Source organism: Mustela lutreola, chromosome 6, assembly GCF_030435805.1.
Source record: "Mustela lutreola isolate mMusLut2 chromosome 6, mMusLut2.pri, whole genome shotgun sequence".
NCBI lineage: Eukaryota > Metazoa > Chordata > Mammalia > Carnivora > Mustelidae > Mustela > Mustela lutreola.
In genome coordinates, this window is record NC_081295.1 from 67,260,407 (window position 1) to 67,404,585 (window position 144,179).

The window sequence follows — 144,179 nt, forward strand, 5'->3', positions numbered from 1 at the left end:
TGCCATGGATCATTTGTGTCGTACACAGAGAAGTCACTAATGAACATTTTCTGGACAAGTCACATTGAAAGCACAATTTACTGGCCTTAGTTAAGGAATTATATTGAACATCATCTCAAAGGTTGAGGGTTGAAATAAAACAGAGAATAATCACTAAAAATACACATGCATACAAAATTACATCTTATATAAAGGCTATAAAATGCTTTATCATCTATAGTCTCCACTTCATTTCTCAGTCATTCAGCAAGCAATCCATTTCACAGACATTAATAACCTTTGCAGAATACTCTGTTGACCTGCTCCATTCACTCCCACTGTCTGTGTACATGTGTGCATTTTGTGTGTGCAAGTGTGTATCCATATGTTTGCAGGTCCTCTATCAATGAGATGTACACAATGACAGAGTCTTGCTACAACACTGAAAATACCCTGACTGAGGAGACAGGAGATCACTAAAATAAGAGTGGTCAGGCCCTTAAAAGGGATCTCAAAGGAATATATTTTCTTTAAAACAGATGACTTTTGGTGGTTCCAAATCCTTTGTATGATTTAAACAAAGGAATAGAAAGAAATGCCTAAGTGTGAAGTCTGGGAGAGCTGTAAAAGTCACTGTTTCTATTGAGTGAATCATCACTAATATTCAAATGAGCAATTGCTAACAAATTGATTTGTCCCCTTGGACTACATGTTGTCACACTGGCACAAGAAAGATTTCTTTATGCCTTTGTGTCAATAGAGGCTAGATCATAAATAGATTTGGTGCAATTTTATTGTATAGTACCAATGAGAGAAAAAAACAAAGAGAGGGAGGACTGTTTGTGGCTGCCTGAGTGGGAGAACAGGCACAGTTAAAAAGCAAGTAAGAGAGAGTGAGAGAGAGAGAGGGGCAGCACGAGTTTTTAATCAACTACTTCTCTTGAACTAAGAAACTAAATTTTATCATTCTATCTAAAGACATTTCAGGCAATAGAGATAAATAAAAGTCCATTATTTGGTGATCTAACTAAAACTACATGTCCTGGAAAAAAACATCAAATGCCTTAAAGGTGAATTAAATACTATTACTAGATGTGATTTGCCAAGAAAACGCAGACCTTTTTTATTGGTCTCTTCCTGGTAAGTATAAGGACTAGCACATACTTGACATTTAATAAGTAGTATCAAGTCAGGTAACACTAAATTTTTTTTTTTTTTAACTTTCCCAACTGGAAGAATACAGTTGATAAATACTGACTCTCTCAGGAAGCTGTATATTTATAAATTACCCATTTTTTTAGCATAGTGGGAATGGCAACAAATTATAAGTATGAAACATTTTATCCTTATTTGATCTCTCCCTTCAGAAGGAAGGACAACACCTTGTTACTTGCATCTTTTCTACAAAAGGCCATGAACCCACTCTGCTGTTGATTCTTTCTGTTTGTACATAATCCTCTCAAAGAAAAGATGCAGTGAACTGACATTTTAGATTTGGCTTTTCTTTTGTAACTTTTCCTTTGGTCTAATTCATGAATTAAATGAACTCTAATTTGATTAAACCAAAAGATTCTGATTTTTTTGTTGTTGTTGCTGTTTATTTCTCCAAAAAGGTTTTCATATATACAAAAACAATACAGAATTCCCAGTGGGCTTTCCTAATTCCTAATTACATACCTCACTACCATTTAGGCTGGAGTTTTAAACATATGATCAAGTCATCCAGGACAGAGAGGAATGTAAAACATTTCTCATGATATGGTCTATTTGTGTCCCTTTCTCCTTAGAGACATTTCTCACTAGACAGATATTTTAATGTTTATTATCTTTTGTGTTTTCCAGATTGCTATAGGAAAAAAAAATCATTCCATTCACCAACTAAATGTATCACACAAAACACTTTAATCTATGGAAAGATAAGCTTTCTAAAAAAGTATTACAACAGTATATGCTTCTTGTTTTAGAGAATTAAAAATTTAGCATTATTTATTGTTTTGCAAGATCTTTTCACATAAAATTTGGTACTGATAATTGCTTCATGAGGTAAATAGGGTGCATTTTATAGGAGTATTTTACAGATGAGAATATTGAGGCTCACTGAACTGAAGAGACTTGCTCAAGGTCACATGGAGGTTACCATACCTTCCATATCCACCAGGCACTCTCTCTACCTTCTGTATAGATGAGTCATCAGTTTTACCCAGCTATTTTATTTTATCTTTTGTGTTATGGTTCAAATAATATTATTGGGAGAAGAAAAGTGAATATACTACACAAAAGCAAATGGAGTTTCAAGGGATTCTTTTGAACATTAGAGTTTTCCATAAAAAGATGTGTCATCCCAGGGTCAGAATGTCACTGAGGCTTAAAGAAGAAATGGTGGGTCCTTTGTTCTTACTAGAGCTTGGCACATTGGTTAGGATGGGAATTCACTTAGTTGTTCCAGAATCTCAAAGGTATTTAGTGATTCCCACAAATGGTCACTGATGTTAGCTTTTCATAGTTTTTTATCTGATTTATTCGAAAACCATTCATTGACTGCTAAGCATGGTCCAGGCACGCCACAGGGGGTTGGGGCTACAAAAATGAATAAACATGTTTAATGAGAAAAACAGGCAAGTAAATAAATTCATTTAATTAATAAAGCAAGTTTAACGCTCAAACACGATGTTTGAACAGTCCTTACTTTCCTTTTTGCCATAAGCAGTAGTCTATGCTCCTTCGTCAGCACTAATAAGCCTGGTAAAGGAGATGGTAAGTACATGGTGGTCACTGTAGGTCTACCTGCAGGTGATTTTATAAAAAAAAGAGGTTAAGAGTGAGATGAAAGATGCCTTCCTTCCCTGAGTAGCCAGCACAGTGTTGATTTAACAGACTTAATACATGTCTCTATTTATTGCAGTGACCAAAATATGGTCCAAGTAATAGACTCCCGGCCCTATAGGAGAGAGCCCCTGCCCTCTGCCTCTCCTCCCTCATCTGGCCATCTTCTACTCTTTCTTTAATTCTTTGCACTCACATTCTCCCTTTGAAAAAAGACTTCCTGGGCCTCCCCTACCCACTCTTGCCACCCTCCAAACCAAAGTGGGGGAACGTCGGTATAGTTATGGCTCTAGATATCGTTCTTCTTCTTTTTTTTATTATGTTCAATTAGCCAACATAGAGTACGTCATTAGTTTTCAACGTAGTGTTCAAGGATTCATTCTTACCACAGTGTGTATTTCTCCACTAGGCTATAACTTCCTTAGAGACAGAAACTATTGATATTTGTATTCACGGGATCTTGCATAAGATTATCATAGACTCAGAGACAGTGGCAACATCTCCAAGGGATGGCGTATAGTGGGGAGAAAAGAGGGGACTTAACTTTACTTTAACTTCTTCCCCCATAGTTTCTATTAGCCATCGCCTCTTTACCCCCAAGTAAACATACAGGGTACTTAAAACCAGTATGCATGCTAGGCCAGTGTAGAATCAAGGCAAGGCCCCCAGCATCCCTCTCCCACGGGATGCTTAAAGAGCACCTTCTATCTATCCCTCAAACTCAGTAAGTATCTGCTCAAATGCCTTCATATCTGCTCAAATGCCTTCAGGAGAGAGGAAAGATGCAAAACAGGAAATCATTTGGATGACCATGCTTTTTTAAAATCAGGTTTATTGAATTATAACTTACACACAACAAAACATTCTTCCTCTTTCATATATAAAGTTTTGATGACTTTTGATAAATGCATAGTCATGAGACCACTATCATAATCATGGTAGGGACCATTTCTATAATCCTCAGAAATTCTCTTTGAACTACCAGAATTTTAAGCGAACTCTTTAGAAGAACCACAAAACTGATCAGTGTTGTAGATTAAGTAACATATCCTTGCATCTTGGGCAACTTAATGTATCTCTCCAAAATGAATGGTTTATTTTCCCTCCGTCATAATGCCATCATTTGGTTGCATGGTGTTTTTCTTCCGGAAATCTCAAAGCATTGAGCAAATAAGATTGCACTGTCCTTTCCCAAAGAAACCTGGTCCGGCTATAGAGATTTATACTCCAATGAAATCAATGCATCTCTTCCCAATTGACTTGTATGTTTCTCTTCTAGGTATTGCTTTTAACGAGCTGGCCCCTTGTTTTATCAAGTAGGCATGTGCCTTCCCCTTATTTTTCGATTACACTCCCTCATGACTATGAAAAGACTCTTCATCCTGGAGATACTTGGTACCTTTGGATTTGATCTGATGGATACATGGAATAACACAGCAAACAAGTGAATGACTAAATAAGTGAATGAGAATAGGAAAGACGGAATGAATGAACAGTTGCCTCCATGTCATGGATAGGCACTGTCTGAGAGGCACGGTGAGGTCAGGGGACTGGCCTAGAGCCTCACACACATACATGCGAACAGGCCAGATCAGAAGCCAAGTTTCTTTTCCTTGCTCTCTCCATTTACCCATCAACTCTCATTTTTAAAAAGTCTCCATAAAATATCAACATTAAAGAGTAAAGATGGGAAAATAGGGCACACACAAATTAAGTGGTGTTTTTAAGAATGAATTTTATGTGCAAAGAATGACATGGGTAAGGATTTCGGGGGTAGATTTCCACTTGCTAGGTAAAGGCTTTTTGGTCATTTACCAGGGCTTCCTTTCCATCAGATGGTTTCAGTAATACTTTTTAGTCATGTTCTTTGTGTGTTTTACCAATAAGACACTTCCTATATGTCCATTGTGTTCTTTTTAAAGAGCTTTCTTTAGGGAAAAAGGCAGTTGCTTTCACCGTTGGCCACTCTGTGATGACAAGTGGGGAGAGGACACCCGAAGACGTTCTATACGGTTAGTATGAGAGCCTCCATTGTTCTACCTACGCTTGCACCTTATTTCATTTTTCTCCACATTTGGACAGATCGGGAATGAATTTGATTAAATTTCCACCGAGAGACTTATTATATTCAGGAATACGTATCCAAAGAACGTCAATGAGCATAAAACCAAAAAGGATCTGCATTTCACAGGAAAATCTGATTTAAACGGCCCTACCAACAAAAAGAAAAGAAAAAAAAAAAAAAAAAAACCACGCTATTAAAGTAGCTCTCCCGAGGGCTTGTCAACTGCTTTTCAGTGCGTCCAGAGCAGGCGTCTTCTCTCCCGGGGCTGCTCAGATATTCATGAATCGCTGCGTCTTCAGCAGCGCTTTCTCTCTCCCTCTGCCTCCCTGGCGCGGCTGTCCCTCCCTCCCTCCCTCGGCTTCTGCTCTTTCTTACTCCTTCTCTCAGCTGCTTAACTACAAGCTCCCACTGGAACTTGCACGATCAAAAACAGCTCTCCTTCCGAGCAGCCTCCAGCCGCGCGCAGCACCTGGAGCCGAGCGGCGGGCCCCGCGCGCCCGCCGCAGAGCCGCCAGGTAGCCGGGGGCGCGCAGGGGGTGCCCCTCTCCGACTAGCCAGCCGCAGAGCAGAGCATCTCCCCGGGATCCGCCGCAGCCCGGGGGGCCGGCCGCGCCGATGCCCGAGCCTCGGAGCAGCGATGGGAAGAGCAGAGCCACTGCCCTTGGCAACTGAGAGCGGGAAGAGGTTGCTGCGGTAGCGACGCTGCAGGATGTGTGAGTGAGGACCCGAGCCCCGCCAGGTCCTCCATCCCGCTCCGTCTTCACTGCCTGTGTCCGGGAGCGCGGCCGGGGACCCGCTCGCTGCACTCACCAGGCGGTGCCACCCTGGATCTATAACTGTGAACTCCCTACTGTGGAAAATGGTAAACAAAGACATGAATGGATTCCCAGTCAAGAAATGCTCAGCCTTCCAATTTTTTAAGAAGCGGGTAAGGACGGGTTTTGTTTGTTTCTTTTGTTTTCTGCTCTTCTCTGAAATGCTTTTGATTGCTGGCCAGGGATAAGCCAAAGGTTGTCTTGCAGATTCCCGAAGGAAAGGCGAGCTTCTGGATGCCTTGGTCCAGCTGGGAAATATACCTGTCTTGATGCAAATTTGTGGGTGGGGGCGCCTCTGAACTGTGGGGGTGGGCTGGGCTGCCTGCCTTAGAGGGGGTTTGAGCCCGGAATAGGAATTTCTCAAAGCCACAAGATGACAGTCAGTGTTTAAGAGAATTGGCCTGGGGTACAGTTATGACTAGTAATTTAGTCAGGGACTAATTCAGTAGCTCTCCTCTCTCACCTTCGAAGGGTTCAACTTTTTCCACCCCTTTCACTGACTCTGTCTCAAGTGCTGTATTGCCATCTTCATTAGAAGCCGCAGCTTCTGGCTTCCCAAAGCCATGCAGCCAATAACTTGTCTAGTCTCTATCAGCGCTAAAAATAGCAAAGGACTAGAATGGCCTTTTGCAGAAATGATGGAATCCAGCATTTTAAATTCTCTATTTCACGTTGCCTCAATGTTGCTTGGTATGACTGCCTTTCTTTTCGAGAGAACAGTGGACAGTCTGAATCCAAGTGACAAGATGGGGTTATGCTGCTGTATATATTTATCCCTTCAATTCCTTGTTCTTCCATTCATAGTTGTTAACATCGCTTTGATTATAAATGAGGGGGGAAAAAGAGAGAAAGGGGTATTTTTGTGTGTTTCACAATAAACTGAATGCATTGTAATTGTCATGCTGGTGGTCTGCATAAACCTGCAGATTTATACACAAGTGGGAGGTAAGAAATGTATGATTGTTAAGAAACTGATGACTGGCACTCTTAGGGAGAGTTTTGTAAGCAACAGAACCTTCTTTCAGCCCCCAGATGCCCTGTCCTATTTAATCCCCTAGGGCAATTCCATCAAAATGGCTCTCTCCATTCATTCTTCCCGCCCTTCATTCAGGTCCTTTCTGAGCTGTGCCTGACACACAGCCCTTCCCTTAACCCACCAGCAGAACACAATGAATTACACACTGGGCCAGACCACCTCCCTGCACCAAATGGGCAAGCTGGAAAGGCAGTTCTGGAAGCAGTAAGTTAGGCCCAGCTAGAGGGCTGGCACAGGCTCCCTTTGACTATCTCATGGTTAAAGCACAACCTTCCCTCAAGTCATGGGCCAAAACATATGCATTAACAACAAGGCAAAACCACCCTGTCCTTCCTGCTGCCCCTGAAGATCCCTCACTAGTGGAGACTGCAGGCTGAATCAAAGCAAGTCAGTGCAACTTCTCAGAGCTCTGCAGTGTTTCTTGGTTTTCCCTGCAGCCAAAGTGTTTCTTTCCAAGGAATGGGCCCATCTTGAAAAGTCATCACCAACAGCAAACAAATGTTTTGCTAATAACCAAAAAACATGTCATAGCCCATAATTCAGAGCTTAAACTCTTTACTCTCTTTGAATTAATGAATTTATTTAGTGGTATTGGTGGGAGGGGAAGAAGGGTGATATTTTACAACTCCTCAGTTAGGTATTTTTTTTTTTTATCAACCAAGTAGCTTCAAGTAAAATTTTTTCTTTTTTTTTTTTTTTTTTGTCACTTACTTTCTTGGCTATCAAAATGTACTGATCGATATATAATTTACTATCTGGTTTCTTTCTGCTTAAAAGCATAATTGACCAATCGTCTTCAGTTGGTACCTCCGTTGACCTTGAATTTTGCAAAGAGCTAGCCAGGGTTTTATCTATTTGGCAGAGAGAAAGAGGTCTATAACAGGATTTTCTGGCTGGCAGCTTCAACCGCTTTCTAACCTGGGTTTATCAGTTGCTGGAGATAGAATCAGAAATCTCCCTCCTGGTCTCCTTACTCCTCAAGGACAGCAAAATCAGCAGAATGAGACTTTGTAAGAAGTCATGGACAGCTTTGAAGATAAATTCCTTGATTCTTGTCCACTGGTATACAGTAGTTCCAAAAGTCGATTTCATTTTGTACCATGACTTTTGCTTTGGGCTTTGCTTTTTTGTTTGTTTGGTTTTGGGGGTTTTCTAGTTTTTAATTATACAACCAACATGTAAACAGATGTGTAAAGCATTAAGACAGTGCCAGGTAAATCCCACCTCTTCCCCAGTCTTCCCCAGATGGAACTGTTGTGGCCATGTTGGTGTTCATAAAATCCAGCCTTCTTCTATGCATTTACATACACATTCATATACAAGAATGTTTTTGTTTTCAGCTAAGAATAATCTATTTTCCCTATATTCTACTGTTGGAGTTCCACACATTTCTGCATTTTTATTTTTAACCTAGATGGACAGTCTTACAAAGTGAACCTTTATCCAGTGCCCACGTAAAACCATGAATAGATCTTAGGGAAAAAAAAAAAACAAACCCATAGGTATTTTAGGGCTCATGAGAAAGACTGAGGTTTGGACACAAACTGTGACTGCAGAAGCCTTAAAGAGTGCTTCTGATGCCTCTGAGACATTCCAAAGGGAGCACAGAGAAGCTCACTAGAGGGGAATATTGATGACCTGTTCCATCCTTCATTTAGGAGAGTAATAATAGCCATCATTTATCTAGTGCTTTCTACGTTCTAGAGGTTGAGGGCCAAATACTTTATGTGAATGATCTCATTTAATCCTCACAGAAACCCAATGCAGGGAGATTAACCAACCAGCCCAAGGTCATGTAGCTAAGAAATAGCAGAGCTAAAATTTAAACTTTGTTTAACCCAAAGCCCGTGTTCTTAGTCCAGACTTTCGATTTCAAATCATCCTCCCACATTTTTTTTTTAATTTTCCACCACAAAATCTTTTTTTCTTTTTTTCCAAGTGAAATCTTTGTGTCTCTATCCAATGTACCAAACTTCTGAAGGCAGCCGACCCTCAGCAGACAAGCTTCTTGAAGCTCCTTTCCAGCCCACAGTCTGGAGACAGGCAGTCTTGGTGCAATTTCCCCAAATCCTTTGGACTTATGCTTTCCACTCTCATGTCTCAAAAGCTCAACTAAATCAGCTTAATTTCATTTAGCTGAGAATTGCTAAGCTAAACTCCGTAAGAGTTCTACTTCCAATCTCCCCATGTTAATGATAAGTTAGCTTTAGGATATCTTTGGATTATGTTTTAGTCTGAGTCTGTAAAGATTCACTTAAAGTGAATGAAAAGATGTCCTTATCAGTTTTATTCTCCCAATCCGACAGCTTTAAAAGTTATCAGTTGTGCTAAAGATAATCCATTTTCATGGATTTTAAGATATGTTCATAGTTCAGATTCTTGCATTATGACTCAGAAAACACAAACAAATGGCATTGTCTTCAACTTGATAATCCTAGGTCTGTAAAAAAAGACTTTGGTAGCCATGATTAAACTGTCTTCTGTAAAATTTCAGAGGCTATCTGGCTACATAGAATTTTGGATTTGGAGTGAAACTTAGAAACGCTCTCAGTGACCTCTCTGTTTTAGTGATGAGTAAACAGTATCAGGAAGGAGAAGACACCTGCTCAGATTAGAATATGGCTAAGCGCTGCTCACATGGGCAGGGTTTTCACTTCCAGCTCTTAGTGTGCTATCCTCCTCATCGTGTCCTGTAACTAGTTCAGGGCTTCATGCCTTGTCCATTCATTTTTTAATCAAAATCCAGCTCTCATCTTCATAGAATTAACTGCCGAGTGACCACTAGCTTTGACAAGACACTTTTGTCTGGACCCAGTGTTTCATGATTTTGTGCATTTGAACAATTTCCTTATGTTGTATTATTCTTTAATAATAACAAATTTTATAATCACCGTCACTTATACAACACTAACTTCGCTGGGCACTGTTCTCAGAGTCTTAAGTATGGTTATGTATGTAAGTTCTCACAAAAATCCCAAGATAGATGCTATCGGCACCCCGATTTCACAGGTGAAGAAACTGAGGAGTATGGAGGTGGAGAGAGCAGTCCTAGGGTACACTGCTAGTTAGCAGCAGAAACAGGGTTTGGATCCAAGTGCTTGGCTCCACAGCCCGTAGTCTTAACCACTGTCCACCCTGCCTGTTGGCGTTAACCAGTCCAGCATGATCAGAGGAAAAGTGAAGAGGTACTACAGCCCTAGCTTCCTCCTTTCTCTAAACATGTCAGGGAACAAAGCGAAGGTTCTCAGCCCGATTATGTTGTTTATCCTGGCAGAGCTGAGGGGTGAAATTTAGCTCCTCTGCAGTGGTTATTTTCCACCACTGTTCCATTAACAGCATTCCTTTACATGCATTTCCTTTTACTGCCCTATTATGTCTGCTTAAAGCATTGAATTGGAATGATAACAAAGATTTTCTACCTATGTGAAATACTCCATGTCTTCCCGGAGGGTTAACATTTATTGAGCTTTTACTAAGCGTCAGGCGCTGTTCAAAGTATTTTACTAGTGTGATCCTCAGAATCTTTGATTATGCCTATCTTACAGCCAAGGACACAGAGCTTCAGAGAGGTTAAGTAACTGGTTCAAGGTCATAGTGTTATTAAGAGAGGTAACAGAGTTCAAACTCAGGAGTCAGCTCTAGTTCCACCAATCTTTCCATTGACATCTCTGGAGTGCACCACCATGATGCTAACACTGCTTCAGGGTTGGCTCTCCCCATTGGAAACTACTGTGAGGATGATCCAAAGAGGATTTTGTGGGGAGCTTTTGGCCATAGCTATGGAGAGTTAACATTTTCCAAGCGACTCCCAAGGGTAGGAGGAATGCTTTCCAACAAATCCGAAGTCTCCAAGATATATTTGATCATACTTCCTGGCACCATAGTGCTTCCTACTGTGCTTTCTTCCGAGGTAGCTAAAACCCGAGTTGTTTGAGTCCTTGTGTGGGCTCCCACAGCATAGCTCGTGGTCCTGCTCACCCTGCGTGGTAACATCAGGACTGTTTACTCACCCGTAGCTCCCACAGGGCAGGAAGGTCTTAAAGGACAGAGAATCCATGACCTTGTTCATCAGATCCCTTACTTGTCAAACCAAATTTGTTGGATGAAAGTATATACAAAATGAATGAATGAATCCTTTTGTTAACTTGTCCCTAAGTCATTGTCTTGTCCTCTTCCTCCCTGTTTTTCTTTCTTGAGAGAGATTAATGACTTAGAAGTCTAATGCATTTTAATTTCCTCTCCGTTTAGATATGGATTATAAATAAATGAAGACTTTGAAAAATACCTTAAATCTGGTTCAAGGACAAGTTGTCACTATGCTTGATAGCTGGCAGGTCCTTTGGGAGACTTGACCTCATCTTGTTTGCTGCTGCAGTGTCCACTCCACAGCCTCTTTTCTGTAATACTTTCCCTGTTAGGTCAATCAAGACAGATGCAGTAAGATTGACTACTTTGCTTTATTGTACATGAATATAAATCTGACTTCAGTATTATGTAGTGCTTGCATTATGTATTCTCCACCTGGAATTTTTTTTAAAAAGAATCTTTCCAGCTATCATTTTTCCATGTGGTTTTAGGAGCCACCAAGTGTGAAGAAGTTGACCTCAAGATGCTTTTTCCACTTTGACCACTAAGTTGTTGAGGGGTTGGCCTGGAGTAGGGGCAAGTTCAGCCGGTCAGGTGTGGCTGGGCCGGGGAGCTGGGTCTCCAGTATGGCGGCATGCAGGAGAGGCACCATTCTCATGGACTCCATGTTTTGGCACCCTAGCAGCTCTCGAGAAAGCCCGATACTATTTAGGCTCTCACTCTGCTACAGTGCTTGGGAAATATTTTGAGTGGAAAGTGTAGCGGAGTTCCTTGAAGGTTTCGTTTTTTGAAGAATTAGTGCTAATGTGCTGATGCCATATCTAACACCAGAATAAGAAATCTTCCAAGCTCCCCCATATTTGATGATCTGCAAATGCTTCTTGAGACAAAGCAAAACTAAAATGGGGGTGGACAGCCACTGAAACGCATGTCCCACCCCCCACCTCCCCCACCCCCTGCTGAAGAGGTCTGATTATAAAAACATAAAGGAAAGAACTGTAGGAGAATTGGATTCGTAGAAAAATTTAATTAGTAATTTAGGTCAAGCTAAAGATAGTTCACTAGAAGAAATACTGTGGAGGCAGATTTTAAAGTGTCATTTTTTTTTTTAAACACACACCAGTTTTCAGTTTCAGCCGTAAGTATAAGAAGTTAATATTTTTAACATTGGCAGATAAGGAGAAGACTCCTGACTTACCGGGAAGACAGCGTCACCTGCCCTCTGACTGACTAGCACCTCAGATCCTAACTTGTCAGCTTGTCTGAGTGTGGACTCATTGACTTCTCACCAACACCACAATAAGGACCTTTATTCTTTCCATGGGGTTTCAGAAAGTTCGGTTCACAGGACAGTTTTCCCAAAGAGCTTTAACCGAAGGAATATGCACAATCTCCCTGGAGATCCATGGCTTCCTGTTGGGCAGAACACCTTGGCCCTTCTTCTCAAGGCCTCTTCCTGGCCCAGCAACGAGAAGGCAGTCAGTCACAGTGATGTACCCTGGTCCATGGTCTAAGGGTCAGCTCACCAGCAAGTGGCCAGATTTCCCTGGCAGACTACAGACTCGGGCTGCAAATTTTATACCATTCTGTGTGGGAGGCAGAGGAGAGTAAGGTGGGAGGAAAATGATAAGGAAAAGCAGACCCGGCAAGTTAGGTGCTGCTCAGGCTTCCTGGTGCAGCTACTCCAACACTTGGAGACAGGATTCCTGTTAGTTTGTTTACTCTCACACCGATCGCTTTGCAGCCTTCTAAAACGATTTCCTAAGTATTTACAACAAAGGAAAATGACAATCAAGGCTGTAACTAGGACGGTAGGAGAATGTCCCCCTTGGTAAAGCAAGATGCCAAAATATTACTCTAATTGCTTTCCAGAGCCTGCTGTGATATTTTTTCTGGGAAGAGTCTACTTAGCTATTTTTATAGCATTGGGGTCACCTTGATCTATTTTCCCTTCCTAGGTCAGGGCATTCACCCAAAATGCCGTTTGCTTGGGAAATGATGGACCCTGTGGCTCTTCCCCTCCTTGTCTCCTCTCTCCCCATCCCTTCTCCTCTTCCCCCTCCTCCTCCCCTTCCTCTCCTCCTCCTCCTCTGTCTCCTCCTCTTCCCCCTCCCCCTTCCACCTCCTCCCCTTCTTCCTCCTCTTCCTCTCCGCCTTCTTCTTTCTCCCCACCCTCTCTCTCATCTCTAAAAGGTAAGTTCACATCAAAGTAAAGGAGACAAAAGCCTGAACTGAAATATTCCTGGATTCACATGCCATAGAAAACCCAGAACTCTCATCCCTCTAATCCAAGGGTAACAGGAATATCTTTCCATTTCTGAGTCTGCTACAGAGAGTTCAGCCAGGATGAAAGACCACCACAGATCAAGATTTTAGTTTCTGGAAATAGCAAAGTGAAATGGGTCCCTAAATAGTTCAAAGATTTTAAGGTTCAAGTCCATGTGGGACCAACATTAAAATATACTGAGGAAAAAAAAATTTAAGTTAATAGTTTGAGAATTAAAAATAAATAAGAATCTTTATTTTGAGTGCTTATTAGTCACAACTATAATCTTTTCCATAGAATGATCTTTCTGAAAAGTAATCGAATTTCTTTTGAATCCTGAATCTTTTCGGACCAGCATTAATTTGGGTTATATCACAGAAAAAAATTTTTGAGACAGAAAACTATGAATATGTAGCTTTTAGGGTGGTTAAAAAGATTGGGGTAAAGCTAAGAGGCACAACAGTGGAGATTTGGTCTAGCAATAAATACATTAAAAATGAACTCTCTAGTTTCATAGGGTTTCTCTGAAACCTGGAATATAAACTCCCTGAGGGCAGAGATCATGGCTATCTTGTTCACAGCTCTGAGTTTCTGGTACACAGTAGACACTCAACAAGATACACTTAATGAATCAATAAAGAGAACTTAATCAAATGGTTTGGGGAGGAGGTGTCCTGGTAATTGTAATATAATTACCTAGTTAAATAGAGAAGGTATTGATAAAGAGAGGAAGTAAGAATTAAAGAAAATCTTGGCATGATTTCCACTATTTCTAAATAGTGCTGTTTGCATGTCAACAAATAAAAGTGTGAAAGAATTAGAAGCTTATGCCTTAATGAATGAATGTACTTTAAAGCCGGTAATGCAATGACGTATTTGTTTATTTAGGTTTGGCAGAAGCTAGATTTGAGCAATAACCTCCAAACTGGGTTCTATTCTGATGATTAGTTTGCCATTTTTATAATACTAGGTGTAAATAATTTTAAAAATTAGTAATAAGTTGGGCGGCTTGATCTAGGAATACTCATATCTTTTACGTCAATTGTACCATGATGAATAAGAACAGGTGAGTGGAGATATTAACAATTTCCTGAAGAATATATTGAATGCAATGATAAAGCTTAAGGAGTTAAGAGATGTCAAATTAAGGAGTTCAGAGTTAAGGAGTTAAGAGATGGCAATTCGTTCATGGAGGGAAATCACAGAATCTGTAATCCATCTTTAAGTGAGAAATAAAAAATATCTAAAAACAGTCTTTGATTTTCACAGGGAAATAAGAGTTGTACCTGTCTGTTCAGGCTTCCATAATAAAATGACAGACTGGGTAGCTTAAGCCACAGAAATTGATTGTCTCAGAGTTCTGGAGGCTGAAAGTCTATCAAGGTATCAGTGGGGTTGGTTCCTTCTGAGGCTGAGAGAGAAGGATTTCCTTCCAGGCCTCTCTCCTTGGCTTGTTGATGATCATCTTCTCCCTGCGTCTTTTTCTTTTTCTCGTAAGATTTATTTATTTTAGAGTGAGAAAGAGCAGAAGCGAGTGGGGGGGGAGGGGCAGGGAGAGAGGGACAAGGAGGGAGAAAGAGAGAGAAGGAGAGAGAATCTCAAGCAGACTCCCCATTGAGCGTGGAGCCCAACACAGGGTTCCACTCCATCCCAAGACCCCCAAGATCACGACCTGAGCCCAAACCAGGAGTTGGATGCTTAATGGACTATGCCACCCAGGCACACCTTCTCCCTGCATCCTTACATCCTCCTCCTTCTATATGTATCAGTCCAAATTTCCCCTTTTTATAAGGATAACTATAAGGACATTTATACAGACATCAGTCACACCTCATTAGTGCCCACCCCCTTTTAACTTGATTACGTCTCTAAAGATCCTATCTCCAAATACATTCTGAGTTTCTGGGTTAAGACTTTAAGATACAAATGGGGGGGGGGGTTAATTCAGCCTATAGTTTTTTCTTTACCATCGAAGCCTCATTTATATCTGCAATGGAATATCCCCAATAGAATGGGCTCTAAAGTAGAAATTTTTACTTTATTAAAAATATGGGTAAATTCTGGGAAACAAATATTGCAGAAAATCTATAACACTGAAGAATATCAGGTGAGGCAGAGGTTTGGCAGGCAAAATTATCTTAATTGTTTTAAGGACGGTAATGTAGTAGAAGTGAGAAGTAAGGGATAACTCGAAAAATATTGCTGCTAAGTTTTTATGTAATAGAGCTGGAAGAGCTGGATGGCTGATGGAATATCTAATATAACATTTAAGAGCTTACAACTAAGTAATACCCATGTGTAAATGAATTTAATCAAAGAATATCAATATAACTATTTTCTCTTTAACCACTCGAGCTCAAAGATTATTACGTAAGAACTAGGACCTAGCAGTTACTGTATACAGGGCCTTAGTTATCAGCTTTGGCAAAGCAGTCATATCCAATTTATTTGTCCATCAGTCAATTTTTCCATGAAAGGGCCCATACCTTCTCACATTGCCAGTAATAAGATGGTAGTGAAGCCATTGCTAATAACTAGTCTTCTAGCATGAAATGAGTTCTTTAAATCAGGCATTTGAGAGTAACTCTTCAGACTTAATCTCGATCACATAGAATTCCAGGATGTGTAATGTTTGTTTCATCCCATATCTTGACAATTAGCTCTTACATTATACATTTTATTCTTTTCCAAAAATCAGAGCAATGAACATTTCTAGCAATGTCTTCCTTCCTAAAGTCATTATCTTCCGATAGCAGGTTCAGAATTAGTGTTGAAACTCACACTTGTGGGGGAGGGTGAAGGTTTTTCATCATTAAGAACAGTATAATTTACACTTGTGTGTATCAGGCATTAGGATAGAAATGCAAATATAAGAAAGTATATTTTCCTTCACTGTTCATATACTACCCTAACCCCAGGAACTTTGGTCACATCTTCCTGTCATATACTCTTTGTAGCTTCTTGTACTTTTTTTTTAAATGGCACCTGTCAATGTATAATCACATATTGATATAGCTATTTAATAAATATCTTTATCATTAATTAATATCCTCCTAGACTCTGGTTCTTTGAGGGAGGGGCTTGTGCTCTCTCTTGCTTGCAATGATGTCCTCAGAGCTTGGCTCCTGGAATGTTATCAATGAGTCTTTACTAAAACAAAAAGATAAGAAATTATGAAATGCTGATCTAAGAGGGAGAGAAGAGTTAACGCTTAAAACACACAAGTCCTTTCCATTTTATTGCTTTTTTAAACTTTTATTTTGTTTCAAACAGAGGCAGATGCTAAGACTTCAAGTCTGAGACACATTTATATTCCAAATGGCATTGCTTTTTAAGTCATTGTCTCTTCTGTCATTTACTGTTCCTGTGAGGAGAGCCACATAATAAACTGCTCTTATAATTTAGCTGTAGGTTAAAGATTTTTCTTTTCTGAAAGAACACATTTAGCATGATATAATCCCACAGGTTTTCCTCAGTTGCCAGGAAACTCAAACCTAAATTTAAAGGTAAATTTCAGTGAACAAATTAGACCAATCTGTAGAAACAACTTACGAGTTGCTAAATTTGGTTTTAATCTTGTATTTTTATTTTAACTCTCTTGTTTTGTGTGTCTCGTTGTAAACTGCCTCAGATGTTTTCAAAAGTAAGATGGCATATTATACTAATGTATTGCTATGGTGATAAAACAGCAAACACAGAAGAAATCTAGTTCTAAATTATGAAGTGCTTCTCTATTAGTTTTTCTTCTTGAAAATACATGCCTCAGACCACATGAAATTGATCACTGGATCAGAGCTAACTTTTAAACTGTAGGTTTATTATCTCAGATGTAAAATGTAAACCTCATGGACTCAAAGTAAAACTCTAGGTATGTTTTCTGCTTGTCCCCTTAAAATATATTATAATACTCCAGATCGTGTCAAACTGCACTGAATTTGTTATCTATTGTTGTGTTACAAGATATCCAAACTTAATGATCGAAACAACAAATTTGTTTTTCTCAGGATTCCATAATTTAGGAGTTCGGGTTGACTTATTAGGATAGTACTGCTCCATGTCATTGGCTGGGTCATTCCTTGGCTGTGTTCAACAGGGGGCTGGACTGGGCCAGAAAGTCACAGAAAACTTCACTCTCATACCTAAAGCCTTATTGCTCCTCTCTTTTGGCATCTTTCTTTCTCCAAGTAGCTTGGGCTCCTTCCATCATGGTCATAAGTTAGTTGGACATAGATGTCTGCTGGCTTCCGAGACAAGGGCTTTATGAGAGTGGCAGAAGTTGCCCATCTTGTAAGGCTCTGATTTGGAGTTTATAGTGCTGTTTTCACTATAAAAAGAGTCACAGGGCCGGTTTACATTTAAGGGAAGGAATAAATTCCACCTCTCAATGAGAAGAGTGCAAAGTGAAATTATTGGATGTTTCTATTTGTTCCACTAAAACTACATAATTTTCCAAACTGTACCCAGCTGTACTGAGTTAATCTATAACCTCTTATAATCAAGACATTTCCAGTTGCACTCAAAAAGTAGAAACACTCAAACCCTCATAGGAGAAAGATATTAAGGACTCCTAATACAGGATCAGACAAACCCAGGTGGACCCTACATTACTTACAAGCTTTGTAACATTGGGCATGCTATTTAATGTTTTACCTCTATTGGCTTATCTATAAAATGGGCTTAATAACAACACAGAACTCAGAGCCGTTGAGAGGATTAAATTACAGAATGCATGTAAAGCATTTAATCCTCATGTCTGAGACATATTTAGAGGCCCAAAATGTAAGATATTATCAAGATGACCTTAAAATTCTGGCTTGTCTTTTTAAACTACCAATTCTACACTTTTTGTTATGGTATAAGTTGTGATTTTCCTCATGAGTCCATTTAGAGACATGCTGCTATTAAATCTCTTTGCTTTTGGATTTTATTGTTTAAAGGTCATTTCTCAAAAGACTTCTTCCTGGTCAGCAGGTTTACGCTTTTACTGAGTTATTTAGTGGTTTCCAGAGGCTTAGGAACTAGTGAACATAATTAATTTCTCTTCTGTAGATACTCGTCCCTAGAGCAACCCCAGAGGGCTGGCTTCATCACCCAAATAGTACTTCATTTGTACAGGATCCCATTAAATCAAATGGTACCAAATTACTCTGCTTTTTTGGCTCCATGTGCACAAGGTACTGACAGAGAAACAGATACCCAAACCCTTATGACCAACACATGATCACTTATTGATGAGATTCTATCTGAATGTAATGCCAAGTCTTGTTTTCTAATCTACCCTGTTCTACCAAGTGAAGACTTGGAATTCATTTGCATATTCAAAAGCATGACCATGTAACTCATGAGCACTCGGAAATACTCCTTAAAATCCTTTAATTGCTCCACTTTCATGAAACTATTTCTTATTAAAGTCTCAAAAGCTCGTATTGCAAGACAGTCCATCCCTCTGTTTTCTTTAACCCTAAGATCAAGCTCTTTCATTCGTATTTCCTTTGTCCTGCGGATACTTAGCCCTCCTTATCTTAACTTTCCCTGTCTCCACAGGCTTTCCTGGGGATCCTTCCCACCATGAAGCTTCTGTGGTGGCTTCTGTGCCTCAACACTGTCCAGGTTCTCTTCTTACCTCTAGGCTATTGCCTTGTTTCCTTCCAGCCTTCTCCTGCTCTGCCTTACTTCTAATGTGGGAGTGGCTCCGTCTCCAGCCTTGCCTCACTGGCCTCTCTCCCCCTTACTATCTTTGTCTTTCTTTACCCTCTCATTCTGATTCTCCATCTTTCTCACTTTCCCATGTATTCTCTCCTTTAGCTCCTCTTCCTCAGCAATACACCAGTTCATTCATTCCCAGGCTTTAAATGCAATCTGTATCTTTCTTAGATTTATCACCTCACTAAATGTCAGATCTCTATTCCCAATTGTCTACTTGATGTTCCTGTAGAAATGTCTCATGGACACCTTAAACTAATCCTATCCAAAACTGAACTCTTGATTTTCCTTCCCGTGTAATTTGATTCTTTTCTCTATTTTCCCCATCTCAAGTAAATGAAACTACTGTCCACTAATTTGCTGGAGCCAGAAACCTACCAATTATTATTCTTCCTTCAATTCTTCCAACATTAATGTAATTCATCGACACATCCTACTGAGTTGACTTCTAAAATAGATTTTTGTTTTTGCTTTTTTTTTTTTTAAATTCCCCTCATTTTATCTTTACAGACTTGGTGCAAGGCACGCCCGTTTTTTTTGGACTCTTTAATAAAACTTCTTTACTCTTTTCTTCACATCTACTCTTCCCTGCCTTTCTCCTCCTTAACTTTCCCATGAAGAAATCACAGCACTTTTAGACAGATTAACAGCTTTCCCATAGTAGTAAGTTTTCCTGAGGAAACAAGGCAGTAAAAGAAGAAAGAACCTCCCCAGAGTCGTATAGAGAAGTGGCAAACTTGACCTTAGAAACCAAGATCCTTCTTTGTGGCAATATAATTTTTTACTCTCTGATATCTACTGCTTTGTTTTGTTTTGTTTTGTTTTTCTACTCTTCTTGATTTATATTCTTTTTTTAATTGAAGCATTTTATTTTGTGAAAAATTAAGATATTTGGGGCTCTTTTGAAAAAGCAGATGCTAAAATGCTTTCGTTTAAATTACATTATTCATGTATGTCATACATGAATATGACAATATGTCAATAATGTCATGTGACATTATTCATGTCACAGAGTTTGGAAAAATTACCAGAGGCCCCAAAACCCTGTCAGAAGGAAATGTCCTAATTCTTTCTTTGGAACTAGAACAAATAGACATATTCAAACAGTGAGTAGTTCCAGATTGGGAATCTTTTTTCCAGATTGGGAATTTTTTTTTTTTAAGTGGTTTACTAAACCAGAGCATAATAATAATGTTAGGGACCATACTTTTTATAAATTTTACTTTATGTCAACTGACCACTTTGGAAAGTTTTGAAAGTTCTTCCTATTCTGGATATATCCAGCATATTTTACCTTATCCCCTATGCTCCTTGGCATAGCTCTCTGATGCTAGTAGCTCAGGAATGAACTGGGTGGGCCTCAATTTCATCCTTCTTACTCTTCTTCCATCTGAGAGTTCCTCCTTCACTCACTCCTCATCCTAAGCACACACTTTGCTAAATTCTACTTATTTTTCTGTAGCTAGCTGTAGTTCCATGTGATCCATGGAGTTTACCCCGCTGCTATAAATTGCCCAGATTTCTCTCTTCAAATGCCTCTTCAACTCTCTGTAAATACTGATTTAGCATACTAATTACCTTTTATTGATTGGTTCTAATATGCTCTCACAAGTAGCATTTTCATAGCACTTAATTTGGAACACATTCAATGATGTTTTTTTCTCCCTTGTGTCTCCCAGCTCAGGAGTGCAGGTATCCTTAGCCTTGATTCAGCAACAAGGATGCTGAGCATCAGAAAGATTAAGTAAATTTCCGCGGTCACGCAGATAAGAAGGCCCATTGTCTGTTGACAACATTTGAGATTCTCCTTCAGCACATCATGTCACTTTTCTGGCAATCGTTGTGGGTTTTTCCTGGACATTCTATGCTCACTGTCTGTTAGGCTAGGAACTTCAGAAACTTGGAAGGAACTGTTTGCTGTCATGCTGGCATCCTCAGATTCTTTGGTCTAGGAGTAGAAGGGAATCCACTTTCGTGCATTCTACCTTCTAAATAACTTTTGGCTCCCACTTCCATATACTTATTGACAGTCTGCACTGCCATTTGCCTAGTTCAAGTCACCTTCATTCTTCCCTGGAGAACTGCTACCACTGCGTAACTGCCCTTTTGCTGACAATCTTGCCCCCACAGAACCCTCCAAACTTCAGTCTAGAAGAGCTTTCTAAAGCACAAGTTGGAGCATGATATGCCTATGCTGACTACATTTCAGTGACTCCTGATAGCTCTTAAAGGAAGGTCTTAATTCCATTTACATAAGGTACACTGAGTAGTCAAATTCATAGAGATGGACAGTAGAATGGCGGCTTCCTGGAGCTGGGGCCAGGTGGGAAGGGAATGAGGAGTTAATGGATTTAATGAATAAGAGTTTCTGTTTGGAAAGATGCAAAGGTTCTGGATAAGGATGGTAGTGATCTGTCCAACAATGTGAATATACTGAATTGCACACTTAATGATTACAATGGTAAATGTGATTTATTATGTATATTATAGTGTACATTATGTACATACAACATCATGTGTGTTTTCTCACAATAAAAAAATAAAATATACTTTATTAGATGGGAATGGCTAAGGAAAATAAAGATAAGATGAGGGATTAGGAGGGCTGAGAGGTAGGAGGTGATGATAGGCTTTACTGTTACAGGGTTCCTTGCTTGTTTTTGCTCAGGACTTGAGTTACCATGTACAACCACAAGTCTGGAAGAAGATTCAGAAAGACCTAAACCTTCCTTCTGATTACCAGTAGATACAAAAGTAAAGCTTTTGAAATGTGGGTTGCTAAATTCCCAAGAACTGGATGCCTTTTATTCTCGCCATGAGGTCAGTAAGGGAACTCCTCAAGAGGAATATTGGCATCTCAAACTGTTAGTCAGAACTACCATTTATCTTTCCTCATCCACGTTTCGGTTGGACATAAGCGCTTCTCAGCCTTGCATCATCAAAGAATTATGAGACCATTTCAGGAGGTAAAGATGACTAGATTTTGAAAATCAGATAATTACATCTGATTTATGTTTCCAGTGTCTCGATAAATCACCTTAATATCCAGGCTTCCTTGGGTTGGTTTTATATTATTGACTTAACTCACACAAAACAAACAAACACACACACACACACACACACACACACACACACACAAAGAAACCCCCCCCAAAAAAAACAGTCCATGTGGATTCCAAGTCTAATTGCAACCTTGTAGTAAGCGATCTGACTTTTGGGGTTTTTTTTTTATATTAAAATGTAAGTTTTTATTAAAGTAAATGTTACCAAATCTTGAGGTTTAAAGGTTTTATATCAAAGTTTGATCTCCACATTATAAAAACGACTGGCCTAAAGTCAAACTTCTATCCAATCAAGGATCTTTTGACTTTGCGATGTCAACCATGCAGCCTAGCTCATTTTTTTTTTCTTTAATGGTAGTTAGACCAGTATACTTTCTAATATCTTTGTTTACCTCTAATCTAAAGGGTCTGCCATTTAGGGATAATATGACCAGCAAAGTCTTATGAAATGAAGTCTAATACTTCTTTATAAGATTATCTTAGTTAGTTGCAACTATTTAAAATTTTAAAAATTTATGAATCTTTCCCAGTGAAATAGAAGGACTTTTACGACTTACTAGAAACTGGCAAATTACAAACCATTTTACATTGTCTAGATCTGAAGTATAAATTTTCAGAGCTTAATTCTTATAAAATTAAAAATATTCTCTCCTTCTGAAACATTCAGACCGAAAACATGAAGGTCAGCTGAAAACACAGCCTAGAAAAACATAAGTTATCTAATTTGGAAGACAACATATGAGTCACAGAATATTTTGGCCATGGAACTGTCATTTAATTTCCTTCTTTAGGTCTTTTTGCATTCTGTCAAATGGGAAGCCTTTGGCATTTTGATCATTGTGAAGATGTATTGGTAATACTTCTAAAGGTGTTAGAAAATGGAAGTATTTAAGTGACTTGCTAAATCAGAACCCTTGACTGAATGAATATTTGACCAGCTTCATGTATAAGGCCAGTTTTGTCCTGTGTCAAAAACTTTTTAAAACCATTCCTTTCATAACTTCAATGAATTTTGGATCTTTTTCATCCCCCCCGCCCCACTTTTCTGTAACTACTAATTAAATGTTTGTAAAATGATCTCTTCTCTTAAAACACGCAATCTCTACCTGCCCTTCCTTTTGTAACAAAATCCATTTTTGCAGAGTGATGAACCCTAAGATTTAATTAGAGGAAAGTTATTTAACTTATCTGAGTCTCACTTGCCCCATCTGTAAAATGACAAAAGTTCTTTTCACCTCTAAGAAGGTACTATTTCTGCAAAACAGTTTGCTCTCTTGGTGCGACGTGTAACTAATGCATATAGCTACCACTCTCCTACAGTAGAGGACCTGATGGGTTCTCATCGAGACTCCTTCAGAAGGTTTCTAACAGGGCTTGTCACTGTCTGTCTCGCCTCACTCCCAAACATCCCATGTGGTGGCCAAGCTGCAGATAAACATTTAATATGAAAGTGACAGGTGTGGATCTGGCTTGCTCACAGGATTAATTACAAACCTATAAGCTCATGCCCAAGGTCTTCGGCAATAGAACAGCCTGTGGAACCTTTCCTCTTCCTTCCCATCTTCTTCTTCCCTGTGTGTTCTCCACAGTTATTTATTTGTTCATTCAGGTGTACTTAATGAGTAGTATCTGCCGAGCACCATGCTATATGCTAGAAGTAATGACGAGCCCAAACAGAGAAGCTCCAGGCAAGGCACTGCTTATGTAAAGACTGGGTTGGGAAGAAGTGGGGAGTTTGTGAGACATAGCATATCGATTGTGAGGCTGGAGCAGAGACCTGAATGTAAGGGATAACTTTGGAGAGTTAAAAAAAGAAAAAAAAAAAAAAAAAAGCAATAATACACACACACACACACACACACACACACACACACACAACCATCGATAGGACCTCATGGAACTCTATGGAAAATTCCTTGTTTCCCTAAGCCAAATAGTGCTTATACTACAGTCATTTCTATTTCTATGCCTTCTAGACCCATAGAGTCCGACATAGTAGCCACCAGTTACGTGTGGCAATGGAGCTCGTAAAATGTAACTATTCTGAACTGAGATATGCTGTAAGTGTAAAGTACATACCAGACTTTAAAGATCTATTACAAAAAGAAAAGAAAAGAATATGATATACCTCATTGATAATTTTATATTGATGACATTTTGAAAGAATAGTATTCTAGACATATTGGGTTAAATAAATTATATGTGTAAGTAATTCTCTCTTTCTTTTTACTTGATTTGATGAGGTTAGTGGAGCATTTAAAATTACATATGTGGTTCACATTTTATTTCTGTCAAATAACACTTTTTCAGACTGTACACTTCCTGCATAGTGAATGTTTATTCAATTATACATCTGTTTATCCCTCTAAGTAAGGAGCACACTCCCTTGCCCATAGTGAAGACTTAGTAAATATTGTTTAAATTCTTTGCCATTTTCTAAAGGATTTTTTAAAAAGTTGTTCACAATTTTAGTACACTACCCACTTTCCATCTGAAATGTATAGCCGAAACTCCATAGGGAAATTAATGGGTGAGGGACGGGAGCACGGGTTCCCATGGACCCTAAGAAGGCTAACGTACTGGACATATGGTGTGACCGTGCCCAACACAGTGGGCTAGGACTGCTGACTCAGAAGGTTTCTCTATTTCCAAAACAAGAACTATTATTGCAGTGTATGGAAGGAGCATTAGGACAGAGGATCCTTGTGGTTTCTCACTGTATCTGTGGAAAAAATCTGAGGTTAAGGTTTAAATTAAACTGACATTATAAAGAGCCTTTGTAGTTACTATGTGTGTTTTTACATCTGTTGCTATAACTAAACTGACACTGATTATTCTGAGTGGTGGTTTATGAGTGATGGAATAAAATGTGGTTTCCTGCTTATGAACATTCTCTAGTGTTAACTTGGTCTTCCTTAATGATGAGACAGAGACCAAGGAAAATTACTAAAAGTCTAGAAAACATAACACAGAGAAAAAAGTTGCTCTGATAACAAGTAATTCTGGTATTAGAAAAGGCATTTAGGATTTCTCAACACCACATCTGTAATTTTATGGATTATTTTTGTTTTGCCTGCCTTTTGGTTTAGAGCAATTCTTCTTATGGGTCATGGAGGCTCCCCCAAGGCAATTCTGCATACACATTTGCCCTTTTGGTAAGGGGCCTTTGAGGATGAGCAAATGTAATTCTTCATAAAATGGTTGGAAACACCTCTTTGCCAATTAGGAAAACTGATTTCATGGAAATTATGGTTTACACCTGGAAAAGATGTTTAGTTTTAGACTTCTTTTCTGCAGACTTCTTTTCTGTCATGCTGCCATAGGAGCCTTCAGCTTCAACCAAACTCATCTTACCTTGTCCCTTGAAATGCCTGCTGTGTATCCATGTTCATCTCAGCCTTCCCCCTGCTGCTGACCCAGGATTCTCTGTGAATATCTTACAATGAAATGTCCCTCAAAAAGTTGTCAGATCACTAATGAAGATTAAGTATGAGAAGAATTCTCATACTATCCCCTCTCATAGGTGCCTAAATTTAGTTTAATGGTTTGTGGCCAATATGACAGTCACTCTATTGGCTTCTTTTTTTTTTTCAGAAGGAGCAGAGGATGTGGTAATACCTAGAATTAATAAACTCCTCTCTAATATATCATGTATTATACTTGTTTATATGAATGTTGTTTCTGTTTATTCCTAGGCTCAAAATACTTTTGTTAGAAGTAACTTTTTAAATTACATCAAGTGCGGTTATGGATTCTAGGATTAAAACTGTGCTTGTATATTTGTTGCTGAGGTCCAGCACATTCTGTGGAGAGGCAGTAAGGAGGTCAAAGAGCAGAATTCTAAAAGGAGTCAGACCAGAATTCTGCATATTACTTGCTGTTTGGCTTTATGCAAAGCTAGCAACTTTTTTTAAGGTTCAATATTTTTCATCTGCAAAATGGTAATGATGTTAACCTTGTGAAGTGTTTATGTGTAAGGGGTGATAAATGCACATGCTTACGACACAATAGGCCTTCAACAACAGAAAGCTGCTTCTACGGTATTTGGACAAGTCTGTTGGAGTCAGTGGTAGAAATTTGACTTTATTTTTGCTGAAAGGAGTCCTTACTTTATTGAGTGCTCATTTGTGAAACATTTGTGAATCTAGAATAGAGGAGAAACATGAAACTCAGATTCTGTAACCTTGGATAATACATCATTCATAAATGATCACATTTTGTATAGTCATTGATAATATGTGGCACCAAAAATCCAATGAAAGCAAAACAAAACAACCTCTCCACCAATCGTTTGGATTTTAGTGTATTTGATAACCAATATGACCGCCTCGTGCCCCATCAGTGTAGCCTTTAATTATAATGTACATGTGTATAAATATAGTGTTTTTACAAACATTGTCTTTATTAATGCTCGCAAAAACTGTTCTGTCCTGAAAGAAGGCACCTGATAGTGGGGACGATGATGATGATTGGGGAAAAGACCATCATATGATCAGCCAGTGGAGGAGAGGAGAGATTGCACACAAAAGAAAGCACAAGAGGTCTTGGCTCTAATTCTCAATCTGGATGGATGGAGGGAAGTAAAAAACTAAGATGAATTAGGTGCATATTAACTGTCACGCATTTTCTTTGGTCCTTGCCATAGCTCAGTCAATTAAAGGATATTCCCATTTGGTAAAGGAAAAAGTTAAGGCCCAGGGAGTTAGTACCATGACTAGGGTCACAAGGAGCATTCCAGCCAGAATCCAAATCCCAGCCTGCCAAATGCCAACCATCATTTTACTATGACCAGGGTGTACCTGTTTTAACTTGGGCAAGCAGCTTAACGTAACCAGCATTCATTTTCCCCAGCTGTCAGGATGGTCTAAATGATCCCTTAAGCTCTGTTAACCTTCGACCTTCTAGTCTGGGTCAGAGGTTGTCTCTTGCCAGCCAGTGTTCAGCTTGTGTGATCTGAAAACACTCCAAGAAAACGCTTGTCCTGATTCATCTTAGACCATTTTATCCATTAGAGTCAATCCTGGATCAGGTGAAGTCGGTGGCATCCTCCTTGTAAGAACATTACTGATAAAACGGGTGATCTGCTTTGGAAGGCAAATGCTTTCACAGCTCCTTTCTCTCAGCCGATCCAAACTCACTGCTTCTGATATTTGTTTCCCAGCATATTTTGTCTATCACTTTTTAAAACTACAGGACTTTAGTAAAGTTAATTGTCTCCCATTTCGAATGTACATTTGTCTTGGGCCTCCACAAGCACCTAACAAATAATAGCCTTCAAAAATGTTCAAACGTATGAAGGTATGGGTTTGCATTGATAGCAGAGCACAATGTCCCAGATGAAACTCATGCTGGAAATCTCCATCCATCTCCACAGCTAGAGTGCCCAGTAAGGGTCTCTTTACACTAAGTGAAATGCCTATGTGCTTTTGGGTTTGGATTGAAGGAAGAAGAAGGCACTATACAAGGACAGGAGAGTAGATGGGGGTACCGGCCCTTGAGATGGCAGAGGGTAAAGTTTAGAGAGATTGCATACCATTTGCCTCCCTGCCTACATCAAGGGATGGGTTTGCAGAGTGGTGGAGAAGGGGATGTCAGGACAAGACACTGAAGGGCAGTATTCCCCAGTGGTTTTACACCTCAGCAATAATCACACCGCTTGGACGCCTCATGATGCCTGAATGGGACCGAGAGCTGGACAGACGGGTGTTTTCCTTCACCTTAACCATTGGTCCCTTCATTGCTCCCCCAGCCAGCATTGACAGGTAGTAGCCAATGCATCACCAGCAAAGGATGCCAGACAGTCACCAGCAAAGGTAGCTGTGCAGAGCCAGGAAAACACAAGCAGGCTGGAGGCCCAGATGAGGTTAAAGACCGCACACACACAACTGGATTTATTTCTGGGGACACTCTGAGGGGAAACTGCAACTGAGTTGTCATTTGGCCACTACCTTTAACCTGACCTTGATTACACCAAAAGGCTTCTTGAGGGCTGGGGCACATTAAATTAGCGAATCAGATTACTAAATAGTCACTTTAGAAAATGCAAACAATCTGGCCCCATGGGAAGGACATAAAATGTGTTTTCCTTATGAGGATATCAGGACTACAAAACCCCTCCTTGCAGGAAGAGGGGAAGGAAAGGAAGGAAGAGGGGAAGAGGGGAAGGACACTGGGGGGAAAAGCAAGAACTGTGCAAGGTCTGGGGCAGTGGTTCTCTAAATGGGGTCCCTGGAATAATATCAGCTTCACCTCGGTACTTGATAGAAAAGCAAATCCTGGTCCCCATCCTAGAACTACTGAATCAGAAACTTGGAAGATGGGGTCCAGAAATCTGTGTTTTAATAACCCCTGCATGTGATTCTGATGCAAGCTTAAGTTTGAGAATCACTGCCTAGTGGAAGGCCACCTATGAGGTGGGAAGGAGTCCTGGCAATGGTACTAACCCTGGGACAGGGACAAGAGGATCCCCTCTGGGCCCCATTTATGTAATGCCTTTGCCATTGGTCTTCTGCCCTTGCTGGAGGAAAAGTCTGTGGAGCCCAGTCCCATACTCTCCAGAGTACTGCCCTCCTGTAGATCATATACCTTGAGTACATGCTCCCTGCTCCCTCCTGAGGTTTCTCATACAAATGGCCCCAAGCCCTCTTCCCGTGATGACTCTTCTTACGGTGTTGGAGGGCACAGTTTGGGGTCATGGTTGGGGTTGAAGCTTGAGCTCCAGATGATGGAGTGGACTCTGATGGCTTGGCTGGGGACTAAGACAGCTCTAGGTGCTGTCACAAATATCTACCCTTGTGTCCCAGACAAATCGCCTACTCACAGTTTTATTTGAGGGCAACCCAAGTGACCCCAGTTCCAATGGCTGATCTGTGAAAAGAAACAAGACCATCACTACATTTTTCCCCTCAGAAATCTTCTAGTCTTTGGGAGGAAATTAAGAAACTCTATGAAAATTGCTTTTGGTATACTTTTGAAAGAAGAGTTAATATTTTTCTGCTCGCCAGTTTGTATTCTGTAACCTAAATTGATCATTTAATTACCAAAAAAGGATAGACCTTTTTTTGCCAGGCTATTATAGGTAGAATTCTGAAATAATTTCCAAAAACCTAGGTTAACCAGAAAATTAATATCAATTGAACTTGCATTTCAGATTAACTTTAAATTCCAAATGCATTAACCTTTCTTCTAATCAAGAACTAAAAATATTTTTTTTCACTACATACCAGCTTTGGAAATTCTTAAATATGTTTGTTAAAAATTTCCCCATTTCTGGGGTGCCTGGGTGGCTCAGTGGGTTAAAGCCTCTGCCTTCAGCTCAGGTCATGATCTCAGGGTCCTGGGATCAAGCCCCATATTAGGCTCTCTGCTCAGCAGGGAGCCTGCTTCCCACCCCCCACCCCCCCACCTCGCCCCGCCCCCGCCTGCTTCTCTGTCTGATTGTGATCTCTGTCTGTCAAATAAATAAATAAAATCTTTTTTAAAAAATTTCCCCATTTCCAGGAAAATGAGAAAGAACAAATAATTAGGAGCACCATGGAGATTTTAGGACCTGGAAAACTCTATTCCACTAAGATTCATTTGTTCTCTTCAGATTGATATGAAATAATACCTTTCCCTTTTTAGAAATACATTTTTAAAATATTTCAAAGTCTACACCCTACTGAATTAGTATAATTGTATATAATTTAATGAAATTTTAAAAAGCAGAAACAAGATTATGTTAACTGGTACCAGAACACATACAATATCCTTCAAGATAACTAGACATAGGGACTTAAAACCGGCATAATTTCCGTCTAAGAACTAATGATTAGAATTAAAATGTACCTTGTTTTAAATGAGGAAATCCATTACATTCATCTCAAGTTGCAAGGGATGATTATTATATTGTTATTATATTTTATATTGGTCCCATATTTCAGCTGAAGTTGCTGAAGTGTAGAAAAAAATATAGCAAACAATCCCATGAAATGTACACCGGAAAAAGTGAAAGTCAAGGGAGAAGCCCTCCGTGAGCATGTGCATATACCATGGCATCCAGAATTGGGGACGCAGGACACACTTAGTGTATCTGTTTCAATGAATGATTTTTAAGTCACCTCCTAGCTTTGAAGTTATTTCCATGAGATTCACTCAATAGCCTTGAGAGATGGAGATGGTAGCATTAGGCATCTCTACACGATAATGCCATTTGTGCATTTCAAAGTCTGCCTTTTTAGGAACTCCGTTCTTGAGTCTATGCCTATATAGCATAGAATTTGTTTTGCTGGCTAAAAGCACACAGAAAAATTGGCGGAAATTGGACAATGCTAAAGCCATTTGGCTGAGAGATGATGCCTCGCTGGGTAAGATAACCACTGGCTCAAAGTTTATAAACTTGCTAGCTTTATCCAAATCCTGATCTGGTTGGATGACTTCAAAAAAGCATCAGCTTTATCTTCTCCAAAATGAAAACCATGTGAGCAGCTTCACTTAGTGAATGAATATGCATCTGGGGGCTTCTGGCTTAGTTACAATGATCCACAAAGTGGAAATGTTGTTTATATGAGCCACAGTGAAGTTCTGGGAAGAACAGTTTTAAGGGCAAATAATATTTTAAAGAGCTATAAAAGAGCTATAAGGAAAGGACTCATTTAATGCCTACTACTAAAAAGTACATTATTTTGGCACTTCATTTAAGAGGCTGAAAGATTGGTCAGATTTTCTCTTTGCTATACTTGCTGAAGGACAGCTGCCTTCTTTGAAAGAAGGCTCCATTGAACTTTTGGCATACGGGAGACCGGCCCAAAGGCACCCTGCTGTTCCCTTCATACATTGGTTTCTCTTTCCCAGGATAGCTGTTCAAATACTGGAAAACCGTTGTCACAGCCTTTCTGGCTTTTCATTTCCATCTTTCTTATTTGATCTCTACATCAGTCAAGGTTCTCCAGAAAAACAGAACCAGTAGGAGACATGTATAGAATTATTTCAATGCTTTGGCTTAGGTGATTGTGGGAATGGCAAGTCTGAAATACATAGGGCAGCCCAGGAGACTAATACTGCAATCTTGGAGCAGAATTTCTTCTTTGTAGAGGAAACCTCAGTTCTGTTCTTAAAGCCTTTCAACTGATTAGATGAGGTCAGTCCAGATTATCAAACATAAACTCATCCAGTTAAATTCAACTGACTCTAGATCTTGATTGCGTCTATGAAATTCCTTCACAGCAACACATAGACCAGTGTTTAATTTTATAACCAGGTAAGGGGCACCTGGGTGGCTCAGTGGGTTAAAGCCTCTGCCTTTGGCTCAGGTCATGGTCCCAGGGTCCTGGGATCGAGCCCCACATCAGGCTCTCTGCTCAGCAAGCCCCCTGCTCTCTCTGCCTACCTCTCTACTTACTTATGATCTCTCTTTGCCAAATAAATAAATAAATAAAATCTTTAAAAAAAATAATAACCAGGTAAAATAGTATAGCCAAATAGATACCTAGAACTGACCATCATAATCTCTTTCCCCATTCTATCTATTCTTATTTGGGTGTTCCCTAGTTTGTCAATACCCCTGCTGAAATCAAAAGAACAAGTCTAGAACCAGTATTCCAGGTTTGATTTAACAGGACAAAGGGCAGTGTATCTATCACCTCTCTTGCTCTGCCTTCCCTGTTTCTAATAATAGAGCCTCATTTAAGTAGCCCAGAAAAAAAAAAATTTTTTTTGACTATTCTAGAAGGCTTACAGTAAACTAAAATCCCTGAGACTTTTCCTATTTGAACTGCTTGCAAGCCAGTGTCTCCTATTCCACAATTAGAAGGAAAATAATTAGTGAGTTGACCTGTCATAGCTCAAATGTAAAAAAGCTCAAGAACATAGTTAAACTTTATTAGCATGTGTACAAGTTATATGTGGGATTATAGTATGTCAGAAATGAACAAGATCATAAAGATCTTGACTTCCCTTTGCCCATACTTGCCAAGTGCCTACAACTTTCTCTGAAGTAACCCTAGTGACTAAAAACTTCTTGTCTCTTCTGATAGCCAATTTCATTTTGGAAAAGCACACTGAATAATTACAAAATTAATTACCCTTATAACAGACATTCCTCCTTTTATTATGCTCTGTTGTGTTGCGCTTCTCAGATACCCCCCCTTCTTTTTATAAATTGGAGGTTTGTGGGGCTCCAACTATATGTTGAACAAGTCTTTCGGCATCATTTTTCCAACAGTGTTTGCTCACTTTTTGTCTCTGTGTCACATTTTGGTAATTCTCGCAATACTTCAAACTTCTTCATTATTGTTATACTTATTATGGTGAACTGTGATCAGTGATTACAACTGACTGAAAGCTCAGATAATGGTTAGCATGTTTTAGCAATAAAGCATACCTTTTAAAAAAGCATATACATTTTTTTTAGACATAATGCTGCTTCATACTAGGGCTATAGTGCAGTGTAAACACAACTTTTACATGTACTGGTCAACCCAAAAAATTCATTTTGCTCACTTTATTGCAACATGCCCTTTATTGCCATCGTGTAGAGCTGAACCCACAAAAATCTCTGAGGTGCACCTGTACATGTATATTCATTTTACATACTTAGAACTCACATGCCTTCCTGTTACTACCAGGGACTCATTTTCCAATCCTTTCCACTTGTTCGACAGGTAGGATCATTACCTCTCAAAAGATGAGAAGACACTCAGAATTTAAGTTAGTTGCCCGAAGTCATTCATCTAATAAGTGGTAGAAACAACACTTGAAATCACATCTTCTTAACAGTGCTAAGATACCGAGATAAACACCGAAGTGGACAAAAGCTAAAACTATGAATAAGTAGATGAAAACATTGGATCATTGGGCCTTCAAAACGTGGTATGATCTAGATTCAAGGAAACTGGAACAGGAAATGGGGCTGTGAAATCTCCAAAGATTGGCTCTGCTAGAACCCCACAGAGTGACAGATGCACACTTAACTACTAATACAACAAATTTGTTGCTGGTGTTGATTCATGCAAGACACTGCTTGGGATGGTAAGTGACACAAAGATGCCAAAAGTCAAATCTTTATCTATAAAGCATTTACAGTCTAGTAAGGGACACAATTTAAGAAGCTGAATCATAATTGTAAGACATCTCTCCATTCCTTTACCCATCTATTCATTCAACAAACACTTAAGAATTTCTATGTGCCCTCAAGACAGTCATGAATAAGATATAGGCAATGAAATGGTAATAGGAAGTATACTTTACAGGATACAGATATCTTTCTACAGGGAAAGGCCACTTGGAAGATTGAAATTGGAAGCTTTTCATCCAAAAGAGGAATGTGATGAAGTCAGGTCGAAAGTTCCCAGTAAAATGGTCCAAGAACCCCTCCCCCAAAACAGTCTCATGCTGGGTTTTGTGTGTTTTCAAGGGAAAATGACTAAGCAAGCAAGAGCTATAAGGAGACCAGGGATTTTTTAAGAAGAGTAACAAGTGAGAATATTAAAGCCTGATATAATCAGAGAGGCAAAACTCCAATGGATGGAAAGGCAAGAAGTACCAGGAGAGGAAATTATAAGTGAATCATTGGCCATCACCCAAGTCAAAGAAATGTCTAAAGCAAATAAGGGCTATGGAAAGCATTGGTCCAAGGACATGTCAGGAATTTTACTGCAGCTCTTGAGGTCTCGTAGCCTCCCTGAGAAAAAGGAATAGTAGCAGTGGTGGCAAAGGAATTTGTTTTATGACTGAACGCCCAAGGGAATTCTCAGGGTATAGATGAAGACTTCTTATTTCATGTATGTGTTGTGAGTTATTTCTTCCTAATCCTTCTAGCATGACATTATGGCAAAAAAAAAAAAAAAAAAAAAAAAAGGAAAGAAAAGAAAAGAAATTCTTCTGCATTTCCCTTAACTCCAGGAGGGGACTATACCTCAGGATAATCATCCATGAAAATAAATACTGGCTAAAGTCATTAAAGAGTGTCTGAATCATCGTGCTATATAACATGATAGATTCACATGAGAAGTTTGAAGTTAGAATGGGGTTTAAAAAAAAAAAAAAGAATGGGGTTTCAAGGAGAAAGATACTTCATGGAGTTATAATGAGCATTTGTTAAGATGTTTTCAGAGCCAAGATTTCAAATTTGGGTAAGACTTGGCCTCAAAACTTAGATGAACAAAGGAATAAAAGGCATCTCTGTTGACAAGAACACATGAACAGCCAGAAGCTCAAAAGAGGTAGGATATGTTAGGAAAAAAACAAATAATCTGTTTTGGCTGGCATCTGGCACAAAGGTAGGTGAGTTGTGGGGAACAGGATTATAAATTGTGCGAGGGCCAGAGCATGTGGAGAGTCCAGGGAAAATGCTACACAAAGGGGCTTGGCCGGTATTCAGTTGACTGTGAAGAGCCATTGAGGGCCTTAAGCAGGAACTAACATACTCAAAACCTGGTTTGGGGAAAGTGGATACAGCAGCAAAGTGTAGGGTGGAATTGAAAGGGACAAAAGAAAGAAGGGAAATGAATAGGCTTTGTGCTTGTGTTTAATGACCATGTGGACTGTGACTCTTGGGCTCCAAAAAACGTTCCCTATGGGGCAAGAAAGTGTACTAGTGAGCCATTTGTCTGCTAACCAGTTCTTCTTTCAACCAACAGCATTTCCTTAATATTCAGTTCACTAGAGTGAGACAGACCTGGAGTTAAGTCCCTCATTGTCACTAATACTGTTTTTGTTTTGCTTTCATGGATTTATCAGCCAAAGTACCTAATAAAACGCATTCAAGAAATTTTATTCCATGTTTTTGGAAAATTCTTCCCTACTTTTTGATTAGTTCAGATTCGTTTTTCCCTTACACTCAGAACATTTGCCCTGTTGTTGTTAATGTTGTTGTTTTTTTTTTTAAGATTTTATTTATTTATTTGACAGACAGAGATCACAAGTAGGCAGAGAGGCAGGCAGAGAGAAAGAGGGGGAAGCAGGCTTCCTGCTGAGCAGAGATGTGGGGCTCGATCCTAGGACCCTGAGCTCATGACCCGAGCCGAAGGCAGAAGCTTAACTCACTGAGCTACCCAGGCGTCCATATTGCTGTTTTTTTAAATGAAATGTAGCTGCTTATTTTATTTCACCCTGGATATGGACAAATGATTTTTTTTTAATACCTGCTGGCACTTGGTAGAGTGCTCAAGGACAGCTGGATTGAGGAAAGAAATGAAATCATGGTCATCATCAATTTAGGATGTCAACAGGATCCAAAACTCTAAGAACAGCTTGAATTCAAGCAGTTTGACAGCTTTTACAGCCATGTGCCATCTATCTCACAGTCTAAGCCACCATTTCCACAAAAAGCAGCTCCAATACCATCTCCTCTTTCCCCAAACCAGGGCTGACCTTCAGTTAGAATGTACAGTAAGCCATACTGATTTTGAAAGACTAAAATATTTCTAGAAGTGTCCATAGATACCACTGTCCAGTGCCCTGTGAGTGTCCCCTCCCTCTGACCAACCCTGCTATTCTCCCTAGTCCAGGACTCTTCAAGCACTCCCCACCATCCAGCCAGCAAAGAGATGAAGCTTAGGACAGTAGGGGCCCTATGGGAGCTGCCTGGGACCTACAACCACATTCATGCTCTGTGTCCCTGCTCTTCAGCTTGTAAAATATTTTGAATTATTATATCTATCTACTATCCATGTGTAGCCACTTTCTCTTCTGTATAATTTAATGCTTTGCATCTAACTCCACTATAGTCTGTATTAAATAATGCACACTTGCTGGAATCTGGGTGCAAATGTATCTCTGCCTGTCACCAGGTAGAGTGTTATCTTAGGCTGTTCTCTCTGCAGGACAAGACGTGCTGCTGGTACTTCCTCAGGGAGCATCCCTAGAGATTGCAATCCTAAAGGAAACAGAAGATTCTACCTCCAAGGTTCAGGATGAAAAAAAAAAAAATGATAGCATAGAAAGATTCTGATTGGCTGTGTTTGGGTCACATGCCAACCCTTGGAGCAGTCACCATGGCCAGAGGCATGGGATTTTATCACCATCTGCCTGAATCACAAATCTCTCCTGTTCAGGCAACAATAAACTGTCCTTGGCAGGTCCCCCAAATCAGAATCTTTGAAATGAGTAGTTCCCAAATAAGAAAGTGGAGGTGGAGAGGTAATTTTATAACCTCAGTATCTGACTTGCTTGAGTGTTGGTTTTATGCCAGTAAAAGACTGGCACAGCATGATGATAAGAAGTTTCTATCAACCATGTAAATGTTGTAAATGAACATATAAAATGTTATATATATATGAAGCTCTCCTGACAAAGCCAAGGGTTTTCTCTTTTCTTTTGGGGTTTCATGAAGACCACAGTAATGAATGCGTTAAGTGCATATTTCTGGATTATACATTCATTTCTTTCTTTTTTTTCTTTTTTCTGTTTTTTAAGATTTTATTTCTTTATTTGGCAGCACAAGCAGGGAGAGCAGCAGGGTGAGAGGGAGAAGCACAATCCCTGCTAAACATGGGGCTCAATCCCAAGACCCCAGGATCATGACCTGAGTCGAAGGCAGCTCATAACCTACTGAGCCACTTAGGCGTCCCTCCTTTTTCTCTTTTTTTTCCCCCTTTAACAAGTCAGCTCACATTGATCAGTATTAATAGCCATCGACACATGATGCTATTTCAGGAAGAATGGGATCACTGGGGACTATGTTGCTGGGATTTTTCTTTGATTCTGACCCTTTAGGTCCATCGTTAGTCTTTTTATTATTATTACTCTTATTATTTACATGCCACAAAAATGCATCTGTCCTGAAAAATATCTTGTTTTTCCCTCCTCCACTTACATAGACTCATATTCACAGTGATTTTCCTCTCTATCAGTTGTCCTGAGGTCAGAGTGAGTTTCCCAGTTTTAGCAATTTCCATAGGATCGTCAAACATCCACAATTCGTTCTCCACTTTTTCAGAACCGCACATGATTTTTGGCCATGGTAGGTCCTTAGTAAATATCTATTTATTAGCTGGCTCTCTTCTTGTTTTCAGAGAATAATGAAACCTTACCATTTTCTTTATAAAACATGAAGTGAGAAAAAAATAGAATACCAAAATAGAAGCCATTACCAATACACCACAAGCATCACTTAGAGGAAAATTGTTTTTGCATAAAAATGGAACTGAGTGTGCCGTGTGCTTCTCTTGTAAGAAGACTCAACAAAGGAACAGAAAGAGCAGGGACTAACAATGAGCCCCATTTTGGATGTTGTGAACCATCTCTCCTTTCATTTAGCATTTTGAATTTAATTAAGTAATGTACACAGTTCAAATAATGAGACTTGATTCAGTCTTTATTATCGCTATTTAAATGGATTTTCTAGCAACTGTCCTTAAGACCGTAAGATTATTTTAAAAGCCTTATGGTTTTTCTTTTTGTTGTTGTTGTTGTTGTTGTGTTTTTTTTTTTTTTTTTCAGTATCTTTAACGGAGGGAATACAAGGTTACTGTAGAAAGTGACAGAAATGCCAGGCAGGGAGATGTCCTGGGGAAAGCAATGTTACTTGTTGGAACTTCAGTGGGTAAATAGGCTTGAACCTGTGACACAGTTAGAAAGGACTGCAAGGCTTTCCTGCTCCCAGCCTGCATTTTACAGCTGAAGGCAGTAAAGTTCAGTGGTTTGCATGACTTCCTCAAGGTAGTCACAAAGCCAGGACTAGAATCCAATTCTCTTAATTTAGTTCATTGTCCATTCCTGTAGAAAGTCATTTTTGTATCTATCTTACATGTATTTCTTCTCGTTAATTGTGGGGAAATACAAATCACTTGTAAACTGACTGCTCAACCTCAGAATAATATGAAAACAATACTATATTTGCTGTTTAGTAACCTTTCATGTGCCTTACCTAATGCTATCCTTAACCATAAAAATACGTTAAGCTCATAATATACCCAGAATATGAAGGCGTCTAACAGCTATATGAAATAATAAACCTCTGACACTACAATAGATTGAGGGGGATGGAGTGGGGAAAATGGAAGAAAGAAAAGATGGTCTTTGAAGGTCCAGCAGGGAGGCATAAAGGTGCTTCCACTCTATATTATATACGGGCATAACCCCCTCCCAGTGTACCCTCCTGAGTCTGCCCGGTGACCTCCTATTCATCCTACCTGAACCCAGACCTCCAAGCCCTGACTCTTTTCATGCTCCATTCAGCCTTTCCTGACCCTTATCCAGGTCACACAGAGCTTGAAAATAAAATTCATAAATTTTAACAGCCATTTGTAAGCTGCTATTCTATCCCAAACTCATCCCCATCAGAGCTTCCCCATCACAGCCTTATCCTGCTTGTCCCAGTGATGAACTCACACTAGCTTTAACACTGTTTTATAACAGCTGATTTCCTGGTTGATTCTTAAGAACAACTGCCTCTTATTTTTTTTTTTTTTTTATTTTCTGTGCCTTGAATAGCAACTGGCTTTAAACCAATCAAAAAATATTTCTCCATCATTTACTATACGCTGGGAGCTGTGCTAACCTCTGGGAATATAATAATGAGCCTCTCTCGATGGAAGCTTCAACTCAGAGTGAAGGCAGATGGGAAGTTTGGAGGGGATAAGCTAAGAAGAGGGAACACACAAAATAAACTCTGTGAATGTCCTATTAATGAATATAAGAGAGAAAATAATGTCTTGGTCATGTGAAACACACATTCTAATAGGGGGAAAAGATAAGTAAAGCAGAGTAAATGCGTGTGTGTTCCCATTTAAACAAGTAAACATCAAAATGAATCAAGAAGCAGTGAGAAGTCAGACAATGGGAAAGTGTCCCCAGTATGTGACTCTTAGCAGGACTACCCAGACGGACAAGTTGGGTCAGAGGAAGAGCCTGTACACAATCAAAGACTTAGGAGAGCAGTCTTTAAGACAACCACAAATCAAACAATATGACGGAAGGTCTGGATGCATGGAGGACATAATGAGAGATGAGAATTCAGACCCTAGGGGACTTGGTATCCAAGGCCAAGGAATGTAGATTTTACTATTTAGATATTTTTCCATTTGTGTCCCACTTATTAGTGGGTCATGAAATCAACTCACTGGGTTGTAATCAACATTTTGAAGGACTAGAGTAGAATAGAAAATGTGAGTGCCTTTCCTGCAAAAAGGGTAAATATAGGAGTGGTACCAGTTGTCTCAGTTGCATATCTCTCTATTATAAATGTATATGAGAACGGGGATTTCTTATGGTACATCAGTCTTGACCAAACAGGTTTGAAAATCACTGCACTGGTGATGGGGAATCACTGAACAATTTAAAGCAGAGATGAGATCAACCTTTATGTTTAGAAAGATGCTGTGGTCCCCATAAGAACAGATTTATGGGGCAAGGCCATTTAGGAGATGTCTTTCAGAATCCAAGAAAAGGATATAGACTTGAGAACTAAATGGTAGATAAATGTGATGATTCATCTCTCCTCTCCACTCGCATTGCTACTCTTCTGGCTTTGGCCCTCATCATTTCTTTTGTAAACAACTCCTGACTCATCCAGCTCCTTGTGTTCTTGACCATCTCCTATCCATCCTTCACACCGAATTGAAGACACATCTGACAATCCAACTCTCCAGCTTACAACACTTCAGGGATCACTTTTTTGCTCCACACCGCAATCTTTTTGTCCAGCTTCAGTTCCTGCCTCTTCTCTTTGGGCTCATTTTCTACATATTCTGTGCAGATCCTTGCCTCCATATTTTGGCTTCTGTCATCCTCTCTGCTGGAAATAGCTTTTCCATTTTCACTCACCTGGCTTCCTTGAACTCAACCTTCAAGACTCAGTTTAGGGGTGCCTGGGTGGCTCAGTGGGTTAAGCCTCTGCCTTCAGGTCATGATCTCAGGTTTGGGGATCGAGCCCCACAACTGGAGGGGGGGATCTCTACTCAGCAGGGAGCAGGCTTCCTCCTCTCTCTCTCTCTGCCTGTCACTGCCTACTTGTGATCTCTCTCTCTCTCTCTGTCAAATAAAAAATAATAATAAAATAAAATCTTAAAAAAAAAAAGACTCAGCTTAAACTTACTTCCTCCAAACAGCCTTCTTTGACTTCTCCCAAGTGGACCAAAAACCCCCTCTCTTTCCTCAGATGGCATTTTGTATTAACCTCTCTCATTATGTGGAGCCACAACTATACAGCAAATATTAACCAAATGTTCACCCAGTGCTGGGCTCTAGGCTTACCTTTATCATTTCATTTATGTTTCACAAAACCCTGACGAGGTAGATATTAAGGCCCTGGGAAGATGCAGCAATAGTTCTGGTGTTTTCAGCCAACCAGTGTTATTCTAGAGCTCATGCTTTCAATTTTTCGCTACATTATACACTTACTACATTATGATAAACCACGGACTTTTGGGTAAGTCTCTGATATGCCAGCACCCTCGCTCACAGATCACAACCTTTAAATGCTGTACAGTAGACAAGTCAGAGAGGTCCTGAGAAGTGTTCATTGGATCAAGCAATGAAGGTTTATTGGCGTCTTGGTGAACACTTGTTTCAGTGGCGTGAGTCTCTTTGTCGTGTTCTTCCCTTTAGTCCCTGCAAATATTAGGTGGTCTGTAAACATTTATGGAATGCACTGTAGTGGGCCGAGGAGTCGTGTGAGGTGGTTTTTTCCCACAAAGCGTGGCTGAGAAGGAAAGGAGTTCAAGTGGTGGTGAGAAAGTTTCTGAAAGAAGGAAGTCTGTGGGTAAAAGGAGGGTGTTTTGTTTTGTTTTGTTTTGTTTAAAGATTTTATTTATTTATTTATTTGACAGAGATCACAAGTAGGCAGAGAGGCAGGCAGAGAGAGAGGAGGAAGCAGGCTCCCTGCTGAGCAGAGAGTCCTATGCCAGGCTCCATCCCAGGCCCCTGGGATCATGACCTGAGCTAAAGGCAGAGGCTTTAACCCACTGAGCCACCCAGGTGCCCCAAAGGAGGATGTTTTGTGTTTAGTTTGCTAGGTTTTTTTTAGAGATGTTGCAAGAACAACGTGTTGAATGCACTAAGAGACAGTAGCCAAGTGAGGGAGAGGTAAAACAATATTAGAAAAGGGATTTCTTGGAGGAACCAGGAGGGAAGTTTCCAAAACTCTGGTGAATGAGCCGTGGACAGGCCGCTCTTTCTTCCCCAGGGGTCAGCCTAAGCATCACCATATTCCAAGCCTCAATTTTCATCCACAAGCGAAATAACAAATACCATCCTTTAGATATAACTGATATAACTTTAGATATAACTGACATAACTTCTTCCTGATTCTTTTTTTTTCTTCTTTCTTCTTCTTCTTCTTCTTTTTAATTTTCTAAATCCAGGGAAGACCAATTCAAACCAAAAGGATTAGCCCATATTTTAGGAACTAAGAAAAATATTACTTCTATTTCAAATGGAAACTTTCTGTCACTGAATTCCTGAGCTTTTTCTTTTTCTTTTCTTTTTTTTTTTTTAAGATTTTATTTATTTCCTGAGCTTTTTCTATTTACAGCTTGATGGGGTAGGACCTAGTGAGTGCCTCAGTGGGGCAGAGGAAGAAGAGGAGTTTATATTTGTGGAGCTGGAAATATAGGGCAAAGGCCTTGTTTGGTGTTAAATTCTCTGAGAACTTGCTGGGGTGGGAGGAGCCGGCTGGCAGCTGTATGAGGAGAGGGAGCCCTGGGTACTGTCCAGTTCAGCAGTGTCATGGAGAAGGATGGAGCTATGTATGTCCTCTCTTTCCTTCCTCTTCTCCCAGTCCCCCTGGCTGCCCACCCCCTCCCCTGGCATGGGGAAACACCAGGTTAGGCAGAGAATCTAGAACAGGATGTAAGTGCATTGGTCAATGCTGAGAGGAGAGGACTGGGAAATCCCAAGGGCAAATGGCACAGGAGGATGGGGAATTCCAAAAGACACTCAATCTTCTCAGGGTGCCTGGCCTGGGGAGGTACTACTGTGCGAGAGAAACAGTTACACAGAGCGTATTTATCACCTTTATAGAGGATGGTAGCAAAGCACGTTAAGAACTATAAGTGAATATGGTTGTCAAAAATAAGCAAGCAATTCCTATTTTTATTGCCTACTGTTTGTAAGACCATATGCCAGCCTCTGGAGAATTAAAAAAAGCCTAGAAGCTGTTCTTACCCTTATGGTCCAGTTGGAAAGATGACATAGGCATAATAACAACCAGTGAGCATAAAAGTTCCAAGGTTTGAGGAGCCCGAGTGGCTCACTCGGTTAAGCTTCTGCCTTCTGCTCAAGTCATGATCACGGGGTCCTGGGATTGAGCCCTGCAACAGGATCCGGGCTCAGCAGAGGGTCTGCTTCTTTCTCTGCACCCCCCTCCTATTTTCTCTCCCCACATCCCCTGTTCTCTCTCTTTTTCTGTTCTCTTTCTCCTGGTCTCTTTCTCTCTCAAATAAATAAAATCTTAAAAAAAAAAAAAAAAGGTTATATAAGTTTTCATGTAAGTAAATGATAAACACTACAGATATTCAGAGGAAAGAAAACTATGTGATGACCCATACAGCTAGGGTGAATCAATCAGATTACTACCGCTGACCTTATATCATATCACTGTTATATTTTAAGAGCCATGCTGTGAAGCCCCCTCGGGCACCAATGTGTGAGAGGGATTTGCTTCCAGGAGCCTTCTCCTGACTTACATTAATGTCATAACCAACCCACCAGCAGACACCTTCTGGAAAAGAAGGAGGTGTGGAGGTCCCTTTTTATAGCCTATTGAATTATCCAAATAATTCCCACTAGAAAACTCGGTTGCTATATCTGAATTGAAAGTAATTGTGGCATCATATAAACAAAGTCAGTTTTCTCTAATAAAAACACATGCCCCCTGGAAATTGCAGAGTTGTGTACGACATCAAGGTCACTTGAATTTTAAGGAAAGCACAGCTCTTCACTCCCAGAAAACAAAAGGAATGATGAGACAAGCATTATTATGAGTTCACAAATAAACACTTGAACACTCTGTAAGTTTTCTGCATCAGCTGATATCATAACCAGCTAAACCATTTTAAATTAAGAGTAATATCTGTTTACTATTACATAAGAGGGAAAAAAAAAAAAACCACAAGTGGAAAATCCCTAGAAGCTGGCCAATCTATTTAATCACATCTGGCAATTTTCTAGTCTGCGGGATTATTGCTTTTTTTTTTTCGAATAAAGAAATTAATAAAACCAGGGCAGACAGGATTTAACAAAGAAATTGGATTAAGATTTTATGCCAACGCTGTTCAGTAAGAGGAGCCCTATGGGTAAGGGGCAGGGCCGTCCTCTTTCACCCCCGATGTCTGGAGAAGTAATGGCTTCTGAAAAAATCGTCGGATGCAGTTGGGAGAACAGGCTCCTATAAAGCCCGAGTGAGGGAATTCTGCATGTGTTCAGGGTGAGGAGGATGTCTCACCCGGGTCTACGTTTGTTTACAAGGCTCTCCACCGACGGTTGCTGAGTAGCTCGGAATAAAACCAGGGCCCAGATGGCCGAGGAGTCAGGGCAGCGGCTCACATCCGGGCATTCACTTCTCTCACACACACACACAGCTGCCGCAGCCTTCCCGGAGCCATTGTGACTGGTCTCTGAGGAGCTCCCAAAGCCACTCACAGGCAGCTACTCCCTCCGGCAGAGCCTGAGGGGACACAACAGGCCTGCTGTAGCTCCAACCCCCTCAGGGGCAGAAGCAGTGGTGCTCCACTCACAGGTTTTGGAGGGCACCTTGCTGGATGCCAAGGCCTGAGGGGGAGCCCCGCGCTTCACTCACCGCCCAGCCACTCTCCGGAGATGGAGTAAACATCATAAACCCAGTCCTTAACCAGGCCTGGATAAACCACCTGGGAGGCTATAAAGCCAACAAAATGCGCAAAGGAGTAGCAGGGAAGGAACGTGTTGAAGTCAGAATAAGGACCCAGCAGAAGGAGATAAAGCATTTCAAGATCGATAGCAGGTCATGAATGCCAGCAACAGTCCCACAAAAAGGATCACTGCATCTCCTTTTGGAACCCCTTTCTCCCTGGTGCTTCTGGAAAAATGGAATATTTCTAAATTTCCCTTGCCACATTCTCTGTGGAGAGAGAGAGGCAGTATCATGTTCCCATGTCCTTAAGACTCAGAATGGGTTAATTTGTTGAAGGTTATTCAGAACCCTGGGCCTTTCTAATGAAATATCACCCACACCCACACCTTGCCCTCCTGGAACGTGTTAAGGCACAAAACACATTCCTACTCTCAGAAGACTTGGGTAAATCACATATTTCAGTAAGTTTAAGTGGAATAGATTCTAATAACCAGAGCCCCTTATCTTACAGAAATATGAGCTTAGTACCTAGATCCAGCCAAGTCATTGGATTTTTCCCCCAAAGACTTCAGTAGAATATGGCTGTTTGTTTCAAGTCTCCAATTCTTGTTTGCAGCTTGAATCTTTCCTCTGAAATTCAGACTTGATGGTCTAATTGCCTATTTGATAGCTCACTTTGATGTCCTAGAGTCTTAGCACCTCTGAAGTCTTTACTGAAAGGCTTCCTGCCTTCTCAGGCCCTCCCACCCCCAGTGATCCTGATCAATCTTCTCTGCTTTATTTACCCTCTTACATATTATAATTCACTTATTCATTTTACGAATCTTTATGAATGAAATGAATTTTTTTTTTTTTTAAAAAGAACGAGGAATGAATGAATGAAAGTTAAAATGTTGAGAACATTAGATTGTTTTTGAGAAAGTAAGAAGATGGGGCTCCTGGGTGGCTCAGTCAGTTAAGCACCTGTCTTCGACTCAGGTCATGGTCCCAGGGTCTTGGGATCAAGCCCCATGTAGGGCTCCCTGCTCAGCAGTGAGTCTGCTTCTTTTCCTCCCTCTGCCCCTCCCCCTGCTGCTTTTCTCTCTCTGGCTCTCTCTCAATTAAAGTCTTAAAAAAAAAAAAAAGGAAAAAGTTAGAAGATATCAAATCATTTTATTTCTACTCCATGGAATTCTACTTCATACTTATTTCTACCTGGTAGAATAACTTAAGGGGGTGGCTTCGTGGCTCCGTTGGTTGGGTGTCCAACTCTTGATTTCAGCTTAGGTCCTGGTCTCTCAGTTGTGGGATGGAGTCCGGCATCCGGTTTGGTGTTCAGCACAGGAATCTGCTTGAAATTCTCTCTCTTCCTCTGCTTCTGTCCCTACCCCAGCTCATGCGCTCTCGCTCTCCCTCAAAATAAATTAAAAAAAAAAAAAGGAATAACTTCAGGAGTTAAATTGTGACCCTTAAAGGTGTGAGGTCTATTTAACTAGGGTTTTTTTTTTTTTCATAATCTTGTTTATTTGTTTGCTTGGGGGGGTTGTTTATTTGTTTTGTTTTTAAATTTAATTGCACTCCCAGTTTGCCATAGTCCCTACGACTCCCTATGTTCATATGCTGGTCTTAGGCCTTTACACATTTCCTGTTCCTGCCAGCCTCTGAAGACACTGAGTTTGCCAACTTCTACCCTGGTAGAAATTGGTTCAATCAATTGCTTAAACCATTAGGTATAGTTTTGACCACATAATAATTTACAGTGTATCTTTGGGCAAATTACTAATATCTTTGGGTATCTTCTAACTCTGAAATTCTATAAAGACATCTATTGGTTATTTGACAGCATATGCTCAAGGTAATCTGAACTCTTTTGGATAATTCTTAGCTGGGCATCAAATGAAATGACAATTCTCTATGTGATTCTTAGTCCCAGTGATCTCTAATAGACAACAAATCAATTAAGTTTATAGATCAGTGTGTACTTTGAATTGAGATATAATGTCTCTAAATTCTCTTCCTTTGATAAAACCAGTTTGTTTTTTCTATAATGTAATGAAAGCTTAGATTCAGTCACAGGGACATTCTTTCATTATAAATTGAATAATTGTAAGACAGTATTATATAAGATTTGCTCTAAATAAAGTTGTCCATAAATTTAAGATATACATTTCAATATACTAAAATTCTTAATCAGTCAGGCCATATAAATTCATTTGAAGATAAATCTCCTTAAAATTCTATTCACAGAAACCCCAAAGTTAAATCTACTTGGCAAAAGAGACATTGATAGTAAGCCAGAATAAAAGATTGAATTTAAAACAAGGTTGGCAACTAGTCAATAATGGTCACCAGACTTCAAGCTCAAAACCCTCCGAATATAGTACTACAAACAATTTTCTATCTCTAATGAAATTTAGTACTTTTCAGATTGATGAAAAACACATTTAGTCTTAACATCAGGAAGAGAGATTCTATCATACTTTCAAACTTTTAGAGTTTCATTTAAACTTTCATTAATAAATCAAATAAACACTGTGAAGATACCTACTAATATGTTAATGGGACCTTGGAGTGCAAGAAATACTCAAGGATACCTCCCAAATATGAACATATTTATTAGGATGGTAAACCTGAAAAGAGAAATGGCTATTGAAAAAAGTATATATAAATAAAGCAATTAAAAGACACATATGTAACCAAAGAAAGAAATATGAGGATTTTAACTTTAAAAGACATTGTTCTTTGAAAAATTACAATGTAAAAAGAAGGAAAACTAAAACACCTTTAATCAATGCATATAACAATGAATATAATAGTTTTTATTTTGCCTGTTAACTTTCTTGTTTTATCTGTAGGTAGAATATACATTTTTATATTTGTAATTATAGTGTCTGAACAATTTTGTATTTGGCCTTTTTTTCCCATATAATTATGTTCTAAGCATTTTCCATACTACCAGAATCTTTATATTTAATTTTAGTGGTAGCATAATATTCCACCAAATTTCTTAATTCTTTTTTTTGCTATTGCAATTTTAGTTTCTTCTCAGTCTATCCTTAAAATATTTAATTGTAACATTACTAATTATAATTCAATACTGTCATTTCATTTCTTTGTTCTTTTGCTATATGCTAATTTCACCAATTAGGCTAAATCCTCAGGAGTTTCAAAGATAATGGAAGACACATATTAAACCAAGATACATTTCTAGCATTCAGTGACCACAAATCTTACAGTGCTGTAATGTTTGTTAAAATTCTATTCTCATAAAGGAATAGATTTGGATTCAAGGTGACTTTGCTCAATACCAGCATTGTGCCTTGGGGGAATTTGCTTCAGCTCTCTGTGCCTTTGTTTTCGCATCTGTAGAATGGAATTAGTAATAGTAAAAATTGTTCTGAGGATTAAGCAAGACAACCTATGTCAAACATTTACAACAATTCCTTTTATGTTTAAAGTGCTATAAAACAATATCACTTTTCATATTAGAAAAGCTTTCTATATTCTCTGTGCCTTATAGGAATTCTACATGTAAAGAAGACAAGTGGTAAGTTTTCAAATTTTAAAAACAACTATGAAATAATTTCTTAACCAGAAGCAACTTCTTTTATAATCAAGTTTTTTGCAGTAGTGAGTTATATGTCAATTCATTTAGCAGCAATTGGGTCTTAAGCTAGCAATCATAGGTTAGTGTTTCCTCCAGTAAGAATGGCTAGCAATTTGTCTAAGACATTTGTGAATCATTCTGTCAGCTTTATCATAATAGTAAGAAAAAAAGTAAAATAGCCACCATGTACTCGAACACTATGTGCTAGGCAAAACAACTGGGCATTGAAAAACATTGTAAAATCTTCATGACAACCTGGAAGGAAATATTATTATCCCAATCATCCCCAGATGGGGAGACAGACTCAATGAGATGAAATAACCAGACAAAAACCACACATGCCTAAGAAGTGATTGGTCCGAATTGACCCATTTGGATTGTATTAAGACTTGAAAGATGGAGAAGTCATGAGACTGAACTCTCCTTTCATGAGTATCCCTCCACCAAGTTTCCCACTGGAGTCTCGTTAAATATCACAGGAGGTAAAATGCATTTTCTTCTTTTATGTCTTGTAGGTACGAAGATGGATCAAGAGCCCAATGGTCAGTGTGGACAAGCATCAGAGTCCCAGCCTGAAGTACACAGGCCCCTCAGTCATGCACATCCCTCCAGGGGAGCCAGATTTTGAGTCTGCCTTGTGTCCAACATGTCTGGGAGACCATGCTTTCCAAAGAGGTGTTCTCCCTCAGGAGAAGGAGTCATGTTCATGGGAAACTCAGTCCGGGTGTGAAGTAAGTTCATTTTTGTTCTGGATCCATTATCCTGAAAGGATTCTAGGCCAAGCATATTTAATACATATGTATGAAGCTTCTGAGGAAAATACTGAATGTGACATTTTCTAGCCCACTGTACTTAATCTGGGAAGGGGGAGAGGGAGAACCTCAAGCAGGCTCCACACCCAGCATGGAGCTTGATGTGGGGCTTGATCCCACAAACCTGAGATCATGACTAGAGCTGAAATCAAGAGTCATACGCTCAACTGACAGGGCCACCCAACCACCCAGTACTATTTTTTTTAATAGCCTTTATTTACTGGAAAAATTTTAGCTCCACAGAAAAATTAAATGGAAGATATAAAGATTTCCCATGTACTCCCTGCCCCCACGAAAGTACAGCCTCCTCCAGCCCCAACACCCCTCACCAGAGTGGTATATTTATGCCAATTGATGAACCGATGTCGACATATCATCAGCCAAAGACATAGTTTCCATTAGGGTTTGCTGTTGGTGTTAAGTTTGGACAAATTTATAATGACATGTATCCATTATTAGAGTATCATATAGAGCAGTTTCACTGACCTAAAAATCCCCTGTACTACTCCTGTTCATCTCTCCCACACCTTGGCAACCATTGATCTTTTTATTCTTCACAGTTTTGCCTTTTCCAGAGTTGGAATATAGTTGGAATCATACAGTATATGATTCTGACTTTCATGCAAAAAGTATATCGTAACCCTCATTGACGAGTTTATAGCTTTCACTGAAATATTTATCTAAATATGATTTGACCCACAGGAGAGCACCATATCAACCCATATTTCACTATTTTCCCCATGGGTAGTACTCATATTTTTAATATATACTCATATTTTTCACTAAGACTTATTCTTTTCCTACTCTGCCAAGAGTTTTGTTTTTTTATTTTTCAATTTTGTAAATCTAAGAAAGCCAAATAACTAACTTACCTTGCAGGTTTTAAGATATCAAAAATTTAAGATTGTATTTTTCACGTATAACTCAGTGAGGCTTATATTTATTTTGACTTTTTAAACCCTTAGATTAAATGCTTATGTTATTTTTATTATCTTATTGACATAAAACCACAAATTAGGAAGACAGAATATGTTATTACAAAGTACAATTAATTGCAAATCATCTACTGATACATTATTTTAGAACAGTGCATTATAAGATGATAAATGTTAATAACTCCTTCCTGCCTTTTTTTTTTTCCCCTGAAGGAAATGTTTTCCAGAGATAAAAGAATCATTTCAGCTGTTAAAAATGCTTGAATCTGAGTTCAACTCTAGGATATGTGATATCTCCGAATCTTTTTCCTGCCTACTTTCTAAGGTTATTGGAAAAATCAAATGAGATAACACATATAAATTATATCATAAACTAGAAAGTGCCATGCAAATAGAAACTAAGCCTATGAATCTGTAACACTAAATTAGACTTCCATTACTAAGTTAACACTTTGCTGATCTATGAACATTTGTCATGGCACATTTGTTGTTTAGCTAGACACTGACTCAACTCCAGGTTGACCATAAAAGACAATAAATAGATTCTAAATGCAAGGATTGACAAACTTTTTCTGCAAACGGCCAGATAGTAAATATCTTGGTCTTTGCAGGACATTTAGTCACTGTCATTTCTGTTCAGCTCTGCCCTGTAGGGAAAGCAGCCATAGATAATATACAAATGAATGGGCCTGACTGTGTTCAAATAAAAGTTTTTATTTACAAAAACATGTGGCTGGTCCACCAGCCTTAGTTTTCAGACTCTTAGACTCTTAGAGTCTAAAAGACTTTGCCAACTCCTCAGAGTCTAAAGAACTATTCATAACTTAGAGGTAGAAAGAGGGCTCTAGAAATCCTACACAGAGCACAAAGGCCTAGTACTAACTGTTTACTTGAGGGCCTGGTATATGCCCCATTTGTTAGGAGCTAGGGATAGATTAATGAATAATTGGAATTCCATATAAGAAGAAACAATAAACAAAGAGCTGGAAGGAATTTAAGGCAACACTGTGATTCATCCTTCTACTTTATCTGAAATAATAGGTGAATCATTCATTGATTTACAATGGATAACTGCCTCTGACTTTGCTAAGTTTTTTTCTTAAGGTCACCACGAATCAAGAAGACATTTGATGTGTTAACAATTTAACAATGAACTTATATTTTCTGATCTTATCAGAATGAAACCATGAGATAGTTCCTTGAGACGGTGCCTCTGTCTTTTTAGGAAGTGGCCTTATATGATGAGAAGAAGATGGAGAAGCTGTTGATACACAGGGCTCGTAGTAAAGACTCTTAAATTTTGCCTCCAACAACTCCTGATGTGGATAATTTTTTTTAAAGATTTTATTTATTTATTTGACAGAGATCACAAGTAGGAAAGAGGAAGGCAGTGGGGGAGGGAAGCAGGCTCCTGCTGAGCAGAGAGCCTCATGTGGGGCTCGATCCCAGGACCCTGGGATCATGACCTGAGCTGAAAGCAGAGGTTTAACTCATTGAGCCACCCAGGTGCCCCTGATCTGGATAATTTTAAGTAAGTCATTAATTCTTCCTTTCCTTTCAGTGTTCCCTCCTATGAAAATCAAGATTATTCACGCTTGCCATCTGGTCTTTCCGGGGGTTTTTTAGTACTTTGAGGATGAGGGGTTTTTAAAACATTTTGTAAGTATAAACTTATGTATAAATAGTGTGCTGGAGTCAGGCAACCCACATTCTGATGCCAGCTCTGCCACAAAGTCAATATATGAACTTGAGCAAGTCACATAACCTCTCAAACATATGAAGAGCCTAATCCAGTTAACTCTAAACCTCTTTTTAGTCTGAAATCCTATAGTTGGACTTGATCTATAAATGAAAATAAACTCTGTATCTGGCATGAAAAGATAAAACATAGAAAATGAGGTAAGAATGTTTCAAATAAAATAATAGCGCAAATAGAGTACTAGTCCCTTAAGAATATGGGGGAGGGGGTGGGTTCTGACTTTAAAAATAGTACATTCTAAGGGCACCCAGGTGGCTCAGTTGGTTAAGCAGTTAAGAGTCTGACTCCTTTTGGTGTATGTGCTTGGCTGAGGAGCCAATGGGGCGAAGCTACCATCTGTGGGATTATGACTGAACGCCTCTAAGTCAGAATCCCGCCCAGGCGGAACGATACGGCAGCGCCGCGGAGCCTCGGTTGGCCTCGGATAGCCGGTCCCCCGCCGTCCCCGCCGGCGGGCCGCTGCGCGCGCCCCGCGTGGCGTGGCGTGCCCCGCCGCGCGTCGGGACCGGGGTCCGGTGCGGAGAGCCCCTCGTCCCGGGAAACGGGGCGCGGCCGGAAAGGGGGCCGCCCCCTCGCCCGTCACGCAACGCACGTTCGTGGGGAACCTGGTGCTAAACCATTCGTAGACGACCTGCTTCTGGGTCGGGGTTTCGTACGTAGCAGAGCAGCTCCCTCGCTGCGATCTATTGAAAGTCAGCCCTCGACACAAGGGTTTGTAAAAAGAAGAAAAAATAAAAATAAAAAAATAAAAAAATTAAAAAAAAAAAAAAAAAAAAGAGTCTGACTCCTGATTTTGGCTCAGGTCATGATCTCAGGATTGTGGGATCGAGCCCCCCACGGGACTCCGCACTGAGTGTGTAGCCTGCTTAAGATCCTCTCCCTCTCTCTCTGCCCTTACCCTGCAACTCATCTGTGTGCCCTCTCTCTCTAAAAAATAATAATTCAAAAATAGTACATTCTAAATGCAACTTTCAATGGCCAGAACTTGGTAAGAGTTATATTGCAGTTACTTTGTGCCAGGCTTTGCCAATAGTTTAGTTAGGGTCCTTTAAACATATTTCTCCCATGGAAGATGTTAGGATATATGTATTGCCAATAAATCACCCAAATGAATAACAATATTGTGATATCACTAGTAGTGCTGTCTAAAATGGACTGTTTACAAATTGAACAGAGCTTTATGGAAATGAGATGGAAAGATGATAACACTGAGCTATGTAAGTTGAGTAATTACTACTGAGTATTACTGAGTAATTACTGAGTAATACACACTAGTGGAACTCAAGTTGTAGCATTTCTGTCTGAAATCAACTTTTGGTCCATATAGAAATGAAGACTGACGTAGCTTTTCATTGGGTACATGTTGACTAAACATATTTACAGACTTTGTTCTGTACCATCTCTCACAGCACCTTCAACATCAAGATCAACCAAGCTGAAAGGAAAAGAGAAAGATCTGTTTTAGAGTAGGAATAAGGAAGGAAATCTAGAATGAAGGAAAGCATAGGATTGGTTTAAGATGGCAGCCTGACGGTATAATGTCTTCCCTCCTTCCTGCTCTAAATGACAGGAAAACATACACACACAAACATTTTCATTTATAATATTGCTAGAAAACAAGACATGCCATTGTATAAATAAGAGACAATGAGGAATCTCTGAAAAACAGAAGGCAGGTAGGATTATGAAGTCCAGAAGGAAACCAGAATCCAAAAGGGTCATATCAAAGAACTACTCCAACAGATGGGAACACTGCAAGCCTACATATTCGAAAGGACTCCGTAAGTAGGAAACTAAAGCTGTTCTGGGCAAGGTCTAATAAAAGGAATGTAGTTTTAGCAATATAAATTTTAGACAAGATACAATCTAAGACAAAACAATTTTGAAAAAACAAAGAGGAATATTTCACATTGATGAAAGATACCTGCCAAGAAGATAAAACATTCACAAACCTGGGGCACCTGGATTGCTCAGTTAGTTAAATGTCTGCCTCTTGATTTCGACTCGGGTCATGATCTCAGGTTTGTAAGACTGAGCGCCACATCAGGTTCTGTTCTTACTGGGGAGTCTGCTTGAGATTCTCTTTCTTCCTCTGCCCTCCCTTTGCCCCATATGCTTGCACTCTCTCTCAAATAATAAATTAATAAATCTTTAAAAAAAATTCACAAACCTTTTTGTACTTAATAAGACAACATGGAGGTCTCTAAAACAACCACTAATAGAAATACAATGAAAAATTAGTTGATTTGTGTCATAGAGGGGAGTTTTTGTCATGCTTCTAGAGTCTTCCGAGAAGACTAAAAATAAGTCAGGATAGAGGATTTTAATAAAACAATTAACGAAATATGATTTATTTAGAAATTTGTATCTAATAAACAAAGAAAACACATATTTTAAGCATACATGGTACAATTGCATAAACTGACCAAGAATTAGATTATGAAGCATATTTCATCAAATTCCAAAAAGGCATAAGTCACACAGACCACACGAGCTGATTACAATTTGATAAAATTAGACACTAACAACAACATGAGAGCCAACTGCCATCCCCGGCCAATCCTTTCACCTAGAATCCACAAACACCCTACTATTAACTCTGGATTTATTTAGAAAATGAAAAGAGGAAATTAAAAACTTTTAAGTACTTATTCCACTGCCAAGAAAATGCAAAATGAAACTATGAGACTGTATTTGTTTTGAATCGATTAGATTGTTAAAAGTTGATTGTTAAAAGTTGAAAAGATTGATAATGTCATATTGGTGAAAACATCGGCCAAAATGTTACTGGTAGAATTTTTACGGCAATGTTCCTCTATTAAAAATTCTTAAGATCTCATACCTTTTAATTTAGCAAATCTGTGTGTCCACCTTTACCCTCAGTACATCCTTGCTTGTGTAATGCTGGGGATGGGTACAATAATAACCGTTGTGATATTGGAGGTGGCGGAAAAAAAACAGGGGAGTGGGGGACCATCTGTGGGTAACAAGACTGTAAACTCAGAGGGAATTGTTGATTATGGCATCTCCGTATTGTGGGACAGTATATAGCAGTTAAAAACAATGCCCATATATACTGATGTATCCCAAGTTAAGTTAGGAAAGCAAGTTGAAGGTGAATAATATACATGTATATATATAAAATATGCATATTATATATATACAACATTAGCATTACCACATTTTTTTAAACTTCATATTTTTCTCTCAATGTGTATGTGTGTGTCTATCTATGAATGTGTGCACACAAGTTTGTATGTCTGTGTGTAAAAATGCAAGTAGAAAGATCTGGAAGTATGCTCACCAAACTGAACTGGTAATTACCCCCTTCTGATGATTAGAATAGAGAAGTAATGAGGTAAGGGAAAGGTAGTCAAGAAGGACTTCAGCTGTCTCTACTGGTTGAGTTTTTCAGACCATAATAATATATGACCCATGAGTTTGGGGAAAATGCCATGCCCACCAGGAGACTCACTTGTAGAAAGTAACTAGTTACAACTCAGCCTATCGGTTGAAAGTCAGGCACCATCACTAAGATGGTTTCCCACCTCAAAACCATTCCATCACTACAGAGAAAGACTCCTGGAGGAAAATGGACAGTGCATGACCTTTGTGCTTCCACGGCACCTAGCTTCTACTTCTGTTTGTCAGTTATGCTGCCCTGCCCTGTTTGATGTCTTCATTGTGTCCATTTATTCTTTACACTCTCTGCAGTCATAGGGTCTAATGTTTGTTCAACTTCCTGTCTCCTCCAGACCCTGTATATGCACTGTAAGTTTGAGGTGTTCTTTTTTTTTTTTTTTTTTTTTTTTTTTTTTTTTTTTTTTTTTCCTCATTGCCTTTATTAGCTGAAATTGAAATTTTGTTCATAAAAGTTTTTTGAACATGAAAAGCAGAAACTAAGGCCGCAAACTCTGCAGCCCATGCTGGCTGGAAATCCTATGCATTCCAGAGGCACTGCATGGCCAGGGCTCACGGCTGATTCTCATTAAGCTTGCCCTCTCATATGGGATAGATTTGGCGGAGGGAGGATTTCTTCAGACTCCTCTGTCTTCCAATGGAAGGCAGCTCGAGAGGTGCTTAGTCAGAGACCAACAGCTGAAGCCGGGGCACCCTGCACTGTTTTCCAGGCCCGAGTGAAGTCAGCCCTCCAGAAGGAGCCATCTGACTGGGAGAAGTTATTAACATGTTACTACAGACAAAAGAATTAACCCTGAGTCTTTGCTGCGATGAAATATAAGGTCACTGCCTCTTCTTCCTCCTCAGAGACTCACCAAAGACAATAATAGAAGGTACTTCTAATGAAGCAGACTTTACACAGTTCTGGGAGCGAGTCAGCCCCAAGAGGCTTCTTCAGTGTTTGAGAGACCTTACCTCCATCTGTTGGGCTACCACGGCCCAAGGAGGCGCACCGTTATTTTATTTATTTCCTCTCAAAATTGTTGAGCTCTTTCTTTGAAGCCCAGGAAGCTCAGTACAAAGTGGTCAGCTGAGCAATAGTTTCCATGCTGGCTTACTTTCATATCGCTTTGAGTTTTTCTGATCCTTCTTAAGAGGAGGCTATAAAAAAATATACTTAAATCATCCAGATGGCTTTATAGATTTCTGGTTTCTTTCAATTTACATAGTAAAAAAAATTTTTTTATGAAGGCTTATAGGGAATAAAATAATAGTGCTTCTATTGCCCTCTTCCCCCAGTTTTCTACTCTTGGCATGACATATTATGGTCTCCGAAGGATGTAGGGTGATTTCTAGGCTTAGCACTCATAATGGTTCTTGTTCTGCACCGAATTTTATGCCATGTAGTCTTTGGGAAAGCTCTCATCACATAAAACAAAAGATGAGACCGCTAAGTGGGGAAGGGGGACAAGAAAAAGAGCCCCCTTTGTTGCTCTGTATATTGAGAATATAGTGGAGTAGATGGCATTCTAACCAAAATCCTGGGTTCTACATCAGGCTCTGCCTCTGGCAGATCACGTGCCCGTAGTCATGTTTGTTTGTTCTTCGATAGTCTGAGGCTCTCCTGCAAGCCCTGAAGAAGAAAACAGTGCTGCCCACCTCACAGGACCCCTCGGTGAGAGGATGAGGAGCAAATGAGCTCATAAGAAAAACAAAACCATAAGCAGGAACACCTGGGTGACCAGACGTTTAAGCACTGGACTCTGTTTCTGCTCAGGTTGAAACTCGAGGTCCTGAGATCGAGCCCCCTATAGGGCTCTGCTCTCAGTGGGAAATCTGCTTAAGATTCTCTCTCTACCTCTGCCCATCCTGCTTGTGCACTCTCTGCATGCCCCCCCAATAAACAAATAAATCTTTGGGAGAAAAAAACATAAATAGCATTTGAAATATTATCAGTTGGCAAACACACCTAAGTGTAATAAAATCTGGAAAGACTTTAAAACAAGTAAATCAGTCTTAAGCAAAACATTCATCACATTTCTACACTTTCTTCATTAAAATAATAATAATAATAATAATAATAATAAAAGAATACTACCTGGAAAATAATGTCTTAGGAAACATTAAAAATGACTCACTAAGTTACCCCCTTAGGATAGTGAAAATCTCTCTAATTACTATTGCCATTATATATCAGAAATTATTATTCTAATACAGAGGCAGAATTAGAAGAAAGATAGTTTTACCCGCCCCTCCCCCAAAAAAATAACCTTGGAAATCTTTTTACTAGAAAAGCAGCATTTTAAAAAATGTGTATTTCAAGCAGGGGTATATAAAATAGAGGAAACTCTATTAGTTTCTCTTTTATGTTTTCAATATTTTTTTCCTTGTGTTCTACAGTAATTTGAAATGTCCTAAGTGACTTCTAATTCAAGCAATTCTCTTTGGCCAAGAGCCAGAGGGAAGATTGCCTTGTCATCCTATAGCTTCTGCTAAGAGCTATTAGCTGGCTGAAATACCCATTTTTAGGTTTTGTGTCTTTTAATATCGTCTACCTCTTTTCTAACTTTTCTGCATGATTCTCAAAATTCAGATAAGAATTATTATAGCACCTTTATAGACATGTGGGAGGGAGACAAACCATAAGAGACTCTTAATCTCACAAAACAAACTGAGGGTTGCTGGGTCGTGAGGGAGTAGCGAGAGGGTGGTTGGGTTATGGGCAGTGGGGAGGGTGTGTGCTATGGTGAGTGCTATGGAATGTGTAAGCCTGATGATTCACAGACCTGTACTCCTGGATCAAATAATACATTATATGTTAATAAAAGTAATTTTTAAAAAATGGAAAACTGCTAGCCAATTTAGATCTTTTAAGGAAACAAAAATGCTGCTTTTCCTGTTTAAGGAGTATTATGAGTAAATTTTTAAATCTGAAAAAAAAAAATCCATTTTCTTTATATACCAGCTATGTTTTGGTGCATGTTCTCCCTTGGTTCCCCACCTCCCTCCCATCACCTGTGTACTTATCTTGTACCTGGTTGTTGTCATAGTGAATATGTGATAGTGAAGCTGCCTTTTTCTCACTTAGCATTCATTGGAAATATGTATATGTTGTCAACGTAAGTTTAATAACTATCATTATGGTTAACATCACATCAAATTGATATCATGGTATGTAATCATCTATCTACTGTTAGTCCTCTCATGTTATTATTTTTCTCTTTTTGATAAGGCCACAAGTGATTTTTTTTCCCTTCAATTTGAATAACTTTGGGATAAATCGAACCTTGGTATAAATCCCCCATAATAGAGTTTTAAGATAATTACTGTGCTTGTCAATATATTACTGGGACCAATTTAGGAAGAATTGAGTCAATCCAGCATTATATGAACAAAGCTACTCCACTAGCACACTCTCCCTTGAAGGTGGCATGTTTTAATTTTTTACTTTAATTAAATGATACTTCACTGATGGGATATGCATTTCTCTGGTCACCAAAAAAAAAAAAAAAAATGAAGGAATTTTTCCATTTTAAAATGTGTGACTTGTAATTCATCATGGGAATGATTTCATTCTACCCTGCCTCTTTCTCTGTTGCAATTTTGTGTTCATTTTCATCGAGTTAAATGAATCCTTTCTATATAGATTTAAATTGTCTTTTAATCCAATCTGTGACAGACTTTTTTTTCCCCCAGTCTGAGTCTTGATTATTACATTCTCAAAAAATGAACCAGGTCTGCTTTTTGGACCATGAGAGGAAATGTCTGTGTTCGCTTCAAGCTAAAATGGGCACACCCTCTTCCTTCAGAAAAGGTACTGAGTAGGGACCTGCTGCCAACAGAAGGGTTGCATGGGAAAGAATGCCAGGTCCAAGGTGAGTATGGCTTTCTGCCTGTGCCATGTGTACATTTCATATCTGGCCAGACAGCTCGATAACCAGGAAGCCGTCTCCTCCTTGTCCAAGAGTGCTTCTGTGGTTCCAGTCCATGTTTCCAGGGTTGTTAGAGCCAGGAGGCCACCTCCATCCAGTTCAGTGCTGCCTTTCTCTCCCAGAGTCAAGACCAGGGCTCTGGAGGAGAATTCTGCCAGGATCCAGGGCATAAAAGGAGGCAGCGTGGACTCCGTGTCTTCCAACCAAAGGACTGTTTACACACAACTTGGCACATGCTTCTGCTGTGTTTAAAGACATGATTCAAGGCACAGAAGTTAAATTTTAGAGATGAAGCTTGGGGGTATAATAAGTTTATGCCTGCTATCATATCTCACTTCATTTTTACAACCCACGCTCTCCTACAAGTTATATCCTACTAGTACTCCTCCTTCCCAGGTGGTAAGTCTGGAAGGGGATAAGGGAATCCATCCAGGCTATTTAGGACATAGAATATTCCAGGAAAGGTCCTCCCTGCCTTCTAGAAATCTCTAGCCAGTGCTTACACTTACTCTTGGGTTGAGGCATATCTTGCTGGCTCTTGTTACATGTAACCAAATCTTTCCTGCTTTTAATTAAACTTATTCTTTTCAGTATAGTCCTTCCCAGAAAACATATAGCTATTTTCCACTAAAATAATAGTAGTATTTCTTCTTAGTAGTTTTGAGACTGAAAATTTTAAAAGAAGACTTTTCATAAACTACTAAAAGTCTACAAGCAAGGGCAAAATTTAAGAAAATAAAGCAAAATTTAATGGTATGCCATTTGATTTTTTGCCATTATTTCATTTTTTCCTCAAGGGTTATGCTATATTTTCCCTGGATTATTTACTGAAATGATAGAATTTGATCTATTAAATAGTATCCCTGTAGTATAAACTACTTTATAGAGAATAAATTAAACCAAGAAATGAAAAATTGGGGGGAAAGACATAATGGTAATTTCTTAAAACAGTGAAACGATTCTAAAAATTACCTGTGGGAGCCTGAAAAGACTCTTCTTATAAACCTTTTAAAGAAAAAGGAAGTAAAAGTGATTAATATATCCTTGATATTTCCTGTTCATATAATGTAAATTGCTCCTCACTCATTCTGCTTACAGAGAACTTCAGACGAATACTTATGGGCCAAGACATGCATTGGCCCTTGGTGTTCATAATAAATAAATCATTTTATTTTCACTTGTCACTAATGTTAGAGCCCCTTGTCCTTGTAGCTAGTAAGTAAATCAATCTATTCCTAGGCAAGACTCTAGCAAAGCTCAATTTGAGTGACATCATCTCTTGAGAGAATCATCACAACCAGCTGAGTACACCAATATTATATAAGTGACTCAGCTCTATTCCATAAGAAGATTAAACTTTTCTTATCGACCTTGAGTAGCAGACACTGGCATAAGAACATATAAAACTCCCTTTGAAGTCAAGCCAAACTCCACAGCTTGCTAGCTATAATTTTAGTTTATTTTTCCAGTGTCCATCAGCCTTGATAACTGTAAATACATAATTCTATTCTCAAATCACTCTTCTCTCTTACTTTGGTAGGTGTTTTCCCTTTGACTTGATTATAAAATAAACATTTCAGGAGATTCACCTAGATTTCTATTTGAGGGAAAATGCAAGAATTCAACAACTCTGGATGGGTTAGAGAAGTAGCAGACAGGTGGCTCCCTAGGTAAGTAATAGGGAGCAGGGCTTCTAAGTCTTTATAGATTAGAAAATTCTAAATGCATTAACTTGGTGGTGCCAAAAGAGGAAAAGAAATTAATGACCCTTAGAGTTCTCTTTTTGGCTTGAAACTGCATGTATCAGCAATACTGTGTTATTTTTAAACTGATCAATCTGATACCAGGATGAAGGCAGACCTTTCAGCTAGTAACCACATATGCAAAATGGTGGCAGGGACACAAGAATGCCAAATCCCCTCCCAGCCCACGACCAGAGCCTTGGTTTTTTCTCTCAAATAGTGTTTGTTAAGAGTTTCTGTATAGACCAGACAGTTAAAGTATCCCATGCAGTGCTTCCAGGAGAGTGGCAAAATATTCACAAGTAACCAGGCAGTCATGATCACTGGGATACCTGCTACCATAGAGGAAGGTAGGGACTGCACATAAGAGGGTCCCGTAGCTGATGACATGGGGACCAATAAAGGCTTCCCAGCAGAAGAGTAGTTTTGACTAACTGGTAAAGGATGAGTAAATTAGTGAGGTAGGAAAGGATGGGGATAAGAAGCCCAGGCAGATGAGACCAATAACCAAATGTCTGGAGGACTGAAGTAACCTAATAAAATTAAAACTAGGAAAATAAAACTGAACTGGAAAACAAGAATCCAGGTCATTAAAGCTTTTTGCAAGGCATTTAAAATAACTTATATACTATCCTCAGGGAACAAAAGTCCATTTAAATGTTTCAATCACAACAGTGCTATCATTAGGCATAAAGAATGGATAGGAGAGAGTCAGATTCCAGAAATTCTTCCTTTGGAGATTTATGGCCTAGGGTTAAGGTTTATGGTTCTGACCCTGTTAAGGACAAATGGGCCTGAGATTTAATACAATAAGCTTCGTTCTTGTTTTGTAAAGAGAAGCAAGGATTTCAGATTGGGGAAAGGCTGATACTAACCAAAAAGTTCTCATTACTGAAATGGGGGGGGTGGTTTCAAAAGAGGGTCAGAACCTCTGAACAAACTTTGTTTTTCGTTACATTTGCCATTATTTAGTGACTAAAGAGAAAGGTGAAATTAGGATGTAGAATTGAAAAGCTTCAAAGAGGATGGCAATTAGGGGGAGGGGAGGATACAGTGAGAGAGAGGAAACTTTTTGGGTGTGATACCAAAGATCACAGGCTATATACTCCATTTGGTGTTTGACTTGAGAAATCCCACAGCCTCTTGGAGAAGTAGAGTGTCTGGAGGTCTGAGTCAGGGAGTTCTGTTTGGTAAGATTGCTTGTCTATGAATAAGCAAAAAGCTGTAACTAGTTGAAGAGAACCAGTGTCCCTAAGGTGTGTCTGCATAGATGTCACCAGTCTTTGTATGGAGGAAATGACATTATTGACATTGTATCAATGTTGAGTATGGTCTGAGCTACATTTCCTGGCATTAAAGACTGGATTTGTACCGATCTGTTTATATTCTCTCACATAATCTCACCATACTCTCATAGAACAAATTTTTAGTAGACTTGGAGGGTTAGTCTGATTGACCTCCTCTGGGCTTGAACAAGGGGCCTTGGCCTTTAACACAATGCTTTCATCAACTATACTAATCATACCCATAGCTTTAGATAAAAGCAAGTGGAAAAAACAAAAACAAAGCAGAATTTGAAGAAATGCTTTTTTGAGTAATTTCTAGTCCCTGAAGAATGCAAAAGTTCCAATTTTCTTCATAATTGAAATCCTAACAGCTATAAGAACTTGATGTTTATCAAAGATGCAAGCAGAAGTCATAAGACTTTATTTCATGGATTAAGTCTAAAAGCTATATGTATTTTCATGAAGGCTCATAATGGACTGGTAATGGTTATTACGGATGATAATATTTATTTAGACAAGTTAGAAATACCAAGTGCAAAAGATGTTTAAAGCAAAAATGGCATAGACCATTTCACAAATGCACAGACTGAAATTATCTATAATTTTGGTGAATGGCATAAATTGTATGACATAGAGTTGGCTGTGGCTTTCATTTTCATCATAAGGACAGCTTATAAATCAGTGACATGACTAATGGGTCTCAGGGAGGGTGCATCAATCTAGCACCTGCTTCTCCAATCCATCAAGTTACATTTCATATCCAAACACAAATAACCGTATTATTAACCTCAGTCATCAAAATTAATCTCTCAGCATGGAAAGGATGTGAATGTTTAAGCTAATAGGGTTTGCTTCCTCCTTGTGGTATAACCCATGCACTTAATTCATAAAAACAGTGGCGTTTCTCTTTGTTGAACATCTCAGGGGTCAGTGCTATTTTGGGTTCTGTGTTTGTGGCTTTGTGTGGGTGATATAGGTAAATTTTACAGAAGGCCACAGCAGGTGTGACTTTGAACTAAGTCCATGTGACAAACAAGAGCATGCTGCCTAAACCTTACTTTGGGGAAATCCAAGCTTCGAAGTGGCCATACAGGATGTTTCATCAAAAGAGGGATTTTCCCCTCTACTCTTGGACACACTGCTTCCTTCCTCTTCCTTAACTCTGCAGTACAAAAATATTCTCAAAGCAGCTAACAATATGCCATGTCATGGGTGACCGCATTGGAGGAGGGGGTGGGTAGGGATGGAGAACGGGGAGTAGTTTAAGCTCTGGGGTTTAAAAGGGACAGTAAGAACAAACCTCTGAAACACACTGGTCAGCCTGTCATTTCTCTGGGCTTGTTACTTGATATTACCCAACACTAAAGAAAAAACATTGGTCACTGGCCCGCATATGCATCCAGCATCATTTTGGAATTAGATCTCCATTGAAAGCCCAGCTCTAACATTATCTGTGTCTTAGAGTTTCCCTGTCTGCAAAATGTATAAGAATACAAACTAAATAGATTTGCTGTGAGGTTTCAGTGAGAGAAGATATGGACACTTACTTCATTTCTCTCTGCTTCCATCATCCCCCAAACCCCATTTTAGTCTCCCAAGTCTAAAAGAAATCAAACAGGCCCACACAGTGAAATTTTATCATTCCAAATGACGTGTAATGTGCCAATCTACTACTTCTCTTCACCTTATAACGTGTATCCATTGGATACTAGCCTTATTAATCACAAGTTTATGTCCAGTGCTTTTTTGTTCAGCAAAAAGACAAAAGAGGAAGTAGAGATCACAAAGCAAGTACATGATTGAATGAGTTTGTGTCAGTATAACTTCTAAAGAACAAATGAGCCTTTTATTAGTCAAGTTATTAGGTCAACATATTCCCAGTCTCAGTTGCTATGTCTGCTTTCCAAATCTCTTGAGCTAAAACTAGTGAGAAAACTGGAGGAAAGGTCTTCAAGTGTACCCTTTCTCTAGGGCAAAATTTTTAGGATTCCCACCCCCAGTTCTGAAGGTTGTATCTTCACTAAAGACTGGCTATTGACAGAATCACACAGATTATTTGCCCAATCCACACTATGACCTGAAATGTTGTCATGGAAAAATAATTATGTTAGTATTTTATCCCATGAAACTTTAGCCTCCCCCTAACCTCTTGGAAGGACAGATTTTCTGTAGAATCTCAGAAGGCATCTCAAGCAGGTGTGTCCTTATCTTTATTTGTAAGAGATAATTGCTTCCCCAGAAGACAAAACTATTATGGCCTAAAACATAAATAAAACCACAGCTCCTAGATTTTTGTATTGTTGTCTAGAATTTTCTTAGATTCGATTTTATTATTTTAAACCTTTTTCTCATCAAGACCATTTTTTTCACCTATAAAGATAAAAATGGAATTGAGTATGGAAAACATAAGTAAAAATTATCCATACATTGATGAACAACATCTTAAGCTTTCTGAGAATACACCAGATACTATAATTCCTCTGTGCAGCATTAGTGAATAATATAAATAAATAAATCACTAGTGATTGAGTTTCTTCAAGGACTGTATCTTAAAACTATAAATTACCATAAAAATAACAAGGCTGTAAATTGATATGTAATGAATTGCCCCAGTTATACTTTTATAATTTACTTTTAATATGCCTTCATTCAGGCAATTTAGAAGTAAAGCTTAATCATTAGTGTATTAAAGATGGCATAGATTCTTGAGTATTCTCAGATTAATTCATTAGAATCAATTCTGTGTTTCCGGCATCAGAAGGCAGAAGCTAAAGAGGGAAATGTATTGACGACAATGCTTTTAAGTGTTTTTTAATTTGGAAGGCATGAGAATCTTTTTGAGGTTTTTCCTCACTAGTTGAAATATCTGTTCCAACTGCCACTGTATAATCTAGATTACTCTTTTGAACATACAAAAAAGTCTAAAGATTTGAAGCGTAATAAAGCGACATTAGCTACCTTTCACGTGCTCAAAGCAGCCCCACCACTGGCCCAGACCACCTGTTTCCCTCACTCTCATGCCTTATTGCAAAATCTCATTTCAACATCAACAGTCCATCCAATTGCCACCACGTTCCTCGAACGGTAGTCCTGCTCCAACTCTCCAACTCTGGGAGTCCTGAGTATGACCACTGGGCATTCACGGCCGTTCACTCAGGACCTTCTCTCGTTTATCCTTTTTCTCACCCAGCACTGCCATGGGCCCCCTGGCTTCCCCATTCTACAGCATCTTCTGGGACTGCTGTCAGTAAACGCCATTAAATCATTAAACTTTTCCTCAGAAGCCTCCTTCTGCCCTCTTCTCTTGTTCTGGAAGATCAGGGTATGTGCCACATATTAAACAGTGTTTGTGGGCCAACTGTATTTTGAAAACACCAGGTGATATGTCTCAGAGACATTCATTTGGACCATGTGCTCTGAATCCCCATGAGGGAAGAGCCTGAGCTTCCCCACATACATTGGACTAAAAACCATTCTTAAAGAAACATCTTCTGGAAAATGCTGCCTTAATTGAAATTTGGCTTTGTACTAAAGGTGTCACATCTTCTCCATGACCCTCAAGCATGAACAGCTTCTTCTCCAGCTCCCTCTGTCTAGAGGCCAAGAGCTTGGTGGCTACTCTCTAACTTAGCTTTCAAGAACTTCAGCAGCTCTACTGAGCCATGCCCTTGACACTCATCACCTACTAGGTCTGCAAGATTCTTCTTCCTCTTCTTTAATCACTTTAGTGCCTGATGTAACAATTTTTCTCTTACTCTTTTAGTCGTCCTGGGAAAATTCAATATTCACACTCACCTGTAACAGTACCAACAATGACACTAATGATCACTAATATGTTATTTTGAGTATCTACTATGAACTACGTATCTTAGCGTTTGATATGCAGTTTCTCATTTAATCTCTACAGTTATCTCCTCCCTGGCTGCCACTGCTGTGCCCTGTTCCTTCATCATGCCCTTCATGCATTGCCTTGCACGGCTGCTCCTTGTCATACAGACATCATGGTTCTCTGCTGGACATTCCCACAGTGTGCTTGCTGCACTGTGGACCCCACAAGCTAGCCATAGTTTGTACGTAGCTTAGAGCAAGGGTGGCACCGTCTGAATTTGCTGGCAGGTTTATAAAGCACATTTATTACCATTTGAGAGGTCATCTTTGGATGCAGTGTTCTTCCCAACCACCCGAGGCCATCAAGCAACATGACCTGTCTCCTAGAGGCAGCTTCAGTGTTTGCTGTCATTCCTTGCTCCTCAGTAGCCCTTTCACTATGTGGGCAGCATATATTCTGTAAAGTCACAAGCTGATGAGATGTTGGGATCAGAAGGGGCATAAAATTCATAGACCCAACCCCCCCCCCACCCCACTTAGAGTTAAAGAATTGAGGTCTGGAGAAGCCCATAAACTGACATTATCCTCAGAAATTGCCGAAAGATTAGGTAAAGATAACAGAATTTGCTTATTCCTTTTCAAAAAGGGATTTATTTTTGTTGACTATATCCTTGACGACTTTTTATCTACCAGGTTGTCATGATTTTAGATACAAGTCTGTTAGAAAACACCCTTTGCACATATATTTATCTTGATCATTCACTAATTGAGAAACTGATGTGTTGTCAGAGGGAAGTAGGGCAGCCTGCTTTCCATAGCAGCACAGTGAGGTTCTCTCTGTTGGGTGGGACATTTGGTTCAGATTTCCTTTGCACCAGATGGTTGTCCCCCAAAGGCCCCAAAGCTCCCGGGATCATTAGGATTCCAGATGTGCTTGCTACTGTTGATCTGGAATGATGTGACCACACTTTCCTCCTACCAAGTATGTACTCAGCTGTTAGACTGAATTCAGAAATATTGGCTGGCATGCTTCTAATAAATTTGGTAGTTTTTATTTTAATTTTGAGCCTCCAAAGAGGCTTTATCCAGGAAAGATATTTAGGATATATAGATAGAGTAGTTAAAAACCTCACTGTATGAAGAGTGTGTTCTAGAATCGTATTGGTGAACATCTGAGACCATCTAATTCCCAGGCCCCAGAGTTCCAAGGCGTCCCCTTTCTTAATGCATTGAACTTGAAATATCTCATTTCGTGTATTCAACAGTAGAATATACTTTGATATTGGGGAGAAAAAAGTGTTTTTACTTTAATGTGCTCCAGATTGGAGACCCTCATTAAGGCCGATCTTTCTTCTCTCCCAGCTGTGCTAATTAAAATCACTAATTATTTCCATGTCAGTATCTCAGGATCATCTTTTGATGCATGAACGTTTGATGGAATTGAAAAAAAAAACTGACTGATTTTGGGAATCATGTGAGAAAATTAATATTCTTTAGTCCTAATTTTTTTTAAAGTTTTTATGTCAGTTCATTTGATTTCCGTTCCTACTTCATTAGTTCCAGATCTGTTCTGGATTTCTGCCATGTGGGAAGTAGTTGCGGGAGTCCCCTTTCTTTATTTAGTGGTTAGTGTAATTAATGCTAAAAGGGGATTTACCTCACTCCTGATGTTAATATGCTTCTCAAAAGCAGTTTTGATATCCAATACTTGTCATTTATGAAGGAATTAATAAACCAGATTCCGAGGTTCCTCCCTGCCATCAAAAGTCAATGATTTTTTAAGACCTTATGGTCACTTTCCTAATTCAAAAAATCAACCCACTTCTTGCTCTCATGAGAAATAATCCAGGTGTGCTTGGGCAGGAAGTAAGTTATTTACTCTTCTGTGCAGAAGGTGGGAGAATGGAAGAAAGATTATCTTTCCAGCTGGAAGGCAATCCTTTCCCAGAGATACAGATAATCTCTTTGAAAAGTTTCTAGACTCCAGAACAATTAAACTCTAAAAAAAGAATTATTAGGTCACATAAATTGAAGGAACTGTCACATTGGGAAATAAGATTTCCATTCACATTTTTACTGGTGCAAAATTTCATGTTGTATGAATTATTTGCAGTATATTTTTCTCCATGACAAGTTGATTCTGATTTAAATCCTCTGGGACTGCAAACACATAACTTATTTACTCCCTTCAGTGTACCTTAGCTTGAGAGAAGAGATTTTTTTGGTGGCAAGCTGTTTCAGTGGAGTCAGACTATGTAATAGGATAGAAAAAAGCAAAAGGCTAGGAGAAAAATGAGTAGAAAAGTTTCTTCCTAAACAAAATCTGAATAAATGAAATTGAGTTTTGTTTTTTTTTTTTTTTTTTTAAATAAGACCAATGAAAATGTTGGTGGGCCATGTAAGGAAGCTGACAATAGCCACAGGACCTTCTACTTTTGGAGTTAATCGCCTTCTGATGGTAGGGGGTGGGGGCGGTCAGGGGCATTGTAACTTAACAGTTAGTAAATCATTCCAGTCTGCAATTAGTGTAATCATCTCAAAAATCTTGAATATTCAATCCTTAGAACAAGTCTATTTCAGATATTTGAGTTTCCGGCCAACTACCCCAAAATAGTCATTTCTTGACAATTTTTTAAAATCACTTCTCTTAGGCTATGGATGAAAACAGCAAACTCTGGGGATGAAACACAGAAGCAATTATAGGAAAAGAAAGTACCTAATACTATGCAAAATGTGTGAGAACTGAGTCATATGTAAAAATTTTTTAACTTCTTTACTCTTAAATTGTGATTCCTGGAATCCCTTCTTCATAACTGACTCACAATCTATTTTGGAACAAACCTGGCAGCACTACACTCCTTTCACGATAGATTAAAATTCATACCAAAAAGTCAGAGACTGATGGAATAATCAGGTAATACTGACTGAGGAGCCTTGCACCCACGCAGCCCTGTGTGAAACACTAAGCATATGGCTTTCAGGTTGAGGCTGACCTAAACTTCCATGTTTTGTAGTTATGTTTCCTAATGTTGTGTTTGGAAAAATGAACCTATTAGAAATACCTAAATCATAGTTCAGGTGAGATGCTTGATCTTGTTCTTTATTTAAAATACCTATTTTTTTCCACTTCTAAGAGTTCTCTAGATTTTTTTTTTTTTTAAGATTTTATTTATTTGACAGAGAGAGAGAGAGAGCACAAGCAGGGGGAGCCTCAGGCAGATGGAGACAGAGAAGCAGGCTCCTAGCTGAGCAGGAACCTGATATGGAACCCAATCCCAGGACCCCGGGACCATGACCTGAGCTGAAATCAGATGCTTAACCAACTAAGCCAACCAGAGCCCCTTCTCTAGAATTTTTATAATGAATTTCATCATTTTTCAGTAATTCCTTAATTGTATTTTTTTCTAAAAAGAGTTTGGAGCTTTATTTTCATCTTGAATTTAGTTGCTTCTCCTCCTTTTGTTTACAATATTCAGCTCATTTTGTTTCAGAGTTTACATTTACTTCTTAACTTTAAAAAAGATTCTTTTCAGACACCTGAAACACAGGCCCAGAAGGGACATGCGTTTACCCTTCCCCTTTAGGCAGTCTTCCAAAGACGATGCTACCCAAGGGTGGTTTCTCATAGCTCTAGAAAAGAGTACACAGTGTCCACCTGCATGTCATCTTGACATTTAAATACTTCTGCTCTGTCTAACCAAAGCCTTGCCACTTCAAATCCGGCCTGTCTGCCTCGTTTGGTATTCAAGGCAGATAGTCGACCATTTCCTTGTAAAAAGCCCTCTCTTACCTTTAAAGAATATATTCAATTGCCATCTGGTTTTTCTTCAAGAAAATGAGTAACAGCCCCATTTACCTCTCTTCATTGGCCTTCGCTTCCAACACTTGAATCACTTTACCATCTCTGTGGTTGTTTCCTAAATAACTTCAAAGTTCGTCAGTCTTTGAACATGGACTCTCAGAGTTCAGAACAATCTAAGTTGGGATTACCCCAACAGCTCCTTCACATCATCCTCTCATTCTTATAAAATTCTCATAAAAATATATTTATTTTTATATTGGTCTTCTTAAGTGTCTTTTTAAAACCTTTTTCTGGTCTAGATTTAGATTTGTTTTTAATGCAACTGATTTAGTAGATTTTGTAGAGGATACATTGTATAGAGTCTCTATGAGGTAGCCATTTTTATGCAATGCTGAAACCTAAGTAAAATTTCTCTAAGAGACATTTATAGAAATTAAAATCACAGCTAAAAAAAGTTTTATTGTATTTCTACTTAATTTTTTTCAAATATTTTCCTCTACTTAATCTTGGATAAATTTTCCAATTTTATACTTTTCCAGCAAGTTTCTAGCCAAAGGAACAAAAAAGAGAAAAAGAGAGAGAATCAGAAATTAGCTGCATAACACCAGTGCAATAATTATGCCAATTTAGTTTGGCATCAGTGTGATTATGAACAAATTTAGAGGCTTTAGAAATGTTTTGGGCTATTTCTGCATGAATTATATTTGAATCTCAGGTCTATTGTTTTCCTTTTTTTTTTTTTTTTGTAAAGCAGCCTGAAAATTACAATATATGCCAGTATGCAATTTGTAGTTCATTAATTTGATTAATACCTCTGAAGGTCTAGGCTTCCTGAAATGGTAACCTTATCTAGCATATTCAGTCTTGGTGTTTGGGAAGTTTAACAAAGTGTCCAGGTCCATGGAGAAACTAGATAATGGACATAAAGATTGAGGCCATAGGACTTAATGAAAATCTTCATGGGGGAGCCTTGACACTCCTTGTTCCCTCTTTCCCAATGAAAATGAACCTCTCATGGATTAATATTAGAGAATATTATCTCTGCACATGTCTAAAGAAACTCAAGAACACTACACTCCAACTGAGGACTAGAAGAGGGTAGACATGCATTCAAGATCATCAATAATTCTATGCTGAAAGATGCATGAGACTATAGCTTCAAAATACATGCACATTTTATATATAAATATATTTCCCTCTCTTCATTGGTCTTATTTTCCAACACTTGAATCATTTTATATATAAATATAATATACACATTTTTATATATGTATAAAATTATATATATATTTTATATATAAAAATACATTTTATATATGTATAAAATTTTATATATATATATTTTATATATATACATTTTACATATAAAAATGTATATATTATATTTATATATAAAATGATTCAAGTGTTGGAAAATAAGACCAATGAAGAGAGGTAAATATATGTAAATAAATATATACTTTAAATATATACTATATATATACTATATTACATATTATCTGTAAATTATATATATATTTAACTATAATATATTATATTGCATATTTATATATAAATTATATATATTTTTATATATTTTATCTTGACACTTTACATCAAGGCCTTTTCCAATCATTAGAACTTTCATCCTTCCATTTCCTAGAGAGGGAAAAAACTGTTTGCATTAAGATAGATAGATAGATTTATAGATATCAATGTTAGATAATTTTTACATTATGAAGATAATATAAAAATGCTAAAATTTTAGGAAATGGGGAAAAAAGAAAAACATCTATAATCCCACTACAGTAAAATAAGAAGCATTGCTTCATATATTGACTTTTTTTTTTTTTTTTAAAGATTTTATTTATTTATTTGACAGAGAGAAATCACAAGTAGATGGAGAGGCAGGCAGAGAGAGAGAGGGAGGGAAGCAGGCTCCCTGCCGAGCAGAGAGCCCGATGCGGGACTCGATCCCAGGACCCTGAGATCATGACCTGAGCCGAAGGCAGCGGCTTAACCCACTGAGCCACCCAGGCGCCCCATATATTGACTTTTATGTCCTTCTGTACACATTTGAAGTACAATTTGATATTGTGATTTCTCTTTTTAACATAACAATAGGTAACATTTCTCCATACCATGGAAAATACTTAAAAGGCACTATGAGCACAGTGGCTATGCTGTTCTTTACTTAATCATTTTCTCATTAAACATTAGATTGCTTTCAGTGAGTCTTAATTATAGATAATGTTAAGACGGCATTGTGCACACAAATTTATGAATTACTTATTAGGATAAGTGATCTAAAATGAGATAAATAAGATAAAAGTATTGGGCATCTTAAAACTGTTAAAATATAACAGCTTTCAGAAAACATTTAAAAATTATAGTAAAAGGAGAAGTTTATGAGAATACTAATTTTACAAAACCCTTGCCAGCACTGAATATTGTCTTTTAAAAAAATAAGTTCTGTTTATTATTAGGAATATAATTTTCTCTTAAAACATATATATTCTAATCAACCACCATTATTCATAATCCTTCCTTTCCAGGGGGAAAAGAGAAATAGGTATCACTTAAAATATATTGGTAAGGCATTTTCCACTTGGGTTTTCAAAGAGCAGCTTGGATTACTTAAGGATTGTGGTGATAAACCAGCACACTGTCTTCAGTTATAACCTGCCCCAGTAACCTTTGAGGCAGATTTTCCATAACACCAAGGGCTAAAGTCTAACTCACTTGGAGGAGAGTTATATAAACTGCTGTGTTCTGAACCATCATCTTCCAGCCTTACTCAGCATCTGTACTGCAAGGTCAAGTCCTGTTAATTATCACATCAAACTCTTAAGGGCTTCTGTACAGAGACTGTTTAGTGGTTTTAACTGGGGGAAAAGGCATTGATAAAAGAAGTGTTGAGTTCAGAAAAGAAATGGCGAAGTTTCTAAGCAAGACTTTTCCTTTTCTTTTTAACTGACGTCCCCATTCCTGGCCTTGAGGGCTCATCCTTTCTATTCGCCACAGAGACAAAGTCTAGATATATATGTAGAATTGTGTGCGCGCACACACACATACACACATGCATGCGTGTGTACACACACGCACACACACACAAACACACACACAAAGAAGGAATTGTCGTGGATATATATTTGGGTATGTATGCATGGGAGTTTCCTGGAAGAACCCACCAGAAACTGTTGGTGATAGTTCCTGGAGACTGTTGGTGATGGTTGTGGAACTAGGGACAGATTTTCTTTCTTCCTCTCAAAGATCAATTTAGTTAAAAACCAGTTATGCCCATCAATGTTCTGAAAAGATATTCTTCTGTTTTCTTTAAGAAAAGAAGCATATGTGGCCAATATAAATGGAACTGGCACTTTTGTGTGGCTATAGAGTAAATAGTAACAGGATGAAGTGATTTGAGCAGATGTGTAAGTAGTAGACTGCTCAGATTCATTTTCTTTTATGCACTCAGGTGCTTCACGCTTAACTCTCTTTAGGTTAAAATACCCCAGGAAAAACAGAAGGAAGTTTTCGGGACCACATGGAGGCATTAACAAGCATAGCATACGCGAGTTGAAGCCTTGCCATCAATCTCCCCATCTCCACAGCACCAGTGATCTGTAGCAATCAACCACAGCAGGTGCAAGACCTGAATTTTCATTCTCTTGACAAACATCGTTTGGAACCCCCATGGGGGACCTTGGGATACATTGAAAACAAGGGAACACAGCAGTGACCTGTCTGTGTTTACTTTAGGGCATGCTTCCGGTTTTGAGCAGAACTGAGTAGTAAGATATCTACATATAAATGTAAAACCACAGTTCATCATCCATTCTTTTAATAAGTATCTATTGTCACTTGGCTGTGTAACTACTTCTGTGGCTGGACTAGTATGCTAGTATGCTAAGGCACTGGGATTTGGTGAATAAGTCAGGACACAGTCCCTTTTGCTATAGAGCTCACAGTCTAGGAATATCTAAATTATAAGTAATGAGCAATAGAAAGGCTTCATTTTTCCAAGAAGTACATATTTTTGTACTTTTTCTGCTCCCTACCTTTTTGTGAATTTCTATTCCCCTGAAATGGAAATTTTTTTCTCCCAAGTAACTTTTAATCATTGCTTTGTGAAAAGAAGCCTCCTTGGGGCGCCTGGGTGGCTCAGTGGGTTGAGCCTCTGCCTTGGGCCCAGGTCATGATCCCAGGGTCCTGGGATCGAGCCCCGCGTCGGGCTCTCTGCTCATCGGGGAGCCTGCTTCCCTTCCTCTCTCTCTGCCTGCCTCTCTGCCTACTTGTGATTTCTGTATGTCAAATAAATAAATAAAATCTTAAAAAAAAAAAGAAGCCTCCTTTTATCATCTTTATTTTCCCACAGCAAATACTTAAAAACAGCAATGTATTTTACACCGTCTGGGAAGAAAGTGAACACAGATGGTGTCAAGAATAAATTCCATTCTTTTTTCCAAAAAGGTTAATAAGGGAGAGATAAACCCTCAAATTAAAAAGAATTAAACCCTCTAATTAAAAAGAATAAATCTTGAATAAAATTTTCAAGTAGATTTTATTAGTAACTCATGTATGGTATTTACAACCTAAGTCATTTGTAAGTACGTAGATATTTGGAGGCATTCTTGTTTAGTGATTAAAAGCCTGGGCTTGATAGCTGCATTTTCCTTTTCTGAGTTATCTTATTTTGGCATCTGTAAAATGGGCATAATGATAATAATACCTTTCTCATAGTAATGTTGAGAGTACAGAGTTAGCTAATGTGAAGCACTAGAACCTCTTGGCTCTAAGTGTAGTCTTTTGCCCTAGAAGGCTACACTTGTGTTTTGCCCTCTGAAGTTTTCCAGCATGTGCTTTTCTGGCCTGGCTGAGTGTTGGGTTCCTGGCAGCAGTCCTTTGTAGCTCCCAGACAGGTTCAAAAAGACATGCGCTACAGGGCCAGGGACTGGGAATGAGGCAGCCAGAGGGAGAACTGACTCTTGAAGACTGCCACTGAGCTGAGGAGAGGTTGGGGTGAGGGCAAGTAAACACAAAGCTTTCCTACCATTTTTAGGTTGCCCGCCCCCTTTTTTAATTCAACCTTCACTTGGTCGTGATAAACCTGCTTTCTGGAGTTCTAACAGATTTGGTTCTGACAACTTCTCCTTGCTTTTTGATGTTTCTGCCCAAGAACAGGCACTTGGAGGAGCCAACTCCACCATCTTGCTGATTTCCCTGGATAAGATTTCAAAGGTTAATGTGTCCACACTTCCCCTCCTCCCAAGAATGGACAGCAAGAATGCCCAGAGTTTGTTCAGAGGGTTCATGGAGTAATGAGATAATAAATATGCTGATCCATTGTAAACACTCCATAAAAATATGACTAGTGATTATTTGCTGAAATATAGTGAGACTTTAAATTCTAGGTCTAGGGAAAACTTCAATAGCAGATTGCAGTGGCATTTGTTTGCTTTTTTAGGACAACTAAAGGTAGCATCATTCAGTCCTCAGGAACGGTCCTATATGCCTTTAAAGATCTGGAGCATCTGTTTGATCCTTGACCAACCTCTTGATCCACAATTATGCTTGAATGATAAAATCCAAACTCAAGCCACTTCAGGATTTTCTAGAGCCCACTGAAAAAATAAGTAGAAAAAAGTATAGAGACAGAAAGAAAAGAAAAAAGTGAACTGCACATGGAAAATACCTGCCCAGAGAAGCAGCTAATGCAGGATCTTCTTGGAACACTCACAGGCCCACGATCTTAACCTGCTTACTTCCCAGAAGTTACTTCCCTCAAGTGTTCTGGCTGGGATCAGAACCTACACCTCTTAAAGCTGAAATTCAGTGCTTAGTAAAAACTGTCCACTTCTCCACATGTTATATAGATGTTTTTCATTCCCTGGACATTTTCCTACTCATTTCTCCATGGGCCTAATGACCTACCCACTGAATACCAAAGACATGTTGGATAAAGGATCATTGTCAAGTTGTATGACTAACTTGGCTAAATGCTAACACAGTTTTGCTATGAAAACCTTCCTTCTCTGCCATTCTAAACTTTGTAAAAGATGTATTTATTCATGTTGTTTTTGTTTATGGAAAAGATACATTTCATAATTATCAGCTATTTTTTTAACATATGTTTCATATCAGATACAAAAAAAAAGGTCAAATGAGATCTTAAAAAAAAAATGTTGGCTGGATCTGCTAAAAGTGAGTCTTCCAGCACATCTGGGAACCTCTGTAAAAAATTAACTCAACATTCTGGGCTCTTGGGATGGCCATTTTATTAACTGGTTTTGCAGAAGCACTCTGTGAAAGCCAAGGCATATAAGAAATATTTTTAGACCTGTAGACCATTAAATACTGTATAGTTAGCCCACTGCACGAGAAAAACAGCAGGTAGTTAAATGGAGGTGTCTAATTCCATTCACAGAGGGAAAAAGAAACCATGCATTTGTTGGCAATTGCATTTGAAAATTTAGACTCTGGCTAAAATGTTATTGGAAGATTGAATATCAGACTTTTTTATTAAAAGAAAATTAAACATCAAGAATTATAGCAAAGAGCAAATTACAATCACATTGGCCTTGAATCTGACATAGCTTCTGTATAGAAAAGCAGTAGGAACATTTTATCCTAGGACCTTACATAAAATCCAGATCCAGATTTCTATTTCTGCCCCCCCCCACCCGTTGTCAAATACCTTTGTAGAGATTTGCTCAAAGAGAAAAATACTAAAGAACATTGTCATTTGCCTTGAAAGATACTCCAAAAAACCCACATTTCTCTTTTTCTCATAATACCTAAGATTAGGTGTTTGTTCAACATTTAACTTAGGCCTGGAAATCATCCCTTATGTCACCCTTATATGCTACAGTGATCCTGAAATCACCATACTTAGTTTCTTCCCTATACCCAGTGGATAAATATGACTTAATCAGTGTTACTTCTGTTTGACAGAAGTTGGTTTCAGCATGACAGAGATTCCTGAGGAGTTTATGATTATGTGGTACTCCAGTCCCTCTCCCCTTGCATGGAGTCCTGCACTGGTATTTATTTTTTAAGTTTCTTTTTTTTTTTTTAATTTTATTTTTATTTTTTATTGCAATGTGTAGCCTCATTTGAGAACAACTGGAAAGCAATGTGCATGAGTAGGGGAAAGAAGAATCTAGTGGACTAGACACGGACTCGTCATGGACAAATCCAAATGATAAATTGAATTGAGCCTGAATCTATGCACAGTTTTGAAGATTATTCTTCCCACCTATGGTGTTATAGTCTTAGATAAGAGTCTGAAAGATAAATAGAGCCAATCATTAATAACTTTCTCCAATGAATGTATTGGTAGCTCAGTAGAGCCTAAGCAATTTTCTACATCTTTATGCAAAGAAAAATAAATGGTTTGATTGGAATGGCAGGAGCTAAACATCAGGCCAGGTCCTGGCTTTACCGTGAGACAGGCCTCCAGTTTCCTCCATTACTATGTATTTCTGGAAGCATCAACTACTGAGTTAACCCCACTCTCAACCACTTCAGAACTCCAACACCAGGAATTCAGGAGGGTTCAAACATGTGTTTGAAAACATGTGAATGAAAACATGTGTTAAACCATGACCTTTTGGCATAAAAATTGTCTCCTTTAATTTCTAATAACTTAAATTGAAGGGGACTTACAGACTTCATTTTTAATTGTTTAGAGATTAATAATTCAATCATTTAGCCCATGTTTGCTGAACGCTTATGGTGTGCAAACAATCCTCAGGAGTCATGAAATTTATAAAAGACCATAAAAAATGAAGGAGACAATTATATATTAAGTGCCATTGGGAAATAAAAAGCAGAAAGGGAAAGATATTTCCAAAACAAGATGTCAGGAAGGGCTTCACTGGAGCAAATACCTGGAGAAGATGAGAATTATGCAGATACCTGAGAAATGAAAGTTCTAGTCAGAGTGCTCAGCAAGCACAATGCCTGGAAAGAAGTCTTTCTTATTTTTTGCTGGTACTATCGGTATATAGATAATTCAGTTAACAGAACAAATGCTGAAAGAGTCTATCTCTTCTAGCCTCCAGTCTGTCAGGATTCTCCTGTTAACATGTTCAATTGTATGACCATGGCTAGTAAAACCTATCAATTATCAAGCCCTACGGGAAACTAAGCCTAAGCCTGACCCTAAGCCTAACTTTAACTTTGACAGTTTATCCAATAAGAAGACTAAGGCTAAAAGAGATTATGTAACATTGCCAGGGTCACACACAGAACCAAGTGTGGGGTGGCCATATTTTATTACAGGTCTATATGACTCCAAAGCCCATGCTCTAAACAGCCATATCCAGTTATTTCTACCAACTTTGATCTAAAATAAATGCAAGGAAGTATCTCTTAACCACAGTGGAGGTATTGCAAACAACATGAATAACTTCTGGCTATCTGTGTGACCTTCTGTATGTCACTTTACCCCTTTCAGAATTTGTTTTCCCATCCATTAAATAAGGAGGCTAAACTAAGTCATGTGTTAAATCCATTCTACCCACAAAATATGATTATTCTGTGATACATTAACTAACGCTGGCCCCTGTACCATCTTTTGAATCCTACCAAACCGATGATGTAGTCAGTGAACATGCAGTGATTACCTTTTCTGGGCCAGGCACAAGCTACAAACACCATTCCTCCAAATAATTTCTACTTAAGAATGTAGTTATATGCTTTGGTACAGATTATATAAAGGTTTGACCTGGATGTGAGTCAAACCAACTCTGAGTGTCTTCTTTGCTTTTTGTTTTAACTTACAAATGAAGATGTGTGATTGTTGGTTCTGATGCTGTTACTGAAAAATTTGTAGGAAGATAGGATCCTTTAAAGCTTCTAAAATGACCGCATATTGGGGTGCCTGGGTGACTCAGTCAGTTAAGTGTCCAACTCTTGGTTTTGGCTCCAGTCATGATCTCAGGGTTCTGAGATTGAGTCTCACCTATGGCTTGGCACTCAGCAGGGAGTCTACTTGAGATTCTCTCTCTCTCCCTCTGCTCTTCCCCCCTGCATTTGCACTCTCTCTCTCTCTCTCTCTCTCTCTCTCCCCCTCATTCTCAGTAATAAATAAATCTTTAAAAAATTAAAAAAAAATAAAGTGACCACATATTACCTGATTCCCTACTCAAGTCTTCCTGTTTATTGCTGCCATGGTGCTCTTCTCAACAGCTGGCATTAGGAAACTAGTTCTGCAAGGGCAGGGGCACATCCATCTGGTTCCCAGCTATTCGGGCATTGTCCTTACCATTCAATATGTTTTCCATAAATATTCATTCAATTAAATGTATAATTGAATTAATTTCAAAATTGAGGAGAAATCCAAGTTTTAAGAAGCCAACATCAGTTCTCAACAGACATCTTGAAATGTCAAGACTCGGACTCTGTCCCTCCATCAGTCACTCACTTATGCTATGCTCCCCACTAGTCCTCAATATCTTCATCTATGAAGCAAGAAGGAAGGTGACAAAAGATCTCTTACAGCTCCCCACATCTCTGATCCTTTCAACTCTACTAACATGTGATTTAATAGAGGTTTACCCTGGACATCTTGATTTTATGTAGACCAGAGGTTGAAACTGAAATACTTGCTGGGCCAGCAGGAAACATAAATAAGCAAAGTGGGTTGGATGACAAATTGTCTTAAGCAATTCACAGTCATAAAGACCAAACCAAAAAATATTAAAAAATCAACAAAAATGCAAGTGAAATAAAGCCTCCAAAAGAAGAACATTTGTCTACTTGATTGGAATCACAATGTTCTCAGGAGCCAAGATTAGTCCCTATGTTCCATGTCATATGAATGTAATTAATGTTAAGCTGCTGAATTATGATAAATCATTAGTTCTTTCAGAACTGTAAAACTTAGGATCTCTGTTGAAATTCTTTGACGAATCTCTTGACAAGACTCTTGCTGTCCTTGTGTACACTGTCAGGTTAGTGATACCAGATACACAGAGTGTGAGATGTTTGTTGTAGTGAAATAGCGTGGATGAATTCTCATCCTGCCATGAGCAATGTGGAGGATTAGCCCAAAGTTGGAGACTTGAGAACCCACACCTACCTACCCCCATTTACAACTGTGTAAGTGTCTCCACTAAACACCCAAAGATTATATGGTCTGGGTAGGTCAGAGATGAAGCAAGTGCCACCAGAAGGACTGTAGATACAGCACATGAACCAGGCCCTAAGTATGCTCCACAAGCCCGCCATGTTTTCTGAGGCACAGGGTAGAGTGATTTCTTTAGCTGCCGGGGACTATGGACAGTCATGGCCACAGCTGACCATTCTTCTTGGTCCCCAAATTCCAAATCTCTGAAATATTTAGGACTCCTCCCTCTTTCCCAATTTCTGGTCACCCCTCAAATTTTACAAAATCATTACAGCTGCCCTTCATAGCCATCCCTCCCTTCCGATTTTCACAGTGCCCTCGCTCATTGTGCTCTTCCTCAGTGTTTCCCTGACAGCACAGCAGCTTCCTGATCTCCTCAGCTTTGGTCCTTTGTGACTCTGGTCTTTCATACAAACTGCTAAGGCTCTTGAATTCCCTCAGAGTGAAGGATTCATTGACATTCAAAGCATTTCACCATCTGGCTTCTACCTAGTTTCCAGTCATTTCTCCCATGAGCTTTCTATTCCCATGAGGTAGTTCCACCAAGAGTTGCCTAACCATGCCTTATTAAGTTTTGCTCCCACACCTTTGTTTGTAATTTCCCCTCCCACCCTGCATGCTTTTCTACTGCCTGTCCACCAATCCAGTGTTGCCAGTATTTTCCAAACCTGCTCAAGTCCTCCCTGTACCTTAAAGCCTTGCTCAACAACTTTGCCCACACTATTCATTCCTTTTTTAAAAGTGGACAAAATTTAATAGCTATACAACATTCTTCATGTTGGATTTAGAGGAACTTAATATGAGGTTCCATAGACATCTTTGTAGATGTTTATGTCCTGTTACCAAAATCACAAGGTAAGGACCTAGTGATCAATGCATTTCCATTGTGCCCTTATAACAATCAGGGTAGCCCCTTGGTCTTCAACAAAAGCTTAATAAATACTTGTTGGATATAATAAAGCCATCTGAGAGAAAAAAAAATTAGGAAGACTTTTCTTCCCCTGGGTACACAGAACTGAATTTAAATTTAATATTTGCAGAATGACTTTATATCCTGTGATAGTATCTAGAGGACATTTTCTAAAGCCTCACTAAAGCAATTTAAGAAGCAAAAACTTATATCCCTAGATATAAAGTGTTCTTGCTTACTTTTGAACATCATGTAACCTGAGTTGGGAGAGACGCAACTTCCCTGGTTAAGAACAAACAAACATGTTGAGAGTTTCTATTGTATTTCAGGGAGAATTAATGACTTTAGCAGTAAAGTATACTGCATACTTTAGTAGCATACTGCTAAAATCATAAAAAGTCATACACAAATTACAAATAAGTCTAAAGTAAATCAGGGACAAATCTATACATTCTTATTAATTTTTCCTATGTCATCACCACAAGTGATTTTTAAATTATTCATATATGCATGTATATGTATTTATTGTGGAGCAATGTTCTTCAAATCGGGATAAGATGGAATGAGGAAAGGTGACCATAATTGTTTCCTTTCTGGCAACCCTATGGATATTACAACTTGTCATTAATTGAAGGCATTTTGTAAAATTAAGATTTGGCTCATTTCTCATATCAGTGGAATATCTAATGATTTATTCACAGGTTCATTTCCCAGAGCTTGTTCAAAATTTCTGAACATCTGACATCTTCCTAGATGTGTTAATCTGAAGCACCCTACCTTTTAGTGTTAAACTACTTCTATCCTTAGTCAACTGCCCTTATCTTTCTAATGTTCTAATGTTATAGTAACTTACGAAAGTACTTCTAGATCTCAAAACTCTAGGGAATAAGCATTCAGCAATGACCTTCTAGAAGTAATCCTCTTTCCTTCACCTTCACTCTAAAACTTTCTATTCTATTAGGCAAGGAGATTTTCCCTCCTTTCCCTCCAGGGACGTATTAGAAATAAGTTGAAAGATGGTACCTCTTCTATGAGAAAAACATATTTTTTTTAAGACAACCTCCCCCCAAAACCTGTAAGGATTTAAATAAGTGTGACTAAGTCCCATCAACTTTGTTGAATTCACAGTTTTAAAGGATCTCTTTCTAAATCGTCAGTTCCAAGTTGCTCTGTATGCAAAACAGTGCAAGAGATCATTTTGTTTTTTGAGAATGTTTATGCTGCCATTTATTAAATAAACTTTAACAGGCTTCATTAAATTTTAATAAATCTAATTATGGTTTGAATTGTCGGTTGTGGTAATGGCATGTGGTTATAGGGGGGAAAAAAGTCATTACTTAAAAACATTCTAAAGAAATTGCAACTGAAGTGTCACGATGTCTGGTATTTGCTTCACAATATTCCAGCCTAAAAAAGAGGGGAATAGATGAACTAAGACTGGTAAAATGATAAAGTGTTGAAAACTGTTAAAAGCTGTATGATGGGTACATAAGTGGTTATTATACTGTTTACTTTTTTGTGTGCTTGAAGTTTTTACCTCAGTAAAGAGACTTAAATATCATGACGAAGAGAGGCAAAAAAGAGGCCTGCCACCCTGGAAATGGAAGGCCTGGATGAGACAGAATGACTACTCTGAAATATTTGAGGAAATCATTTCCCAAGGAGAGCAGATATTCTAGGCAGCTCAATGGTGAACTAGAACAAGTGAGCAAAGTTTCAAGGATCCAGATTTCAATTCAACCTGTAAAGAACTTTCTAACAATTGGAGCAGTATTTTAATGGACTACGCTATCCCTTCGAAGGAATTTATATTGAGGCCTCTTAGTGAAGTTGGAGGGATTTTTGCATTGCTGCTCAGAATGTCATGTGGTCCATACATTCTTCTTATTTTTCCTGGAGATCTAAATTTTCATGATTTTTCTTTTTTTTACCACAATTTAACTTCTGGAATCATATTTCCTATCAATTAAAAACACATTACACTACCAGAAAACTCCATGAATAAAATGTAGACTCCTTCCATTTTTATTCATCAAATATTTTATGTACCTATCTGATCTATTCACAGGTGTAGGAGGGTGACTGATCCCTTAATTTTTGTGTGTGTGGTAAGAACAATTACCATGAAATCTCCCCTATTTACAGATCTTTTCAGTGTATATTACAGTAATACCAACTTTAGGCACAATGCTGTTCAACAGATCTCTAGAAATTAATTATCTCATGTAACTGAAACTTTATACCCACTTCCTTCTCTTCCTCCTTCTAGCCAGCCCCTGGCAAGCACCATTCTACTCTCTGATTTTGCATGTTTAGATAGCTCTTAGAAGTAGTATCATGTAGTATTTGTTCCTCTCTGTTTGGCTTATGTCCCTTAGCCTAGGTTAATTCGCCTTGTTGTGGATGGTGGGATTTCCTTCTTTTTTAAGGCAGAATAATATTTCATTGTAGGTATTATACCACATTTTCTTGATCCATTCGTCTTTCTATAGCCTTGTGGGTTGTTTTTATCTCCTGGTTGTTGTAAATGATGCTGCAGTGAGCATAAGGGTGCAAATAATTCTCTGGGATCCTGGTTTCTACACGTTCTTTGCTAGTAGTTTCCACCAAGAGAAGGAGCCTGTGCCAGGTTGCAAATTGATTCATTGCTTCTTTTATTTATTTTTTTTTAAAGATTTTATTTATTAATTTGACAGAGAGAAATCACAAGTAGACGGAGAGGCAGCCAGAGAGAGAGAGGGAAGCAGGCTCTCCGCTGAGCAGAGAGCCCGATGCCGGACTCGATCCCAGGACTCTGAGATCATGACCTGAGCCGAAGGCAGCGGCTTAACCCACTGAGCCACCCAGGCGCCCCTCATTGCTTCTTTTAAAGTAAAGACCTGCTATGGAAAGGAAAGTTCAGCAGACCTAAGCAAAGTATTAAGTGACATTTTTGAGTATTTTGATTGTTGCTGCAATGGAAGGAATTCATCCATGAAATAATCATAGGGACTTTTCACGAGTAATCAAATTTAGATATAAAATATATCTTCTATATACAATAATATAAAATCTATAATAAACACTAAAATAATATAAACATCTATAGATACAAAAGACATCCTCTAAATTGAATGTCCTTCTTACCCTAAGATTTCTATTTCCCTAACTGAAACTATTTTTGAAAGCCACACATCACATGAGTGTGAAGTTGCACCCAAAAAAAAAGATTAGTGCTATTCCCTAGAAATTGTTGTGAGGAATCTATTATTTGGATATGCCCTAGGCAGAGACGTTAGGTTGAATGAAATATATATATATATATATATATATATATATATATATATACACACATATATATATGCTAGTATTTTAAAAATATAGATTCTGTTACGATTATAAAATAAGAATTCATTTTATTTCTTTGTTTCAAGTTTTTAATTAAGTTCTCATTTGTTAACATATAGTGTGGTGTTAGTTTCAAAAGAATTTATTTTAAGGTGCCACTGAATTAAAAATAATTCTCCCTTATTGTGTATTTTCCCAAGTATATATGCTAAAAGTACCTTCTCTATTATGTAGAAGTCCAAAACACATTTCATGTGGTAAGTGTCTTTACATTAATACATTGCTAATCTTACAAGGCCTCTGTGTACAGCTGTATAGTTTGCACACTGCAAAAAGCATGGGATAAGGGAGCTATCGGAAGCTGAACTCCAGCTCCCATGTGGTTATCTAGCCATGAGTCCTGGCAGTGAAACTCTGTCAGGTCAAGGGTTACCCACAATCCCAACTGGCCAGGAGCTGCCATATGCACTAGCTTCAGCCTTGGAATCTTGCCTATAGAACTGTAGGTTGGAAACAGATGAAACAGTGAATCCATTTTCACATCTCTTCTTTTCTCCTTGTTTTCAAGGCGAAAGAGCCATGTAATCATGCCAGCATCCTGACCAAGCCTGACCCAAGAACCTTCTGGACTAATGATGATTCAGGTATTATTGGAAAAATACACTCTCACCCTGGGATGTACAGGAAGCATTTGTAGTAAAGAAGTACGCAGAGGCAAGGTTTGGGGGGAAACTGTGTTTTGCTTGTTTGTTTGTTTGTTTGTTTATACCTAGTCTAACACTTGACTATACTTCACAATCAATTATATATATATATATATATATATATATATATATATATTATATGTACACAGGTACATGTATATAAAATACAAGTCCCTTAATTTTATCTTATGTTTTAGTATGTAAAGCATATATATGATCAGGCATAACTTTATAGAGTGTGAAGTATCTTCAGGCATTAGGGGCAACAGAGGAATGAGTCTCTTTCCTGGACTGGAGGACGGAGGTAAAGGATAAGGTGGCCAAATACTGGAAGTTTCTCTTCTAGAGGAAGAAGTAGATTAAAAAACCCAGGGGGAGTCACACTTGAGAATACTTAGCGGAGGGTAGGCATGACTTCTATCCAGGGGTATAAACCTAGTCAGAATCAGAAGAATGTCACTTTGTGAGATCAGAGAGAATTTGCTTCAGGTTGTGTAATTAAAAATCACTCTCAGAAAAAGAGTATGGTATGGAAATGCAAGGCATTTTTTTCCTTTATTCACAGCTGAGACATAAGGCCTAATTGTGAGAGGTAAAGATCCAACTACAAATAAAAAGAGAAACTTAAGCCAAAGGAGCTAAAATATCTAAGAGAGTGTTACCAGAGCTTTCACCTTTTCTAATTAAAATAGGATCTAATTCAATAGAGAGCAGTAGTAGAGTAGGAGAGATAATACCTCATATTTGTATTAGGCCTCACGGCTTTATGAAGCTCATTCACAAGAATTCATGTGTTTTTGGCAACCCTGTGAAACAGGAGGGGCAGCCTATCCACCTGTCCCTGTGTGAGAGATAAAAATCAGACCCTGAAAGAGGCTGGCTGACAGAGCTAACGCTCATGACCAGAAAATACCAGAACTGGGAGTAGGTCGGAGAGCCTGCTGGCCCAGTTCTATAACATGCTTCCTCAGAAGAAGCTGTCTTATGAGAACCAACGTGGGCTAAGTCCCTGCTTTAATCTTTCCTTTATAAAAGAGAGTCAGAGACTATGCCCATTAGCAGAAGCTGGAGGGGAGCCTAAGAAGGAAGTACAAAACCCTCTCATGCCTTTTTTCAAAGACAAGTCTTAGAGTCTAAACTTACTATCAATTTCCTCTGTCAAAAAAAATGATTGTCTTGTTTTCTGCCTTTTGAACAGAGATGAAAAGCATGAAAGTGAATTGGCCTATTTATGCTATCATTTTGGTCCATTAGTAATACAAGCACAGAATAAACAAGCCATCCACTGGCTAATGCCACTAAGACCCGCCGCACATGTGTTGTAAAGAAGCTATGTAGAACAAGACATCACAATTAAATAATAAAAATGGTTCCTAAAATTATGTAGAGGCTGGAATAGGAAGGAAATCTGTACAGAAAATAGTGTTCAGGCACTTTCTGGAGCTGGAAAAATTATGCTACAAGAAAAACTAATGCAAGTGAAGGGCTGCCTGGGTAGCTCTGTCGGTTCAGGTCATGATCTCAGGGGTCCTGGGATCAAGTTCCACATCAGGCTCCCTGCTCAGCGGTATGTCTGCTTCTCCCTCTCCCTCTCCCTCTCCTCTGCCCTTCCTGCCTTGCTCGTGTTCTCTCTCTCTCTCTCTCTCTCTCTCTTCTCTCAAATAAATAAATAAAATCTTGAAAAAAAGAAAAAAAGAGAAAAACTAATGCAGAACATATAAAGAAATAGCAATAGAAATACTTCAAATCTACACATTTAAAAAACTTTTTTAAAAATTATTTTTGTGTCATCAGTGGGGGTACAAAGATACCGTGTTCCCTCTGAGGTGGCTCATCTAGCAAAGAGCTTTTCCAGTAACCAAGTCCAAGACTAGGGTCTATGTCTAGTGATTTTGGAGGGAAGGGAGAGGGGTTCACTGTTCAGTCAAATCCCAACACAAGGATATTAAGATCTCTAACTATGGGGTAGAATTATCTTTAATTTTTTAATTAAAATTATCTTTAATTTAAATTATCTTTAATTCAATCAATTTTCATCTCATATATTTCAAAGCTCTGATACTAAGCCATAAATTTTTATAAGTTATAGTTTTTGGATGAATTGATCATATCCCACTTTATCTCTGGTAAAAGGTTTTGTTAAAAGTCTGGCGTTTTTATTTTTTTGGTTTTTTTCCTGATATTAATATAGCCAAGCCAGCCTTCTCAAGCCTAATCTTCACATGGTATATCTTTACTATCCATATACTTTCAACTTACCTGTCTGTGTCTTACAGTTAAAGTGCTTCTCATATACATGTCTTATAGTTAGGTTTTCCTTTTAAATCCTATCTGAAAATCTGTGGGGTTTTTGTTGTTGTTGTTGTTGTTGTTGTTTGGAATGTTTATATCTATACCTATGTATAGCTATACAATGGGATATTATTCAGTCATTAAAAAGAATATGTATACCGCATCATTTTTATCCATCCATCTAGGGATGGACACTTAGGTTGCTTCCATATCCTGGTTATCATAAATAATGCTGCAATAAACATTTTATGAATGCCTATATATTTTCAAGCAAGTGTTTGTGTTTTCTTTGGTAAATATCTAGTAGTGGAATTACTGAATTGAATGGTATTTTTATTTTAAATTTTTTGAGGAATCTTCATACTGTTTCCAGAGTGGCTGCACCAGTTTGCATTCCCACCAACAGTTCAAGAGGGTTCCTTTTTCTCCACATCCTCGTCAACGCTCATTATTTCTTGTGTTTTGATTTTATCCACCCTGACAGATGTAAGGTGATTGCAGTTTTCCTTTGTATTTTCACATGATGATTAGTGATGTTGACTATCTTTTCAAGTGTATGTTGGCCATCTCTAGTTCTTCTTTGGAAAAATGTCTATTCAAGTTCGCTGTCCATTTTTAAATCATATCATTCAGTTTTTTGGTGTTGAGTTGTGTAAGTATTTTGGATACTAACCTTTTATCAGATATGTTATTTCACATATCTTCTCCCACTTCGTTGTTATGTTGATGGCTTCCTATGCTGTGCAAAAGCTTTTTATTTTGGTGTAGTCCTAATAGTTTATTTTTGTTTTTGTTTCCCTTGCCTCTAGAGACATTGATAATATTGCTAAGGCTGATGTCCAAGAGATTCTGCCCCTGTTTTCTTTAAGGAGTTTTACGGTTTCAGGTCTCACATTTAGCTTCCATAAGTTCCATACAAATTTTAGGATTAGTTGGTCTGGTTCTGTGAAAAATACTGTTGGTATTTTGACAGGAACTGTATTGGATCTATGTATTGCTTGGTGTAGGAGGGACATTCTGATGATATTAATTCTTCTAATCCATAAGTTCAAAATACCTTAATATAATATGTCACCTTCCACTGCCTGCTTTAATTTTTTTAATCTTTGGTTTTTGTCAGTTTGACTCTGATGTGTCTTAACTAGAGTCTGTGTTCTTTAAGATGTAGACCCCTCAGGTTTATGAATTTAAACATCCTTCTTGTCTATTAGATTTCTTAGAATTTGAATCTGAAGGATGCAATGATTTCTGCTGTGGATTCTACACTGCCCCGTGTCCTTTGTTCTTCGGGATATCAGGATTTCAACTAAAACTTTTCCTAAATGCCTTCAATTCTATTAAGTGTAAACACCAACTAAAGCAGTTTTTAGCCATCCTCTGCAACATGCAAACATGTGAGCCTATACATGGTCCTTTGCAAAGGCAGTGTTCTAGTCACAGCAAGAATTTTGTTATGGGAACTTTTACCACCTCCTGAAATAATTGTGATATCATTCCATCATTTCCTACAGCAAATATATTACAGTGAATGGCATATTTCCATTCAAAGCTAGTCATCATCAGAGTATTTTACTTATTTGACTTAATGTATAGTCCCTAGATACACAGTTTAAGTAGAGTTAACTATTAGGGGTAATTAGTCCACACTGATAGAAAGAGATGCCAAATTTTAAAATTATTTTGTTTTGAAATAAAGGTTTACTGAGGGTCAGCGCACCCTGAAATCTGGTGGGATTGTCTGGATATTTCATACTCACCGTCTTTTTGCATGACTATCGGAAGCCAGGACCGGCTCGCTCAGTTGCCTCGCACAGCTATGGTAGCTGGAGAAACAAAAGTAATTTTAAAAAAGTTTTTTTGAACATAATATAGAAGTGGCATCTCATCATGGGAAAGAAATGGAAAATAGAGAAAGGAAGAAAATTAATCACGCGTAATCCTCCCGCCCACGTTTGTTTTCATTGGACTGGACTCGCGCACATTCCCAGCATTTGTCCTGACAATAGGCAAACAGGCTACACAAGTTTAGGCTCTTTCTTATTTTCTTTGTTTTTAGGCTTTGAAACTCGAGTTGTTTTTTTGCACACCTTTGTTTCTCAATTGCTGGTCCTGCAGTGGCCTGTAACGATCTCTTACATTAGAATATCAAGGTAAGATGAGTTCTCCACTCTTTCAAAATGGGCATTTTTCCCAGTCCTCATACTGGCTACACAGATAATGCTCTTTGCTTAGAGGAAGTCGGATAATGAAGTGGTTAAACAATAAGGTTTCTTTTTGCAAAGGCCATGATTTTAACTGGGCACTTGATTTGCCAGGTGCGAAAATGGAACCCTCTGATATTCTCTCTGGGCTTTGATTTAAAGTCACCTTTTCACAAGAAAATGTAATTTTTCCCTTGGGATGTTCAAAATGTCTCTATTTCTTTCAAGCTAAAAATTAAAGACCAAGAAATCATTATTGTGAAAATTTTTTCCAGAGGGAAGAAGAAATGATTTTTTTCTTCTGTTTTTCAGGATTATTCTTTGTTTCTTTATATTTTCTAATGAGTCATTACATTTTAAAATTCAGCCCAAATTTCTGGGGATGTAGAAATCACCAAAAAGTGGCAGATTCATATGTATTCAGGAGCAGTAATAGTTTATGTACCAAATGTAGAAACAAAATGATTCACAGTTTAAAAACATATGGACTACAGAAATATTTCAGTATTTCAGAGAATACGTAAAATTAGATCATTGAATTAATATAAGGAGAGGGAGGACTTCATTACATAGATTTTAAAAAGTGAAAAAACATAATTTTTAGACTTTTTTTCTTAAAAAGCAAAATGGTCTCATATTTATATCTAGAAAACAGTTGCTTCACCCCTCAAAGTATGGCATTATCTAACAAAACAGAAAAATGTGATACAAGTTAAACAGGATCTGCTTACACGGAAACTTTCTATCTGATACATGCTAGCCAGTGTAGACTTTGCCTCTTGCCATTGAAGATAAACCATTTGGTAAAAATCTATGGATATGTGAAAATCCTGTAAGTGGATTAACCTTATTTACTCAGGTTCTAACCACAGAAAGGTAGCTATCTCAGTAGTAAGGTCATCATACCCAAGAGTGAGGAATTCCAGAGTTACCTAAAGCCATCAATGGCACCAGAGCAGAGCTAGGCTTTGGAAGGACCAAGAACTACAATCATAAGGACTTTGCACTTGATGGGGTTTGGACTGACCCTATTTCTGCAACTCAAATGTTTCAAAATCCCAGACTTGGTATTAATTTCCTCTATCATAGATTGGGTAGCCATAATCATCCTGGGTTTCCTGAACCACATCTCTTTCAGTCAATTGGGCCCACTCACATGACAGCTAACCAGCAAGCCCATTGGCCAGGCTTTCCAGTGAGCATGTGCAGAGCAACAGGAAATGGCTCAGCAGTTCACCTTCCGGTGTGGTTGTTGCTGAGCTCCTGAGAAGGGCCCCCGGAGTTGGCCACCAACCTCAGTGCTTGTTACCCGGTGTGACTTGGACAAACGGTTTCACCCTTCTGCACTTCCCCTTCTTTCACCTGCAAAAAATGGGATATTTATAGTAGATCACAGAGTTTTGTGAGGGTTTAAGGAAAGAATGCAGGTAAATGTACTCAGAACTATATCCAGCATATAGCTTGGGGTCAACTTATGTTAGCTCTTCTTACTTGTAGAAAGAATGATGTCATTTAGACACATCTGAACACAGATAGCCCTGCTCTATTTAGGGCTTACAAACCATGGGCTGAAAGAATATATTTTATTTTGTCATTGCTGTTACTGTCTCTTACTTCACTGGACCTATAGCTTGTTTTTTTCTTTCTGGACCACAAAGTGCATTATTCACTGTCAACCGTTATCTGGTTCCCCAGACGCAAGACTGATAAGTTTCCTGAAAATAGACATATGGCTGGACATAAAATCCTCAAATTGGAAAGAACCTTAGACATGGCCTAGTCATTTAGATAAAATATCACCTTCTTCAGCAAGGATCTGTAAAGCAAAAAACACTTCATTTTCACATGACTTTAACCTTTTCCCATGCTTTAGAGGGTTCCAAGTTCAAGGACGAGTTATTTATTCCAGTGAGTAGCAGAGTATCATTTCAGAACTCCTCTGTTTAGACTCTGCTCATCTAGCATTTAAGCCATAGTTTGATGGCAAAAGTTTATCAAACCCAATCCTCCTGATTGTCCTGCTTCCAAATGTGTGCATATGTGACTGTAGACTCAGGTCAGCTCAGCACAGAGAAGCCCCTTCCTCTCCCTCAGACTGTGGAAATTATGAGTTTAGCTTTCTGAAGCTTTACAGTTGGAGCAAAATCTGTTTCTGCCTTTGTTGAACTCACAATTGTCTCTTCGTCTGTGTGATGACCAAAATTGCTTGTTATTGTTGCTGTTTTACCCAAGGCTGAACTAACAGTGTTTCACAATGGCTGATTTTTCTGATTCCAGAATTCTTTTTTTTTTTTTTTAATTTTTTATTTTTTATAAACATATATTTTTTATATACATATATTTTTATCCCCAGGTCTGTGAATCACCAGGTTTACACACTTCACAGCACTCACCAAATCACATACCCTCCCCAATGTCCATAATCCCACCCCCTTCTCCCCAACCCCCTCCCCCCGGCAACCCTCAGTTTGTTTTGTGAGATTAAGAGTCACTTATGGTTTGTCTCCCTCCCAATCCCATCTTGTTTCATTTATTCTTCTACCCACTTAAGCCTCCATGTTGCATCACCACTTCCTCATATCAGGGAGATCATATGATAGTTGTCTTTCTCTGCTTGACTTATTTCGCTAAGCATGATACGCTCTAGTTCCATCCATGTTGTTGCAAATGGCAAGATTTCATTTCTTTTGATGGCTGCATAGTATTCCATTGTGTATATATACCACATCTTCTTGATCCATTCATCTGTTGATGGACATCTAGGAAACAGTTAACAAAATCAAAAGACAACTGACAGAATGGCAGAATTCTTTTTAAATGTGGTTCACACACTACTTCCTTGTGCCTATTTTATCCAGATCATTCATTTAATGTCTAAGATCTTTGATTTTCATGTTACTATTTTATTAAGGGCATTTTATTATGGCTAAAAATAGTACCAGAAAAATTTCTCCCTTAAACAATGCAAGTAAAGTACATTAAATTCAACTTCATAGCTTTCACAGTTACTTTCTCACATTTTAATGGATATTTTGCTTTATTAGTTTACTTCAGACTAATCAGACAGATTTTTTAAATGTAGTGGATTTGGGTTGCAGCTGATGTGAAGATGTCCTAATGTAGTTTATTATTTTAAATATGCTGAAATAGTCTGCCTCTAATAGCTTTGCTTTTGCCCAAGAAGAGGTGTAATACATGAGACAATATTTCAGGAGGTTATATGCTATCATAGGAAAAGCCAATGAAAAAAGGGCTTGGGATTGTTGTCTTAATAACAGAAGCATTTTATTTAGTTAAATATAAACATAGTTTTCAAAATTCGAAGAAAAATTACTTTTCAATTTTATAATTGTACCTTATAAAGAGAACGGGTCAGTGACTGATAATGCAAAATAAAAATAGTACCAGAAATATCTCAGGGATGAAAGGGCCCATGAAAAGGGATAGAAAGGGAGGTATTGGGAATGGAGCGGGGGGATGCACGGCGGCAGGAGGAGCATGGGGATATGGCGAAGTATACATACCCAAGGATGCTCAGACTGAAAACAGAATTGGAATTTAGGTCAGGGAGCCTCCAGCAAGTCCATCTGTAAAATGGAGAGATAGTGGAAGTAAATCAACTCTAAGTTGCTTTCTTATTCAGAAACTCTTATTTGTTGAAGACTCCAATTGATAGTGAAAATGAGGTCAGGGAAAAAAAAAAAAAAGCTCAGTGTGAGTTGGGGCCTTTGCACAGACTTCAGTGAACAGTGTAGCCCTAGGGGCCCAGCTTTCCCTCCTCTAAAATATGTGGCACTGGGTGTTGTATGTAAGTGAAAAATCACTGAAATTATACTCCTGAAACCAGTATTGTACTGCATGTTAGCTAAAATTTAAATTAAAAAAAAAAAAAAAAAGGAAAGAAATACGTGGTGATCAGCATTTCCACTGATTAAAATTTTGGTCCTTAGAGAAAAATTTTATGGGAATAGTTCATCTGCGCTGTTCTTGTAGGTATAACATTACATATAACACTTGCCTTTTCTAATTGTCTTCCCATCCCTCACCTCATCTGATCCTTCCAACTGCCCTGTGGGATTAACAAAATGGGTGTTAACCCAGAGGATCCTTGAAAAAGTTAAGTGTTTTGCCCAGAGCTAAATGTTGAGTCATAAATACTAAAAGACAGAACTGTTATCAGATCTGGAAACTCGTCCAGCTCTCCTGCTACAACTTCATGAAGGTACGAAGGGAACTTTGTAATGAAAGTCACTTGAATGTGGACACAATGTTTGAGGAAAGGACAGAAAGTCAAGAATGAGATTCAGACTGAGATGTGGTCTTGCCACAGGTTGGGGGAGCTGACAAAAGGAAGAAATTAAAGTAAGTTTGGGCTTTGTCTTATAGGAGGGAGGTATAATGTTTCCCTTCCTACCCAGCACTCTGCTGGGTTCTATGAGGAAAAGGAGCAACGGTTTTCCCCTTATACGTTCAGGTAGATAAACCGGACAGACACCTGTAGGATATGAACAATATAATGTAAATCCAAGTTAAAATAATTACAGCTGCCTAGGGATATGTGAAGGACTATAATTTGGAACAGAAGGTAAGGCAGATTATTTCACTGGTGTAAAGCAGATCTTTCAGTGTCAGAAAAACCTAGATTTGCATTCTGGTTTTACCTTTTCTAGCTATGTTTTATCACACAGCTAATGCTAACCCCTTTAAGCCTCAGGTCTTAAGAACATAGAGGGGGTAGTAAGTTCTTCATATGCTTCTTGGGAGGATCAAATGTGAAATTGCATTAAAAAAAAACAAAAAACAAAAAACAAAAACAAAAAAAAACAGAACACTAAAATATAGTGCCTGCCACTCAGAGTAGTCATTCAATGTTAGCTATTGTAATAGATGTTCTATAGGACTTACAGAGAGGAACACGTTCATTTCTGCTTATCCACATGCCCCTGGTAACACCAGGTATGCTGGGGTTAGAACAAGTAGAGGAGCTAGTCCTTAAAAAAAAAAAACTCCATAAAAATAAATAAATAAATAAATAAATAAATAAAATCAAAATTAAAGTTAAAAAAAAAAAAAACTCCATGAGAATATTTGAACATGGCTTATAAAATAACTCTATTAATTGATGTCGGTTGACCACGGTAGGGATCGCCTTGGAAGTAGAGTGATTCCAGTGGAAAAAATAAAGAAACAAGAAACAAGCTCGAGAAAGGGGTTAGCAGGAACATTGTAGGGAGGTTCATAGCTCCTAAGGGCCTTTTCACACTGATAGAATCTGATCATGATTCTATGAGTACCAGGAAGTGGGAACAGCAGTGCTGGTCAAATAAAAGCCCTACGTTTCCCATTAATACCATAGTTTCAAACACTAAAACAAAGAGAAAAAGAGAATTTCGCGTGGGGGCTGTGAAAGGTCCTCCACACACGTGAGCACATGACTACAAGAGAACGAAGGTAAGTCGTGGTTGGGTTATTTTTAGAAATGTCAGGGAGTTTGCAGTGATCTAGCTGCATGACTTTATCCCATCTCTTTGTGAGACAGATTATCCGAAAGTAGTCAAAATCAGAAAGGGTGGCTCTGGGAAGAACAATAATTGGCTTATGTGGGATAGATAAGATGTCAGATCCCCAGTTCCTGTTCTAACAAGGCTTCCTGTGTTAGATAGTCTTATTTCTGGAAGTAACCTACCTAGGTCTTGTATGTGTGTTTTTTGTTCTTCTTTGATATCTTGATGTAAATGCATTTTTTAAAACATTCAAGTTTTAGTATTTTTATAATATGAATGTCATACACAATGTAGATTCTGTATCACATACAAATACATATAACATAATGCTAACCCTGTATAACTGTTATAAGAAAAAATATGGGGAAAAAATTACAGCCCTGACAGACCTTATAAGATCCGCATTAACCTTACAGAAACTGATAATCCTAAAGAAAATGAAAATCCTGAGAAAAGTAGACAGGAAGTAGGAAGAAATAAGAAGGAGGCAGAGGAAGGTGGTAGCAGGGGCTTAGACAAGAACTGTGTGTGTTGGGCTCATTCCTGCCCTTTGGTTTTTGTTCCCATTGTAAAAGGAAAAGTCAGAAGGCAGTGGGCCATTAGTGATGCTTCCAAGACCAGCTTGGGGATGTAAAGGTACAGTATTTACAATGTGGTAAAGAAGAAAAACAATGCTTTTGCTCTTAAAAGGTAAACTCGAGGCTTATGAAACAGGACTTGACAAACTAGATTTATGTTGGTTATATAAAAAGATATATAAACAACACGATTTGAAGAATGAATTCCAAGCAGGTCTATCATGATGATCTATGCCTATGTTCTAAGGCTTTTGATTTTCAAGCAATATTTTATAAATTGTGAAACAGAACCCTTGTAGATACTGACAGTATTAGTCTTATCTCTTTGGAATGAATACTCATTTACTCTAAATGAGAGTAGAGTACAGTGGAATTTTAAATATAAAGCTTTATAAACAAATAACATTACAGCAACTTCTCTAAGTGGCCATATTGATTTAGAAAGTGAGACATTTTTCATGATACCTGTCATTTGTTCACATCTAATTTCTTCTCTGTGATGTTCCTGCAGTCTATACAAAGCTTCTTTTCTTTTTTTTTTTTTTAAAGATTTTATTTATATCTTTTGTGCAGTCGTGATTATGGAAAAAGCTTGGTGTTATCTACATACATACACACACACACACACACACACACACACACACACACACACATAACAGAAGCAGTTAATATATCTGAAAGTCTTAGCCAAACCATCAAATCATTCTTTTAGGACAACCAATCTTATTTGTTAAAATAATTCTGTAATCACAGCTCAAAAACAAATAGTACTATCAAAAGTGTCTGAGGGTATAACCCCATACGCTCTTAGAAAATTTGGCAATGACAACTAATCATGGTTCTGATCTAGGATATAATAATAAAAAACAAAAATAAATTACTCCCATTAACTCGCCTAGAATAAATATCTGCCATTGCAATGTGTTACCTAAGTGAAGGATCATGGCTTTTAATATGCTCCTTAGGGTTTTAAAGAGGAGTAAGTAGGAGAATTTATGGTGGGCCCAGCAGAGAGACTTACTCATTAAATATGTCCAACACTTACTGTACATTGATAATGTGCAAGGCATATGTTAGGAAATGAGGGAAGACAAGTGCACAAAATAATCCTCCTTTTTTCATGTCTCTAATTACTAGAAAAGTACAGACATGTGCACAGATTCCTCTAACGCTGCTCAGCTGAGGGGGTCACTACTAGTGGGGATGAAACCATGGAGTTACTGGTGGTCTTCAAGGTTGGGGACAAGCTTCAAAACTTCCCAGTAAGATCTGTGGAAAATGAAGGCCTGCTCTATCTTCCAACATTCTAGGAATAACCAATCATGGAGGCATAATGGACGCCTCCCTAAGTCACGGATATCAGGAAGCAACATTTTCTTGGGGCTTTTTGAAGCATCAGAAGGACTCAGGTGCCATATTCTAGTACCCAGAGTGTTCAGCAACCTCAAATTGCCAAGTTGGGGTTCTGTTGTGTAAAACATAAAATATGTTTTAGGTGACCCTCTGAATTTTCCACAGAAAATTATCCAGTGCTAAGATAATGCCTTCCATACTTTAATTCGATATTTTTCAAATACATTAAGTGGGTGGTCAAATAGTATAGTTAGGGCATCACTAATATTTCTTCGAATTTTTGCTTAGTAAGCTGATGCAGTGCCCAATTTTCACAGGGTTACAAAGAATATTGTAAATTATTAGCTAAATGAAGAGTGGGAGGACAAGAAAAACAACAAAACCCAAATATCAAAGCTAGCCAGGAATATTCTAAAAATAGTGAACTGTACTCCAATCTACTAAGTGCTAAGAAAGTGGCAAATGATGTAGAATTCTCAGGAAATAAAAATCCAAGCACTTAGTATCAAGTCAATGGGATAGTGCATTTCCAAATCTCTGTGTGAGATGAAGCTTGTGTGTGACCCCCTCGGGTTATAAATGACACTTCTGAGATAAGGACACTTCTAAACACAATCATGGACGCAGATAGCCGCAATCCCCATTCCTTTCTAGCACACTGTTGAAGGACAATGGTGAAGGAAATCCTTTCAGTGGTCAGAACTGAATAGCAGTTCACATGGCTGCTCATTTTGCTTGGAAGGAGAATTGGCCAGACATGTGATTACATATCCATTCATGGGAGAAGGCTAATGATTTGGCTGGATCCTCAGGCACTAAAAATGGGTGACAAGAAAGTCTGGGGAAGAGAAATGTAGATAAATTTCCCTGAATAGGCAAAAAATGTGAAGATGCTTGTGTTCCATGTGAATGACTTCCAAAGGTGACCTCAGCAGAAGAAGATTTTAATAATCAAGTGGATAGGATGGCCCATTCTGTGGATGTCAGTCAGCCTCTTTCCCAGCCACCCCTATCATCGCTAAATGGGCTAGTGAACAGAGTGGCAATGGTGGCCAAAATGGAGGTTATAGGTGGGCTCAGAAATGTGGACTTCCATTCACCAAGGCCAGCCTAACTACCTCATGGCTGAGTACCCAGCCTGCCAGCAGCAGAGACCAATCCTGACTTCTCTGATGTCACACCATTCCCCAGGGTGATCAGCCAACTATCTGGCAGGCAGATTACATCCAAACCTCCCGTCATGGAAGGGACAGCCTCTTGTTCTTACCAGAGTATACACTTAATCCAGATACAGATTTGCCCTTCCTGCACACAATGCTTCTACCAAAATAATCATCTGTGGACTTACATAATGCCTTATCCATCATCATGGTATTCTACACAGCACTACTTCTGATCAAAGAACTAACTTCACGGTAAATGAAGTATGGCAGTAGGCCCTATGTTCATGGATTTCAATGGTCTTACCATATTCCCCAATACCCTGAGGTGACTGGCTTGATAGTGGAATGGCCTTTTAAAGACTCAGTTCTGGTCCCAGCTAAATGGTAATATTTTGCAGGGCTTGAGCAAGGTTTTCCAGGAGGCTATAAACGTAGTGAACCAATACATGTACTGGTCCTCCCATAGCTGGGGTTCATAGATCCAGAAGTCAAGGAGCAGAAATGGTAGTGACACTACTCACAATTAGCCCTAGTGACCTCCTGGCAACATTTTTGTTTCTCGTCTTCCCAACTTTATGCTATGCTGGCCTAAAATCTTGGTTCCAAAGGGAGTAATGCTTCCACTGGGAGACACAGTAATGATTTCATTGAATTGGAACTTAAGACTGCCACTCAGCTACTTTGGGCTCTTTATGCCCCTAAATCAGCAGGCAAAGAAGGGAGGTACTATGGTGGCTGAGATGATTGGCCCTCATGACCAAGGAGAAATTACATTGTCACTCCATAATGGAGGTAAGGAAGAGTATGTTTGGAATATAGGAGATCCTTCTAGGAGTCTCTTACTGTTACCACACTCTTTGATTAAATTCACTGGAAAACTTCAACAACCCAGTGCAGACAGGACTACTAATGGCTCAGACCCTGTTGGGAAGGAAGGTTTGCATCACCTTATTAGGCAAAGAACCACAACCAGTTGAGATGCTTATTAAAGACAAATAGGTAGTAGACTAAAATAGTTATAAATACCAGTTGTGACCCCATGACCAATTACAGAAACAAGGACTGTGATTCTCATGAATATTTCTTCCTTATTTGTTATGAATATGTTTGTGATTGTGTATGTAAATCCCTTTGTTTTCCTCCCTCTCTTATCCCATTATCATGTAACATAAGATTCATTGACTTTATATCACAGTATTTAAGAATTGTGAACTTCATATCACAGTATTTAACTTATAGGATATCAAAAAGAATAAACATCCCATAGGAACTTCACATCCTCTTCTGGGGAAAAGGTTATTAGGTTTTCAGTTAAATGCAGGATAGTTGCTCCATATTAGGTGAAAGTATTGACCTTATTATAGTCTTTGTATGAAGATTAAATATAATTTAAGAAGATGCATATGTGTGCCAAATTCACAAGAAATGAGCTTGTGGTAGTTAATTTTATGTATCTACTTGGCCAGGCCACAGTGCTTAGATATTTGGTGACACATTATCTTAGATGTTTCTACAAGAGTATTTTCTCTATGAGGTTAACATTTAAATCAGTGAACTTTGAGTAAAGCAGATTGTCCTCCATGATGTGGGTGAGCTTTATCCCAACAGCTGAATGGCAGAAGGCTTTAACAGGACAAAAACTGACCTCCCTTGAGCAAGAAGGAATTCGATCAGCAGATGACCATCAGACTTGAGCTGTGACATTACTTCTTTCCTGGGTCTGTAGCCAACCAGTCCACCCTATAGATTTTGGACTTGACAGCCTCTATAATTACATGAACCAATTAAAAAAAAATCTTTCTCCCTGTCTCTCTCTGCACACACACACACACACACACACACACACACACACACATACACGTAATAATATGTACATTTATGTATATACATGTATATACATATGTAAACACACACTATTAGTTCTGTTTCTCTGGGGAATCCTGACTAACATACATGGAGGTCCATGTAATCACAGTGATCCAAAAATGCAGTTGCTCACCGACCTGCTCCTTGTACATGCACATGGTCATTCTGCTATGACACACTAGGAGCACCTGGGTGACTCAGTTGGTTAAGTGTCTGCCTGCAGCTCAGGTTATGATCCCAGGACCATGAGATCAAGTCCCACAGCGAGCTTTCTGCTCAGGGGGGAGCCTGCTTCTCCCTCTTCTCCCCACTCATGCTCTCTTGTGTGCTGTCTCTGTGGCTATCTCTGTCTCTGTCTCTCTCTCAAATAAATAAATTTAAAAAGTAAAAATAAATAAAATAAAACAACATACTAGATGCTGCACAACAGGGACCCTTTTATCAAGGCCCTACCATTGTGTAGCAAAGAATATTTAAAAAAAAAAATAAAGTAGGAGTGTTTTGTAATAAATGTTCGTTCAGGGAAATGTTCATCTTGGGGAATCATTGGTTTAATGACAGAAATCAAAGAGGCTATGTCAGCCTGCTTTTTTATAAACCAAATTCATATGGTATCATTAATGAGGAGGGTTTTCCCTACCTTTATTCCTATGTATCTACAAATACACTGGGACATCTTGCTACCATCATCTACTGAGGGCACATCTGCTTTCACAGATTCTGCAGGGCAATCATTGAAAGCTGGTCAGAGACTTTGAGAGAGAGCGCCAATTGCACCACTCTGGGAAAGATAGTTTGCTATTTCTTTAAACTTTAAAAAAGCACAGTTCTCCTTAGTCAACTACCAACATTTTACGAATGTGATCATTGCACACCTGCAAAACTGGGGAAGTTCATAAAAGGAACAGGCCAGAGTGCCTTCAGCAGAAAGCAGAAGTATCATGGAACCTAATGGATTCTCACTTTAAAATTCTTAATAGCAAAGAATTGGGGGAGGCAATGGAAAATTTAGGGAGCAAGTTTAAAAGGGGAGAAAAAAGAGGATACATTTTTTCTGACCTGTTGGAAGATTATCTGTCATTCTTGGAATAAGAGTCCAAATTGGCTTTTTACCAAGCTGGGCAGAGGAGAGCCTAGATGGCCACCCTCCCAATGGTTTGATTTCCTGGACTTTACAAAGTATCCATTGAATGTTATCTGTAAAAAAGAGTATGTATTACAGTTTTCTCAAAAAATGGTTATTCAATATGATTGTTCAGTGACCTCATTAGACCAAGGGAATAGCCTTGATTTCAAAATCTTCATTGTACATCATTCATAAAATTTAGTGCCTCAGTTTTCTGAAGTTGAGTAGCATAATATGTAATATGTAACAAAATGCCTGAACTCAAGAGTTTTTTGTTTGGTTTGATTTTCTCTTGCTTTTCATAGTGAGTTGTAAAGGGATTGCTAAGAAAACGTACCCTTGATTATTAGGTAAAGGCAGGAAAATAAAATTTGTTTTTAAATTCTGTGCCCAGCAATATATCAGGGGCATACCACTAAGTCATTTCATTTATTAAGCACTTGGTTTGGGCCACACACTCTTCTGGGCACCAGAGATACTATGGAGAATAAAACAGATATTCCTTTCTTAGAGAGACTGCTTTCTAGTGCAAGGAGACAGACAATGAACTCACAAAAAATGCCAGATAATAAAACTAATATGCAGATAATTGAAATAGGGTGAATGACAAATGATGGCCAGCTGGTTAGTTTAGGTCCACTGTGTAAGTGATATTTACTCTAAGATCTAAACAGCAAGAAGGATCTAGCCATGGGAGCACCAGGAGGAAATCACCCCAGGGGGAGGGCATGGCATAGATAAGCTCCCAAAGACAGACACAAGGTTGGCTTTGCAAAAGGAAGAGAGCCAAGATGGTGCCAGCCTGGAGAGCAAAGGGAAGAGTGGAAAGGGGGAAGCAGAGTAGGGCCTGATTAAAGACCATTAGTCAGGCAAGAAACATGAATCTTGCCCAGGTGGTCTCATCTTCAAGGACCTCAACAGTCCAGAGAGGCACTTGAGATGTAAATAACTAAGCCACAAAATCCCTAACTAAGGCTATAGTGGGGGGCGGTAGGTAGAGAAGGGGAGGTTCCAAAGGATTAGACGCATGAGGTTGTTCTCGGAATTCAAGAATTTCCTTTTAGATTTATCTTTTTCCAGACAATTGCAGCTATAGGAGTACTTTCAGCTTAGTCCTCACTTGAAAATTTAAGTCTTCCAAATGGTTAAATTTCCCCAAGACTATATTCTAATGGCATTTGGGCATAGCTGGGCCTTAGAGAAAGTAGAAGTATCTGTAAGCTTACATTTGCTTTTGGGAAAACACTGTCCAATTTAGCCAAATACATATGGACCATGCCCTCCTGGAGTGTGGCAGTGTTGCCCATCTTGGATATCTTTCTTAGAACCAGGACTAAGCACACCACCTGGCACAAAACAGTGCTCCATAGAGGTCTGAATGACTAAAACTAACAGGCCACACACACTTGGGTGGACCTGGTTCTTCTTTCCCTGACAAGTTGAATAACAGAGGAAAAACATCTTCTGTGCTAGCTAGCCTTCTCTGACCTGCTTTCAGTGACCCCACCCTCTCAATAGGCCCAAATGTACTTTCTATTGTCTCCCATACACCCTAAACAATTAAAAACTCTGCTGGGTTAGCTTTTAGCTTAGTCCCTGCTTTTTTTACTTAAACTTTAGCTTTGCTTGATAAATAAGTATTTATTCCCTTATCATGGCATTTAGTACTTTGATACAACCCATTCTGGAGCATTGTCTGTGGGGAGATCAAAAGAGGAGGGGGACATCTGAAGAACAAAATGAATTGTCTTTTCAGGCCTTTGATGGAAGTCCCATCATGCCGGCCTGTCCTTGGCCTAGCAGATTAAGTGGCCCATACGGTTCATGGGCTTAAAGCACAGTCCATAACCATTATTTTCTTGAGTTGTGGGAGCCATTTGTGTTGTATGATATGTTCTGTTTGTAGCTGTGATGTGTGCAGGGTGGGGGGGAAGAGCATAGACATGTCTTAGGCCCTGCATGAGATTCCAACCTGAATGAGGCCCTTACTAAATTCTCTATTTCAGTTACTTTTTGTAACTTATATTAAGTTAGCATCCCCATTACACAGGTCAGCAAGGCTCAGAGAATCCTTTGTTTAGGATCTCACGGGTCAAATGAGCCTCAGGGGTAGCCCACGAACAGGGACCACAAGGAGCCCCGCCTTCAGCAAACTGCAGACATTCCAGAGCTTGCTAAGGGAGGTAACATAAAGGTATATGTAACTTCCACTCAGGATTGAAATTAAGAGGAAATTCCCTAAACTGTATTATATTCAAATGATCCCCGTCAACCTTCCACCAGCCATCCTATCACTGGTTTTCCCATTTCGGTTACCGTTAGATTTATCTTATTTTGTTCCGGCAATTTGTAGGCAGGGTTTAGAGGAAAACAATCCTTGGTTGGGACGAGCTTCTGTTGCTGCTTGCTAGATAAATTATAGGGTCATAAATGGGAGAGATTTAGGGAGAGATTTATTCTGGGCAAATTAAAGCTTTCAGGTTTCCCTTCAGTCTGGCAAAAGCTGTCTGCCAAAAATCCAGGTTCCTTATTTACTCTTAGCACATGGTAAATGGAGTCGGGCTGAAAGAGAGCCCTTTATACTGTCTCCATGTAGGTTACAACTTTGATATGTGTGTCTCAGAAGGATCCAGCCTGGGAAGACTTTTCAAGCCTGTGCTGCCTGGGACCGACAGGGAAAGGGAGTGCAGGTGTGTATTCACCTGGGACAGAGTGAAGGAAGATGTTCTGAAGGCCAAAGCCGGCTGGATTTGCTTGTCTCAATGCCTGGCATTTTATCATTACAAATCAATATTTTTGAATTGACAGAGGCCTTTTAAAACACAAATGCCTGAGGCACCTGGATGGCTCAGGAGGTCAGCGGCTGCCTTCTGCTCCTGATGGCGATGGGGTGGGGCAGGGAGTCCTGGGATCTAAAGGGGTCTGGCTCCCTGATCAGCAGGGATCCTGCTTCTCCCTCTCCCCACCCCCTGCTCATGCTCTCACTATCTCTCTCTTTCCTTAAAAAAAAAAAAAAAAGATGGGGATAAGGTGGGTTTTCAGCCTGTGCTAGACCCCTTGGTTTGTTGTTAGCTAGATTACCATACCTCCCCTGTTGAGAGCTACCACCAGCCTCCTTTCCTGATTGAAATAAAAAACTTACTACCAGACCATGACCCTATCCCCCACCAGCTTTCCTGTGGTGTGACTTTCTAGGAGAGGGAGATACAGAACATTGGTGTCATTCCCTCCCTCTGTGAGATTGTTCTACCCTGTGCCAGATTATAGCTACCCTTGTCTAAACGCTCATCCATCCCCCAGCTATATGAATTTCCCATTCCAACTTCCAGCTTCTTCCCTTATATGTCTGTGCGTGTAAACTTGTTCATGTTTAATGAGCCAGGGGTATTTTTAAAAAAGCAAATATCCTTTGGAGGAGTAACAGTTGAGTTATCGATCACACGTTGGTTTGAATGAACTTTCCAAAACATACTGGAATGTGTCACCTTAAAAGCCTTGGTGGGGGAAAAAAAAAAGAAAAAAAGTAAAAGCCTTGGTGGGATAATTTTCCTTGTGGCTTTTAATCCTTTCTCAGTAGGGCTCAGTGTGCCTTTGTAGGTGACTTCCCACCTGTCCCCTCCCTGGGTGAGTGCTGTGCATCTGCATACCTCCTGCATCTAGCAGTGTCTGAAGCATAGTTCTGAAAGAATCTGTTGATGGATGGATGCACTCAAGCCATGCCTAGAGCTGTACCAGAAACAGAGATACCTGTACAAACTAATACTTGGCAGGCCTTTAAGTGAACACATTTTTAAAACATTGTTAATTCCATAAGTATGGAGATTGGAGAAGGAGAGGCAGTGAGAGGGACAGATAGATTTATGCCACTGGGATTTTTTTTTTTTTTTTTTTTTCCGTGTGAAAGTGCTGTTTTGGATGCCTGGGTGGCTCAGTCGGGTAAACATCTGCCTCCGGTTCAGGTCATGATCGCAGGATCCTAGGGTAGATCCCCACTTTCAGGCTCCTTGCTCAAGGGACTGCTTCTCCCTCTGCCTGCCACTCTTCCTGCTTGTGCTTTCTGTCAATTACATACATACATACATACATGTACGTACATACGTATGTACTTACATATGCACTGTTTTGTTCTCGCAGCAGTAGCAAGGACCCTGTGCATTTTGCTTGTGCGAGAGGTCCAAGTAAAGACCTTATTTCCAAATCATTCCAGAGATGCTACATGGCACCTCAGAGTTCGGTACTTGTGCTTTCTTCTGCCTAAAATGACATTCCTCTTTGGTCCCCAGCTGACCTTTCCAGGATCAGCCCAAATATTACACCTTTGTGGGAGACTTTCCTCAACAACTACACGTTTGCTGCTTTTCCCCAGTAGAAAATTCCCCTCTCTCTTCTCCTAAGGTAGATGGCTGGGACACCTGTTTTAACACTCATCATATCCTCTCATAATTTATGCATGTGATCCCCACTCAGAATGACAGCTTCTGTGAATCTCAAATAACGGGATTAGTCATATTTGTGTCCCTTGAGCTTAATATTCATACTTACTTAATAAATGCTTGTTAAATGCTTGCATGAACAAATGGAAGGAAGGGAGGAGGAGAGGGAAGGAGGGAGGAGGGGTGGACAGGAGGGAAGGAGGGGGAAAGCCAGGGAGAGAGGGGAGGAGAATCAGGTCAATACCTCCTGGGGCGATTAGCTGAGAGCAGGGCTTTGAGACAGCTGGCATTAGCAGGGAGGAGGGCGGAAGGCAATACTTCACAGTCTGCAGGACCACAGAGCTCAGAGGGGCTGTGGGTGGGAAGCGAAGCAGGAGAGGCACCGCAGCTCACTCCAGTGACGGAGAAGGGTTATAGGGAGGAGATAAATCTGATTTCAAAAGCAAGTTTCGCTACTTCACAATTTTACCTATCATCTGCTCAACTCGGAAGAAAAATAACAATTGCCTAATCATCAATAGCTGAAGAGTGCTGTTAGCACAACCCAAGGTCTCTCCACTAGACAGCCACATGTACGTTATGTCGCAAAACCCTATTCCAAGGTTCTTCCAGTGAAGAGCCCTGCTTTATGCAAAACCACAGTCTTGGGAAAGAAATAGGCCCTGCAGAAATAAAGCACGTGGTTTTGTGAGTTTTAATAACATTGAACCTTGCTATTCTGAAGTAATGTGTTTCTCTCATAGTTATCTCTTCAATCTCGTCCTTACCTTCTTTATGCCTGTCACTTTCAACAATTAAGAGCACGAAACATAGTAACCACTATAGGATCTGTGGTCTATAGACTCTTTTTAACTACCATTGCTGATTCCTTACTACAATAGCTCTTGTGAATAAGCTTATTTGCTATCATCTTTTTCTGTTTGATGAATACTGTAAAAAAGGGGGGGGCGTGCATTTGGTGACAACCTTCAACAAAAACTGATGCATTTAGTTACTCTCTGGAGTAAAAATTATGTTTTTTTGGTGCTACACTTTTTTTGGTGATGGTTCAGGAAAAGGATGCTATTAGCATCAATGAAAGAATCAGTCAAACTGTGCACATAATTGTTCTGAAATTTGGGGCCCTTTGGGCAATACAAAACAATTATATTGTCTTTATCAATGGAAAGTATTCTAACTAGGAACTGAAGACACTATAGAACTAACACACTTAAGAAGTAGTCAAAGAGCTAAGTCCTTATACAAATATTTTTGGGGACGCCTAGTGACTCAGTCGGTTAAGTGTCTGACTCTTGGTTTCTGTTCAGGTCATGAACTCAGGGTCATGGATGGAGCTCAGCTTTGGGCTTCCCGCTTAGAAGGGAGTTGGCCTGAGGATTCTCTCTCCCTTCCCCTCTGCCTCTACCTGCCCCCTTGTTTGCGCTCTCTCTCTCAAATAAATAAATCTTTAAAAAATATATTTTTCAAAATATTTGCTTTCGCATGTTGAGAAATACCAGGAATTTGTTTTCTGAGCCTGCGAATTAAAAAATGAAAAGGGTCCTATCTTCGTAAAGCTTTCAGGTTTCAGTATTTACAGTCCTTCCTTAAGGAAAATTAAAGTAGAAGAACTAAATGATTTTCTTAAGCATTAAAATATACATGCACTGGAAAATGATTTGTTTCCATGCAAACTTTATATCTTGGCGAATCATTTCCATTTGAGTGTTTTGATTGCAGTTTCCCCACTATGAGGCATAAATGAGATTACTGGCTTGGAGGAGTGGGGAGGTAATTAGCCTACCTCCTATCAAGCCATCTGTATTTTCTGTGACTGCATAAGGTGTTGTAGAGAAATTACCTGGAACTGATTAAACCTCAGGAGAAGTGGGGGAAATTCTGCATGCCAGAGTGGTTCTGCCAGAGAACACGATCGCCCTCTGGGTTGCACTTCCAAGCATAATTTGGTGACGCAACTCTGACCACTTCGCCACCAGGGAGTAAGAGGAAAGGGGCCGGATTCCTCCCTTAGGAAGACGACCTGGACCAAAGAAAGAGGTTGGCGACAGGAAGGAAGACCAGATCAAGCCTTTGAGTAGCGTCCACAGGGCTACCCAAAGCCCATACAGAGTTAACAGGCACGCGTCACACACCGTTCCCCGTCTCCCGCCCCAACTCCCCCTACCCCATCCACCCGCCGCTGTGTGTCACCTTCCTGTCCGGAAGTCTTAGTAGGTTGCTGGGACAGAACAGGGGGCGCCTGCTCCACCCTTCAGGTATCCGGTTGGAAGAAAAGCCAGTCTCAACAACTTGAGTCTCTACGTTAAATGATAAGTTTAGCAGACCGTCCGTCTCCAACTGCTGAACATTAGGGTAGGGGGAGGAAGGAGAACATCAGACGTTCCTTTTCTGTTCCAACCACAAATCATACGGTTGTGCCTCTTCTCTATTCCTCTTAGAGCCCTCTAACTTGAATTCCACGTTCCTTCTGGAATGCACGTGGCAGAGCGTCTTTGAAAATATGAAGGCTCTGCATGTGTTTTGAATTTTTTCTGGACTGATTTGTAATGATGATCAGTCAAGTTACATTTCTTGTGTGTCTTGCTGGGGGTGTAATAAAGTCAGGACGCTGAGGACTGTAATTTTCTGAGTGATGTTGCAATGGAGAGAATAAATGGCCTAGTGTTGAACTTTGCAGCTTGCTCCTTCCTGTATGTAAATTGCCTTCATATAAAGTGGGGTGCCTAACAGAGGACGGCTGCCTCTGACTCTTCTGCTCCCTGTCATCTCAGTTTTCAGCCTTATCAGGCACATAGCAGGGAGGCTGTTCCAACCATAACTGAGCTCTACCTCCAACCTCCAGAAAGTAATCCCCAACCTTCATATCCTAGGCAACCTGAAGAATGAAAGAGGAAGCTCTAAGATCCCCTTTGAAAGGTTTGTGTACTTTTATTACTTTAATTCAGAGGGAAGGGGTAAAAGGAAGATGCTTTAGAGGATCTGAGGTTTCTTGGCCTGGGGAAGGCACAAGAGATGGGGATGCAGTGGGGGAGGGGTCTGATGGAAGTTTTCTCAGTTTCATACTTTAAGACCAAACAAGCAGAAATCTTGGTGCAGGCTGGTATTTCTTTGCAGTCTTTGCAAGATTTGCTCTCTTTTTTCTTTTTATTAAGTGCAATTAGCCAACAGATTAGGTTTTGATGTAGTGATCAGTGATTCACGGGTTGCCAGTGCAAATTTGCTGGCTTAAAACAGGGCTGCATGGTGTGGGAGCAGGAACCGGCTGGGCTAGTTGAAGTGGAACACGGAGTATGGGGGCCATCAGCAGTAACAAAGTCGTATTATATGAAGAATCCATGGAAGAGGAAGCAGGAATGGGCCAGTTACTGTGATTTGGAGTTTCCTAAACCCTGCCTGAGGTTGGAGCGTCAATTTCAGGCACCTGAGAAGTGCTTTTTTAGGTCGGTGCTGAGCAACACTTCCCAGCCACTCTCCAGGAGAGATGATGTGTGTTCCCTTCTCCCAGTCTGGAGCTGTTGTAACTGAGCAAACCAAGAAGCAGCTGAGGCTACAGATCATATTAGGGCAAATGAGGTGGTTGTGCCTGCAAAACAAATCCCTGCCCAGGACGAAAGAAAACCCGCTTCACAGGCTATTCTTGGTTTGACAGCTGGTGTTTCAGAGGGTGTCAGACCCAGTATGCAACTCCAAGATGGCAGGGCCCTTGACAGTCAGGGGTCACGGCAGGGCAGGCCACGGCAGACAGCACGGGCAAGCGCCAGGTACCGGCCCTGCAAACCTTGGTAACTTGCCGCCGTCTCTCGCTCTGGCCCAGTTGCTGTGCTCGTGGCTTCCCCGGCCAGCGCTGGCCCGAATCCTCGCGCCGCGGTCAGACTGCAGCGCCCAGGCATCTCCCAGCGGCGGGGTTACTGGAAGGCACCGCTCCGCCGCTCTACCGAGCCTCCCTCTCTCCTCCGCTTTCTGGAGCGCAGGCACCCGGCTAATCTTTCGCGAGTGCTCGCGTCCAGTTTATCGCAGATAAACTGGGACTCGAGAGAAAGAGCAAGGTGGTTAAACTGTAAGAAGACTCCCGGGTCAGCCCTGGAATAAACCGGAGAAGGGCCGGGGAAGACGAGGACAAACTGAGGGTTTTAAAGACAATGTAACGCGACCTCGCTACGTTGTCAGGTGGGGGAGCGGGAAAGGGGATGGGGAGTCGCCGGTGCCCGGGGTCACGCCAGGTCGGCGCCTAGCGCAGAGCCACCACTCCCCGAACTTGCCACTTCTTCACGTGTCCTTGGCGTGGCGGAGATTAAAGATGCAAGAGAAAAAAATTACATGCGGAACGGACAGAATGTTCTCAAAGATGGGGGGGGGGGTAAAAAGTGAAATGCAGATTGTACTTTTTTTTTTTCTTTAGTGCAGAGACGACTTTTATTTCCGCCCCCTCCCCTACACATTCCTGACCTCTCCCTCCCCCTTCCCTCTTTCTTTCCTTCCTTCCTCCGCTTCCAAGTTCTGGGATTTTGCAGCCTTGCTTGGCTTTGGCCAAAAGCACAAAAAAGGCGTTTTCGGAAGCAGCTCGGCCGTGCACAAGGGCCATTTGTTTGTTTTGGGTCTCGGGGCAGGAAATCTTGCCCGGCCTGAGTCACGGCGGCTCCTTCAAGGAAACGTCAGTGTTCTCCTGTCGCCCTCGCCCGCTGCGCGCCCGGCCGCCGCTGCCCATGGGGGAGATGCAGGGCGCGCTGGCCAGGGCCCGGCTCGAGTCTCTGCTTCGGCCCCGCCACAAAAAGAGGGCCGAGGCGCAGAAACGCAGCGAGTCCTTCCTGCTGACTGGCCTGGGTAAGCGCCGCGCCTGCCACGCGGGGACTGTTCCGCTCCGCCGCTAGTCGCTCGGCTCCGGCGAGTAGGAGCGGGGCGGGGTGGGGGGGGGTGTCCGGTGGGGTGGGGGGTGCGCGTTCTCAGGGTGAAGGAACTGAGGCCGGGAGAGAAGGCGGCAAAAGCGGGGGTCCCACCGGTTGTCCCGAACCCACGGTGACCCCGCAGATGAGAGCGCGCGGGGCTACCCTCGGCCGACGGACACCTCTGGCTGGTGGTGCACGGCCGCCGGGTCGGGGCTGATGAGGCTGCTGGGGAAGTTAGGGGAGAGGGCCGGCTCCGGGACCGGGAGGAAATCGGCAGTCAGGGTTTGACTAACTTAAGCGGGCACAGAGCCACCCGCTGGCGGAGCACCGGGCGAAAAGCGCCCTGTGCCGCGACTCTGATTTCCTAGCTGGGCGGAATAAATGAGAAAGGTGGAAAATTACCCCGGACTCTCCCTGCCCCCGCCCCCTCCGCCTGCGGTTTCCCTCTCCCAGCCGGGGAGCGGAGAGAGGCAGATAACAGTCCCGCGCCGGGCCTCCCCGGCAGTCCCTGCGCCCGCCGCCCCCGCCCCGAGCTCGCCCTCGGGCGGGGGGCCGAACCGCCCTCCACCGCCGGCCAAGGAGAAGCCTGCCTGGCGCCGCGGCCGCTGGAGGTGGGGCTTGGGGCGGGGACTGGGCGGGGACTCTTCCGCATTGTCGCGTGGGCCCCGCCCCTGCGGCGGCTCAGGGCTTATAAAGCAGGCGGCGCGGCGCGCGGGCAGTGTTGGCTGAGCCGGTCTCCCGTCACCAACGTCTCGCTGCGCTCTCTCTGCGGAGATGACGGTGAAAACCGAGGCTGCTAGGGGCACCCTCACTTACTCCAGAATGAGGGGAATGGTAGCAATTCTCATCGGTGAGTGTAGGAATTTTACTGAACTTCTAGGACACGCGAAGAGGACATGTTTTTAGGGTCGCGCATCAGATTAGTTTGTGCGGCGTCGGACGTTATGAAGCCATCTAGACGTTTATTTATTTCTCCTCTCTTAATTCACAGCTTTCATGAAACAGAGGAGGATGGGCCTGAACGACTTTATTCAGAAGATTGCCAATAACTCCTATGCATGCAAACAGTAAGTTTTGGGAAGGATTGGGAGAAATAAAAATAAGTAGTAAAGTTTCATTTTACCAGCCCTAAAGACACAATCTCATCAGAAGGTTGATCAGAAAGCTGAAACCTTCCCAGAGGGTGGGAACCTTTTCTGTTTTAAGTCCCAATTGAAAACATTTTAGACGTTAAAACTAATGTGCTCATTTGGCCTGTCCTAGAGCTGAAAGATAAAGTTTCATGTTGGCTTAATTCACCCCCTGTTAACATGAAGAACAACCCTCATCCTTGTATTTAACTGGGTTTATTATTTTCTTTAACTGAGTTACTTCTTTGGGTGTTTTTTTAGTTGAAACGCTCCGAAGAGGCGGGGGAGCGGCAATTGAGCCCGAAACTTACTACTGGTGTTAGTGTGCCCCCTCGTGTCGAGTTAAAGAAGTTCTAAGTTGTTCCTTTCTCTGCAGCCCTGAAGTTCAGTCCATTTTGAAAATCTCCCAACCTCAGGAGCCTGAGCTTATGAATGCCAACCCTTCTCCTCCAGTAAGTATTCTCTCTTTGTGATGCTTCTGTAGAGGAATCTTGTAAATGAGTCAGTTAGTATTCCTACATCGATGGATTACAGTAGCATTTCTAGAAATTAGTATCAAGGCAGGAATGCCTAGTTAATGGCATAACAAGTGACATAAGCAGTTATTTAACTATTGAGTCAGTGAAGTGTTTTAAAAGGCCTATTGCCTAAAAGTCTTATCTGGGTACAACAATTGTGTACAATTTCCGTACTCTCATACAGTAGTCTTGGTTAAGTTTGGGAGGGGTGGTGATGACTTGCCTCAGTCATTTGCAGATATAACACCTTTTACATTGTCTGTCCTTTATCCTTGTCTTCCTTTGAAGCAAGGGTATTAAAAGAAAACGTTTTCTTTTACAGCCAAGTCCTTCTCAGCAAATCAACCTTGGCCCATCATCCAATCCTCATGCTAAACCATCTGACTTTCACTTCTTGAAAGTGATTGGAAAAGGCAGTTTTGGGAAGGTAATGTCAGATCTGAAGACCTAATGACTTCCAGTCTTTCATGCATTCATTTTACATTCTCCCTGGGTGTAGATAGCAAAATGATTTTTTTTTTTAATTGACATTCCAGGTTCTTCTAGCAAGACACAAAGCAGAAGAAGCATTCTATGCAGTCAAAGTTTTACAGAAGAAAGCCATCCTGAAAAAGAAGGAGGTACAGAATGCACTGGATGGATTGGAGTTGGAGATAGACATTCATTTAATGGTTTTACCTTGGAATTCTGGTTCCAAGTTGAAATTTGCCACTAAATCTTAATTGTCCTTTTTCTAGGAGAAACATATTATGTCGGAACGGAATGTTCTGCTGAAGAATGTGAAACACCCTTTCCTGGTGGGCCTCCACTTCTCTTTTCAGACTGCTGACAAATTGTACTTTGTCCTTGACTACATCAACGGTGGAGAGGTGAGTGGAAGGAATATGAGCTAACCTTTGAGTGTCTGGGCACAGCATTCTTGGTTTTAGTTGTAGAGGAAAGTTTTTCAATGATGGGGGGGAAAAGTTACCAGAATTAGCCTTTCCTTCAACCTGAAGGTTGCAAATAGTTAATAGACTATTTAAGGCCATTTCCTGCAATTGTCCCCTTTAGCTGTATATGTCGAGACTTAATTAAATGCATTGTTATCGAGCCTTGGCAACCCAGCCTAACTTTGTTCTGTCTCCTGCAGCTGTTCTACCATCTCCAGAGGGAACGTTGCTTCCTGGAACCGCGGGCTCGCTTCTACGCTGCTGAAATAGCCAGTGCCTTGGGTTACCTACACTCTCTGAACATCGTTTATAGGTGAGCTGGAGAGCTCTCAAGGTTACCTTTCCGGGTAGATAGGAGACTGAGCCCTAGCCTTCCACAGAGCCTTAAAATAAATTGTATATCTGTATAGCTCGGTCACCTAAAACCAGATCCCTTAACATGGGAGCTGCCTTGACTCCATGCCACCAGGAGCTAGCTGGCTAGGATTGTGCCTAATCCAGAATAGATTAGCAGAACAAGGACTCCCCTTTTTAAATTCACTATACAGCTACAGTGAATTGAAAATGCTTCTAAATAACCCAAGCTATTATTTTCACAGAGGCTTTCTTATGAAATGAAATTAACTTACACAACTTTTTTGGTTTTTTACAGAGACTTAAAACCAGAGAATATTCTGCTGGATTCACAGGGACACATTGTCCTTACTGACTTTGGGCTCTGCAAGGAGAACATCGAACACAACGGCACGACATCCACCTTCTGTGGCACGCCCGAGGTAGGAGTGCTGTCCATTTGGTGTCCTGTCTGCCCCTTCCTGGGAGAGCCAAGTGCAAAAATAACTGAAACTAACAGAAGGGTGGGTTGTTCTTGGAGGTTTCTCAGTCCAGTTGAGTCCAAGGGAAATATGTGCTGTTTGATGCAGCATGAGAAATCCCAAGGCCTTACGTTGCTTTCATTAAGACCAGATGTTTGCAAAAGCCATGTCATGAAAGGTTGTAAATTCCAAGTAAGCGATCCGTTGGGTGCCCAGTCACTTCCTAAATATCAGCACCCATACCTGGCCAGTCAGCCTCCCAAGTCCCACAGTTATTGGGAAGTAATATAAAGAAATGTATCCTGGAAGTGGATTCAGGGTCTCAGCCCTTTCAAAGTGCAGGCCTGGCTGTGGGATTGCGCTGTTTCACAGTCTTCTAAACTTTGTCTTCTGGCTTTGTGTTTCAGTATCTCGCACCTGAGGTGCTCCACAAGCAACCTTATGACAGGACAGTGGACTGGTGGTGCCTGGGGGCCGTCTTATATGAGATGCTATATGGCCTGGTGAGTGGGTGCATTGAGAGCTATGGAATCTTCCTCCGTGGTTTCATAAGTCCAGACTTACCTGGGCGCCCAAGCCCCATTGCAGATCTGGTCGTTGTATTTTGCCCTTTTATCAATAAGCTTATCAGATGCTGATAAGAGAAGCCCATTGGTTATTTTATAAGTGTTTTAGAGTAAGCTCTTAGTGAATTTTTCTTTTGTAAATTCACCTTCCACCAGATATCTACCCCTTGATAAGGGTCCCAAAATAGTTTCAAAATCCAGGGCAAAGAATCTATTAAGGGAAAGGCTTTGTCAGATCTAGCTTAATCTAGTTGAAGACTTTTTCTCTGTTGGTGTGGCGCTTGCTGTACAAACCGAGCATTTTCCCCCTTCTTTCAGCCTCCTTTCTACAGCCGCAACACAGCTGAGATGTACGACAACATTTTGAACAAGCCCCTCCAGCTGAAGCCAAATATTACCAACTCTGCCAGACACCTCCTGGAGGGCCTCCTGCAAAAGGACAGGACAAAGAGGCTGGGCGCCAAGGACGACTTTGTGAGTAACTTTTTCCTGTTCTCCTGGGCTCTCTGGGAAGCTGCCTGGACCCCACTGCCCTTCCTGAATTCCACCTGTCTAAATTCATCTCCTGTTTTCTTCTCGCCAGATGGAGATTAAGAGTCATGTCTTCTTCTCCCTAATTAACTGGGATGATCTCATTAACAAGAAGATTACACCCCCTTTTAACCCAAATGTGGTGAGTGTCTTTCTGAGTCTAGGAGGGCCCAAAGGGTGCTTCTTGAAATCAGGATTGGTGGTCGGGAGAAGAGGGCGACAGGGAAGACATTGGCAGATCTTTTATTCACAAATCATTGTTTTACCTAGATTAAAAAGTAGAAGTTTTGTCCCACAAGCTAACATAACCTTTCCACACATTCGTTGATTAAAGTACCAAAGGATAAAAAAGGAACACCCTCCTCGTTATGTAAACTTTGTGTGGCCTGTGGGTTTTGTGCCTGAAATGGAGGGTTAGTGTGGTAGTCTCCATATAGTACCCCAAAGACTGGAGCTCCAGTATTTAAAGCCCCAAAATGAGGATTTCCATGTCCTGTCTGCACACAGAATTCTTGACACTGAGTGTCTTTCTTTTTTTTTCTCCACCGTAGAGTGGACCTAGTGACCTGCGGCACTTCGATCCTGAGTTCACCGAAGAGCCAGTTCCCAACTCCATCGGCAGGTCTCCCGACAGCATCCTTCTCACAGCCAGTGTCCAGGAGGCGGCTGAGGCCTTCCTGGGCTTCTCCTATGCCCCTCCCATGGACTCCTTCCTCTGAACAGTCCTCGGGGTTGATCTTGAAGGATTTTATGTGTGTCCGTAAGCGTTTTTAGTTAGCCTCGTGGCGGAGCTGCCGGCTGACAGGACATCTTACAAGAGAATTTGCACATCTCTGGAAGCTTGCACATCTTGGCAATCTTATTGCACACTGTTTGCTGGAAGCTTTTTGAAGAGCACACCCTTCTCTCAGTGAGCTCATGAGGTTTTCATTTTTATTCTTCCTTCCAACATGGTGCTATCTCTGAGCATTGCGTGCCGCCTTGGACAGATGGCAGTAGTCTTAGTGGGTGACGCAGTTCTGAGAAGGGTTTTCGGAAGGGTCCGTCTGGGCCGTGATAACGAATCTTACGAAATGTGCCTTTTCTGATGAGATCGTGTTAGCTCCAAAGCTTTTCCTTTTGCAGAGTGTTTCAGTTCTTTATTTTTCCTTGTGGATTTCCTGTGTGAACAGTGGTATGAGTGTGGTATGCTTGATCCCAGACGGATTTCGTTCTAAGCCTCAATGTGACACTTGCAGGACACTACAATGTGGGACATTGTTCGTTTCTTCCATATTTGGAAGATAAATTTACGTGTAGACCGTTTGTTTTTGTTTTTTTTTTTTTGTAAGATACAGTTAATAACGAAAATTTATTGAAAATGGTCTTGCAATGACTTGTATCCAGATGCTTAAAGAAAGCATTGCTGCTACAAATATTTCTATTTTTAGAAAGGGTTTTTATGGACCAATGCCCCAGTTGTCGGTCAAAGCCTGGTATTTTTCATTGTTTAAAATGTCACCTGTAAAATGGGCATTATTTATGTTTTTCTTTCTTTCTTTCTTTCTTTTTTTTGCATTCCTGATAATTGTATGTATTGTATAAAGAAAAGTCTGTACATTGGGTTATAACACTAGTATATTTAAACTTACAGGCTTATTTGTAATGTAAACCACCATTTTAATGTACTGTAATTAACATGGTTATAATATGTACAATTCCTCCCCCCACCACCACACAACTTTTTTTGTGTGTGAAAAACCAACTTTGGTTTGCAATAAAACCTTGAAAAATATTTACGTAAATTGTGTCATGTGTGTTATTTTGTATATCTTGGTTGGGATGGGGTGGGGGAGTAATCAAGGGTCCCTTTAAAATTTATAAACCTGGGAGATGCTCCTGTGCTTTACAGCTCAGTGGTTGGCCTCCAACAGTAGCTACTTCAGACTCCAGGGGGCATAGAGTGGTCTCAAAGCCTGTTTATCTTCCCAGGTCTTCATATTTTATGATGTCAGTCATTCACAAATCCATCCAAACAAACCCGTTTCAATGTACAAATCTGTTTCACAAGGACAGCCACAAAGCCAAGTTCCCTGTGTTTATCACCTACCCTCTGAAGTTGGCTGTTTGTCCTGACATTTGGCTTGCCTAAAGAACAGGTATTTCTTTTGAGCAACTAATCTGAGTGCCTCCTCTGGGCCAAGCCCTGCCCTGAGTGCTGGGAATAGAGCAGTGGGCAAAGCACACAGATCTCTGCCCTTAAGGAGCCTCATGGAAAAGGCAAACTTTTTAGTGTGTTAAAATGGATAGGAAGATAATAGTCTGCCAGCAGAATGCCACTGAAGAGGGTGGGGATGTTGGTCATAAAGGGAGACGTTCCCGAGAAGCTGACCTGGCAGGACTATAAGTTTCTGAGAGCACCCAGACCTGAACAGAGTGCGGGGCCAGCTCAGAAAGGGACCCCCGAGGTGCCAGTCCCTGGCTTAGCTCAGAAGCCTCTTGAGCTAAACCTACTGCCCCTGGGTCTGGTGTGCAGAGGCCACTGATGGGACCATCTCTCAGGACTATCTACTGAGGAAGAAGGGAAGATACTAAGATATTAAGAGATCATCATTTTGAGTCCAAATTAATTGTACTTTCTCACTTTTCTAGGCCTTTCACACAAATTCCTGGCAAACAAGGGAGTCCTCAAACAGTGGATTGCTGCTGCCTTTACCTCTAAGAGCTCTCGATTTGCTCAGGGATTCCCCCAGGGAAGTTGTGATCTTCTTCCCCTTGATACTGCTGCTTACATCTCACTTTACACACACACCCTCTCCCCAACACATCCCCTTCCAGGGCTTCTAAGGGCTGGACAGGTATTTGGAGATGACTGACTTCTCCCCACCAGCAATCCACTGAAGCAAGGGGATTGAAGCGAGTCAATGACTTCTTGCTGAGGGTGGGCACCCCCCAACCCCCGCATTTGAGAAACTGTTGAACCTACAGGCACTAACTACACACTAAATCCCCTCCCAGACCCACATGCCAAAGTCAACTGGAGAGACAAAGGGAATCTAAAGCCTGCATTTTCCTAATAAAGATTGATACCAGCTCTGACTGAGAGACTATTTGCCTGTCTTCTCTTCATTCTCATTATCAATAACAGTAATGCATTCCTTCTTGAACAAAGACTGGCTTAAATCACATTTTTATCGGAACACAGGCTGGGCGTCCCCAAAGTAATTATAAGTCAGAGCGGCTAGGTGTAGATGACAGAGCTTTTTACTTCTTTAGGGTAGAAATTTGGTTTATTGGCTTATAGTCCATCACTGTAGAAGATCTCATTGTACTGCTTGGGGAATTGTTAAGAGCAGAGAAGTCCCAGGCCTTGTCACACAAATAGGAGGAGATTAGATCAAACCCAAGTGGGCGGGAAGAGAACAAGGTAAGAACAAGGAAGTCAAGAAAGAACAAGGGATCAATTTAAAAAAAGAGCAAATATTTACTAAGTATTATAATGTCAATTGACATACATGGAGAAGTATCTTTTATCTACAAGAGTAAGTACATCCCTGCTAACATTTGAAAGTGCATTTGAGCATCGTGGTTGCAAAGGCGGACAGTGCACTTCTCCATTGTTCTCTCCCCAAACAATGGTTTTGGGGAATGTATTGAGCTATGATACCCACAAGTTAAAATGAGACTTTGAAACCACTGCTACCATGAAGACTAAGTCAATGACTTCGCTTAGGGCATTTGCCATCTACCTGGGGAGATACGGCACCTACTGATGGTGTCTGGCTGGTGCTGAATAAAGGATAAAGAGAATTTTAGAAGTCCAAAGGCTTCTGTGGGGTCAGTTCCCTGGAGCAGGCTTCACAGAGGGCATGCCAAAGATTCTTACACCAACTGATTCTATTTGTAGGAACTCTAACTGGGTACAGGCCCTGAGCATTAGAGAACACTAACAGCTAAGACTACTGAACTCTTACTCTATATGCCAGACAGTATTCAAAGCCCTGTCAATTTAAATCTTCAGAACAACCCTGTGATGTCAAAAGTGAACAGACTAGCATAGGCAGGTAATTTGCTGATTAGTAAGTGGTGAAGTAAGAAGGTGAATCTTGATGGCCCATCCCCAAAGCCTGTGCTTGTGACCATTATGCTTTTCTGCCTAACCCGTGACAAAAAGCAGAGGAGCAAATGATTGTGTGTTTGTTATCCATTCACTTATTATTTCATCTGACTTCTACTAAGATACCTTGCAGGTGTCATCCTATGCAGAGGGAGAAAGAGGGTGGGATGTATAATTATAATGTAGACACTGTTGGTTGTTGATGAAGATGAAGCACAGCTGGAAATAGACCTTGCCACGGGAGCAGAAATTAGCACAGCCACTTTGGAAAACTGTTTGGCACTATTTACTAAAGGTGATCATACATATAATTTTATGACCTACTAGTTCCACTCCATGATTTATACGCACAAAGAATGTACATAGAGTCAAAAAAAATTTGCAGGAATGTTCATACTAGTACCATTCACATCAGCCCCAAATGAGAATGATTCAAAATGTCTACCAATAGTAAAATAAATTAGTGTATGGCATAGAACATATATTGGAAAATCTATAATGGAATACTATACTACAATGAAAATGAATGAATAATCCGTACATACAACTACAGGGAATAAATATCACAAACATAGAAGCCAGACTTCATGATTTAACTTATATACAAATCTGAAAGCAGACAAACAAAATGAATCTCTGTGGAAGTCCGGATATGATGACCTTTGGGGAGGGGAGGCAAGTGGGGATAATGATCAAGAGGGTCCAGGAAAGGGGTGTTCTTCTGCCTGCCTATTAATTTCTTGATCTGGTTCGTGGTTTCAGGGAGTGATTTTGCTGTTTGATATTTCATCAAGTTTTATGCTTATGATATGTGCACTTGTCTCTGCGATGTATCAATAGAAATGTTTATTAAAAAATTAGTATAATAAAAACAGGATTTCATGGGAATACAGAGGAGCATCTTACCTACTTGGGGGTCAGGGGCTAAGTTTTCAGGTAGTTTAGGCCAGAGATGCTTAGGGAGATCTGGAGTGTTCAGATAGGCTGTATTGAGAACCAAATCTTAGAAGTGAGGCAGAAAGAAGGACATTTTGGGTGCTGGCTGGTAGAGGTCAGGGAGAGAGGGGGCAGCTTGCATAAGCACAGTAGATGGGATATTGAGAAAAGGAAGGGTATCAGACAGACTTAGTTTCAAATTCCAACTCTTCTGATCAGCTTTCCAGCTTTTGACAAGTGGTAACTCTCTCCTAACCTACCTCTTCACAGTTATCTGTGAGACAAAGCCGGAAGGAATTGGAATTCAAAGAACGCAAATTAATTTCTTCTTTCTCAAGTCATTACATTCCTCAATTCCTCTCCTCTTCACTGGAGTATAGGAGAAAAGGATATTAAAAAACAGTGAGGAATCATTTTGAATATAGAGATGGACCTTGTCACTGCTGTTTCTGAAAATCTCACAGAGTTTAGAATCCATAAAGTAGCATCAGGAAGCATTTAAAGGCTTTCCCCAAAGAAAGGAGAGTGAATGGAAGGAGCACTCTGGTGACCCTTGCCAAGAGCTGGGAGTGTGTGGAGGCTTCTCAATTAAAAGAAGAAGAAATAAGGAAGCCAACTAGGAGACTTCTAACAGTCATCCAATTGGTGGTGACAAGGAAAAGATAAAGAGATGTTTTGAAGACCCCTAAATCAATGGAGTTTAGTGAGTCACTGGAAATGGAGGAAGAAGGGTTGATCCAAAACCACACACATTTAATGTAGTTTGTTTCAATAAGATAATGGACTTATTGAAGTGGTTGTCTAGCTGCAATAATAGCATCTACAACAAAGGTCACCCATTAGTTTCTTCATAGTTCCCAAGACATAAGGAATCACATGATCAACAAGCATAATTAGCAAGGCAAGACTTTACATACTGAAGCCAATCTGTACCCTATCCTGTTAAGAAATTTCTTGCCTCATCCATCAAAAAGCCTCTAAGGTCCTATTCCATATTCCTCAAGCCTTGTCTTAAGAGCAAAATGATGTTAAAGTTGACCTGGTGTTAAGCAGAACAACACTTCTGGGTGACTCAGTGGGTTAAGCCTCTGCCTTCAGCTTGGGTCATGATCCCAGGGTCCTGGGATTGAGCCCCAAATCAGGCTCTCTGCTCAGCAGGGAGCCTGTTTCCCCCTCTCTTCTCTGCCTACTTGTGATCTCTGTCTGTCAAATAAATTTTAAAAAATAATAATAAAATATATATATATATATATTCACCTAAATTAATTAAGCCCAATTTGAAAAGTTAAATGTTTTCCTCTTTTTTGGTTTTGTTTTGGTACTTTTATTTTTTAATTTAAATTCAATTAATTAATACATAATGTATTATTGGTTTCAGAGATAGAGATCAGTGATTGAAAAATTATATATAACACCCAGTGCTCATTACATCCCATGCCCTGCTTAATGTCCATCACCCATTTACCCCATCCCCTCACCCCCACCCCTTAAGCAACCCTCAGTTTGTTTCCTGTGATTAAGAGTCGCTTATGTTTTGTCTCACTCTCTGATTTCCTCTTTATTTTTCCCTCCATTCCCTTACACGTTTTTGTTTTGTATCTTAAAGTCCACATATGAGTGAGATCACATGATAAAAGTCTTTCTCTGACTGACTTTAAGTGTTTTCCTCTTATTGCATGAAAATTGTTACCCATTCACCAAAACCAACAATTAGTGATTATTGCTTAGACTTCCCTTGTGCTTAAATGTGATCTTTCCTGGTCTACTTTGGCCTTACATACCTGTTATATAAAAACATGTTTCATTTATACATGTTTTTTCTGCTTTCCACATCTTCTCTGTGAAAAACTGTGGCAGCAAGACTTGGGGTAATCCTTGATGTTTGTTTAGTGTTTACCTATAACATTATGTTCGGACAGATAAGATTGTGTATTTGGATACCTTGGAAACCTTGGGCTCCAAAGGGTAGTGTTCTTGCTTTCTTATTTTCCGTGTTGTCTGTTCTGTGCTCCACCTAGCATATCACAGCAAGCATGATGACGATACTGTAACAACCATATACAAGGCACAGACTGTTTCCAAGAGAATATACACACAGACAATCACTACTTGTGAACAGTAGGCCAAGGGTCATAAGCATAAAAACATAATGTCACTTTACATACACATATATAAAACAGATGAGTGACAGCCAATTTGTTCATGACTCTAGATAATTGTAACATACTCCTGCTCAGTCTGATTTTACTGCCACTTTGAATAGGCATATCCACTCTTAATGGAGCATTCCAGAGGCAAAAGTCATTGCCCTCCCCAACCAGACCTAAACTGCTCGATTCCAAATGTGTTGCTGTGTTGCTAGTGAAGTACAGTACAGATCTATTTGTTTGGGCAATAATTAATTAAATTAGAAAGTTTATTTAATTAAATTAATTAAAGTAAGACTGGAAATGACTTGGGAGTCCAAATTAAAAACAGTGATTATATTTTCCTTTGAAAGATCATGAGAAAGAAATATGGTGATGATCTGATCCTCTAATTAAGTTACAGGATACCTAAAGTGATGGACACTGTGGGATAAACTTAGAGAAAACATAATTTTTCAAATCAAACATATATGTGACAACTCTTTTAAAAACAGAACAAAATGAAGATGAAATAATCAGGGAGGAGGAAAGAATGAATGAAACTGTGCTTTCCTTTATTTATAAATGGATAACCGCTGATGGTAAAATAAATAAGTAAAAACATGATGGGTTAAAATGAGTAATAATTTCACAGTTGCCTCTCCCAGCCACTCCCACCCCAACTTCCCCTTGGTGGGAATAGCCAATAGTAAGCTTTTTAGTGTATCTTTTCAGAACTGTGGTATGCATGTACAAGCATAAAGGCTTCCTTCCAATAACACAGAATTAGAATTTTAAAGGCGGGAGCAGAGGAGGTGTCTTGACTGCTGGTTGATTTCTTTTTTTAAGTTATCTTAATTGTTCATATTTTTTAAGAAGCTCAAAAATCTCACTTGTGGGATTCTAGTGTCTAAAAAAATGTTGGTGCAACAGAACGCTTAACACCACACGGGGACTTTTTCATTTGGTGCTGAATGAAAACACAGCAATCTGGTTTCATGTTGCAGAAAAAAACAAACAAAGTGGTAGACTCACTGAGACACAAGACTGGGCTTTCAAGGTTGCCCTTTGCAACAATGTACAATTTTTGCCTTGCCCACAGTCTTTGGAACCTAACAGCTCAGCAACTTGGCTCTAGCTACACTTTCTAAAACAGCTGGAAACCATCTTGATTTTCCAGTCACTTAAAGAGCGGTTTCAAGCCTAGGGCACACCTGAATGTCTGCACAAACATCACCTGGTTAGGGGACAATACTTGCCCTTCCAACCATTCCCACATTTCTTTAAGTCATTCTCCCTCTCAACTATCCTGTCCTTTCCAGTTCCACAGAATCATAAAAATGTCAGGGAGAGAAATAATGCTAGGTCCAGGGGTCATAAACTCAGCACCTTTAAGAACCAGACTTGTAAATCATCTTAGAATAAGACACAAGGAGTCATGGACAATGCATGTTGTCTTAAAAGCCTTGAAATTAAAATAATAATTAAGATCGAAAATAAAATTTGTGTTGGCCAAGTAAAACAAATCTAATAGGCAGAAACATCTGGGAATTTTCTAGTCTAATCTCATATGCAACTATGCAAAATTTAAGGAACTGCCCTCTCTTTGGCATTCTTGTCATTCCTTAACTATGAGCAACACAACAAAAAACAAAACCCTAAACGCTGGGGATTGAAAGGTCTGCTTCTCTCAACTACATGACAGTAGGGAAGAAATGGGCTTCTGAGGACAGGAGTCTGGCATTAGATGGCAGAGTCCATCCCTCAGGGTTGATAGAGACTGTCTCTAGCTCCCAATTATATTCACACATCGGGGGTCCCAACTTCCATCAGAATTCCACAACCAGTTTTGGAAAGGAAGCTGGCAGATTTTTTAGTGTATAATCTAGGAGCTTTCAAAAGACCCTCACTCACAAGGCAAAATGGATCAGGTATAGTTTTATAATAATCCAAAGAATGTTCTGTCTCCTATAAAAGGATAAAGAACGAGCTTGGCCAAGCTATCCTAAGTTCCAATGAACAGGATGCCAAAAAAAGATAGGTTGACTGAGGCAGCATAGTAAATTAGGGGAAAAAATCTCTGATTTTTGAAACCCATCTCCACTTCTTAGTCTCCCTGAGCCTTCCTTCCTTCTTTCCCAAAGAAAGGGACTAAAATCATTTCTTTTGTACTCTAAAGGATCTGAGATAATCTGTGTTGCAATACAGAAAAATGTAATTCAATAAATAAGTAAATAACCGTGCTCTTGGCACTTGATTGGGGGAGCTGAGAGGCTGGGACCACTCAGCTCTTCCGATGCTTCATGACTTAAAGTACTGTTTCCAGCCAACTTCTCCAACTGTGCATCTTTAAAAGAACGGAGAATGATCGCATCCCCTCACATCCCTAGGCATATCCACCTTCCAGCTACAACAGGCAGATTGTGAAGAGTTACAATACAATATGCAAGTAAACAATCCCATGTTCCAGTTATATGGAGTTCAAGGTCTTCCTAATAGTCCCAAAGGATTATTGAATTTTTCAAATTAAATTCCTTTTATGTTTCTGAGGCACACAACATCAAATAAGAGTGAATTATGCCACATAACTCACCAACAAAAACAGCTGTAGTGTGTTCTATAGGCTGACAGACACTGTACCATGTCAACCTTTTCTTTAAAGATAGAAGAAATGAGTCACACATTCACAAAAGCTTTGTTCTTACTGTTTCGTTATCACTAACAACAGTAAGGTCAGATCTGTGGAAGAAACCCAGGATTGTTGGGGGCATATCTGGATATAAGTCAGAAGATTTGGCCTCAGGTTCTGCCTTCACCATCTTGGTAAATCTCCTTTTCCATGAAATGGGGACACTGATAACTAACTCTTCTGCTTTCCTCACAGGCCAGTGCAAAGATCCAACAAGACAGATGCTGTATGAGAATGGGCTTCACCGACCAGGAAGTGATCAGTTAGTTTCAGATGCTTCTCAGGAGACAGCTTGCTTGGTACTGTACCAATTTACATGACTTTTTATTTTAATACTTGAGACCTCTAGGAGTCTGTTAAGACTTTCGTAACAGATTTTCCTACTCAGAGTTCGTTACTTAGTAGAAGTTGGTTTTTTTTTAAACACATCTAATGTATATGTTTATTTGAATTGCCTTTGGAATTCTTTCCCTTTAAAAACAGGAAGCTTGGGGCGCCTGGGTGGCTCAGGGGGTTAAAGCCTCTGCCTTTGGCTCAGGTCATGATCCCAGGGTCCTGGGATCAAGCCCCGCATCAGTCTCTCTGCTCAGTGGGGAGCCTGCTTCTCCCTCTTTCTCTGCCTGCTTCTCTGCCTACTTGTGATCTCCATCTGTCAAAAAAATAAATAAAATCTTTAAAACAAAACAAAACAAAAAAACCAGGAAGCTTTTCAAGGAATCAAATCCCCAAAATCAGAGATGAAGAATCGGTCTTCATTTTGCTAACTCTTAACATGATGAAATTTTGTGAGTGAGAAAGCAATTTAAAATGCAAAGTATAAGGGCAACTGAGTGGCTCAGTCTGTTAAGCATCCGACACTTGATTTTCTTTAAGCTTATTTTAAATGAAAATCACACACTGGAGAGAGAGAGAGAGATCCTGATAGGGTGAACCCTTATTGCTCTTCAACATACCTAACATAGTTTTACAGGATCCAGCAACATAAAAAGACCAGAAAAAGAAATGAGGTATAAGTATCAGGAAAGTAAAGGCAAAATTGTCAATGGCACAGATGATGTGATTCTACAGAAACACTAAAAATATCAACAAACTATGGATCTACTTGGGGAGTTCAGCAAGGTTGCCACATATAGTATCTACCTACACAATTCAATAATGTTCCTCCACTCAGTAGTAACATAAGAGAAAAAAATATATTTTGTTTATATCTCTAGCAAAAATTATAAAGTACCTAAGAATTAAGTAATCCAACAGAATGTGCAACCATTTTGTAGAGGAAAAAATTATTAAAGGGACTGACTACATGACAAGAAATACCATGTTCATAGATGGGATGTCAAATTTTGCAAATCTATCTATTGGTTTCAGTAGATTGATATTCTCCCCCAAATCTCTGTATTGGTTTCAGTAGATTTCTGATGAAGATTCCAAAAATGTTGTTTGTTTAGGAGGGAATTTAACAATCAATTACAAAATGTATATGAAAGATTACATCTTCCTATCCACTAATATTTCATATAAAATGAATATGAAAGAGTTGATCTACTGTAACAGAAAATGGAGGGTCAAGAGGGGAAATGGCATCTACTAGATCTTAAACATTCTACAGAGGCATCAAAACAGTATTAGAGAAGAGTGTAGTTGGTGAATGGAGAGACAAATGGGCCAGAATAGATGGCATATAAGATATGACATTAGTGGATGCCTGAGTGGCTCAGTTAAGTGTCTGCCTTCAGCCCAAGTCATCAGTCCCAGATCAAGCTTCCACTGGGATCCCTGCTCGGTGGAGAGTCTGCTTCTCCCTCTTACCCTCCCCCCCCTTATGCTCTCCCTGTCTCCCTCCCTCTCTCTCTTTTAAATAAGTAAATAAATAAAATATATCAGATTAGAGTGATCACAAATCAATAGGAAAACTGTAGATTACTCAGCAAATAATGTTAGGAAATTTAGCTCATTGTATGAAGAAAAAAAAGTTGGATCCCTACTTCTTCACAAGACATTTAAAAATAAACACCAAATGGATGGAAGACCTAAATATGAAAGAGAATACTATAAATCTAATAGAAAAAAAAAATCGAAGACTATCAAGTCATTGATTATCTAATTAGTGAACAGGTACATCAAGTTGAAACCTTTTGGTTTGCGAAGCTGGGAGAGTCTTCTGCATGGGGTTTGGGGATGACCACATAGTTGGGATTAGGATTTTAATGAACATGGATTAAGCTTCCAGGAAAAGCAGGAACAACCTACCTCCACAGAGCACTTCACAGGGTCACAAGCTGACTTGCTTTGTCTTATCAGATTGGAGAGGCCAACAGAGTTATTCTCTTTTTATATACACTGAAGTTGAAGCTCTGAGTTTACCTGACTTGACACCCATGGAGTTAATGGAAGAGTCATCCCCGAAGCCACTGTGTCTGACACCTGAGACCTTGTCTTTTCAAAGCCTCTTCAGAGTATCCTGAGCCAGTGAGCGGAAGAGCCACCGCCTGCAAGGGACAGGCCAGCTGTTTGAGTCTCCCTTCCTTAAAGACTGCCAGTATTTGAGACAGACACTTGAAACTGGAGAAAGAAACCTAAACTCAACAGCAAATAACTTTGGAATACGCTGTTCACATTTCAATGAGCCATTTTAAAGTGAATAGAGCCATTAAAATTTGTTACAAATCTCCAGAGAGGCAGTTTCTTCTGCTTAATGGTGTCTAAGGCTTGTGTTTAAGAGACGGGGATATATACTCTACAGTCCACCTAGAACTGCTGTAAGAATCAAATGAGAGGAGTTTTTATATATAAGGAATGACCATCCTTTTTAAATTTCCTGATTCCCTTTAACAGTGTGAAATAACGTCAACATCAGTCTGCATCGCCACCTAGTGGATAAAATGGTGCTTTTTTTTTTTTTTTTTTGGCCGGTTCTCAGGCAATAAACTACCTGTATTATAGGTCTGTTACTCAGGTCTTTTGCTTACACTCAGTATATTTCTTTCATATTTTTTGATTTATAAAAATAGTTTATGGGAGGTCTTTCCACTGTATATTATTTTCATAACTCATGAGGAAAAAAAAGCCAAAGTTCAAAGCAAAACCCGTATTTTATTTGCAGTGCTTCATCCTCTGTTGCTGTTCTTGTCAGAATTGCAACCCAGCTGTTTGTCTAATAAAGGAGCTATTATTTAACGCACAAGAAACCTGGAGATGTTGTTGGAGAGGTCTGTTTCCTTCTTGATGTAAGTCGTACTTAAAATTGCTAAGTCCACACTTGAATTTTTTTCTTGTTGCAATTCACGCATTAGTGCACATATCTTTGCCTTAATAAAAATCCACTGCATATTTTTAATATTAGGTGTCATGCCCAGTGCTAGGCATACCATGATGAGCAAAAAGGAATGTGGTCTCTGCCTTTATGGAGTTTGCAAATCTAGTGAGAGAAATACACAATAATTCAATAACCATACAAATGTTGCCTCCCTGAGCTCAGGAAATGAGAGTATTTGTTTCCTTTTACTTTTTTCCAAAGCAGCAAGAGTCTAATTTGTCCTTATGTGTATCTAGGTGTTTGGGGTGCAGTAGGTTTACAATGGTGTTTAAACCTGACAATCACAGGAAGAAGAAAGGAGTTTTCTCCACGGTATAGGATAACCGTGGGAAGGAGAGGAATTTGGAGTCAGAAACACCAGGGTTTAAGTCCTGTGATATCTTACTGTTCTTCGACATTCAACAAATGATTTTCTCTCCTGACACTTACTTTCTATTTTCTGTGAAATTGAACTAATAATAATACCTCTGCTGAAGAGGGAAAGCCACGACTATTATAGCACATGGTATATAATAGGTGATTAATAAATACTTTGCTTATAGCATCATGTGATCAAAGATCACATGATTTTTAATGCATCAATTCATATTCACTGACCCTTAAAATGGTACACAAAGTTTAAAGCAAAGAGGAAAGTATTGTAAAGTAGATTTAAAATAAGAGAAAATTAGTACTTTTGAGACATTAGTGTATAACATTGTGATATGAGAATGCAAATAAGTGCTATTTATTTTTCAAACACATGCGGGGATGATATCGAAAATCTCATTTACTAGCCCCAAGAGTCGGGGTAAAGCAGATGTTACAAATTCAACTGGTCAGATGAGGGAGGGAACAAAGCTCAATTAGCTAGCTTGGGTCTCACGACTTGTTAAAAGGTGAGACGGAACTAAAATCCATGATTCCATCCCTCTGAGTTAAATACCATTGAAAAGATCGGGTACTTCTGAAGAGCTGAACAATATTGACAGAAAATACTTCTCAATATTGTTAGAAGTCTTGCCATGCAGACCATCTTTCAGAAAACTCCCTTATCTTACATAGGAACAAAGGAAATGCATCAAATACTGTTCCAGTTATCAGAATACATACCCATTCCTACACACAGCTCAGAATATCTCAGAGAGGAAGAAAGATTAAGGGCTAACCTTTGTAGGAACCCACACATATGTTAGGGACTGTGGATGTATTATCTTACTTATCAGGTACACTGTCCCTGAGTTATAGAAGAGACACTGAAAATAGCAAGGATAAATGATTTTTCCGGGGAGCTAGTGAATGGCAAAGACAGAACTTAAGTCAGGTCTTGCTGACCTCAGAGACCCTCATATTTTGATCGCATCCCACCCAGGAGAGTGACCAATGGAAACATGCTCATCTCTGACCTGAATGTATTTCACTGTGTATGATACTCAGTCAACCGGCAGTCAAATTATGTGACATTAGGAAACTGAAGACTGCTAATGTCAACCTCCTCATTTTTTAAAGAGAAAGTTGGGAAAGCTCAAATCCTTCCCTGGGCATTACTAGAATCAAAAAGTTTTCTTAAAATAAGTTCATCTTACTTTATATCGTCTTCTTTGGGGAAGTACATGGTTACCAAGCTTTTATTAGTATTTCTTTATTCTCAAGCTCTGACTCCATTTTTATAACTTTTCTCTTTGCAACATGGACCTCTGAGAAGGGCCCACTGGGTGGTTCCTCCTTGGCTCATGTGCTTATTATTTAATATGATATGGAAAGAAGAAGGGAAATTGGAAGTCAAATCTAATCTGGGAAAGAGACTGGTGTCACTAGACCTTGATATTAATTTTCCAGATGACTTTGCAGCTGAGTTGGCATCACCGTTTGACACTAGAAGATTGAAAGTAGGTAATAAGGTTAATGGAAGGTTTATGCCTGCAGCCACATACCGGGTGCCGTGAAGCAGGAATAGCATACACATATTTGCACTCATCACATACAACTACTGAGTTCTAAAAGCCACAAGGGCTTTTCCAAAAGAACTGCTTCACAGTGTTTCTGTAGCAGCTCAGGCTGGAATACCTGGTCCATGGTCTTTCTCAGATGAAAATTCTCCATGAAATGGGCGTAAGAGAGGAAACCAGCAATTGCCAGGGGACAGCTGGGGCAGGGCTGGTGAGGGCGAGGGCTGGGCTGAGCAGCCAGGCTTCTGCAGTCAGGGCTGTGGTCTGGGGGAAGGCATCTCATGGTGCTCTGGTTTGCGAAGCCATGAGCATACCCAGCAGGTCCTATCCTGGGGGCCTAGGTGATAGATGGAACCCGATAGACAGAAACTAAACTAGACCATGCATTTCAGGACCCAGGCATAGTGTTCAGGCTCTTACCTGTCTCAGAGCTTTCCATTGGCTCTTCCTACTTTCTGAAAAGCTTCTTCACCTATTTCCATTTTGGTGAAGATGTGCTCCCTCCACCCTACCTGAAGCTTCTCCTAGCATGTTTATTTCCTTCAGCACAACAACTCAGCCATTATTTATTTGTGTCTCTTCTTAGAGTATAAGTTCCCAGAGGACAGAGGCTCTATCTATCTGATCTCTATTAAAATGCTAGCACCGGGGCTAAAATATAAAATCTTTTAAAAAATAAAACATAAAATCTTTAAAAATAAATAAATAAAACAAAATGCTAGCACCCATATGCTTAGCATATAGTAAGTGCTCACTTGATACATGTTTTTTAGATGAACAAATGAGTGATTCAATTGTACAATATATTTTTTAAAAGATTTTATTTATTTATTTGACAGACAGAGATCACAAGTAGGCAGAGAGACAGGTGGGGGGGGGGGATAGGCTCCTTGCTGAGCACAATGCCCAAAGTGGGGCTCCATCCCAGGATCCTGGGATCATGACCTGAGCCAAAGGCAGAGGCTTTAACCCTCTGAGCCACCCAGGTACCCCAATTGTATAATATTTTAGAGCATTAAAAAAAATCTCTGCTAGAAAAGCAGAGGTGATATGACTTGGATCAATGTCAACTGGTCATTTAGTCAAAACAAGCAAATGAATGAAACAAGTCCAGAGGCTGACGTTAAAACCTGAGACTAAAAATAGGAGCTATAGCATGATATATGACAGAGTCTGAATTCAAGAAGATTATTGAGAGACAAAAATGGAAATTGGTAAAAAGCAAATGTGAAGTTTCAGATAAGAGTCCAAAGAGTCAATTTCATAACTGTAAAAGTGAAAAGATCAGATTTAATAGTGCATATGAAAATTAGACAATTTAATTGATCACAATCTCAGGATGAGTCAAGGACAAACGAAGTCTCCCAAAACCAAGTGCACTCTTAGGCTGATTACTGGAAATACTGCATTCAAAAGAAAAACAATTCTGTTTCTTTTTACTCATGAGGTGATACCAGGAGAAGAAGGGTATCTCAAGAAAACCACCCCAATTAAATGAGCAGGGTGGGAAAGTTACTAAAACCAGTTACCATACACAAAAACCAAATGTCTAGCTAGGAAAGGAGGCATTGTAAGTTGGCAGAGAGCCTAAAGGGGGTGTGCAAATAGCTGTGCACTGATATTTCATGTGGAGGAAGAATTAGCCTTCTTTTGCTGTCCTGTGTGGCAGGACAAGTGGAAATCACACAAAGGCTGGCTTCAAATCCGAGGAGGTAGTAAGATCTTGGGAGTTGACATGACCATCTTGTGACTTTGGGTGTTAGGGTTTTCTAGAGAAATGGAACCAATAGGATTGGTACAGATATGCATAAAAGGAGATTTGTTGTAGGAACTGGCTCATGCGACTAGAGATGCTAAGTCCCACAACCTGTCATCTACAGGTTGGAGACCCAGGAAAATCAGCAACATCAGTCAGTCTGAGTCTGAAGGTCTGAGAACCAGGAGCACCAATGTCGGAGGGCCAGAGAAGATGCATGTCCCACTTTAAGCAAAGAGAGCAAATTCACCCTCCCTCTGTCTTTTTGTTCTATTCAGGTCCTCAACAAATTGCCTGGTGTTCACCAACATTGGTAGGGATCATCTTTTTAACTCAGTCTACTATTCAAACTTTAATCTCTTCCAAAAACAACCTCACAAACATACCCAGAAATAAAGTTTTCCCAGCTATCTGAGCATCCCTTTGCCCAGGCAAGTTGACATGTAAAATGACTCACTACACTCTGTACCTACTTTGGGGGCATGTTGTACTGGGTCAAGGAGGGACCTGTGCAGGTAACCCCCACATTTTCTTCCAGCTCCAAATATTTTACATTTCTGATGGTCTTTCTAGGATGTTGAGAACAAAAATAAAACATTTAGACGTGTATACAAGCATTTTCTGTCTGCATAGCCTATTATTTTTATCTGCCATTAAAATTTTCTGCCTAAACATTATTATTTTTTTTTAAGATTTTATTTATTTATTTGACAGACAGAGATCACAAGTAGGCAGAGAGGCAGGCAGAGAGAGAGAGAGATAGAGAGGGAAGCAGGCTTCCTGCGGAGCAGGGAGCCCGATGCGGGGCTCGATCCCACGACCCTGAGATCATGACCCGAGCCGAAGGCAGCAGCCCAAACCACTGAGCCACCCAGGCGCCCAACATTATTATTTAAACACAGGTTTATTGGAGTTCTTTGAAATAACTAAGAAAGGGTTCGAAGAGTCCTAGAATCAGATTATAACAAGAAAATGGAAAAGTCATTCCATTAACTATTTTTCAGCAATTGTGATATCAAAGTGTCATGTTTGCAGTTCCCCAGCTTGGAAAACCTACTTCCAGCAGAAACATGGAGACCAAGCCCCACTCTCTTAGAGGCCTGATAAGAGCTCTGTTGATGTCAGTCGCCAATGTTTCACAGCAAAATCCTCAGGGAAACTGGATTAAGGAATTCTCTGGGAAAAGCCCCAGAACATTTATTTTAAACTAGTATTAAAGCAGCTGTCAGATTGGCCTGGGACACATTCTGGAAATAGACATTCCCTTGGCCTTCCTCACTCCATGTCCCCTAACCTCACTCCAATTCGTATGTGAGAGGGCATGAGTCCCTTTACACAGAAGGATTTTCTGACAGTGTGGGTTGTGGGTTAATAAACTCTGGAATGCATTCTAGGGAATGGCTAACCAGAGTCCTTCCTTAGAAGTGAAAGTTAAATAGGATAGATTCTCATTTGTCAGGGGTGATTTAAAGTCATCATCGAGGGTAGGATAACTGTGCCATCCCAAACCCCCAGGACACACCCCTGACAAACACCCACCCAGAGGTTACTCAGGTAGAAGTTATCCAAACCTAGAATCACTCTGATACGATATCCTAAGTTACTGTAGATGTAGATCTGTGTTGAGGCTGATGTGGTATAGTTACTGGGCTCAGGTGGAGAGCAGGTCCTCCCCCGTTGCTTGCAGGTAAGTACATGGTCATTTCATAACATTTTCTCTGGAGACAATCATGCCAGCCCTTGTGTTCACCTAAAATTACAGACCAGTTGCACTGAATTGCATCTAAATTCTAGGTAGAAAAAAAATAAAATAAACTGTTAGTAACCCTTAATGGATGAGAAATAACTTCTAAAACTGAACCTGGAACTAATTTTCCATGAGAAAACATCCAGGAATCTGGAATTATTCCTGGGGTCAAGGAGGAGCAGAGCTAACAGTTCCTGGGTGTAGAACAGGTCTCCAGACCTTCAGAAGAGACTGGCTATTGTTCTTCAAGCTCAGCTTTTCTGAGACCTGCTGTGGATGGATTGTTTCTGCTTGACCCGTAAGTCTTTGTTTCCTCTGGCTTCTTCCATCCATTTTCTCCCTGGACTGCAGTAAGAAATCTGGCATCCCAGTTGTCTCTCATTTTTGCCAAGTCTTTGACTTCATGTCCTTTAAGTCAGCCTTATTTTAAGACATTTGACTAAATGGATGTAAGTATTATATTTTCTTTGAAGCCAAAGCTTTTAATTTTACCATGGACATATGAATAATTGCTTTGTTTTGCTTTTTTCCATCCCCCAAAATAGGTAGAGGTTCGATTTGAACTTTCTGTGGCTTAGTCATAAAAATGTAAGCAAGGTAAGAAATTGTATTATGTCCATTGCATTTGGCACAAATATTGAGATCAAATATCCAATAAAAGTATTATTAGTTTAACTTTTTCAAAGGAAGCCTATTCCTGATCCATTATCCCAGTGAGTAATGCAGAGACATTTTCTAAGCTATTTTTTATCCAAGACTTATAAGTGCTGTATAAATGCAGCATCGGGTTACATTTGGTGTTGCTATTATCATTCCTATTTTACAAGGGAAAGTGAGAGGTTAAATGTCTTAGAGCTAAAGCACAAGTCATCTCCCAAGCCAGGATTTGACGCCATTGCTACTGACTTACCATCTCCATTTTACCAACAAAGTCATTGCTCTCTCCTTCCTATAAATGTTCTCCTGCTCATGGTGTAAAATCTGCCAAAGGAGCATCCAACACACATAAGGTCTGAGCTTTAATCCTGCATGACCACAAGTTTGCTCCCCATTCTAAAATGTGTCTGAGGCTTAACCATCTGGGCCATGCAGGCGCCCCTACGGATAACTTTTGGTTTGCCTATTTTAATTTTGAGTGTTTTTTTTTTTTTCCTTTTTTGGTTATGTGAGAAAAGTTGCATTCAAGTTATCTATAGCTACAAGCGATCTCCAACATTAATTAACTTCATTATATTAATTAATTCTATCATCTTTTTTGGACTCACAGACTTTCTAAAATAGTGACGGGAACAATAGTCCCAGGCTGTCCAGGAAATCCAGAATTCTGTCTATTTGTGTCCGTGTGAGTTTTTTAGGATCCTGCTTTCTGAGGTCCCTATCCTAAACATTTTAGTTTTCCCATCGAGGTAACAGCTCTGTTCCCAGCATTTCCCAGGCTACATTCCTGTCCAAGTATTTCTGAGTACCACCCGCAGTTTGTTTTCCAGTGTTCTGCTTTTGTGTCCCACTGCATAAATGTTCTTGTGAAGCCATGTATTTCAGAAAGTACAGTGTCAATGGTTTATGGAGTGTCTGAGAAAAGTAGGTCAGTTCATTCCATGATTCACTGGGGAAAGTTGGTTATTTACTGTTTATAAGCAGAGAGACGGCCTATCACATATTAGTGGCCCTTGTGCTTCTCATAGAGAGTTGGTTTTATTAGCTCAAACTGGTATGTGCCGCTGTTCCCTCGCCTCTCTGGAGGGGGTTATGCATCTCAGAAGATAGTGTGAGCCAGCAGTACCCCATTCCCAAAGTAACGTCCTTGAGGTCTTCTAGTGGCAAAAAAAAAAAAAAAAAAAAAAAAAGATAAAAAAGAAATGCCTATCAAGAATATACCATGATTGGGGCGCCTGGGTGGCTCAGTGGGTTAAAGCCTCTGCCTTCGGCTCCGGTCATGATTCCAGGGTTCTGGGGTCAAGCCCCGCATCGGGCTATCTGCTCAGCGGAGAGCCTGCTTCCTCCTCTCTCTCTCTCTGCTTGCTTCTCAGCCTACTTGTGATCTCTGTCAAATAAATGAATAAATAAAATCTTGAAAAAAAAAAAGGAATACCCAATGATTGAATTGGGGCCATAACTATGAAAAGCAATTAGGATGGAATTATGACCACCTGTCTCCAGTAATTGAATGTTCCACTTGGAAGGATTTAGCATTATTTTGAGTTATGCTGATAATCACTTGTGAACTCTTGGGTTAGTACTCCAATGGCCAGTTTCTGCTACAAAAATAGAATTAACATTTTTCTTCCACAGTGGAGAGACTTTTCTCTGCAAGGAACACTAAACAGGGCAGAATCACAAATATTTTGAAAGAAACTTCTATGCTTTCTTTAAACGCAAAGCTTGAAAGGAGAGTAATTCAAACAAAAATAACTGGAACATACAAAACCTGTGAAGACATTGCATCCAAATCTGAGGAAGGTGTGCAGTGCTGTGACGAATTTACTGGGGGTTGGGGGAGCACAGTAGATAGGGCTGGGAAGTGGTAATTGGGCACGCTAGGTTGCTTGGGAGAGCTAAGGAGAACCGAGAGGAGGAAGACCTTCCATAGAACATATACTTTGGAAACATTTATTAAGATCAGCCATCACTTTCTCTGCAAGGGAACGGGACCAGGTGGTATTTCTGTGTTTGGAGGGGGAAAGAGGGAAGCATGGAAAGAAGAGAGACCTAATCATTCCAGGAAAAGATAAAGGAAATGCCTCCGTGAAGTGAGAAAACTGCCTCACTCTCAGGGGATCCTGAGGTAATTTTGTGCCACCATAGGAGAATAGTCACTGGGCCTTGGAGCTAAAATTACTACTCTTACTTAAACTGGCCTCTTCACCTCAAGGGGAGTTCAATTAAATACAGATCTTCAAGAGCTTCCTGAGTACCTGTTCCCCGTGGGAGTCCTGATGTTTCCAGGACTTTCTACTATAATAGGCCAGTGCATTTTCATGATTCCTCCTCAACTGGCAGCTTCTGAGAACTTTCCTTCATTCTCTTTGTCAAGTTTTTAGTATTACGGCAGTAGCAAAGTGGGAAACAAATTTTCCATGAGATGATAAGTGTTCTAAGAGGATTTCGCTGCGTGTGTTTTGAGAAGTCCACACGATTCATGCAAATCCTCTTAGATTTCCCTTTCAGGTCATGACTGCTGTGCTGCCAGGTAGGAAAAGGGTGTAGCCTCCGTCTGCAGGAGACTAGAAGCAAGAAATTGAAGCCAAAAATCCTGCTAACAAGATGGTTCCTGAAAAGGCATTAACCTCTACTTGAGAAACACTGCTGAATGTTTTAGGCATAGTAAGTCCTCACTAAAAATTTTTAGCTTACTTATTGAAGAATCCAAACTTTAAATTGGACCTCAGGTGAAAGTGAGGAAGCCTTGACCCCATAATTAAATATCTGATGAATGAAATCATTATAGCCAGTCCTTTAATTTTATGTATAAGTCTGTTCCCCCAACCTAAAAATTTTATAGCAATCTTATTCATACCTTGCCTTTGGACACAATGATGCAGTCAGTATATCATAAATGTTCTTTAATTTTTTTTCATTCCTGAACAAACTACCATAAGCCAATGACTAGCTGATCAACACTAGAGACTCCCAGCATTGGACATGCTAGTGATTGGTCTCTCAGTTTCAAATGTATTGTTTAGAAGACATATCCTTTTCTATTTATAAACCAGCTTCCTGACTTTCATATGTTCATCTTACAATTAATTTATAAAATAATAAGTTCTGATACAATAAAATATTTTCCAACATTTTCATCCACCCTGCTGCACACACACTTTACAAGGAGTCCAAAACTACCCATTGGCTGTCACGTAGTGACCTCATGCAGAAGCTCAAAAGTTTTGTTCCTCAGGTAAGTCTACAACAGTCTAAAACCAGCACTACCAAGTGTGGATTAGGGAAGAGTTGGATGTTGCTTTTATAGAAAAAGGTTACAACTGGGGCAAGGGAAAGGAAAAACGTTTGTTACTTTTTACGTATTAGATACTAGTCATTTGTAACCTCCTTGGGAGTTTCCCAGGTATAATCTGAAATCCACCCCCATACACATAGGGCAGGAAGAGACCAAAGAAAGAGGAAAACCGTTCTGGTGGGTAGATGGAAGTTTTAGAAATCAATAAGGAACTGACTTACAAGGCTTGTCTTGGGCATAAGATGAGTAGTTTTCCATACTTGCCCACAAAATCTTTCAAGTTTATATAGAAAGGCCTTAATTAGGGTTAATCAGGTATACCATCCAGATGCTCTCAACACCCCATTTTCTATCTCAAGGCTGTACTCTTGGGCAGCTATCTGGGAAAAGGGAAAGCAAGAGGAACACATATTCTGGGGACAACCGAGGTGGTGAGAATCCTCTAATTGCCTGGGTCCATTTCACAGATCAACAGGCAGTCAAGTCTTCTTGATGACTGCCCCCAAGAAACCCTCCTACCGGGAGGGTTATTATTTTCTCCATTTTAAAAAGATTTATTTATTTATTTAAGAAAAAGGGAATGTATGAGTGGGGAGAGGGATAAAGAGAGAGGGGGCAAACGAATTTCAAGCAGACTCCCCAGTTGAGTGCGTAGCCCGACCCGGGGCTTAATCTCACAACCCTGAGATCATGACCTCAGTCAAAATTAAGAGTCAGATGCTTAACCGACTGAGCCACCCAGGCTCCCTATTTTCTCTATTTTTTTTTTTTTTTAGATGAAAAACTTAGGCTCAGTGAAGTTTAACATGCCCAAGGTCAAATAACTAATAAATACATGGCTGACTCAGGACTAAAACTCAGAAATATTTAGATTGAGAAACTGTGTCCCTCCCAGGCATAAACAAAGTTCTCCAAAGCAGTGCTTCTCTACTTAAATGACACTACTGTGACAGAATTTGCTGCTGAAGCTCCTGCTGTGTTGTTACCGTTGTCATCATTCTTATCATTTGTATAACCTACACTGAAGAACTTGGGGTAGACCAGATGCTCTGTCTCTCTACACATTTTTTTAAAAAAAGGAAAAAACAAAACAAAAAGAAAAACAGTCCCTGGCAGCTCTAAATACCACAATATTATTGAAAATGCAAAAACCTTATATCAAAGGTTACCCATGAAGGCTTTGTTGTATATTTCTGACTGGGTTCATTGGTTTCAAATCTGATCTTCTTTAATGAATTGTCAGACACTACAGCAACATCAAGTATACATGAAAGAGAAAAATCAAAGCAAAGTGAGGTGTTTGAGAGAAAGGGCTATTTTAGAAACCTGTAAATGAAAAACAAACCAACCAAACTATTTCTCTTAATCAGTTGTTCATTCTTATGAAAACATTTGGCTGATGAATCACCTTAAAAATGCCTTTTAAAAATCAGAAATATGCTGTGCTGGCTTTATAGCCAAACTAGATATGGTCAAACATGTCGTAGCTGACTCAGACAGATTCCGTTTGGCCAGTTGTTACAATGAAATCACTTTATGTGAAAATGTAGAGCAAATCTAGGTAGTCTAAGTTCCTGTCTGCTCAATTTGTTAGACATCTAGTCTTTTCTTAGGGTTCACCTCCCCAGTCATTTTGAAGAGTCCCTGGGTGTTATGTGTGCCTGTGAATCAGTTTCCTTTGCCACCTATTGGAGAAATGGACAGTGACAATTTACACTTAAAGTCAGGCTCCTTACAGCAAGATGCTATTGTGGGAATTTCCCATTGTCTTCCGTCTATTAAATTTTTTTCAAACTTATATGCAGTAAGTTGTACAAGTCATAAGTGTGTCAATTAGTAAACACAAACACACACACATATGTATAAAATCAAAACCAAGATCAAGATATGCCATGTTTTCAGTGCCTCTGAAGACTTCCTGAGCTTCTCTCCCTCAATTCATCTAAGATAATCACTGCAACAGTCTTTCAATTCCTAGAGATTTTTTTACTGCATTTGGTCTTCATTTATAGGGAATCATGCAGAAGTTGGTCTCTTCTGTTTGGCTTCTTTCACTCAATATTATTTCTGTGAGAGTCACAATGTTGTACCTAATCTGATTTTATTCTTTTTTTAATTGCTGAATAGTATTTCATGCCATTCTACCATACCAGTTTAAAAGCAAATCTTCTCTGAACATTCTTACACAGGCTCTTTTTGTACAGAAACACTCATTTCACTCAGTATCTATTTAACAGTGAAATTACTGGATAGATTAGGAAGGCATACACATATTTACATAGAATTATATGTGATGTATAATTTATATACAAATATTGATTGGCTGATCAATTCATCGCTGGAATGTAAGGTTTGTAGTTGATTTATTTTGGTAGATACTGCCAGTTTCTAAAGGTGTTGTACCAGTTTACACAAGCATCCTCGGCTCGATCCTAATGGCACAGCTGATCTGATACCACCATCACTATTCCCTTTAAAATGAGAGGATTTTGTTTGTTTTAAGATTTATTTATTAATTTGAGACAGAGAGGGAGAGAGAGAGCAGAAGAGGGAGAGAGAGAATCTCAAACAGACTGTCTGCCAAGCATGGAGCCTGACGCTGGGCTCAAACTCCAGGACCTCGGGATCATGACCTGAACCAAAGGCAGAGGATTAACTGACTGAGCCACCCAGGCACTCCTATGATTTTCTTTAAAAACCAAATTGAAACCCATGTTCAGTATTTCCTTTTATTTTTAATTATTTAAGTATAAAAGCACTAAGGGAATATACCCTTATTATAAAAAATTCAAGCAATTCAAATGAAAGTGATTCTCAACCATTACCCCTAGTTAGAATCCCTTATAGAGCTAACTACTACTACTAGTTTGGTATTTATTTATCTTTGAGAGGGCATGATATTTATGTTTTTATTTATATCATCTATGATTATATTATACATATATACATGAATGTGTATTATCATTTTTGTTTGCTTTACAATGTTTTAATATTGTATCATATTTTAATGCCACACTTTCTGTTCTGTGACTCACTTTTTCATGTAACAATGTCTTTCTGTGAGTTTTCCGTATCAGATATTTAAACATAATCCTCTTTAAGCTGCTCCATAGTTACAGTAGTTGGATACACTTGGAGTTTTGTTTTGTTTCGTTTTTAACTTCTGTTAGGCATTTAAGCTGCTTACAGATTTTTCCTTTTACATACAGGGCTATGATACACAACTTTTAATATGCTGCTTTGTGGGGGCGCCTGGGTGGCTCAGTGGGTTAAGCCGCTGCCTTCGGCTCAGGTCATGATCTCAGAGTCCTGGGATCGAGTCCCGCATCGGGCTCTCTGCTCAGTGGAGGGCCTGCTTCCCTCTCTCTCTCTCTCTGCCTGCCTCTCCATCTACTTGTGATTTCTCTCTGTCAAATAAATAAATAAATAAAAATCTTTAAAAAAAAAAAATATGCTGCTTTGTGCACATGTGCAAAGTGTTTCTCCAGAAAGAAACCAAAATTTAAATTTCTGGATCATAAACTTTTTAAAATTTCATTTCAAAATTATACCAAATTGCACTAGGCTTTAAAACTGCACTCTATAATATTATGGAATTTTTAATCCCACCAATAGGCATGAGAAAGTCCCTTTACCCATACACTTGCGAACAATTTTATCAAATTATAATATCTTTAATATTTTTTGCAACATACTGGGTGAAGAAAGGTATTTTATTAAAGTTTGTGTTTTGGCATTCCCCAGTATGTGGTACAATCGAGCATCTTTCTGTATGTTTATTGATAATTTGTATTACCTATTCTGTGAATTTTCTGTTCATATTGTTTATCTTTTACTTATAGATTATGAGTTCTTTGTAAAATTTTAGATGTTGATCCATTGGTTATGTATGTTACAAATACTTCCCCTCAATCTACTGGTTGCCTTTTAACTTTATTTAGAATGATGTTCATTACATAGAAGTTTAAATTTTTGTTAGGATTAAATATATCCATCATTTTTCTTTATAGATTTTGCATCTTTTATAATGTTTAAAAAGGCATCCCTAGGCTGAATTAAATTCTCATTTTTTTCTTTTATATACTTTTATAGTTTTTCAAGCCTTTGATTTGTGTGGAATTTATTTTTGTGCATGATATAAGACAGAGATCTATCATACTTTTTATTCAAGTGGATTGACAAATGTGATTTTAGACAATTAACTTAATTTCATTTTGCTTCATTTTCCTCAGAAGAAGGGAGGACTCTTCTCTTCCTCTATGGAATTAATAAATTCCAGGGAAGCACTCGGCCCTCCTGGCTAGGACCTCATGCCCACACATGCCCTGAGTGACAGCTGTCCTGACTCACGTAGAATGAGGATTTGGGAAAAGATCTCAAAAGAGCAGATGACAGTCCCAGAGAAGAGAAGGCAGAAAAGATGGGCAGATAAACACAAAGATCCCCACCACAGCCCTGACAAATTTCTTTTATCCTTTTTGTGCATTTCTCTCTGACCTTTCTGTTTGCGTCTATAGAGAAGCTATAGAAGCTACAGCTCCAACTGACGTGGAGCACGTCTCTGTGCAGACCTGTGCTATGTGCTTCACAGGAGCTCCTTTTAAAGATATCTCTTTGGTCGAAGAAGACTTCATCAAGAATTTTGAGTACAGTTTGGAGCTGAGACAGAAGCTTTGAATTTAGAGCTTTAAAGTTTGGAAAACAGGGGCGCCTGAGTGGCTCGGTTGTTTAAGCAGCTGACTTTGGTTCAAGTCATGATCTCAGGGTCCTGGAATCGAGCCCCACATTGGGCTCCTTACTCAGAAGGGAGTCTGCTTCTCCATCTCATCTCTCTCTGTGCTCTCTCTCTTTCTCTCAAATAAAATATAAATAAATAAATAAGTTAGTTCAGGAAACAAAAGCAAAATTGAATCCTTGAAACCTCATCAAGATAAAAAGCTTCTGCACAGAAAAGGAAGCAATCAATGAAGCTAAAAGGAAGCCTACAGGGTTCCCGGGGTGTCTCAGTTAGTTAAGCATCTGACACTTGATTTTGGCTCAGGTCATGATCTCAGGGTCATGAGATAGAGCTCCACTTTGGGCTCTGTGTTCAGCGCAGAATCTTTTTTCTCCTTCTTTCTCTGCCCCTCCCTCCACTCATTCACTTGTGCATATGCTTTCTTTCTCAAACAAACAAACAAACAAACAATCTTAAAGAAAGGGTAGCATATGGAATGGGAGAAGATATTTGCAAAATGCCATATATGATACAGGGTTACTATCCAAAATATTAAAAAAAAAAAACTTATCAAACTCAACACCCCACAAACAAATAATCCAGTTAAAAAATGGGCAGAAGACATGAATGGACACCTTTCCAAAGAAGACATCCAGGTGGCTAACAGACACATGAAAAGATGCTCAACATCACTCAACATCGGGGAAATGCAAATCAAAACCACAGTGTGCTACCACCTCACACAGGTCAGAATGGCTAAAATTAACAAGACAGTAAATGACAGATGTTGGCAAGGATACAAAGAAAGGGAAAACTTCATACACTGTTGGGAATGTAAACTGGTGCAGCCACTCTGGAAAATGGTCTGGGGATTCCTCAAAAAAGTTAAAAATACACAAAAAGTTAAAAGTTATGACCCAGCAGTTACACTACTAGATATTTAAAGGATACAAACAACAGATTCGAAGAGAGACATGCACCCCTGATGTTTAGAACAGCATTATCAACAATAGCCAAACTATGGGGAGAGCTGAAATGTCTATCAACTGATGAATGGGTAAAGAAGGTGTGAGATAGGGATGCCTGTGTGATCCCAGCATCCTATGATCGGGTCCCGCGTCAGGCTCCTTGCTTGGCAGGGAGCCTGCTTCTCTCTCCGCCTCTGCCTGCTTGTGTGCTCTCTCTCTCTTTCTGACAAATAAATAAAATCTTAAAAAAAAAAAAAGAAGAAGGTGTGATATATATATATATCTATGTCTATATATACAGAGATATATATATATAATGGAATATTGCTCAGCCACCAAAAAGATAGAAATCTTGCCATTTGCAATGACAAACAGAGATGGAGCTAGTGTGTATTATGCTAAGCAAAATAAGTCAGTAGGAGAAAGACAAATACCATATGATTTCACTCATATGTGGAATTTAAGCAAAACGGATGAGCATATGGGGTGAGGGGGAGGGAGAGGGAAACAAGCCATGAGAGACTCTTAACAAATAGAGAGCAAACTGAGGGTGATGGAGGGATGTGGATCAGGAATGGGCTAGATGGGTGATGGATATTTAGGAAGGCACTTGTGGTTAGCACTGAGTGTTGTATGTCAGTGATGAACCACTGAATTCTGCTTCTGAAACCAATATTGCACTGTATGTTAACTAACTAGAATTCAAATAAAAATTTGAAAAAAAAATAAATAATTTTAAAAATTAAAAAATATATTTACAATTGTTTCCAACAAACAAACAAACAAACAAACCCTAAAAACAAACCAAAAACAACAAAAAAAAATAATAAAACTCTCTGGGTGATTCTAATGTGCAGTCATAGCATTTGTAATTACTAGATCCGTGTCAAAATACAGTCTGCTTCATATCAGTAAAATCAATCAGTCAATCAATCTTCAACGTTCAGTCCTCTTTTTCTAGTTATAGAAATGTAGCAATCTAATAGGCATAGGAGATGCTTGTCAGAAGTCAGAGGACATAAACCCACTCTGCTCCAAACATACATTATATGCGGTAAACAAACAAATTGGCGTTCAAGATAAAAATTCAGCAAAATTATGTTTACAAAAGCAGTTACTGGCACAGAAAGAAAACTTAATGACATCATGCTAAAAAGTGTCTACGTGCTTTAGTTTGGATTCTGGTTCTATCATTTGCTGTTGTGAGACTTCTGACAAAGGTGCTTAGCCTCCCTGGGCTTCCTCATTAGGAAAGTATGGACACTCACACTTCCTACCTCACAGAGGTGTGGGAAATCTCAGATGAGGCACCTGATGAGAGGTGCTCAGACCTACAGGTGGAAGGCGGCAACCCCTCTATAGGTGTCAGCCACTGTTACTGTCTCCAAGCACAGTGAACAAAAACCTAAGCATGAGAAACAATCAGAAGGAAATGCACAATATGGGACTAGCCAAAGAACTATTCCCGAAAGCAGCGGAAAGAAACTCCAGATATTTACAATGAAGTAGCTCTCCCTTTAATAGCCCAACCAAGTCTTAAACACCTTAAATTTAGCGACATCTGCTGGGAGAAACGTGAATTATTCAGGTCACTTATACTATGTACTAAATGCCTATCCTACCGCATTCAATTCAACAATGTATCGGCATAAATTTGGCATCAGATGCTTTGCTAGATTCTGTGCAAGGCAAATGATTCCCTTGCTCAGAAAGCTTAGAGCCCAACTCTAAACTGCCTGTGTCTGAGAAAGCAAAAGAAAAAAAGGACACTGTCCCCATGGACCTTTAAATTCTGCTCAGAAAATAAGATCTATGACCGGGAAAAACTAGGTTAAATTAAATACATGGTTGGTATTTTATGAAATGCTACAATGAAAACTATGGGTAAAAGAGTCATAGGGGCGTTGGGAGAGAGAGGAGGAGACCCAGGAATGGACACTTGGAAAGTCATTCAAAGGGATGAATCTGGACTTTCTGTTCATGATGCCAGGAAGGAGGAGCTTTGGATGTCTTGAGAAAAGAAGTGATGATAAAGTAGTATTCTAGGAAAAATAGTCTTGTGGTGCCGTATAGGATGCATTGGTTGGAGGGTGGACAAAGAATGATTTGGATGCTATAATGATTAATAGCTAGGATGATAAAGATCTGGATAGACTCGATTCCAAAGTAGTTACTGAACAATCATCTTGGTAATAGTGATTCTACCAGATTTTGTGACAGACACATAAAGAAAATACCTGTTTCCGTAAGAATGGACAAATAAGGATATGTGCCCACAACCAGCTTGTGCTCCTACAACCAGGTACTCTCAGTCACTCCTTTATGCAGAACG

At 39.6% G+C, this 144,179-nt stretch overlaps 1 protein-coding gene across 5 annotated transcripts; it reads left to right on the forward strand.

Moving 5' to 3' along the window:
- Window positions 1-5,387: 5,387 nt before the first annotated feature.
- SGK1 (serum/glucocorticoid regulated kinase 1) lies at window positions 5,388-115,397 on the forward strand. Of its 5 annotated transcripts, XM_059177498.1 has the most exons (14): window positions 5,398-5,795; window positions 47,688-47,903; window positions 83,587-83,662; window positions 110,113-110,188; window positions 110,628-110,703; window positions 111,092-111,196; window positions 111,306-111,389; window positions 111,507-111,638; window positions 111,902-112,014; window positions 112,354-112,477; window positions 112,924-113,019; window positions 113,401-113,556; window positions 113,666-113,755; window positions 114,165-115,397. In XM_059177498.1, exons 1-14 carry the CDS (start codon window positions 5,727-5,729, stop codon window positions 114,330-114,332), a joined length of 1,581 nt encoding a protein of 526 aa, XP_059033481.1. In that variant the 5' UTR covers window positions 5,398-5,726; the 3' UTR covers window positions 114,333-115,397. The 5 variants fall into 5 exon arrangements, with proteins under 5 accessions (XP_059033482.1, XP_059033481.1, XP_059033486.1 ...); XM_059177499.1 differs by lacking the exon at window positions 112,924-113,019 and having other exon boundaries at window positions 5,388-5,795; XM_059177503.1 differs by lacking the exons at window positions 5,398-5,795; window positions 47,688-47,903; window positions 83,587-83,662 and adding an exon at window positions 106,993-107,154.
- Window positions 115,398-144,179: the final 28,782 nt, after the last annotated feature.

Bases quoted from the DNA above. Each gene is read 5' to 3' on its own strand.
- SGK1 (XM_059177498.1), top strand. From the start codon at position 5,727: ATGGTAAACAAAGACATGAATGGATTCCCAGTCAAGAAATGCTCAGCC. The intron at 83,663-110,112 runs GTATTATTGGAA...CTTAATTCACAG, and splicing joins CTGGACTAATGATGATTCAG to CTTTCATGAAACAGAGGAGG. The intron at 110,189-110,627 runs GTAAGTTTTGGG...CTTTCTCTGCAG, and splicing joins AACTCCTATGCATGCAAACA to CCCTGAAGTTCAGTCCATTT.